Source organism: Lygodium microphyllum, chromosome 23, assembly GCF_053477565.2.
Source record: "Lygodium microphyllum isolate KBCC chromosome 23, Lygodium_microphyllum_v1.1.10, whole genome shotgun sequence".
Taxonomy (NCBI): Eukaryota; Viridiplantae; Streptophyta; class Polypodiopsida; order Schizaeales; family Lygodiaceae; genus Lygodium; species Lygodium microphyllum.
In genome coordinates this window covers 66,044,771-66,188,949 of record NC_141157.1, presented here as the reverse complement: position 1 = coordinate 66,188,949, position 144,179 = coordinate 66,044,771, and the positions used below count along the sequence as shown (strand labels likewise).

General features: G+C 40.2%; 2 protein-coding genes and 1 long non-coding RNA gene across 5 annotated transcripts; 1 reads left to right on the top strand and 2 right to left on the bottom strand.

Annotated features, from left to right (window-relative positions):
* Positions 1 to 14,362: 14,362 nt before the first annotated feature.
* On the top strand, positions 14,363 to 15,601 carry LOC148016283 (uncharacterized). Its single transcript, XR_015688105.1, has 2 exons — positions 14,363 to 14,617; positions 15,323 to 15,601. It is a non-coding gene; the product is annotated as an uncharacterized LOC148016283 (long non-coding RNA).
* A 9,506-nt stretch (positions 15,602 to 25,107) lies between these two features.
* On the bottom strand, positions 25,108 to 46,270 carry LOC148016282 (cysteine synthase-like). The gene is made up of 10 exons (XM_087663643.1): positions 45,811 to 46,270; positions 27,330 to 27,439; positions 27,168 to 27,225; positions 26,754 to 27,017; positions 26,533 to 26,670; positions 26,377 to 26,428; positions 26,200 to 26,279; positions 25,717 to 25,776; positions 25,549 to 25,629; positions 25,108 to 25,469 (listed from the first exon to the last, which is right to left on the bottom strand). The coding sequence occupies exons 1-10, from the start codon at positions 46,132 to 46,134 to the stop codon at positions 25,377 to 25,379; spliced, it is 1,260 nt and encodes a 419-aa protein (XP_087519769.1). The 5' UTR covers positions 46,135 to 46,270; the 3' UTR covers positions 25,108 to 25,376.
* A 19,266-nt stretch (positions 46,271 to 65,536) lies between these two features.
* Positions 65,537 to 124,825, bottom strand: LOC148016281 (putative potassium transporter 17). Of its 3 annotated transcripts, none has more exons than XM_087664464.1 (9): positions 124,654 to 124,791; positions 100,412 to 100,708; positions 76,216 to 76,441; positions 68,484 to 68,729; positions 68,238 to 68,324; positions 67,846 to 68,106; positions 67,691 to 67,743; positions 67,241 to 67,610; positions 65,537 to 66,713 (listed from the first exon to the last, which is right to left on the bottom strand). In XM_087664464.1, exons 2-9 carry the CDS (start codon positions 100,685 to 100,687, stop codon positions 65,824 to 65,826), a joined length of 2,409 nt encoding a protein of 802 aa, XP_087520590.1. In that variant the 5' UTR covers positions 100,688 to 100,708; positions 124,654 to 124,791; the 3' UTR covers positions 65,537 to 65,823. The 3 variants fall into 3 exon arrangements, with proteins under 3 accessions (XP_087520590.1, XP_087520591.1, XP_087520592.1); XM_087664465.1 differs by having other exon boundaries at positions 68,238 to 68,288; XM_087664466.1 differs by lacking the exon at positions 100,412 to 100,708 and having other exon boundaries at positions 124,654 to 124,825.
* Positions 124,826 to 144,179: the final 19,354 nt, after the last annotated feature.

Here is a 144,179-nt window from a genome sequence, read left to right as displayed (position 1 = left end):
ACGCTTCGAATCGAGCATCGAAGTAGGGTTTTTCCCCGAACCGGTGCTTGAGGTAGATAGGTAGGAAGCAAGGGAGTTTGAAGAGATATTTGATCTCCTTAGCAAGTAAGTTTTTGGTTTTTTGGATTTGGAAAAGCATGTTGGAGTAGTGTAGGTGTTTTATTTGTGATTTAGATGCATTAGGATATGAAAAAACAAAGAAAAAAGAGAAAAAAAAGCATTAGGGTTTGTGATGTCATAACAGGACAAGAGGCTTTTATTTGCTTGCCGATCCACATTTTGGAGTTTATTTGATATTCTAGGTATATACAACTCTTCCCCTCCACCCATAGCTTTGATTTGGAGGCGCATGCGATAGGCCGTGACCTAAATCGTGTGATTTGAGTGATTTATTGTTGCACCAGCCAAAATCGTGTCGTGTTCTGTCCGTCTCAGTGACGGTGATTCTGGGCCAAGTCCCAGAATCGGCCCTTGGCCCACTACCACTCGAACACCAACCACTCGGACCACTCAACTCAGATGCATCGAAATTTAGCCCTTGGCCCACTCAACTCGGACACCCACCGCTCAGCCGTCCAAATCAAGCAGTCAAACCAACTTAAAATTTGGCCCTCAGCCCTGCCAACTCGACCCAACCCCACTCAGACAAGTTGCCATTCGGCCTGGTCGAATTCACCATTCGGCCCTCGGCCCACTTGAATCAGTCAACTTGACTCGGTCCTTGGCCCACTCGGCCACTCGGCCCTCAAACAACCACAGTGGGACTTGTCGAATTTGACATTCGAACCAGTTACATTCGGCCCTTTCTACTCGGCCCTCAGATGGGCCGAATTTGGATTTTTTTTTTCTTTTAACCTGTAGACCCTAAAATTGACTGAGAGACCATATAGAGCCGAAACCACATCATAGACCTATCACTGGGATGAAATCTAGAGCAAGTAGTTCAAAACTTGGCTATAAACGATCATAGACCCTAGTGTAGTAAGGGCTCTGCACAAGCATAGATTTTCACTTGCAAAACAACGACCAAAAACCCATACCCAAACAAAGACAAACAAAGACCGTAGAATCTCAATGGGCCAATCTAACCAACAAGGGAAAAAAGGCCACACCACAAAAACATGTATGTGATGCATTCGGATTGCATTTAGTCAAAGCAAAATGCAACAACATCAAGCTATAACGGCGAGTGTGCCAAAGAAGGAGCCCACAGGGCCACTCTGCATGATGGCCAGGAGCTAAAGCAACCAACCAAGGCCTATCTCTTTCTATATCCCTAGCAACATGCTAGAACTTCACAAGATCCTCGAGCATCTAAAGTATTTGAATGCATTGCATATGTACATGATCCTAATGAATTAAGAAAAATGTTGGATCCAAAAGTTGAAAAGTGTGTATTTTTTTGCTATTCCCTTGAGTAAAAGGGTTGTAGGTGTTATAATCCAATTACACACAAGTTACAGGTAAGCAAAGATATGTTTGATGACATGAGCAGTTGGTATGCTAGATGTTTCCATAGGCTATTCATATATAGATGGTGAGTCTGATGGCTCATATCAAAGTATGAATGAGGAGCTTGGTATTTTGATTGTTCATATACTTCGTGTAAGGAAAACCAAGACTAATGTAAAGGGATCACAAAGTGCTTTGCAAGTGTGAATGTCAATGAGAGTAAGATACCCTGTAAACAAGTTGACATATGATGGTTATGTCACTCGCCATTATGTGTGTATGGTAAAGGTTATAAAATCTGTTAAGCCCACTTATTTTAAGGAAGCTATTGGTCATATGCATTGGGAGAAAGCCATGGATGAAGAAATGGATGCATGGGATACAAATCAAACTTTCGATTTGGTAGCATTGCCTGAGGGAAAGAAAGCTATAGGTTGTAAGTGGGTTTACAAAGCAAAACATAATGCAAATGGAAGTGTGAGTAGGTATAAAGCGATATTGGTTGCCAAAGGTTATACACATACTTATGGGATTGATTACGAGGAGACTTTTTCTCCAATGACAAAGATGGAAACTGTAGGAGTTGTCATTGCAATGGTTGTAGCAAAGGTTGGGTTTTTCGCCAATGGAAAAGATGTAAAGACTGTATTCTACATAGTGAGTTATAACAAAAAGTGTACATGGAGCATGGATAGGGCTATGAGTGAATTCTTCACCCCAATTATGTGGGTAGCCTATGCAAAGCCTTGTATGGGCTGAAATAGGCACTAAGAAGATGGCATAACAAGATAGCATAGTATCTTGTCTATTGATGGAAATGTAGATCACTCACTTTATGGGCATCAGAGTGATAGGACATTATTATGATTACCTCGCATGTGGAGGATTTGCTTGTTGGGGGTAATGATGTACAAGAGCTGGAGCACTGTGAAGAGTCTTCTCAAGTAAAAAATTTACATGAAAGATTTGGGAGAGCTAAAGTACTTGGCATTGAGGTGATAAGAACATCTAAGGGAATATAGCTCTCACAAAGGTAATACATCCTAAATATATTAACAAAATATGGTATGGCTGATTGTAAGCCAATCTCAATATCATTGGATCTAAATATGAAACTAAGTGGTGATGTGGTTGAGATATTGGAGGATCCCACAATGTGTAGGAAGATGGTGGAAAGTTTGGTCTTCATTACTATTACTAGGCTAGATTGTAACTATACAGTTGGCTTGGAGATTCAGTTTATGCAAGAGCCTTGTAAGCCTCACTTGGATAGTTGTGAGACATGCCTTACGGTACCTTAAGGCCACATTGCATTATGGTATCTTTTATGAGGTTGACTTGATGGTGTAGTTATTTGGTTATATTGATGCAAATTGGGCAAGTAGTGTGTCTATCAGGAAGTCCACTAATGGCTATGTATTTTCTTTTGGGAGTGGGGCTCTAACTTGGAGTAGTAAGAAGTAGCCCATCATTACATTATCAAGTACAGAGGTAGAATATGGGGGTGCTACTATGGCAACATGTGAGGTAGCTCAGATATGAAAGCTACTTGATGATTTAGGGATACATATAGATAAGAAAGTTATCATGTATTGTGATACCATGAGCAGCATACAATTTGTTAGAAACATATTGTTTCCTGCACATGCAAAACACATTGAGGTCCATTCCCATTTCATTAGAGAGTGGGTCTTGGTAATTGTCATTGATCTCATATATGTGAGCACAGGGAACCTGGTTGCACATATTTTCACCAAGGCCCTAGAAGCAAAAAAGCTTCATTGTTTTTTAAGCTTACTTGGAGTATAGGTCATAGAGTTGAGTTTAAGGGGGAGTGTTGAGATGCCAAGCTCAACATAAGCTAAGAAAAATTGTTAGGTTGTGATGATTCACCTATCTCTTGATTTAGAGGATCAAGCTTTTTAGTTATCTCTCTTCTACTAGGTGCTTCATCCATTTAAACCTTTGAGTTCCTAGTTGCATTAGTCAATATGTTTTGTGCTTTGAAATCAGGGCTCATCCATGAAATGCTCCTTGTAGAGCATTCAAGGTCAAGGTTGCTAATCTCAATCACCTTCACATTCATATATTGAGAATGTTGTGATTTTTTTTAACTAGGTGATTTGGGCAAGCTATTGTGCAAATATTCCTGTGTGGCATAATCATCCTTGATGGCTTACAAGGCTCTTCAAAGCTAGAAGGTCTATGCTTATCATTTCAATGATACTTTACAAATGGATATCAGTTAGTCCATCTCTTCTACTAGGTGCTTCATCCATTTAAACCTTGGAGTTTCTAGTTGCACTATTCAATATGGTTCATGCTAAAATCATGGCTCATCCATGAAATGCTCCTCATAGAGCATTCAAGGTCAAGGTTGTTGATCTCAATCACCTTCACATTCATCTCTTGTGAATGTTGTGACTTTTTTTGACCGAGAAATTTGGACAATCTATTGTGCAAGTATTCCTATGTGGCATAATTGTCCTTGATGGCTTGCAAGGCTCTTTAAAGCTAGAAGGTCTATGCTTACCATTCCAATGATACTTTATAGATGGATATTAGTTAGTCCATCTATCCAAGTTATAGGGACTGTTATAGTAGAGAAGAGGAAGAAGAAGAAGAAGAAGAAGAAGAAGAAGAAGAAGAAGAAAGACTAGGATTTTCAGTGTATTTTGTGTCTATGATATTCCAATATGTATTTTAGAACTCTAACAAATACAAATACACTGAAATGATGATTCTTTATTAGCACTACTCTTCCCTCCAAAAATGATCTTTAAAGAACAACTTATTAACAAAATAAGGCTTTTTTAAATCAAAATTTCCTAACAAGCCCTTATCCTATTGTTTTTACCCTTGTTTGTTGGTTATCAAAATAATATTGATAAATGTAAATAGTTCCTAGTGAACTCATCTTGAACTAGCAAATGCAAAAACTTGGATATAAAGTTTTAGAAATTTTACACTACTGTAATGTCTCCGCCCGCAGAATTAAGTGCCCCCCCCTTGTGATTTAAACAATCAAAAAAAAATTTCCCCTACCCCTGTTGTCCACTGACAAGTGATGGGGGGGGAAAAGGACGAGAGGATGACGGCAAGGGGAAGGAGGAGTCAACAAAGAACATGGAGAGAGTCAATGATGACGAAGGCCACGAGCCTACTCCTGCCACCATGCAAGATAGGTGGAGGAGATCCCACCACCACTCTCATCTCCTCTCCGAGTTTTCTTCCTCTCCCCCTAACACTTTCCACCCCCCCATAATAACCTCCCCCCCCCCCCCCCCCCCCCCCCAATCATAATGAAAATATATATGAAGCCTTAGAGGAGGGGCCAAGACACTGTAGGGAAGAAGAGGAAGAGAGAGAGAGGAGAAGAGGAAGAGGAGAATAATAATAATAATAATAAAAGGAAGAGAGGGGAAGAGAGAGAGGACAGAAGATGGGAAGAAGAGAGGAAGAGAGGAAGAGAGGAGAAGAGAAGAAGAGGGAGAGGGAGAAGAAGAAGAAGAAGAAGAAGAAGAAGAAGAAGAAGAAGAAGAAGAAGAAGAAGAAGAAGAAGGAGAAGGAGAGAGAGAGGGAGAGGGAGAAGAAGAGAGAGGGAGAGAGAGAGAAGAAGAAGAGAAAAGGAGAGAGAGAGAGAGAAGAAGAAGAAGAAGAAGAAGAAGAAGAAGAGGGACAGAGAGAGGGAGAAGAAGAGAGAGGGAGAGAGAGAGAAAGGAGAAGAAGAAGAAGAGGGAGAGAGAGAGACTCTGTGAGGGTTCTCTTTCCCTTCCCCTCCGAAGAGGGTGGCCACACACATCTCTTTCCCCCGTGGCTGCGAACCTATACATGCTCGTGAGATTATCCACCACTCGCAAATAGCTCCACTACTCAAGCACAAGGTGTGGAAGTCTTGTGCGACTCGCAAATATCAGGGATGGCCCCCAAGTGGAAAATGATGCGCGCGGATGGAAACCCCACAATGAGCAACAAATCCTTGAGCAAAGACATCACTGCACATCCAATTGCGGTACCAGTCGTAAGTAATGTATTTCCAAATTAATGAATGCTCGCTTTGATTTACATGTGAGATGCATTAGACCCATACTAAGCCGCATGGGAAGGGATTATTGAAAAGGGTACATTCATCGCAACATTCGAAGATGGGGTCTACGAAGCACGTGTATCTAGGGAAGTTAGTTGCACCTAGATGCTATGCGACAAATCCATATGTAGCATGAACAGCATACAAGGTTCCAAGATATTGTCGACTCTCCTTTCCTAGAAATCAATAGATAAAGTATCTTACCACACTGGAAGTACGTTGAGCTTGCACACTTGACAAATCACATGGTAAGTAATCTAACCTAGAGGAAAATCAATCTCGAAACTCTAGTGCATAGTTAACACAAACAACGACCATAAGGGTTAGGACTTAGGTGCCTTGAGACCCGTCCGATAGCGACTATGTTTATTAATCTTGTTCAAGGTTGGGCTAGATGCAACAACAACTCTAGGGCAAGTGAAGAGGTCAAGGATTAGGAACCCTAAGTCAAAGGAAAGACCGATGCTTTTGTACTTGTTGAAGAAGGCTAGGTTATCGAACAATGTAAGAGATTAATAGAACTTAGTCCTTGTACAATGTTGAAACTTTAGCATATGCCTTAGCCAAAATAAGGGTGTGTTAAGTAAATCTTACGTAGAACCACTCTTGATCCCAAGGGAGAGAGTGAATATGCGATGGAAGGTTATCGTGACCATTCCTGCAGTGTTGGAAAAGGATATCATTGTTTGGTTGATTGATCTAACATTGTCTTAAATATTTTTCACATTAAATTGATTGTTACGATGTGATTTGGATGATTATTCCAAGTGCTTGTGCTTGATGGTAAATGCATGGCAGGGGTCTGTGATGACAAGTTTCCATGGGAATAAATGAATGTTTTTCTTGGAAGATGATATTAGGTTGATTGTCTTGATTGTGCTTGGTTCTTAATTGGATTAATTAAGGAATGATATTTTGCGCGGGTGGATCATCTACAAGGTCACGCTGCATTTCAACCCGAGAGGGAACTACTCGATTCACATGCCGAAGGTCGAGTGGTGAAGAGGCCAACCAAGGAAATTGTGTCTCACTCCTAGATCGCTTGGGGTCAGTGGAGCTCTAGACACCCCTTGCCGAGTCAGGGATGTGAAGTTGTAGACTATCGTGAGCCCAACGTGTAGGGCATTGGAAGATCCTATTCTAGATAAAGGATGGAAATTATGGTGCCATGTGATTTGGATTGGGTACTTTTGTTGGACAGAAGGGATACATAATTTCTCTTGTATAGGCAAGAGACAAAGATTAACTTGAAGATAAGTTAGGGAACTTGTTTGTCAAAAGGACTGCTTGCTTTGTTTTTGTGTCTGTGCTGTAAATTATGCGAATGAGCCCTGTTCCCTAAAGGCTTAATTAAGGAAGCTGATTTTAAATGTCACACATAAATGTGATAGGACCTAGTAGATAACTAAAGAACGCCTATTGAGGAAAGCGGGTGGGCGGAATCCCTGACAAGTTTGTCCTACGGTAGGGTAGTCCGAGAGAACTAGGAGGCTTCTCATAAGGTTTTATCACCATTCCACTTTAGGTATTGTTAGAACCTGATTCGTGATGTTTTAGAGGACCGGAATGGGACTATGCCCTACGGGCAGAGAGGTTGAGTGGCGCATCCCTCTCGTTTCCCATTCTTTTTGAACCAAGTGCGGCATGGATCTGCTTCGGCTTGGATATCTCCGTGTAAAGTAGGATGCCCAAGACCCAACGCTAGAATGTTGTCAGGAGACCTTGACCAAAAGGAACCCAGATTTCAGGTCGATCCTAGTGGGTTCTCGACCGCAAACATTCCGTTGTGAGGCGGACTCGGGAAACCCTAGGTGACAAACCCTGTAATATTCCATGGGAGTGCCATGCAACGAATCTTAGATTCGTTTCTCGATGGACCACTAAAACGTGCTTGGACAGCCGACAAGTGGACACATATTTTCCACATTAAAATCCTTCTAATTCTAAATTCAATAGGAAATCCTCAAAGAAAACTAGGCTCAATGGTAAGTTGAGATACCACTTTCCTCAACGATGTTGCTCAGCCTCCTTGCTTGCCTACCAAAAAGAGGAAAAAGGAGAGTGAGAAAAATGGATTTTTACACAAAGAAAAAAATACCCCTCCACCAAAAATTCCATCCTCCTACACATCCCTACTATCATTGTCTACCTTGTGGTGCCATGTGGACCTCTACCCATGTTAGTCTATGCAATAATGGACCCATAAGCAACTATTCACATGCAGATTGACATACCTTCCATTTGGGCCATGTGGAGCACTTTGGATGTGTAGGGACCCCCCCCCCCCCCCTCTAGCATCACCCATTTTGGATACATCCATAAATCAAACTTTCCATTAGACACATCTTTTCAATTTCCACCTCTTATGTACTCTTTTGTAGCATTTCAACTTATTTTAGGTGATTATCATTCTTTCTAGATGTTATTTTGGTAGTTTTTGAAATTGGAGTTGCCTGGTCATTTTGCTACTATGTGTGTACTTTTATATTTAGAGAATGCCATGTTTGGTAACTCCCCATCTTCTTCAACCTAGATGAGTGCTTGTCTCGTGGGCATTATCTATCAACTAAGGTAGCATGCAATACTATACATTTTAGATACGAATTGCTAGAACTTGAGTGGCTAGTTTGAATGGAGGACTAATCGTTGTTGAGGATTCATATTGAGATAGATAATTTTTTCTCATAATTCTTTAGATGATGATCATGACTCTAAGTATTGAGGAGGAATAATTGCTCAATGGAAAAGGATGAAGAACTTGTTGTTAGTAGTAGAAATGAAGAGATAGCTTCTCCACAAGCTTCGATACTTGCAATAAAACCTCATGTAATCACTTCATAAGTGGGTGCTAATCTTCTCATGTATAGAATGTATGTTGTTGTAGGAGATGGTCAAGCAATACCTAATCACTGAACTACTAACCTAGGGTTGTGGCTACATAAGTAGGATCATGTACTAATGTCTTTTTGGCTCTTCTATACTCTTCATTGATCATAATCCTACCAATTGTTTGCATTAGCTCCAAATTATGTGCATATCATTTTTTTAGAATCGATGTACCCTTAATCTCACTTCCTTCTTCCTCCATTGAATTACATATAGTTATTTGGAAGAAGGGGACTAGCTTAAGCCATTGACCTAACTCTTCTAACAAGTTATTGAGAAAAACTTTTGCTATTTATGGATTCCTTGCATGGATATATTTGTGCTCCTCTCACATAATGGGCATTGCTTGTACTATTTTAGTGAGGATCTCATCAACCACCCCCCTATCCATAAGATCAAATCTTTGTGAAAGCAAGTTAATCATGTTACATCTTACTTTTAGATTTTGCACTAGTAGTCATTGTTGTCCTTGGTATTACAAGGGAAATTTCCTTTTCGTCCTTTGCCTTTTTTATTGATACATTCACAAATTCTTTATTGCTAATACTATAATCATCAAGTTGAGGATTCTATGTCTAGAACTTTGTATCCATAAGGTATGGTTGCATAATAGGTTCTTGGGAATTCATCTTTTCTTGGTACTTCGTCCTTTGTACTGCTTACCCCTTTTGTTTGCTCTCATCCTTGATGGTTTTCCTAATGGTCTTCTTTACTTTTTGGAGGTTCATGATGTGATTGTCTTAGTTTCCATTCGATCTTTTTTCTCGTTCTAAGTAGGGGTTGCGAGCTAGCTCACGTTTTGTTATTCTTCCTTTACACTTCTTCCATGGTTATCAAAAGTCATTATCCTCTCTTATTAAATGCAAATTTGGGTTGTTTCTCCTAGAATTCCTACTAGATTTAGCTACCCTACTTGAAAGCCTATGATTGGTAGAGTTAGATATACTTTTTCATAGCTCAACCCATATTAAATCTTTTCTAAATCTTAAAATGTTTGCCCAGCGATCATCTTTTCCAAAATATTTACAACTAGGTAGCATAATAGAAAAGGAGAAGTACATTGTCAATTTCAAAACTTATCATTATTTCACAATTTCTTAACAATGGTTATGGTTGTGCTACATGGGTCAATTTCATTATTTGGCACAAGTTTGGGCTATCCAATTTGGGCCCAAGCATTGCAGATAACAGTATTATGATATGTACATTCTATCTTTGCAAAGTAAAGTGAGCTTGTGATTTTGTAGGTTCATCTTTTGGGCCAATGTCTATTATTTGGGTATCTTGTATATAGTTTTGGACATTCAATATTTGTATGTGATCTCATCATAAAGTGAGCTTGAAATATTGTAGGTTTAGCTTTTAGGCCAATGTCTATTATCTAGATATTTCTTAGATGGATTAATGGTTGCATCATGTTTAGCATCATTCATAGGGGAAAAATCTTGATATCACTTTTGGATTCCAAGCTTGAGTCTATGGTGACATGGTATACAGGTGCCCATCCTACAAACTTTCTAGCACTCAACTTAACATCAGACCACCTAAATATATTTTCATTTATGAATGCTCAAGTGGCCTATGATATGCATTCAATATTGTTTGTCCGCCATGGGGGGAAACTAGTTGTTCACATAGCTAACTTTTCATGCCAAGTCTTTGAGATATTTTTCAAATTTTCATTCTATACAACACCACCTCTATCCTTTTGCCAAAGAATAACCAATTTTTTCCCTAACATTATATAATTCTTCTACTTTGCATACAAGGGCTTCCTACAAGAAGGTTGTAATCAAAATCATTCATTATCATGAAAATAATTTAGGAATGTAGTCCCAATTTTCATAAGAACTTCTAGGAGTTTTACCTTTGATTCATCGATCATTGTCAAGTTGAAGTGTATGTCCTCAAGGAATATACTTCTCCATGCTTTAGCAATCAACTATTGACTATGCTGACTCCACCACTTAAATCCATGATGCCTTTACTTATTGTATCTCCTAGGGCTAGGATTGGAAAAAATATGCATTTCTCAAGTCCTCAGAAGATGTTGAATCCTAATGCACCAAGCATTTGATTCAGTGTTAGCATGAGGAATTGATCTTCTCTTTCTAAATTTTGTGCTTCCTCTTGTCCATCTTCTCCTCAAGACTTAAAGATTTTCTAGATGGATTGATTTCCCATAAAGTAGTACTCCTAGTGACATAAGGATACTATTGGAACTAATACAAGTGTCTACTCCCTCAAATTGATGTATATTATGTTTCCTATATTTATATGCTCTAGAGGGATAAAACTCGTATTCTCGAGAGATTTAACTCTATAAGGCTCTACGGATGTTCTCATCCTTAAGAGCCCATCATCAATTCTCTCCATCTCCTCAATTACTACCTCAAAACTAGTTTGCACTTCTTTTATCCAATCCTTCACTTTGTATCTCTAGTTTATGGTTAGAATATAGATCATCTTTTACCATAATTGGTTTTTAAGATGTTGATGGGGATATTAAAATGCACTCCTTACATAAGGTATAAATAGTATAATGAGCAGTTGCTCTTTAGAATAAGGGCTAAATCAATTACCATTCAAGGTCTTGGGAAGATTATGTCATTGTATTTTCTCTAAGCTCAAGTTATGGCATTTAATGGAATCAAGATCTTATGTGATCATTTCAATTTCAAATAAATTCATGAGTGCAAATTGTGATGCATTCGGGTGATTCCACATTCTGGGCATCTCTAATCTACCTTGTTCTCCAATACTAAGATTTTCTAGACATCTCAAAGAAGTATGATTAGTTTGGTCATAGCTCTAGCATGATATCTCTTCTCAGTGATTTTTTTTGCATTTCCTCTACTGTGACCTAGTAACATGATTGGCACAAATTAGTGATCTATGATGCTCATGTTTCCTCTCTCTCCTATGGACACATGAAAGTTAGTACAAACTTCCTTTTCCTAGAGCTTTTTCACATAGTTGATTGGGATGCTACTAGGAGTATATGTTGCATAGGGTGTTGGAATTCTTGGGATTTCCAACACCCTATCATGAGTATTCTTTTGAATGGAATTTGGATACTTGTCATGTAGTCCCAAATGGCTTCATTGTTCTTTTGTTTAACATTCATTAGCTAACTATGAGATTATCTGCATAGCTTGTTTCAAAGAATCACTGAATATCAAGCCTTTTAGAGTGTAGAATGCATCTCTCTTTGCTCCATCAAGAGTTTTTAACCAAGTCCTACATTTCTTACCTACCCATAATATAAATGCTTGAGAATTTTTGTCTTCTAACATTAGTCTATTTTTCTTATGACTTATTCAAAAACTACTCCAAAAAGATACAAGGGTCTTCTTAATCCTTAGGCTTACTAATTTGGATTTGTTATTTTTGGGTTTTTTATTTGCTCCTTCATTGTGTTTCTTTACAAATAGCAAAAGATCATCTTGCTTCTACTCATCCCTTGATCCTTTATTCCTTGCTCCCAATAGTATAATAATAATATGAAGAAGGAAATCATGAATAGCAACAATGATCTCTCTCCCTCTCTCTCTCTCTCTCTCTCTCTCTCTCTCTTGCTTCTACTCATCCCTTGATCCTTTATTCCTTGCTCCCAATAGTATAATAATAATATGAAGAAGGAAATCATGAATAGCAACAATGATCTCTCTCTCTCCCTCTCTCCCTCTCTCCCTCTCTCTCTCTCTCTCTCTCTCTCTCTCTCTCTCTCTCTCTCTCTCTCTCTCTCTCTCTCTCTCTCTCTCTCTCTCTCTCTCTCTCTCTCTCTCTCTCTCTCTCTCTCTCTCTCTCTCTCTCTCTCTCTCTCTCTCTCTCTCTCTCTCTCTCTCTCTCTCTCTCTCTCTCTCTATGGAGTTGGGGAGAAGAAGAAGAAGGAATCGTCAAAGTTTGCATAGTCAAGGATCAATCTCTTTTCATATTTGAATTTTAGATACATAGGGTCATAGGGTTACATTTAGAAGGAGAAAAAGATAAGAAAAGAATGAATCTTCAAAGTGTGAATAGTCAAGAATGGGCCTCTTTTCATGTTTGAACTTTAAATTGGGTTACATGGAAAAATTCTTGTTATTGTTTTCTATCCTATCTTTGCCATTATAATACCCATAGGCCTTCAAGATTGACTTTAAATTGTTTTACATGGGCAAATACTTGTTATGGTTTTCTATCATATCTTTTCCATTATAATACCCATAGGCCTTCAAGATTTCCCTACAAGATTTAAATTTAGATTAACTTGTTATTTTAAGATTTGCAAAGTTCCATGTGATTTATGCAAATTACAAAAACTTTAGGGTATACACATAAAATAGTAGATTTTACTTAAATACTACTATAATTGGACAAGAGTGAGCCGAGTACTCTAATTTTACATTGAATCTTCTTCATGTGCTGTAGGATTCTTTAATATTGCTACTAGAGTTCTTAGGAACCAAAAATTAATATTAAAAATATATGTTTAGGAGTGTCATGGCCTTAAATAACTCCAAAAATTATAATGTTACTTTTTTGGTTCCAAAAACTATTGCTTATACCTTTATCGACATGTGAATAACATAAGACAAGTAGTTTAAGGCAAATTACATATTATTTTCCTCATATATGCACCTCCACCTTCAACATTATCTTCACATGGAAAACTTTGTACATTTCGCCTAGAGCACATGATTTCTGAAAGCACAAACATATGTATTAGGAAGTAATGTATTGTCTTCATTATTCACCATATTAAGTTGTTTGGAAAATTCTATAACAAATGAAGGATTGGGTTGTAATCTCCTTATTCATATTTATTACTTTTTTCTTAGAATAGAACTAGGTTGTATGGAAGATAAGGTTATAATACCTATCATCATTGCATTTGAGACTAAACACTTGAGCCATACAAGTGACTTAATCATAACCCAATAAGGATAACATAATCTTTTTTAGTAAGATTTAATCTCATCTCGCAAGTTGACAAGTACCCACATTGATATGTTGTATGAGTTAAGAAAGTTGGTGTACTTTCTAATAGTATTTAGCACAAATATACTTAAAAGCCACCATTGGCTACGTATGTTCTATTTTTTATATCACTTTCTAACATCCCATAATCTTTGCTTTTCTTTTATAATAAACTGGGATGAAAGATGTGAGACCAAGTGTAAGATATGCATAGAATGGGAATGACGTAGTTTAGTAGACGTTAATTATATGATCCATCCATTTTATTTCAAAGCAACACATAAGAGTGAACTATTGTAGACTTAACTAGAAGCATCAAGAAAGGTTTTTATGCCTCTAATATAGGCCTCCTCAATCTTTATCGAATAACCTTTATACTAAGTAAAATAAATTTCCACATCAATGGGCAAGCCATAGTGTTCTCTTTCAAAGATTCTTTTGACTTTATTCTCAAAACTACATGGGCAATTCATTCTTGATAAGATGGAATATAATTTTCATGTGTTGCCTATGAAAGTCAACACTACTGTGATGAGCAAACATAAAAATTAGATAAGAAGATACAATATATTCTTCATGCTTTGTTATAAAAGTCAAAACAATAATGATGACCAAATGTACACATAAGATGCCCTTATTTACAAAAGGAAAATATGATATCAACATTTGTTGTTCTTCACTCATAACTATTGCAAAAACTATATGGAACTTTGTTTTACAAATGATAACCATATAGCATAGTTCTTGTCTTTGAAAGGATGAAATAAGGCACACTCAATGTAATTTAGAGTGGATGCTTGACACTTTCTACCTTTTTCTAGTGGAAAATCTTTTATGAGTGTCAAATGGATATGCTAGGGTTGTGCAAAAGTTTGTGTGATTTTCTCCAAAAAGTGTAAAGGTGATAAGTAGAAAAGGAATAGAATACAAAATGTTGCAATATAAAATGTGGCTTGGATCACATTAAGAAGTAAGCCACACTTTGGGTAAGCATCTTACAACATGTTTCACCACCACCACCACGGCCATCACCACCATGGCCACCACCATCACCACCATGGGTATCACCACCCAAATGTATTAGGTTTTCATCAGAGTGGTTATCCTATGCATGATGGTTATGCTTATGATCTTCATCATGTTGGTAGTTACCACCAACATGGAAGCCATCATAAGAAGCATGAACGTTTAGCGGAGATGGGGTTACTAGCCTCAACTCTATATGGACTTGTAACACCTCTTAGAACTCCTTTTCCCTTTTTTTTTTAATATTCAATGACATTTTAGCTAAATTTAATTTTGGGAAATAATTTTGGCCCTCAATAATGCATTTAAAAGGACATATAAAGGAATGTCTTATAGGTACCTAGTTCTTAAGTTTATTACAAGCAACCATTTCTTATTTGTTTATTTGTTTGTGTGTGTGTGTGTGTGTTATACAAAAAATGAATAAAATCAAAAGTAGAATGAGTGAGATAGATTCAAATCATTTGACTACAACATAATTGCATAAACATTATACTTCTATGATTGACTAATCCAACAACATTACTAGAAAATAGTGAACAATTGCACAAGAAGGAAAGAAAAATTCAAAATATAAATCAATTTATGTTGCTTTTAAAAACAAAATTTTACTAATCCAACAAACCACGTGCGTGCGTGCGTGCGTGTGTGTGTGCATGCGTGCATGCGTGTGTGTGCGCACGCACGCGCGTGCATGCAAGTAAGCATGTCTAGCAGCCTTTTGCATACAATGATAACTTACATTTATCAATTTTCCACAAGTCTCAATATTTAGGGAAGAGGGAGATAATAGCAATTATAAATGTCTTTTTAATAGTGTAATCTAGCTACCACTTATTGAGCACTTATTATGTTAGACACAAGAAGCCAATGATGCATCTAATGATGTGAGCTTTTTTATTATTGTAGCATGAATCTCATAAAGCAAAAACCGGTCATGGAGATGCACAATATCACAAAAAGATGGCAGAGATGGCTAGTTTGGCTGCTCTTGGGTCAGGTGCTCTTGCAGCTTACGAGCATAGTCGCCACAAAAGCCACTATTAACAACATGTTTAACTTTATTTTGTACAAGATTTAGTACAACCTTCAAGTAATCCTAATAGGATAGAATACAAATGTTACAGTTGTTTCCTACATGTAATGACACATTCAGAATGTGTAATGGAGATACTAATGGTTCTATGACTCCCTGATGTTAATATGTAGAAATGCTATTGGAGAATCTCAATATGCATTTAACCAAAGCAAATTAGTGGTCAACTCATATGTTCTTGTTTGATATAAGACAATTTGTATTAAACACATTGAGTTGTCCAATACAAATATTACCAAAAGATGGCACTAAATAATGAGTATTGGTGTGTAACATTATTATGAAGGATAGATGTTACTTATCTAACTCTATTATCCATCATGATTTGATTAGTCCGTCACTTATAATAAATGATGGTACAAATATACCTTGTCTTAACATCAAATTAAGAATTTGGTTGGATAGGAGGCTAATTTATATTTTCAAAGTAATTAAGTTAGCCTTAAAGGCTTGAAGTATACATGCTAGTTGCAAGGCTTTGTAAGTAGTTATGTGTATGTGTTTATTAGGATTTGCAAGTCATTATTATTACATCGCATCTTTGTACAATTTTTATTTTATAAAGAGTATATAAAAAGGATAACTCATGTGAACATGGCAAGGAAAGTTAGATTGATGGTACAACATGTGAAGAATGGCATGAACACCTTAAATTTGAAGGCTACATGGCAAGGAAAGTTAGGTTGATGGTACAACATGTGAAGAATGGCATGAACACCTTAAATTTGAAGGCTACATGGAGAGGGTCTTACCCTTCCAAAGAAGGATGGCAAATCTATTACTCTACAAAAGAATGATAGTAAGTTTATAAAACTAGGAAACCCTTCAAATCCTCTAACTCTTCAAATGAATGGCAATGAATTTAGAAAATCAAGCAATGCTTCAAATTTGAGGTAGGATGTTAGTATGGATGACATTACAACCAAAAATACGAATGCATAGCATTATGTGTGGAAGTGATGAGAGATTTCCTCTTAATGGTTATAAGTGATGGCTTCATATTAAATCATGTATTGGAAACTTCCCATTATGAGGAGAATAGAAATAAGAAAAGACTTCGTTTATTATGGTTACTCTACACATAAGCTTGGTACTTGAGAAGGGTCAAATGTCCTGTGGGCATTTGTTTTTCATCTACATATATTAGTTGAGTGTTTAGACAAGAAATATCATGGATGTGCTAATGTTGACAAGGCTTTATGCAACAATACAATGGCTAGATGTCTATGTTCCCTTCAACTTGAGGAAAAGCTTACATTGACTATGTTTATGGCATGCATTATATGGAGCATTTAGTGATGCAGAAGTTATGGATTTCCATTGTATAGTGAGAGAGGCCTTATGAGCGGTGAAAGAAGAAAGGAAAAGGAAGGGAACAAGATAGAAAAGTAAAAGAAGGGTGCATGTAGCACTTCTAGGGCTATATATATTGTGAACCTAAGCATTCAAGTTTTACTAGACTCCTTCAAACTTAAACTTTGAGTTGCAAGTCAAACTAAATGCATATATGTTGCATTCAACGTAAATTTGTGCTTCTAGCACTACATGTACATACATTTGCAATAGTATTATGATAAGGCCATCTCATCTAGCTTGAAGTTATCATAAAGGATCACACTATTTTGAGTCATCAAAGCAAAAATTTCACAATTTTTTTCAATTCTCTATGTGATTGAAGCAAAGCCACACGACTAGCTATGTACATGTGTCTACGTCTGTGTGTGGCCTAGCATGATGGCTAGGCAATTTTGGGAGCTACAAAACAAATTTACACCTACATGACATATCAAAGCTTTGGTCTTCCTATTTGATCTAATGTCGAGGGGTACCTTTTTTTTTTTTGCACCCTCCACAAGCCCCTAGTCACCATAACCAAATCATTATAGCATCTATAATGACCAATTTCCATGCATTATCGACACATGAACTAGATCAATTGTCATATATTAACATAAAACGTGTGGTGCATTATAAGCACATGAATCCCTAGATCTAGTATAAGCACATGAACCACCTATGAAGGCATGAAATTTAACCCAATTTAGAATGCTATAACTTTTATCATGGCAAGTGGATATACAAGTGTAAGCAAGCATGCATTCCATGCACCAATATAGTTTTTCAAAGAGTATATGTCATGAAAGTAGACCATTTCCTCTTGGATCATTAGTGGTAGCTACTTCATTTAAATTACTTGCTTTGTATACCTTGTAGCTACTATCAACTAGCCAACCACTAACCACCTCATTCGTTTCCATAGCCTCAAAGGCCTTTCCCAAGGTCACTAGACTTATAATCATACCATGTATACATGTGCCCAGATACATGCCTCGCTAATTTTTGGTCCACAAGGATGACCCTGTGAGCATTCTAAGCAATGATAGAGACACAAAGTTCGTTGTGTGTGAGAATTTGGGGTAGATCAACATGGACTACCACAACACACTCAGGAGTAATCCTTGCAACGTAGTAAGCAAGGAAAGCATCATTGCCAAAAGACCCTTGACACCCTTGCAAGTTAGCAAACTCATCAATATCTAAGATGGCCCACATCAAAAACAATTTATTAATTTACTTTGAAATTTATATACACAATATAATTACCTCTTGGGGTGGGGGGCGCACTTGTGGGCACACTCCTTCATGGCATCATAACAAGGGTGGCCTCAAATTTATCGATAGTTATAGTCATATTCTCTATGATGTCAAGTATCTCCACCAAAATATTGATAGTACAGTCCAATTGCTTGATCTTAGGGGGGCTAATGGTAGGCTCTAGGGTGAGAAAAATGCCCAATGGAAAGATAGAGGCTATGGCAAGCATTGACAACACCTCACCCTCCCACACACCAAATAACATTTTCTTGCATTGTGGAGAAACATGAATTCTATGAAGCCCACAAAAAACATAATGAGGCCACAAACTAAAAGTCCACATCCACTCTCTTGTCCATGATATCCTCCTCACCAATAGGCCGAATCCGTGACACAATCTCTAGGGAATTTCACTCCATGGAAGCTCCCTTTCTAGAACAACTTGCCATACAAGGAGCTTGTGTTATGTAGAAGAATGAATGTAGTAGTACAATATTCTCTCCAAAATTTGGATTAATCTCACAATATCAAATTCCATAGTAATAAGCAAGCTAAGAAAGGTATGATGGCTCTAAGGGAAAATGTGGTAAGGGGATGCAAGAAGTGAAAGTGTGAGAATCAAAGGTTCATCCACACACACACACACACACACACACAAATTTTTAAAAAATTTACAAGCTAGTGTGCTAGAAAACAATGACATATTATTCCTCAATTACAAATATATCTCGTATGATTGTATGCGAATCTCTTCATGCAAAGCTATAAGATGTCGTGAAGGTCTTACTCATTCTTCTTCCCACCTAGAGATATCAAAACCATTAAGCAAGAAACAAGACTACAAATAATTAAAAACCACTTAAAAATGCACTTTCTTGTGACCAACTTGAAAGGTATTACTACATGCATACACACTTCCAATTGAGTTAGATGTTCACATACATTCAACAAGCTCCATTACTTAATCACAATGACTCATTCTAAAAACCTATCTGGGACATGAGTTTGAATATCAAAATTTACACCTCCATCTTCACTAGACTCTACAAGAATCCAACTTCATCTAACATTAATAATGAAAGCACATGTACAATGATGAGTGTGCAATCAAGTAACGAAATGTAATGCTAGAGGTGGGTACCCTACCTAAGTACACATGACCTTTGTGGACTTGGTGGATTTTATTCTATCAAAAACTTCTCCAAAAGTAGATTTGAAGAATTGTTCACCTATGCCTTTGATATAAACATAGGGGACATCTATGCAAATTAGTAGCTTTGAAAATATGTGCAAAAACCTAAATTGGCACAAACCAAGAAAGACCTACACATCTTGAAGCTTTAGCAACTTTCATGGAGCTACAAATGTCATTTAACATATTTGTTTTCACTAGTTGTATCAACCATTGGTCAGTGATGGGCCATTGAAAGGAGTCGAACAGTAAGCAAGGAAGAAGTTCAAGGCAAGAATATGGAAAAGAACAAGTTCAAGAACACCATATGGATTTAATAGTATAGATACCACATATTTGAACTTGTAGGAACAATTTTTGAAGTTGAATAGGCTTTATAAAGCCTTCTTGACCCCATCACAGACTTGTCCACACAACACTTAGTGCTTCATAAGTTCCAAATAGGCTTTTCAAAGATTGATTCCATATCAAATTTAATGGAAAAACATATTCTAAGAAAATGTATATGATAAGTGTTTGAAGTCATAAACATAAAGCAACACACACAACAAGAGGAATATTGTAATAGGCAAGGAAGAAGCTCAGGGCTACTACATGGATTTGTAATATAGGTACCAAATACTTGCACCTATGAAAGAAAAGTTTAGAGTTCAGGTAAAGACTTTCAAGCCATTATAGTTTCACGCATAATAGCATTAGAGCTTCATAAGTCTCGATAGGATTTTCAAGGGCTTATCCTCAATAAAATTTTACGAAAATACATATGTTAGTAAACTATATGGTCTTTGATTGAAGTCATCAATATAATGACATGAGAAAAAAAAGGAATATTGTAATAGAGACTTACAATTCAAAGGGAATATGCACTGTGTATCATGGGGGAAAGCTTCAAATCCTTTGCAATGTATACATGTTACACTATTGCAAAAACACAACCATCTCTAAACTCCCTACATTAAGTAATCTACATTTCCAGTGATTCTCCCTAAACCAAGTAATGTACCTTTCCAACAATGATTCTCCAATACATCATGATGTCTCTCTTGGTGAGGCTCCATTGCGCTTGGCTACATCTAGAGCCATCAATCCTTCTTGAATGTCATCCTTGCCAATTTGCACACTCATGATTTGTGTTACAGATAGAAACAACATAGATTAAATCTTGAGGATTCTATTGATGGCATGTAGATGCCATTTGAATGGATTCAAGAAGAAGATACCTAGAAACATTTAGAATCAAGGAGGTGGGGATTGATTATAAGGAATGTGGTAGTTCTAGAGAAGAAAATGACAAAGGTGATTGTATAGCTATGGCTATGGAATGAAGGATATGATAGAAATATGATGAAAAGATTTGTGGAGTAGAGGAGAATGTCTAAAGAATGAATTTTTAGAGAAAGCCACCATAAAGAGCCTTTTACAACCATACTCAACATAAAATGAGCTTCTAAACGGAAAGATAACGATAATGGGAAGGCATGAAAATTGAAAATTGATCCCCTTTTTTTTTACAACCAATGAGGCCCGATTAGCATGCAAGCCATGATGTAATAAGTAAAAATATGGGGGTAAAGTGGAGGTGAGGACCAATCCTACTTGTGATGAGCACACCCCCTCTCCCATTGATCCACATCAAGCCTATAACAATTAGAAATGGCAATAGCTCCCAATTTTGAGTCCATATTTTTCCTAATCTAAAATGCCCTTTCGAATCCATATTTTTTCTTATGTTATAAGAAGTATAACAAAAAGAGTTTCGAGGTACAAAACCTTTGAAAAATCCTCCTACAGTAATTTTAGGAATTATATTTTTCTTAGAAAGGATTGATGAGAATGTGGCTCTTAAACTTAATAGCTCTTAAAGTTTTTGGAGTGATGTTCCTAGAATAGTGCTTTCACACACACCAAGGTGAATTTATGATATAAGGTGAAATTTGTGATAATAGTTGAGTTTTTTAATGCTTAGGAACCCTTTAGAGTGCATTAGTATCAAGATAAGCTATTTATGATCATCATTGTACTATTTCCAAAAGTTCAACATAATTATAAAAATAGCTTTGGAGGTACCTAAAAAGTATATATATATGGCAACTTTATAGTTATAATTAAACAAGGGATGAGAGATACATGACTAAGGTGTAGATAAAGTACATTGTACGTTGGTTGATAAAGAAAGGAGATTATGAGTGATGCAAAAAACTAGAAGAAGATAAAGAAAGGACAAGATTGAAAGGAATCTTTTAAGAGCGGTCAAAATGAATGGATATCTATTTTTGAACTCGCATACTATTGAAAGTGTATAAGAACATAAATCTAGGCTATCGCATTGCAACCAAGAAATTGATTAGAATATGTAGATTGTGCCCAAAAACTAAGGTTGTATATATCCTTAACATGTTGAAGAGTGATATCAATGCTTTCTAGGATATTTCCAAACCAAATAATCCTCCTTGCATTATTTTTTCTTTTTAAACCTAGCATTAATATTATAGGTTACACCTTAGGAGGTTAACTTTATACAAGTTTATGCTTTATAAAGGCTACCATTTTTGGGTTAACATAAATGTATGGTGAGGTTTTAACCTTAATTGTAGAAGGCAAAAGGCGCAAAATTAAAGCTAAACATGATTTTGTTTGATCTTGTTCTTTTGGTACTATAATTATAGAGAAAATCTTAAAATAAACGAGATAAGACCACTGTAAGGCTTGATGGAAATAATGTGTCACTTTATGGTGTATTACCTTCTCTAGGGCAAGGTAAGTTGTGTATCATACATGCACACATGTGACAATATTTGAGCGATCCTCTCCCTTCCCAATCATTAGCCAAAAAACTCTAGATGTTTGGGATCTTGTCTCCAATTTTTAAGGAGCTCTTTTCACTTCTTTGCTTGGGTCAAATTCTAGGGTCTTTGAACCATTTGGAAATTTTGAAATCATATAGTTTGCAGTGACACTTCCATTGACCTTCTTACCTTTTTAGGAGATCTCTATAGCATCATTTTGTACATCTCCCTTAAACTATAAGGTATTGATCAATATTTTCCTTCTCTATGTTTTATAAAAGGCTATTCTTTTAATATCACCTCCTTCATATCTTGATACAATATAATAGATCATCACCAACAAAAACTATGCACATGCTCACTCAATCACCTCTCTCTCTCTCTCTCTCTCTCTCTCTCTCTCTCTCTCTCTCTCTCTCTCTCTCTCTCTCTCTCTCTCTCTCTCTCTCTCTCTCTCTCTCTCTCTCTCTCTCTCTCTCTCTCTCTCTCTCTCTCTCTCTCTCTCTCTCATGTGTGTGCGCGTGCGCGTGCGCATGCGCGCAACTTTGGAATTAAAAACATGGAAGATAAAGTCACAACATTAGAAGCAATCAAAATGTTTCGAGGGAACCAAATTATGGAGCACAAATAATATTACACCAACACAACTTAAAGCATGACCGGATGGAAATTGCCAAGATGGAGATAGCTAGAAAGGAGGGAAAATGGGCAATTTATCAAGTTGGCAAATTCATATCATAGAGAAGTCCAAAAAGCCTAAGCACTAAGGCAAACTGATAGATTATCAAGCTGACAAATTCATTGTAGAGAAGTTCAAAAAGTGAAAGTACTAAGACTTTTCGATCATGATGTACTACAAACTTTGAGCTCTAGTGGTTGGTTTTTTTTATACTAAGAGATTGGTTTCCTAATATCCCAATGGCTCCTTGAAATGGACTGTAACTAAAAACTCAGACTTGTATTTCCTTTTCCTATATGCCTTTGAGGCATCTAAAAGGATGTTAATACAACTCTCTCTCTCTCTCTCTCTCTCTCTCTCTCTCTCTCTCTCTCTCTCTCTCTCTCTCTCTCTCAACAATCCATATAAGCAACAACTCGTACTCTTTGTACTACAATTGATTCTTAGCAAACCTCCCCCTACGATGCAAGGGCAATACCTAGGAGAGAGGGTTAAACTTGAATTCTTGCCCTAACAACAAGATGTATCCAAAGACTTTCTCAACTATCCTAGCAACACCACCTAAGCCAAGCTCATGGAAAGAATATATATATCAAGAAGTCACCAACTTTGAAGCAAAAAATGCAACCTTGAAGGACCTACTTTCCAAGGTGCATATGCACTTGGCTCAAGTAGAGGAGAAGTTGACTACAAAGGTGATTATGAACCATAAGAAGATTGAAAATGAAATCAGGGACATGACAACAAAAGTGTAAGAGGGGATACAAAAGGAAATTAAAACAAATAAGAAGATAAATAAGGTATGACAAACATTATCTTTTCTATAGTTAATGAAGCAAGGAGGTTGAATCTCATGCACAACTAGGTGGACTTCCTTATGGGTGGCATGAAGAAACATAGGAGAAACTAGAGGATGAGGACTGCCAAGAACATTTAGAGTCGTACAAGTTAGAAACCAAATGAAAGCCAATATTAGAAAATCAAGGTTTCAAGCGGGTAACACCATGATGCATCACCAAACAAGGGAATAACCAAGCAACCTTGGGGTCATCATATAATATAGTAACTCTTTTAGCCTTAGAAGTTTGTGTTCCTCATGCCAATGGCACTCACACCCCAAAGTGGTCTATATATGAATCCTTCAGTTTTGTCATCCTATATTTTGTGCCTTTTGAGGTTTAAAATATATTAATCTCTCTCTCTCTCTCTCTCTCTCTCTCTCTCTCTCTCTCTCTCTCTCTCATCGATTATATTCTTATAAAAATCGGGCAAGTTTTATTGCCTTTTCTCCTACAAAGCACCACAGCCAAACTCAACTTGAATTTGAACCTAACCAAATTAGAGCCAAACTATTGGCATACCACATCGATTTCTTTAACTTCTATTAGCCTTGCCACAAGGGCATATGCTTATACAACACTGGTTATGACACATACACCTTTCAAAATTTATGTCACCTTCACTCTGTCCTCCTATTGTGCACAAACGCATGTACACATGCAGGTGTATTTGTTCCACAGCATCCTTATGCCCTCTTGTTTGATCTACTCAGCAAACAATTCTATAAAATTGCATGCAACATGCATACATGCCATTACATTGACAATAGAATGCACATAACATGCCTCTTCCAAAATTGAACACAAATTCATACGTATGATAAATGCGGATTTTACACCTTTATGCAAAGTGTAAATTCACACTTTTTTAGTGTAAATGAATAAACATAAGGAACGATAACACATGCTTTCCAATTTCCCCCACAACGTTTTTATGCATCATTAAGGAGTGCTTCATGTTATACAGGTGCTATTTGAATGGATGACCTTACTGTCACATGGGGTGAGGAACGAGGGTCCTATCATGGACAGCTATCGTTGCATCTACGCGACTCCATGCACCCCTATTAGCATTGCCAGTAGAGATGATATCTACAGAGTTGATTCAGATTTGTGCAGAGATTTCAGGTTCTGACATGACATGTTGCAATACTTGTTAGAAAGTTTTCACAAGAATATACGACACATGGTTGCACAACCCCCTTTATTAATTACCTGTCGTAGGCATAGCCTTGCTTATTACTGTGTATAATTTAGGCAACAAAATTTGAGACATCTTAAAACAGGATTGCCAATACTTATTTTAAGCCTTGTGCAAAATTATATGGTATGCCTCAAGCATAGCCTTACTGATTACCATGCAACAAAAAAGATGTTCATTGGTTTCTTTAACTAATTACAAGAAACATCAATATTGTGTCAGAACAATTCACATACACTGCATGATTTAGTAGAGTTCTTACTCCATTGACAACAATGAAGCATACTCAAATAAGATATTTAGATACAGCAGAACCCATTCACACAATTAAAAGAAATTACAACTCATGGAGAGGACAAGCATTTTTATTTGCTCACCAAGGTGTGAATAAAGAATATTAAACGAGCCTTAGCAAATACCCTTGTATCACTCGAGCAAAGGCAAATAAAATGGAGAATAATCTTTCCTATTTTCGCATAAACGCACTATTGGGTAAGAAGGAACCTTCCTCCATATTACCCAGGAAAAAAAGCCCTACTGTCTACAATCTACAAGATGCTCATGGAAGAATCTAGCTATGACTGTGGTTGCATCTTCTCTACTTCCTCACGAATGGATTGGAAGAGCACTGTCGACAAGTATCGCTCACCAAAACTTGGAAACACCACCTGAAAGAGGTAAAAGTGGATTAGATTCTTTACTTGCCATGACGTATGCCTAGGTACATATTTGCCAGTATTTTATTACCGCAATGAGCTTCCCAGCATTCTCAGGCCTCTTAGCAACCTCAATGGCTGCAACTGCAGCTGCTCCTGATGAGATTCCCACCTACGAAAATCAAGTACTTCAAACAGTGAAAGAGCCACATAAAGTACAAAGAGGCTAGACACACAGCTTGGAACAAATAACACCTACCAGCAAGCCCTCTCGGAGAGCAAGCTGTTTAGCCATTTCAATAGCTGTGTTGCTAGAAACCTGTAAAAAGAGGTTCCAACGTCAAAAAATGCTAAATAACCTACATAAATATTAACCAGCTTAGTATACTATTCCATATGCAGGATGGAAAGTATACAATATCACTCTTTTTACAGAACTGCGATGGTAAAAAGAGTAATGTTGTGCTGTCACTTATATACATAAACTGTAGAAAGTAGTGGAGCAAAGCTCTTCAAGCACAAATAGATTACCCAAAGCCGATGAGAGATAACGGAGAATAACTGAATGTTCAATCAAAGAAGCAGTTCAGCCAGATGGATATCACTTATGTTCAAAAAGCTATGAATGTGTATTTAAGAAACAGATTAGGCTTCCTTGAAGATAGTTCATTCACAACATCGCATTTCTTTCAAACATCTAATCTTTCCCGGGATAATTTCATGGGAGCCGTGAAGCACCAACCTGTAATACTTCATCCAAGATATCCACATCAAGATTTCCAGGAATGAATCCAGCACCAATGCCCTGTATCTTATGAGGACCTGTGTGCAAATCAATCCATCCACCTTAGTGTGATGATCTAGTGCAAACAATTGAAAAACCTTTGTACTTTTGCAAAGGTATTGTCAGAACTCTGACCTGGCTTGCCTCCAGTTAGCACGCTACTCTCTGTTGGCTCTACACCATAAATCTACAGGGGGATAGAGGAAAATTGTTAGCTGGATGAAACTCATAGAAGAACCAAACCAACATCATCTTTTTTAAAACAACCTTGCATCCAGATTGGGAACTTACTTTAACTTTGGGATTTTTCCCTTTCAAGTAGCGACCAACACCAGTTACTGTCCCACCAGTGCCTATCCCAGATACAAGAATATCAACTTTGCCATTTGTGTCTTCCCAAATTTCTGGTCCGGTAGTTTCAAAATGCACCTGTAACAGAATCGGGAGCTGTAAACTGAAATATCCAACAGAAACATTTTGCAGGCCCAATTGAACAATAAACTTTCAATCACCTTTGGATTAGCAGGATTTTCAAATTGCTGAAGCATGTAAGAATTCGGTGTTTTCTCCAGTATCTCTTCTGCTTTCTGGACAGCCCCTTTCATTCCTCTGGCAGGGTCTGTCAAAACAAGTTCTGCTCCAAAAGCTTTTAGCAGGACCCTACGCTCCAGACTCATTGAAGCAGGCATTGTCAAAATCAGCTTGTATCCCTTGGATGCAGCTATAAAAGCCAGGCCTATACCAGTATTCCCACTGGTGGGTTCGACCAGAATACTCTGCAAGAATAAGCACTCTATGTAGGTCACATAATTGAATCGAAAAAACAATTGAAATCGTCTGAAATAGAGCATGTATCTCTGCACACTGTAACTGACTACCCTCTACGAAAAAAGAAGTGGAGTATACAAACAAACTTGTGAACTTACTTTCCCGGGGGTGATCAGCCCCTTTGCTTCTGCATCTTCAATCATACTCCGTCCAATCCTAAAAGCCTACAAAGGTAAGTACATAAATTCTGCAGAATAACTCAATGAAAAATGGTATAATTATGCGGCTACAAATTACTTGAACAGACAAGAAATCTGCACCTGTCTTTTACACTGGAACATGGCTCCATGGATTCTAATTTGGCTGCTACATAGCCAACACATCCCTCAGTCACCTTGTTAAGGTACACCATTGGAGTCTTCCCAATAAGCTGCACGACAAAAACAAAATTCGGATTTCACTATAAGGAGGAGAATGAAGATGAACAACAACAAATGCATCCATATCTGTCATTGATTTAGAAACACCTTGTATTCATCTATGCATGATTGCACTTGATGGACAAGTCTCAAAAAATTTCAATGAAGGGAAATATGCTGCCTTGTGGGGACACAAATAAGCTCAAGGAGTTCACTACTAGGGCTCGATCCCAACCTTCAATAGTACATCATTGAATTCTTGCAACCTCTTGAACTATGCGAGACCACCTCATGCTATGTGCTCTCAAACAAGTACCCAAGGCACTGGCCAAAGGAAAAGCATATTACACTAGAATTTATTCTAAGGATTAGCCCAAAACTATTGCTAGAAACCCTTTGGATGTGCCCTTAACTCATGTTTCTCAATTGTTTTGACTTCACAACTATAGTAAAGCATATTCTTAGCATAATCCATGGCTGAAACTATCAATGGCATTTACTAACATGCTGTTGCCCATGGAACCAACTGTAAACCATTGAAAACTGAGCATAAACTAATCATAAACTGATCACTTGCTGATCTTAGAACTGATTATAAACTGCTGAAATGTGACCCCAAACTGCTCACAAACTGATTGCAAAAACTTATCAACAATCGATGCAAAAACTGATGTAAAACTGATCCCAAAAGGAACCATAAACAATTCTCAAACTGATCAAAACTTGGGCTGAAACTTATCAAAATTTGATCTCAAAACTAAGGCAAGAACTCATGCCCAACTGATCATGAACTGATCCCAAATTGATGCAAAAGTATAGTCTCAGAGCCACGGTAACAACCATACTCATCGGCATACATCTCACAATGACTAGCTAAAATAGTGACCTCATGACAGACATTATTAGAACAATACCTTGGATGCACACTGAATGCATCCGAGATCCACTACATACAAGCTGTCCACAACTGGAGAAGTAGAAGTGCTACCTTCCTCTTGAGCATCAAGCAATACTCCAAACCTATGCTCCACTAAAATTGACTGAGCCTAAACTGAAGTCGGCTCTAACTGAAAATCATCTAGGTAAAGCTGCAACAACTAAGAATGGTCTGCCAAGCCATCCTCTTCCATTCATTTTGTATCCATTGGTGAATAGTTCTGAAACTTTACCAAGTATCTCTTGGAAACTTTACCTCTAACATTTCTTTCCTTATATGCCAAGATCTGCTCAGGTATCAAGATCTCATCCAACTCCTCAACTTCAGGCTGAATTTCAACACATACAGTCTCTAGGACATCACCACAAAAAGATCTCAACAAACTGACATGAAAGGCATTGTGTATCCACCAATGTGGAGGTAATTTCAATCGATATGCCACATCGCTGATGTTTTCCAAAACCTGAAAACAGCACATAGTATATTATACTCAACTTCAAATACAAACTCTCTTTATTTTATCTTTTTCAACCTTACCTTTTATTACACAGCAATACATAATCACTCTCTACAATATGCAAAGCACATCTATAACAATCAGCTACCTTCTTTTGCTTTTCCTATGATCTCTAAAGTGCATACTTTATCTTTCCATAGGTTGCATCCAAGTTTTCCGCATAATGATCAACCTCAAAGATTTTATTCTTAGTCTGCAAGTAGGTGGTACCTTCTTGCCACCCTCAACTACCTCAAATGGAACTTTGCTTATGGAACTATGCACTATATTGTTATATGCAAACTCAACCAATGGCAAATGTTGCTCCCACCGTATCTTACAGTCTAAAACCTAGCACCTCAAAAGATCCAACACTGTGAAATTGACTTCCTCAAACTAACCATTTGCCTGCGGATGAAAGAATGATGAGAATTTCAACACGGTACCCATATTCTCAAACGACGCCTTTCAAAATAAACTGGTCATCCGAGGGTCTCAATCATTGATGATCGACTTTGGCACACCATGATACTTAAAGATATATTGCAAAGACAATCACGCCATATGATCAACCTTTATTTTCTTCCTCACCGGAATGAAATGGGTCTGTTTGTGAAACTTGGAAATGATAGTCCATATCCCATCATTCCCTATAGGTGTCCTAGAACGCTCAAAAATAAAATCCATTGCAATGCTCTACTAAGGCCTACCTGAAATAGGCAAGGATTGCAACAAGCCCGGCATCTTTTGCCTATCATGCTTTACCTTTTGACATACAATGCATGCCCTCACAAATTGCTCCACATCATGCCTTTAAGCTGGTCAATAAAAAAAATACTCCACTACCTTGACTATGGCATCAATACCTCTATGTCCTATATACAAAGGAGCATGACTTTCAATGATAACTGTAGGTCTCAATTGCTTTGTGACACACAATCATCCATGCCTCTAGCCATTACAAAGTTAATCATAAACATTAGCAAACTTCGAATCAGCAACATGTTGCTTCTCCATGGCATCCAACTCAATGTGACAAACCATGCGAACGGCTGAAATTTGTGGCTTACATGACAATGCATCAACCGCAATATTCTTTTTACCATCAATAAGTACAATTTGAAAATGAAACATAGAGAGAAAATCCACCCATCTCATATGCTCTTTTGACTACTTTGTCTGCGTCAAAAAGTACCTTAAAGTCTAATGGTCTATTTGAATTGTAAAATCAGTCCCCCAACAAATAATGTTTCCATGTATACAGTGCATGAATTACAACCAAGAGATCTTTCCCAGAGACTTGCAAATTCTTCTCTGCACCGTGGAAAATTTGGCTCTCATAAGCCACAACACGACCATCCTACATAACAACAGTCACAATGCTATTACCATATGCATCACATTGAACCGCGAATGACTTCCTTAGATTGGGCAACACAAGCACAAGATCTAAAGTTATATTTTCCTTAATTTTTCAAATGTTGAACCCTCCACTGCTGTACATTTACACGGTACATTATTCTTCTATAAACATGCAATGGAGATGCAATTTCAGCAAACCCATGCATATACTTCTTGTGGTAAGAACATAAACCCAAGAAGCTGCAAAACTCATGTGCATTTCTCAAAGACAGTCATGTTTGTATTGTCTCAACCTTTGCAAGGTCCATGAAAATACCATCTACCAATACAATATATCCCAAAAAGTGAATCACATATAAAAAAACTTCATTTTTCTAGTCATTGATAACCAACCTATGCTTATGCATTTGTTGCTATAAATACACCACCCACGCACTATGTACCTTTTTTATATCCACAAGTGTCACTATATCGTTTTGTCATCCTGTTGTATTGGGAAACCCCCTCCTATGCTACCACCCTCCCCAGTACAAACCATAGAAACATGGTACAAGGACAAGGACAAGGGACAACCAAAACCAAGGAACAGAGGGGAGGGATGGCATTTTTTAAAATTGTACTTTATATATAAAACAATTTTGAGCTCATCATATTGGACTTTACTATACTAAAATACATTTAAAAACACATTTTAAGCTTTAAAAATATCAATTTTCATTGTATTTATTAGCATGGCCCATCTAATCCAAAGTCCTCCCACCACAAAGGTGCCTCAATCTTACAACATTCCAATTGAGTATCATCACAACCATTAAATCCTCATCTTCTCCTATATATAGCGAGCTGATCTTTGATCTTACGTCTAGTATCCACATCAAGCACCATGCGCTCTAGAATCTTATACTGGTGATCAATCACTTTCTTAAAGAAAAATTGTACCTTTTGCCACAAACCAACCATGCAGATGGCAATTGTTGCTCAAAGACTAAGGGTATTAGACCCACACCCAAAATCGTCAAATCCATAGCTAAATATATTCTACCACACCAAACCCAACATCAATTTCCAAACCCACCTTAACCCCTTTCAACAATGGCAGTATCACTTCAAGGCACTTAAGCCCACTACCTAGTATAACCATTGAACTGGATCTTGGATCTCCTCCTGAATTAGTGCCTCACAGCATCTCTAACTCCTTCAATCATCACCTCCCGCTAGGCTAGTTTCTTAGGAGTCCTAGGTCATCCCTAGAAGCCTTAGGTTAGCTCTATTTTCTTTAGACTCCATTTCCCTTAAACTTAAGTATACCATTACTTTTCAAATCTTCCGTTGCACACTAGTCACTCACCTTTCTATCTCTTTCTATTGCATCTAACACACATTCAGCTTTAATTTTTTTAACTTAGTGCAATCTCCAAAGCATCTCAAAATGAAACATCTAGTATGCAAGTTTCTTTTCTAATCCTTTCATATTGGGTTTTGTATTTCAAGTACTTTACCAATCCTGACTTAATTGAAGGTTTGCTTTTTTGGCTCTTGACTTGTGAGTATTGCCTTTATCAGCATGGAGACGGAGATAGTATTCTCTCTTGAAATTAGGCATCTTTATCTTGTCATCCATCTTCCTTTTCTTTCAACAAAGGTGTTTTTATCATTTAACATTATTTCTTGCTACACTATTTTGTTTATTTTTCATGTCAGGAGAACTCCTATCTTGGTAGTTGTGACTATGGCACTTGGTCAACATTAAAATCATCCCCCAAGTTCAAGTATCCTAATTGCCTTGGTGGCTGAATTTTCTCCCGCTTTTCTATTTTAGGAGTATCAAGTCTTTTTCTTCATCCACTAGGTCCATTTGCATGGTGGACTGCAACTATCTTGGTGATTCTCAACTAGCATTAGAAGCATCTCCCGAGGTTGAGATTTAGATGTGCCTATGCCACTTGGTCAACCCAAGAACCCTATCCCGAGATTAAGTACAGGCATGCGCCGCATACCTAGATGATTGATTCTCCTTTAGATCTTCCAATTGAGACGTATCAAGTCTATCTTCAGAGTCAGACTACATCATTTCATCTCGATTCTGGCACCACACAAAGACCAACGTCAAATGCTCCTCTTTTTACATCGACATCCATGGTCGAGAGGGCGATTCTACCATCAGATCCTAAGCCGTCTCCGCCGACAATTCTATTACCACCATCCCTCCATACCTCTTCACCCCTTTACTTCATCACTAATACCCTAGACAAGTGATTGGGATAGTCTTCTAATTCATTTGATGTTGAATCTAACCATCCCTTCATTTCCCTCCCATAGGCACAGTTACTCCATCAACCCAAAAAAAGAGAAGGGAAGGAAAGTTCAAAGTGGCTTAACAGCGTCGTTGCACATCCTGGTAAGCCATTGGGCAACCAATAAGCACCCTCTGTCAAATGCCTTGGGCTCTCTAGGGTGGCCCTTTGGACTCCAAAGATAAGATAACCATTACCTCTATAGTCTTATAGGTTCTTGGGGAGCCGACGTGCATCCATTGTCTGATGCCCTAACTACTTTCGGATGGTAGGTTTCAATGTAAAGATTGTATACTTGCAATCACTTTTTTATTCCAATTTTGGGCCTAAGAGAGGGTATGAAGCTAAAATAGATGCATTACATGTTACTCTTAATTAACTCATTAAAACAACCACAAAACTCAAAATTATCAAAGTTTTTGCCTTCCACAAGCGAACACCCAAACTTTGGGAGAATCCACATACATAAATAGGACACTGCCCAATCACTTGCTCCATCCCTTGTCTTTGTCAGCCCCTCCAACTACTCCTGCCCACTCATTCCTCATCCTCTCCAGTTCCTGCCATGATCATCAAAAGGCTGCCCACACCTGCATTTGATTCTAGCTACAATCCCCATCACTCCAACCCTTTATTTGACTGCTACTAAAAGTAGCCTTTCTCCTTAGAGAGGGTGGTGATGACCAGTTATAGCAAGCAAAAAAATCGTATCAACTGAAAATGCAAATGCTACCGCTTAATCTTGGATGTTGGACAACCTGTTGACCCCAAACCTTGGCACCCCTTGCGGCATTTCATTAACTTGTATTGTAAATCGATGGAGTATAACTAAGATTCTTCAACCTCCTCCACTAATCCAACTGCCACTTGTTGTCATAAATGACCCGCGAGCCTTCAAATCAATTTGCCCCTTGATTTACTTGGGGATTGACCCTTGCCCATGCTCCTTGGGAGATAAATTAGCCCCAAATTCAACACTGCCTAGCTGGCCTCTTGAATCCTCCCAAAATACACTAATTTCAGCTCTGAAAATGCAAATCTAAAGCCTTTCACATCCAAGCATGCTTCTCGAGGTGGCTGTTAAACCCTAATTTCTGCTGTAAATTAGAGTTTACAACAAAGATTCACCAAAATCTCCACCTCCGATGGCTAGATTGCTGTAGAACTTGGAGCAAAGCTAGGAAATGGCTGGTGAAAGAAATAAAATACTATAGAGAGAGAAATTCAAGGATTTCTCACGAGGATTTGGTGAAATTGAGCTGCTAACCCGGTTTTCCAGCCACAATTTGATTCATCAACAACAAAGGGAGTATCAAAGGCTGCAATCTTTAGGAAAAAAGATGCATCTGCAATCACCAGCTTCCCCTAGCCCCAATAGAAAGCAGCAACATCCCAACTTCTCTTCCTAAAAGCTCCAAAATGCAAAAGCAAGATTTCCTTCTCCCTTCAGCCCCAATTCAGCTTTCCCAAACTTGCATGGGCAAGTTTTGCCAAGTGGCAAACTTTTAAACTGAACTTTCAACATTATCCGATTAATCAAATTGATTTTTAGAACATAAATTTTGAAAATAAATTTAATAATTATTTTGTGCCCAACCAACAATTAAATTGGCTAGACCAATTTATCATCCAAGTGATCTTGAGCTCTCATTATTCCGAAACTCGCATTAATTAATTAATTAATGTCAATTCCCCATTGTCACCACTGAAACTAATAATTAAATGTCCTAGGCCAACTTGTGGCACTCGATACCACCTACTTATCAAGTATATCTTATTACAACGTTTGCCTTTGGCACCAACTGATATCTCAAGGTCCTGAGACCCATGTGGTGAAATAAACGACATGCACCTCATATGTACAAGTCACATTTGCACATTTGATTAACTTTCAATTAAATGCCAAACAAAGAAATAAGTTTTCACGTCCTCGTGACAATTGCAACCCCTGCTCAAGTACTCCCAATTGTTGCCTCGATCGTTATGACCTAGTGGACTACTATGTTTTCAAACGTACAGGCTGTCTTGTTGTTGTTCATCATCCAAAGTACTTTTCAACATCAACTTAATCTATGTTGTCATTTTTCCATTTTTTAGTACTTTTCTTCATCAATATTTGCTCTAACTAGTGGTGGTTACAATATTTTGGATTCCTCTCCAATGGACAACACAAATCAACCCCTCCCCTTGGCACACCCCCACAAGAGCCATCAATCGTTGACCAAAGGCTGGAAACTAGATTAGCCAAGGCAAATACACCTAAAATCAACTTTTTCTTTTTTTAAGCATGCTCTAAACAAAGTTGCCTCCACTATCAAAACACACAATGGAAAGAGCATTTGTGCTCCTAACTGTTAGAGCTGGACATTCCTTGGACAGGTAGGAGCAGTAGGAGCAGCAGGTACAGCCGGTACAGCAGGCGACGTGCAGCAAGAGTGCCACGTGGCAGCTGATGTGTCAGGCGCTAGCAGTTTTCAGGTCAAACAAGCTGGTCGGCTAGATTGCTGACAACCTAGTATTTTTTGGCCTTTTCTACTGGTCTATTTATTGGCCTTGGTTTTTGCAGTCCTCAGTTGTGCTCCTAGTTTTCACGCTGCACACCATGGAGACTGCCCTCAGGGCTCACAGAGATTGAGATCTTTGAGGTGGGGACATATGTAGACATTCTCTCTCTGCACCCGTGTATATTTTTGCATCCTTATACAACATTCTTCACTGCAGATTTTCTGTGTTTCACTATCTCTTTCTCTCTCTCTCTTCACTCTTTGTCTTGGTCATTCGCTTCCACATTACTTCACTAACATGGTATTAGAGCATTGAAGGATTGACCTAAGGTGGACCCATCTGAAGAGGAGATTTCAACGTGACACAAGGCTGTGTTTTCAGCGTTCTAGGGCAAGCAAGAGGGCTGCGCATCAAAACAAGGCAGAGGCGAGCGTGGGCATGTAAGAAAGGAGAAGATTTGCCGAAGCCTCTGCTGGTTTTTGCTATCAGAGAAGGAAGAAGGCTACGTTTTGGGCCTTCAAGTGCAGATTTTACCTTTTCATCGCCTCTAGCAGGTGAAGAAAGAGCGGGCCAAACGGTCCAGAGCCCTAGCATGCTATATTCTCACACTCAAAGGGGGCTGCTTTTTGTGTTTTGTGCAAACATTGTAGGTGAACATGTCTTCTAATGCCAAGACAGAGTTCCAAGTGATCATGGACCAAAAGGTGCCCATCTTACTAGCTCTTCTATCAAATCAAAAGCTCGATGGGAAGAATTACCTCATCTGGTGGGTCATGATGCTTGCCATTTTGGAGTCCTATGATTTGGCGGAGCTTGTTACGAAGGCTATTCATCGTCCTTTGCAAGATGAGTCCAGACTCTCTTCCAATGATAAGGTGAAGTTGGCAAAGGCTTAGGCACATTGGGATAAACTCAATGTTCGCATCCGCTCATTTTTATTTCTCTCATGTGCCACGGTTGTTATCTCTCATATTGAGCATTTGACAAATGGCCTAGGAAAAATGGTTGGAGCTTGATCAGATATACAATTGAATGACCATCATGAAGCGAATTTCTTTGGAAGTGCAAATGCGGACCATGAGGGTCAACAAGTCATCTTCTATGCGGAAGCATATTAATAAGCTAAGGCAAGTTCAGTTCAAATGTAGGTTCAAATCGCAAGGAAGGTGATTACTTTTGAAGACATGGTGATAACTCTTCTTTCACAATTACTACCCCGTTTCACTCGTTTTTATTCTGCCTTGATTGCCTCAGAGCGGTCTGAGACTCTTCAATGGGAAGAGTTGGTTCCTATGGTCTTGGACTAAGAGGAACAATTGAAAGGAACCAATGCTTCTAAATCTAAGGCTTTGGTTGGTCCATCCTCTCAGCAGAAGGAGAAGAACCAAAAGAAGAAGAGGACAAATCCAAGAAGGACAAAGAAAAGGAGTCCACTTGTCACATTTATGGCAAGCCAAGTCACTAGAAGAAGGATTGCCCTGACAAGGAGAAGGACAAGGAGAAGAAGGAAAAATCTTCAAAGGATTCAGAAGTGGTGGCTGCTCCCTCATCAGCTCCTTTCATCCACTTGGAGGTGGTTGAGGATTCGATCCTTACGGCTTCTGATCCTGCGTTGACGGTCCCATACACTCGAGAGCGGATTGTTTACAATGATGCCTCACCGCACATGACTCCTTCTTCAGCAGATGTTGCTCATTTGCGGCCTTTGCAGGCCAGATTCTCATTGGTGACAATTCAACTATTCCTATGCAGAGACGTGTCAGAAGTGGAGCAGCAGTGGAAGCATAAACATGTGCTGAAATAAACTGCTGAAACACAAGACAAAAAGAGAAAAGAAAAGAACACGATACAGATGAGAACTCAGATGTATGCACGGGAAATGGAATCCATATATCTGAACACGAGACAGTCGCATACAACAGTGAGTCACTGGCTGCGTGGGCACTAGCACTGGCTCCTCTCTCCACAGAGTCTGCAGATGGTGAAGATGAAGTGACTGACTGAGGAGGAGCCACTGAGTATAAATAGGCTGAAAAAGTGGGGAGCAATAATGCTGGTTGGACAGCATTAAAGCTGGCCGACTGGTGCATAAAAATGCTCCACTGGCATAAAATGCCACACCAGAAAAAAACCTAAAATACCTAATAAAAATGCCCAGCCCAGATCAAGCTCAGACTCACACATGAGCTGACAAATACTCTGCTAACACCCTCTCTCAGATCATGAGTGATCTGATACAATACAATAGTACAATGAAAAGGGATCAGAAACTATACAACATAGAACCACCAAGGAGAACCATGGATACCCAAGCAGTGGGTGATCAAGCCACCACCAAGGTGCCTCGGAGAGAACCTGATGTCGATGTCGATCGTACCAAACACTTGAAAATAGAGAAGATCATAGCATGTCTCTGTGTCCATCACCAATGTCTCGCAGTAGCATACAAGACCAGCCTGTCAAAACTGCCTCTGAACATAGGTGACCATGGAGTCCCTGCCTTTGGCCAGACCGCCAAAGTGTCCCCTCATGTGAGCTCCAGACGAAAGCCTCCCGCTCTCTGTCAGATAACCAACTCAGCATGAACCTGGATGTCAATCCCAGCTCCAAGATTTGATTCTGCCAGACTGAAGTCGATGCGTCAGGGACGTCCTTCTCTGAAACCTGTGCACTTGTATAAATATATAGATGAGGCGCGGCTGCCCCATCTGAACACCCGCTCACACTCCCTCTCTGGCTCAAGAGAGTCGTGAGGGATGACCTCATCACCACCACTAGAAAGCAGCCGAGGAAGGGGCCACCAAGCCCTTCCCGCGATCCGAAGAAGAGGATCCCTTCCGCGCCTTGGACTTCACCTTGGTCGGAGGATCGGAGTCGGAGTCTGATGAAGGAGAGGACTCATCGGTAGAGTCAGCATCCCACTTCGTCTTCTGCTCCTTCTTCCTCGAAGCCGCTAACTTCTTGCAGTCCTTCCGCAAATGTCCATTCTTGCCACAGTGGTAAAACTGGGCCTTCGACTTCTTCTTCCCGTCACCCCTCTCTGAAGCTACATAAGCCTCACCTCCATAATGTGCCGGAAGCCGCCCCTGTAATCTCAAGGATGCCTCATGCTCAAGAAGCATCGAGGTCATATGTAACTTATCATCAGTGGAAGTGCACGGAGGAGCCATATGGAGAGGATAAGAAGAGAAGTAGAGAAGAGATGGAATTTAGAGAGGAAACACAGCCAAAACACAAGCACAGACTACCGAAAATGAGAGTTCACATGCAATAGAACCCAAAATCTGATCAATAGAAGACAAAATCTGCTGCAGAAAGTCAAAAAATCAGTCAAAAACTGCCAAAAACAGAGAAAACGGCCTGAAGTAACAGTCACCCAGCCACGAGAGATGCTGAATCAGCAAAATGCAGGCTGTAAACTGGAGAAAAACAGGTAGAAAACTGTCGCCAGCAGCTGCAGATGAAAAACGCAGGCAACAGAGGGTGCGTAGGCAGCAGAGGGTGCAGAGGCAGCAGGCGATGGCAAAACTGCAAAAAACGCAGGCTGAAAACAGCCCCAAAACAGGTCGCCTGGCTGCGACAGCAGTCGTCTGATCAGCAGGGGTACAGAACAGTCCTGAAATCAGCAAGAAAACACAGCAGAAACACAAATCCTGAAAACTGATACCATGTCAGAAGTGGAGCAGCGGTGGAAGCATAAACATGTGCTGAAATAAACTGCTGAAACACAAGACAAAAAGAGAAAAGAAAAGAACACGATACAGATGAGAACTCAGATGTATGCACGGGAAATGGAATCCATATATCTGAACACGAGACAGTCGCATACAACAGTGAGTCACTGGCTGCGTGGGCACTAGCACTGGCTCCTCTCTCCACAGAGTCTGCAGATGGTGAAGATGAAGTGACTGACTGAGGAGGAGCCACTGAGTATAAATAGGCTGAAAAAGTGGGGAGCAATAATGCTGGTTGGACAGCATTAAAGCTGGCCGACTGGTGCATAAAAATGCTCCACTGGCATAAAATGCCACACCAGAAAAAAACCTAAAATACCTAATAAAAATGCCCAGCCCAGATCAAGCTCAGACTCACACATGAGCTGACAAATACTCTGCTAACACCCTCTCTCAGATCATGAGTGATCTGATACAATACAATAGTACAATGAAAAGGGATCAGAAACTATACAACATAGAACCACCAAGGAGAACCATGGATACCCAAGCAGTGGGTGATCAAGCCACCACCAAGGTGCCTCGGAGAGAACCTGATGTCGATGTCGATCGTACCAAACACTTGAAAATAGAGAAGATCATAGCATGTCTCTGTGTCCATCACCAATGTCTCGCAGTAGCATACAAGACCAGCCTGTCAAAACTGCCTCTGAACATAGGTGACCATGGAGTCCCTGCCTTTGGCCAGACCGCCAAAGTGTCCCCTCATGTGAGCTCCAGACGAAAGCCTCCCGCTCTCTGTCAGATAACCAACTCAGCATGAACCTGGATGTCAATCCCAGCTCCAAGATTTGATTCTGCCAGACTGAAGTCGATGCGTCAGGGACGTCCTTCTCTGAAACCTGTGCACTTGTATAAATATATAGATGAGGCGCGGCTGCCCCATCTGAACACCCGCTCACACTCCCTCTCTGGCTCAAGAGAGTCGTGAGGGATGACCTCATCACCACCACTAGAAAGCAGCCGAGGAAGGGGCCACCAAGCCCTTCCCGCGATCCGAAGAAGAGGATCCCTTCCGCGCCTTGGACTTCACCTTGGTCGGAGGATCGGAGTCGGAGTCTGATGAAGGAGAGGACTCATCGGTAGAGTCAGCATCCCACTTCGTCTTCTGCTCCTTCTTCCTCGAAGCCGCTAACTTCTTGCAGTCCTTCCGCAAATGTCCATTCTTGCCACAGTGGTAAAACTGGGCCTTCGACTTCTTCTTCCCGTCACCCCTCTCTGAAGCTACATAAGCCTCACCTCCATAATGTGCCGGAAGCCGCCCCTGTAATCTCAAGGATGCCTCATGCTCAAGAAGCATCGAGGTCATATGTAACTTATCATCAGTGGAAGTGCACGGAGGAGCCATATGGAGAGGATAAGAAGAGAAGTAGAGAAGAGATGGAATTTAGAGAGGAAACACAGCCAAAACACAAGCACAGACTACCGAAAATGAGAGTTCACATGCAATAGAACCCAAAATCTGATCAATAGAAGACAAAATCTGCTGCAGAAAGTCAAAAAATCAGTCAAAAACTGCCAAAAACAGAGAAAACGGCCTGAAGTAACAGTCACCCAGCCACGAGAGATGCTGAATCAGCAAAATGCAGGCTGTAAACTGGAGAAAAACAGGTAGAAAACTGTCGCCAGCAGCTGCAGATGAAAAACGCAGGCAACAGAGGGTGCGTAGGCAGCAGAGGGTGCAGAGGCAGCAGGCGATGGCAAAACTGCAAAAAACGCAGGCTGAAAACAGCCCCAAAACAGGTCGCCTGGCTGCGACAGCAGTCGTCTGATCAGCAGGGGTACAGAACAGTCCTGAAATCAGCAAGAAAACACAGCAGAAACACAAATCCTGAAAACTGATACCATGTCAGAAGTGGAGCAGCGGTGGAAGCATAAACATGTGCTGAAATAAACTGCTGAAACACAAGACAAAAAGAGAAAAGAAAAGAACACGATACAGATGAGAACTCAGATGTATGCACGGGAAATGGAATCCATATATCTGAACACGAGACAGTCGCATACAACAGTGAGTCACTGGCTGCGTGGGCACTAGCACTGGCTCCTCTCTCCACAGAGTCTGCAGATGGTGAAGATGAAGTGACTGACTGAGGAGGAGCCACTGAGTATAAATAGGCTGAAAAAGTGGGGAGCAATAATGCTGGTTGGACAGCATTAAAGCTGGCCGACTGGTGCATAAAAATGCTCCACTGGCATAAAATGCCACACCAGAAAAAAACCTAAAATACCTAATAAAAATGCCCAGCCCAGATCAAGCTCAGACTCACACATGAGCTGACAAATACTCTGCTAACAAGACGGAGAGAAATGCATCTTATTCCAAATGGGCAAGGTGGTGCTCATACATCTAAGGTGCTTTATGAGCCGACCTACTTTCAGTGCACAAGATTTGTGCCCTCGGCCTTTTAGTCGAATTTTATGTGGATTCTTTTCGGATTCTTGATCATGGATCGAGACACATCCTTTCTTCAGGTTATGAGGAGAAAGGAGTCTACAAGTTGCATTCTTCTTCTGTAAACAAAGAAATTGTCATAAAGTTTCTTAAAGGCTAGTGGAAAAAAGGCAGAAAGGAAATCTTGACTTTACTTCTTCTTACCTCACAAACTCAATTCAAGCTTTGGCATGCTCGGTTTGGCCACCTTAATTATGATTACCTTCCGAAGGTGTCGAAGGGACAACTTGTTCGAGGTTTGCCGGACATTGCGGTGAGCCAGCAACCTTGTGTATCCTGCATCCGTGGGAAGCAAACTCGTGATGCCGTTCCCAACAAGGCTTCGAGGTGGTCTTCAACACCCTTGGGGCTTATTTCTACCGATCTTTGTGGACCGATGAGGACAAAATCCCTTAGAGGGAGTTTGTATTTCATGCTAATTGTCGATGACTACAGCAAGATGACATGGGCTTATTTTCTGAAGCTGAAATCGCACGCTTTCTCCAACTTTACGGATTGATTGCTCTTTAAGGAGAACCGATCAAACCAGAAACTAAAGACCTTACAATTGGATAAGGGCGGAAAATTCATTTCTAATGAGCTTGCTCATTTTTGTGTAGATCCCAGTATTCACCAGGAGTTTGCCAATACAAATGCCCCTCAAGAGAATGGCATCTCGGAGCGAAAGAATCGCAATGTGATCGAGATGGCCCGTACCATGATGGAGCATTGTCAGACACCTCAGTGTCTATGGGCTGAGACAATGGCTACTGCAGTTCACATCCTTAATTGTTCCCCTACTTCTGCTATTGTTGATATGACTCCACATGAGCCGAACTTTGGATCTAAGCCAAATGTTTCTTATTTCAAAGTTTTTGGGTGTGATGCCTATGTTCACATCCCGAAGACACAGCATAACAAATTTGAAGCGGCTTCTAAAAGACAAGTGTTTGTGGGCTATAGCTCCCAATCTCAAGGCTACCGATTGTATGATCCCGTTAAGTGGGATGTCTACACGAGCCGTGATGTTAGATTTGTGGAAGTTCTAGCCTTAGAGGGGGGTGAGAAATACCATGTTCTTGGAGATCCCGATGATAGTTGGGCGCTAGCAATTGTTTCTCTAGAGCCTATGCCTCTTGAGGACTCTTCTTCAGATGAGGAGCTCAGTTCTCAGCCACCAAATTCACCAATTCCTCCCCAATCGTCAAAGACTTTCTAGAAACTTTAGCAAATGAAGAGCCATGAGGTGAGATCCAGCCTTCTCCTCATTAGGCTCGTGACACTCTTCGTGATGTAGGGATTGAGGGGGTCCTTAAGGAGTGGCAGCCACAAGATGGCCCGCGGCATTCTCAGAGGAACCAAGCACACCACACTAAGCTTGTTTACACTAATTACCGTTTAATAACTCATGTCATACAAGATTGGGAGCCCACCTCTATGAAGGAGGCTTTACAGTATGATCATTGGCGGAAAGCGATGGAGTAGGAGCTGGAGTCATTTGAGAAAAATAGCACTTCGTATCTTGTGCTGAAGCCTCCTCATAAGAAAATTGTTGGAGTCAAATGGGTCTTCAAGACTAAGTACCGTAGTGATGGCACATTGGACAAGCACAAGGCCTGCCTTGTTACTACACGTTTTGCACAGCGCCCAAGCGCTTTCCATGATACTTTTGCCCCTACAGCTCAAACATCTACTATTTGCGTAGTTCCTTCCTTGGCTAGCCATAGGAGATGGCCGGTCTATCAGATAGATGTGAAGTCTGCCTTCCTAAATGGGGAGTTGGAGGAGGAGATCTATGTTGAGCAGCCTCCAAGCTTCGGTTCTTCTAATGGTAAGATGTATAGGTTAAGGAAGGCTCTCTATGGTCTTAAGCAGGCTCCCCATGCTTGGAATGAGAAGATTGACTCGTTCCACTAGGAGAAATTGGGATATCGACGTTCCAAAGCCGACCCCCAACCTTATGTACACCTTTTATTGAGAAAGAATTCAAGTAACAATTGATCAATTTGTGTAAAGACTTTCAGGATATCTTTGCTTGGGAGTATATTGACATGAAGGGATTTGATCCAAGGGTATGTCAGCTTAGGATTAATTTAAAGGCAAATGCAAAGCCCATTATGCAGAAACGGTATCGTATGAATCCCAATTATGCTTAGCAGGTGAAGGAAAAGATTGACAAACTTCTTCGAGTTGGTTTTATTAAACCCATCAATGAAGTGACTTGGTTATCACCTATTGTTGTGGTGCCTAAAAAAAATGGCAAGATACGTGCTTGTGTGGACTATAGGAAATTGAATGCAGCAACAATCAACATTGATCCATTTCCTCTTCCGTTCACGTGAGATATATAGTTTTTTGGATGGTTTCTCTAGTTCCTACGAGGAACTCCTAATCTTGGGATCTATTATCCAATTGGTACTGGTGCTACAGACTTTGTACTTACAGGTTGGAGAGATTCAGATTGGACTGGAGATGTGGATAGAGCAACAAGAAGCAACCCACGGTTGCCCTATCTTCGATTGAGGCAAAGTATCGGGTGGCATCTTCTACTACATGTGAGATAGTGTGGCTTCGTAGGCTCTTGGAGGAGCTTGGTTGCCGCAGAGCGATCCTACTATTCTACAGTGCAACAATGAGAGTTGCATTGCCTTGGCCAAAAATCCTGTGTTTCATGCTCGTACAAGGCATATTGAGATTCAATACAATTTCATTCGCAAGAAGGTTCTGGAAGAGACCATTTCCCTAGTTAATTGCAAAAGACAGAAGACAATCTTGCATACTTGTTTACCAAGGCGTTTCCCTAGGCTTTACTTCGACAACACTCCGAATCCCTAGTCTTCTGCCATGTCCAAGATCTGAGAGGGGGTGTTAGAGCTGGACATTCCCTGAATAGGCAGGAGCATCAGGAATAACAGGTACGGCAAGCGACAAGTGCAACAGGAGTGCCACATAGCAACTGACCTGACAAGTGCTAGCAATTTTTTGGTCGGCCAAATTGCTGGCCAAATTGCTGACTAATTTGCAGCCGACCTAGTATTTTTGGCATTTTCTGTTGGCCTCTTTATTGGCCCTGGTTTTTGCAGTCCTCCTCAACTGTGCTCCTAGTTTTCAGGTTGCAAACTATGGAGACTACCCTCGGGGCTGACGGAGACTGAGATCTTCGAGGTGGAGACATACGCAAATATTCTCTCTACACCCATGTATATTTCCGCATCCTTATGCAACATTCTTCACTACAAATTTTCTACGTTTCACTATCTCTTTCTCTCTCTCTCTCTCTTCTCTCTTTGTTCACTCTTTGTCTTGGTCATTCACTCCCGCATTGCTTCACTTTGACACTAATGTCCTCATTTGACACATATTAAGGCTCACATGTAGGAGATGACTATGTAAGGCACGCATGACTACTAACAATCACAACAACCATCCGCGCATTCTTGCATACCTTGACCACACTATTAATCAACACTCCCATTGGTCGTGTGCCTTACACCTAGTCCTCGTGGTTGTCTCCCAAAATGTTTATCTACAATAATCCATCATTCAGCCTCCCAAGTCATGCGCTATGTTTGGTTCACCTATGGCTATGTAGGTTTAGAAGTTAGCACTTGTACTTCATGTCAATGTGGCTGGGTTGGTTGCAATGTGCATTCACTGCACTAGCAAACTTGAACATTATTTCTTCATCTTGCACTATTGCTTCCAAACTTAAGCTTTTGAAACCTACTATAAAGCAATGAGCCCACCACGTCGTAGGTCAAGGAATAGCTAAAGTCTATGCAACCCTCCAGCAGCGAGACATCTCCAAGATCATCCTGAGCAAGAACTGTGAGCATCACACATTCATTATCCCAATACAGAAGCCGTGAGGAGGCAACCAAGGAACTTGACCAGTTCAGTGCTGACTTTAGGTATAAGAGCCCATACTAACTAATGATTCAGGTGATATAACGCAATGTCCGAGCTAGAAGATATTGCCCATTGACATTTAGTTGTCCCAAATGGGCAAGGTTGACCATCTGAGGGCTAGCATCTCAAGATTACAGGCATTGATCATATTGCAGTCAACCATCTGTCTCTAGGATAGTGTTGTTATCATCATTCCATGAAACATGCCTTCCCTTGCTATTGAGCTTTTTAGTCTTCCCCTTGTTGCATCTGAGAGCTACCATCTCAAGATTACAGACATTAATTATGAAACATGCCTTCCCTTGCTATTGAGTTTTTTTGTGTTACTCTCATTCCATCTGAGAGCTACCATCTCATCAAGATTAAGACATTGATCAAATTTGCAATCAACCGTCTGTCTCTAGGATGGTCTCATGGTCATCAGTCCGTGAAACATGGCTCTCCTTGCTATATGATATCATTGTTCTCTGCTATTATTGGGGCTCATCTCTTTGCTCTAATGTTCTACGCTGCACTCTTTCTTTGTGGTCTTTCTTTCTCTTGAAACAGACAGGTGCCTATGGATATTTAAAGGCAAGCAACATAGACAGCTTTCAGGGCTCGTCTCTTTGCTCTGATTTTCCATGCTGTACTCATTCTTTGTCATCTTTCTCTCTCTTGAAACGGACAGGTGCCTGTAGAAAGTTAAGGGCAAGCAATATTCGTGAATACCTGTGACACATCCTCGGCGATATTGACTCCTTCTACGACCATTTCAGGTTCAGCAACCTCCAACGAGACGGCGGCACAGCGGGGTGGCGAGAACAGGAGGGATGGGGGGCTGGAGGTGACCAGGGGACGCAGGGGCAATGATGAGGCCTTGGAGGAGGAGGAGGAGGAGGAGGAGGCCCCGGTCGAAGGGAAGGGAAGGGAATGCAGAGAAAAGGATGACGTCGAAGAAGGCGACGACGACGAAGGAGAAGAAGAAGACGAGCGGGAAAGACTGAAGGAGAAGATGCCATAGCTGAGGAAGGATGCAGAAGAGGAGGCCGCCATTGCTGCTCTGATGAGATAGATATTTTGCTCTCCTTCGTCTACGATCAGGCGTCTTCTTCCTCGAGAGCAGACATTTGACTAGAGAAAAGATGTCCCTTCTCTCGGACAGTAACAACCATATTGGCTCTCCAAGGCATTGAAGAGCTACTAAGTCTTAAAATTTTCAGTGGTCAAATTTGTAGCAGGCCGCTATGAGTGTCAAATGACGCTCACATTTTTAGTTTAGTGTAAGTTGCGATACTAGAATCTTAGCTTAATTCGAGAGGTTGCAAAACCTTTGTTCACCTAATAGGCCGACGTGGTAGGGGTACTTTGAATTTTATCGAATTAACATTTATCATTAACTTAAAATATTAGAAATCCTTATCTAGATTCTAGGCCTCTAACGACTAACCACACCACCATCTCTCTCTCTCTCTCTCTCTCTCTCTCTCTCTCTCTCTCTCTCGTGCATATAGCAAGAGCGGACGATCAAGTTCGAGTGCACTCTAGATGCCAGCTAGATCCATCACGACTCATTGACCTCCAACCTCCATTGTCCAAGTTTGTTATGTGCTCCTCCAACTTGAAACTTATGATGTGTGTGATGTAGCCTATAGGACCTAAGTTTTAGGTTGTAAGCTATAGCTATGGGCCTACCGCCTATGGTTGGCAAATGTACTCTTTGCCATCTACAACACGCCATGTGTCACAATGGCTCAAAGTGGCCCTAGCTGGTGGCTAGTGTGGTAGCCTAAGGGGCAGCCACTATGAGCCTACAAGGTGTGGCGATTGGTGAGGCAAGTGTCCCACATAACAGGTGTCTAGTGAGGCAAGTGTCCCACATATCAAGTGTCTTGGCAACACCTAGAGTGTAGCAAACAAGCATGCCCCAATTTTAGCATTAGAGCCTAGAGGGGTCGATCATCACAGCTAGCTCAATATGGCAGCCATAGCAACAAGCGGCTTGGCCAAAAGTGGCCAACGATTGACATGGGTGCTTGTTCACCATGATTTCTGGAAGGTCCTCTGGAATTTCCAGAAATCAATGACATAAGTGATGTAAGAGGACCCATTGTTATGTAGAATGAGATAGAGTGGAAAGAAGACAATTGGGTTTTCCAAAAATGTTAATATTTGGGCATGTTAATGATATTTAAAGAAGGCCAAAGTCAAAGGTTAGGCAAGGTCAAAGTGCAAGCATTGCAATTATTTTTGATTAAGTATTATTATTTTTGGAGCTTCAATGTAATATTTTTGGGCAATTGTATTATTTTTTTACCTTCATGGACATATTATTATCATGGATGTATTATTTTACGAGAGTTGGGATCACTTTCATACACATTTTAGTATTACCCACAATTGTATTTTTCACATGGGCAACTGTTGTGTGGGTTGCACAAATGAATATATGATTGCAGTAGCATAGGCTAAGGTACAATTTGCTTCAAGGAATGATCAAAATAATTTCCATAAAGTGGTTAGGATGCCCAATGGAGGGTGCAAACCCTGATTCACAGTTGTGGAAACCCTAAAATGCAAAGTGGGGTGCAAAACCTAAAACACAAATAGGGCATCACCCTAGAGAAGTGACCTTACCCTAACCTAATCTTGCTCTAAAAATGCAAAATGCAAAAATAAAAACACATAAAAATTCAAAGCTTGAGTTCTTAGCGTTGATTAACTCATGAGGCATAGTTATTAATGGTTATTCTTGTTGTCATCAATGCATACTGAGTGGCATCATTGTGGACGATTGAGATCAAGGAAGAATAAGAGAAATGAAATACCTTGAGATAAGGAATTTGTCATAAATCATCCACAAGTCACTTACACCACACACACAAAGTACCTACAAAACACCTACATCATACTCCCCCCTTTCACACAAAAGGCCTACAAACACCTCACATACACATTCTTCTAGCTCATTCACCCATTAAAAACACTCACACATACCCTCTACACACACCACCCTTAACCACATCATTCACACATACCCCACACATGCCTCCACTTAATTATTATGCCTTCCCACTATACTTACCAAAACACTAGGACTTCTACACTAGTGCTAGCACACTAGCACTAATACTTCCACACTAGAACTAGCACTTCCATGCTTGCACTTCCACTCTAGTATTTCCATATTAGAACTAGCATTTCCACACTTATAGCTCCACACTAGTCCTTCCACACTAGGACTAGCACTTGTACTTCCACACTAGCAATTTACCTCTACATAGCCCACTCCCACACATCCCCAATTCCATACACACATATGTCCATTCTTGCATGACATTAGTTGCATCTAATTGCATCTAGTAGTTTATGATAAATACCTTTGCCCACTTTTTTCAATTGAGCCTATACATTTTAATCTCACCATCATTGATGGTGCTATGGTATGTCCTCTAGGAGTGTTGGAAGAACTGGTTGGTAAAGATCACTAGTGTCAAAATCTTTATCATAATTGTGATCATGAGGAGAGTTGACTATGTCAATCAACCATGGATTCTTAATGCACCCCTCATTAAGATTTGGATAATAGTCTAGTCTTTTAGGAAAACGAAATTGAGGTTGTGCACATTGAAGTGAATAGCCAAAAGGCTACCACAATTGACTTGGATGCTATTTCTAGCTCGTGCCGCAAGGTGACACCATGTACTCCCCAACACACAAGTTGTTGAACAAATATCTTCCATGCTTTAAGGATGAAGCGAGATTGGCTTTATATTCTTGCAACCTTGGAGCTACCATTCATAGAGAAAGGTGAGTAGAAGGAAACCAACAAACACTTGAGTCAACATGAACTTAAGGAAACCCCAGTCAACATGCTTGATATACTTGAAGAATTTCCTTCTATGCCATTGTTCATGTGATGAATGTTGGTCCTTTAAGAACATCTCATGAAAAAGGTTTTCTTGCACCTACTAAGAGACTCAAACTACATAAAATACTCTCACTATGGAGATGAGCATTCAATAACTTGGTCGATTCCAACTTAATCATCTTTGAAGAACTCTTAAGAAGCCCCACATGGCACTCGATTTGAATTACATCAGGTCATATTTAATTATCATTATAAGCTTTTTGTCTCCATGATGCCACTTGAAGAATTTGACACAAAGGAGGAGATTGAGTTTGAAGATGAACTTATAGAGTATGACAGTGATATTGATTTTGATAAGAGTTATGACTTTGATAGCATAACAATTAAAAAAATCACGATCAATTAAAAAATCATCAAAACATGACTGGCTAGTTATAAAAAATGTAGTGCAGAAAATTTAAGATTTAGTCACATGCACACACTCTCTTTCTCTCTTAAACAATAAATTGTGTTCACACTAAATGCATTCTTCATTTTACCATCTTAGCTCTTTTTGAATCCATTTGCTACCTTCTCAAAGCCTTGTTTCTAACTAATTGATATTGTTTTCGTTGGCACTTGATACATCATATGTTGAGATGACAAGCTCAACACATGCGGACATTGATGATGGATCGCCTGGTTAGATGGGTCCACACGTCTACACTTAGCACATCGGTGGTCATTATGACTCACACATGGCCACTAACTCATTACTTATTATATATTTAGGTTATTATACCTATTTACAGCTGGTATAGTTATAGCGCCAGTCAACTAGTGTAGTCGGTTATGCATTGTTTCACTTAGTAGGCCACTTTCTTTTATGTTGTACCTTATCGATACTTTGTGTACATTGTAAAGTGTGCAAGAAGAAGAAGAAACCAGTAAGAAAACGTTTTTTGGCATCCATCTCTCTTCTTGTCTCTTGAGTGAGCTTCTCCTTGTGCATTCTGTGTGTGTTCGGCGCAGCATCTTGAGCAAGTCCCCCCACCACGTGATTCTTGACATGGTATCAGAGCCGCGCCACTGAGAGAGGCTAATTTTGAAGGCTGAAGCGAAGGAGAAGAAGCAAGGTTCGAGTAAGCAAGCCACGGGTAAGAAGCTCCCTCATTCTTCCACTCTCTCTCTTGGATAGTGCATATGGAGGCACTGGAAGTAGGGCAAAGCAAAAATCTCAGATTGCTGTGAGATTTGGTGTGCGCAGTTATTTTGGGCATCTGAGGCTGTTTCAGGCCCCGTTTTAGAGCCGCAAGGTTGCGAATAGTAGTTTCAGGGTAGATTGTGACTTCGATTGTATTGACCGAAAGCGGGTGCACAGGTTATAGATTTCAGATCTGTAAGTTCAAGGGTGTTTACCAGCAAGTAAACACAAGGTTTATCTACAAACTGGTTGCAGATTGCATGTATTGTTGAGCAGACAGTGAAAAAGGTTGTCTGGTGTATTGCTGTGCACTACAGGTCGAGGGTTGTAGAAGATTTGCTTGCTGTTGGTATTAATTTTGTGATAATGGCAGAGAACAGTGGAAGCCCCATCATTGAGAAGCTTGATAAGAACAACTACCCTTCATGGAAGTTCCGTGTCACAAACTTCCTTATTGGAAAAGGCCTCTACGAGTTTGTTTCAGGTGAAGAAAAGGAACCGGAGGTGAGTGATCCTCCAACTGTAGAAGAGACAAAGGCACGGAAGGAATGGAATGCAAAAGATAAAAAGATCATGTATTGGCTGTCTGCAGTAATTGACAATAATGTGTTGGGACATATTAGAAATGCAGAGAATTCATATGTAGCTTGGACCATACTTGAAAGTATGTTTTCTGTAAATACAAAGGCACGAAAGATTCAACTCAAGCAAGAGTTGAATACATTGAAGAAAGGGAAGATGTCTATCAATGAGTATGCACAGAAGGTAAGGAGCATTGCAGATGCCTTGGCAGCGATTGGTGCAATGCCCGATGATGATGATTTGGTGTCGTCTACCTTGGATGGACTTACCAATGAAAAGGCTTGGAAGTCTTTTGTAACTTCCGTATATGTCAGAAAGCCATTTCCAGATTTCGATGAGTTAGTCTCCCTTATGATCACTGAAAAGATCAATATGCAGAGTGAGACATTTGAAAGAAGTGGTGAACAGGTTCAAGCTTTCTACTCCAGTTCAGGAAGGGGACATGGCAGGTTCTCTTCAAGAGGCCGTGGTACAGGACATGGTAGTGACAACCAGCAAAACAGATTGAATTAGCAATTTGGAGATATGCAGGTTTCAAGAGGTCGTGGTAACTTTAGAGGCAGGGGGAGCTTTAGAGGAAGAGGTGGATGGCAAAACAGAGGCTCTAACAACTATGGTACTGTGTGTCACTACTGTGGCAAAACAGGTCATATTGCAGCCCAATATTATGCTAAGAAAGATGTTATTCGCAGTGGTAAGTTGCAGCAAGGAAACTATGCATCGTCTTCACGACAGAATGAAGACAAAAATGAACGTCTGTTTGTTATGCAGCATATGCTGAATGCTGTTACAGGAAAGGGAACACATGATGATGTTTGGTATGTTGATTTAGGTGCATCCAATCATATGACCAGCCATGCAGAATGGTTTGGAGAGATGCAGGATTTGCAAAATGCAGGTTATGTGCAGACGGGTGATGATTCATGCCACCCAATTTCACATATTAGAAAAGTTTCCTTGTCCTTGCATGATGGTAAAACAAAGAGTCTTTCAGATGTATTACATGTGCCATCTATTACAAAGAACTCAGTGTCAGTCGGTCAAATGGTAGAGCAAGGGCTGCAAGTCAGATTTAATGCAAAGGGCTGCTTTGTAGAAGACTTCAATGACAAATACAGGTTGGTAGCAAAGGGAAGTAGAGTTGGACGTATGTTTACTTTGGATGCTGGAATTTCTATTATGAATGCTGCTATGTATGCTAAAGGAAAAGGTGTTGTTGCAGATATTGAAATTTGGCACAAACGCATTGGACATGCAAATGTACAAAGGCTGAAATTAATGCAGTCCAAAGGGTTGGTTACAGGTTTGCCTACATTTAGAGTTGCAGAATTTCATAAGGTATGCGAATCATGTCAGTTTGGTAAGTAGGCAAGACAACCCTTTTCACATGACAGAGATGTAAGCAGAAATATCCTTGATGTTGTACATATAGACATTTGGGGGCCTACACAAAATGTATCTCTTGGAGGCAGTTCATACTTTGTCACATTCATTGATGATTGTTCTAGAAAGCTGTGGGTATATTTTATGAAGGAAAAGAGTGAAGCGTTTGAGCACTTTAGAACTTTCAAGGCTGCAGTTGAAAGAGATACAGGCTTGAAAGTAAAGTGCTTGAGGTTAGATGGAGGGGGAGAGTACCTCTCAAATGAGTTCAGTGATTTTCTGAGGTCTCATGGGATAAAGAGAAAGTTCACATGCAGGTATAACCCACAGCAAAATGGGGTTGCAGAAAGGAAAAACAGGCATATTGCAGAAGTTGCACGTGCCTTGATGGCTGAAAAGAACATGCCTAAGCATTTTTTGTCTGAGGCTATTCATACTGCTGTTTATATTACGAATAGAACTCCCACAGCTGCAGTTCATGGTATGACCCCCGAAGAATGTTTTACAGGTAAGAAGCTTGATGTTTCACACTTGAAAGTGTTTGGCTGCATTGCATATGTTCACGTGCCAGATGAGTTGCGGAAGAAACTGAATCCAAAGGCTGAAAAGTGTCTTTATTGGATACTCTTTAGAGCAGAAAGGGTATCGCTATTATAACCCTGTCACATGTAAGTTCAGAGTGAGCAGGGATGTCATCTTTGACGAAATGAGCAGTTGGTATGCATCTAGTGGTGATGCATTAGATGATGATGATGATCATGACACTCATGTGTAGGTTGAAAAGCAAGAATCACGGACTCTTAGTGGACCAGAGACATCATCTGGTAGTCTTTGGTCTTGGAGACTAAGGAGTACCTCTACATCTTCAAGTGCATCTAGTAGCACTATAGGTAAAGACAAAGGAAAGAATAAGGTGTCAGATGGCATTGATGCAGTTCTTGATGGAGACTCCAGTGGCTCAGAGAGCTTAGATGATGAGCTTGGTATTCCTTCTGTCAAGACACCAGGTGTACAGAGAGCTCATAATAATGTAAAGTCTCCATTGAGTGATCCGGTGGTACGCAGATCTAGCAAGGTCAGATAACCTGTTAAAAGATTTGGTTTTGAAGGTTATGCAGCTCACCATTATGCTTATATAGTGAAACTAGTTGAGGATGTTGAGCCCACTTGTTTTGAGGATGCTGTTGGTCATACTCATTGGGATGCAGCAATGGATGAGGAGATGGCTGCATTAGAGGCCAACAAGACTTGGGATCTAGTATCAATTGCCAAAGGGCAAGAAAGCTATTGGATGTAAGTAGGTTTATAAGATTAAGCACAATGCAGATGGTTCTATTAGTAGGTACAAAGCTAGGCTAGTTGCAAAAGGCTATGCGTAGACTTATGGCATAGATTATGATGAAACCTTCGGTCCAGTTGCTAGGATGGCAACTGTCAGATCTGTGATTACTTTGGCAGTAGCCAAAGGTTGGAGGTTGCAGCAAATGGATGCGAAGAATGCCTTCTTGCATGGTGACTTACAGGAAGAAGTGTATATGGATCAGCCAGCAGGTTATGAAGATTTAGAGCATCCCACATATGTGTGCAGGTTGAAGAAGGCGCTCTATGGGCTCAAGCAAGCACCTAGAGCATGATCTGACAAGATCAAAGAGTATCTTGTCAATATTTGCTTTTATGTTTCTAATGCTGATCGCTCACTTTATGTGAGAAAGGGAGATGCAGGTTTGGTCATCATAGTCATCTACGTGGATGACTTGATTATTACAGGTGATAGTGATAGTGGGATTGCTGAAGTTAATGATTTTTTGAAGAAGAAGTTTGAGATGAAGGATTTAGGTGAGCTAAGGTACTTCCTTGGCATTGAGATGATCAGATGTGATGATGGCATATGGCTGTCCTAAAGACAGTATGGCTTGGATATGTTGTCCAAGTATGGTATGACAGCATGCAAACCACTTTCAGTCCCGTTGGAGCAGAATGTAAAGTTGAGTGCTGATGTTGGGGATGAGATAGAAGACCCTACTATGTTCAGGAGGATAGTGGGGAGTTTGATCTACATGACCATTAGAAGACGAGACTTGAGCTACGCTGTTGGTCTTGTGAGTCAGTTTATGCAAGTACCTAGAAAGCCACATTTGGATACAATCAGACGCATATTGAGATATGTGAAGTCCACATTACATTATGGACTTTTCTATGAGGCAGGTACAGATGTACAGGTGTCTGGATACATAGATGCAGATTGGGATGGTAGTATGTCTGATAGAAGATCTACTAGCGGATACATGTTCTCTCTTGTTAGTGCAGCAGTTGCTTGGAGCAGCAAAAAGCAATCTACAGTTGCTTTATCAAGTACAAAGGCTGAGTATAGAGTTGCTGCTATTGCAACATGTGAGGTAGTATGGCTACAAAAGTTAATGGCTGATTTGGATGTGCAGGTGGAAGGTCCAGTTGTCATTTATTGTGACAACATGAGCAGTATATAGTTGGCTAGGAACCTTGTGTTCCATGCCAGGACAAAACATATTGAGGTACACTACCACTTTGTGAGAGAGAAGATACTAGTAGGTGAGATTGACTTGGTGTATGTCAGCACACAGGATCAGATAGCTGACATCTTCATGAAGGCATTGGGTACAAAGAAGCTTCAAAATTTTCGAAGCTTACTTGGAGTTGCAAAGATGCAGTTGAGCTTGAGGGGGAGTGTTGAGATGACAAGCTCAACACATGCGGACATTGATGATGGACCGCCTGGTTAGATGGGTCCACACGTCCACACTTAGGACGTCGGTGGTCATTATGACTCACACATGGCCACTGACTCATTACTTATTATATATTCAGGTTGTTACACCTATTTATAGCTGGCATAGTTATAGCGCCAGTCAACTAGTGTAGTCGGTTATGCATTGTTTCACTTAGTAGGCCATTTTCTTTTATATTGTACCTTATCGATACTTTGTGTACATTGTAAAGTGTGGAAGAAGAAGAAGAAACCAACAAGAAAACGTTTTTTTGGCCTCCATCTCTCTTCTTGTCTCTTGAGTGAGCTTCTCCTTGTGCATTCTAGTGTGTGTTCGGCGTAGCATCTTGAGCAAGTCCCCCCACCACGCGATTCTTGACATCATAACACGCTCTTTTAATCACATGACATTATTTAATCATGTCTACATCCAATTCATCAACTCTCATTTGCTCTCTTATGCAAGAGTTCAGCTTCATCCACCATTATGATCATGTAGTAACACTATAGTAATTGGATCATTGGATTGTTGCTATTCACCCCTCCACCATGATTGGTTTTTCTTTGGCAACCCAATGTGAATTTTCCATTCCTTATGGGAACCAACAAACTTCGATGCTTTTGTTTTCTACAAAATATGGCCCATACACCTCGAGGATATGCTACAAAGACATATATCCCATATGAATAAAAATATCAAGAATAAATTATAAAATTCATATACTTCTAAGATTTAGACTTTGTACGAAAAATCTTATATATCATAGAAATTTTATCCCATGGGTCACCATGTTTTCATAAAAGCTATGTATAGCATCAGTAAACTCTTGCTTATCTTATCAGTAAATGAATCAATTTATTGATAAAAATCTAGACCTTGGCTTTTGGTAAACTTTTTATCTTCTATTACTTTGATCACAAAATATAATGGCTTCTTTTTTTTTGCATTCTATAAGCAAAGCAAATATATTTATACACTTTCTCCATAATCCTAACAAAAGCACACAATAAAGAAATGTGAATACGATCCAATGGAATGCTAAAAATGGGCTTTCATGTGGGATCTTCTTTATCATGTATTGGTGTAGTACTTGTCACTCTTTGCCAATTTTTCTTCTCCTCCTTTGCTTCCACCTTCTTTATTAAGCAATATAGCTATGGATATTTTTCATTTGTCCCATTGGAGATCCCACACATGCATTTCAAAGTTTTCAAGTCTCCTCCAAGGTGCCATTTAAGAATGTATTTACCATACCCTTTGATTCAGAGCATATCACCATGTTTTTTTGTGATCAATGATATTTGAAATGCTTATGCATGTGAAGAAGACTTATAGTATCTCAAATGTTTCCTTAAGAACTTCACATGTGCAGCAAGCCACCATACATGGCGCTCTAATTGAACACTAAATTATCAAATTGTAAGTCTCTATTCATCAAGGTGACACTAACTCTTTAGAGCTTTTCTTCATTGATGACCAATTCAACGATGAAATGCATTAAATGTAGTCCAAGCATGAGCTGGCACATTTTTGCCATCCTAGAAAATTTCTCAATAGTAGGTAGCAATACTCTAGCATTAACTATAGTGAGCATCAAACTTATGATACCACTCCCTAGGTGCCTGCTTCAAGCCATAAAGGCTTTTCTTCGATTTGCACACTAGGTGCTCCCTGCCAGGTTCTGCAAAGCCCTTAGGCTGCTCCATATAAATCTCATCATGCAAGTCCCCATGTAAGAAAGCTGTCTTGACATCCATCTGGCATAAATCCAAGTCAAGCTGAGCAACCAAAGCCAAGACTAAGTGCAGGGTGGTCATCTTAACCACAAGAGAAAAGACCTCATCAAAGTCCACACCATGGTCCTGCTTAAAACCCTTTACTACCAGTCTAGCCTTGTATGCTGGCTTGGGGTGTCCAGGGGTACTTTTCAACTTATACACCCACTTGCATGGCAAAGCCTTCTTGCCCTCAGGCAAGAAAATCGAATCCCAAGTCTCATTCTTATGCAAGGAGTCTATCTCAGACTGCATAGCCCTCTCCTAGGAGTGACTGTCACCCCTGCGCATAGCCCATCCTTGATAACATCCTCGATAGTAACAATGCACTTGAAACTTCCATAACCACATAAAGATGTACATCGAATTTCTACACAATATTCACAATAATTTTGTAACCAATACATGGTGCATCATATACACCCATAGTGGATGGGTGGTTTCAACCAACTTATACTCAATAGCCAACATACATTTTATATCCTTGTCGTCAAACCATGGTGATTGATCGCACTTGGTGCAAAAGTTGCATGTAGAGAAAAAAAATCTACTTAAAAGCACCATATGCTAATAGCATAGCTAAAAGGAGACTATAAAAGGCTTTATCTATAAAATTGACAATTATACAAAAAATTCACAAAATGAAAAAATAGTATGCATACTAGTTATACTAGTGCTAGCAGATCCCAAAAATGAACCTAAATAAAAGATGTGATGATACCAAGCCCTAGGGATGCTCCCATCATGTTAGTCAACTTGTGAATGCTCATCCAATATTGTTCTAATAAGAGGAGATAAAGAATAGGATGTTGATTACTCTAGTTGAGAAGCTTAGTCCCTCTTTGATACCAAGTGTTGGATTTAGGGTTGTAGGAATATGCATACACATAACTTGGGGAAGAAGAAGCTTGAGAGCACACAACAAGAATTTTATAGAAGTACTAATATAGAATATTTACAGACTAAATTACCCTCAAGTAAAATGGGAATAAATATGCAAAGTTGAGAAAAGAAGGCCTCATGTGAGAGAAAGATTCTCAAGTGATTCTAAGTATGTTCATATATGGCACTACCAAAGTGTGGTAGCATATCACTACTTCTAAAACTATTGCAATGAGCTCCAAAATATATATTTTGGGAATTGATATTGAGCAAGTAATCTTGTAAAACTATTGCAATGAGCTCCACAATATAATTTTGGGGGATTAATATTGAGCCTATTATAGCACCAAATATGAGCACTCCTAGCAACTAAATCCTACATGATATGAATTTTGTTTGCACTTGGAAAGAAAGAAATGTAGATGCACTCTATGTCATTGTTTACCAATGCACGTGATTAAGTTTTCTCTAATCCAACACATAGTTCAAAGCTAGTTAGGACTTTGGAATATTTTGAGATGTCAATATGAGTCACAAAAGCAAATCAATAGTTAAAACTTGAAAAATTAGTTTGTAGTTGAAAACATTTCCAAAGAGGAAGCAACATAGATATTCTTACAAAGATCAATAGTCTACATGACCAAATTGACAATGATCACAATAGCAAAGTCTACTTTGGAGTTCACTAGGAGATGGAAATTTGAATACATGGGTTAGAACTCTTGCTCTTATGTTGGAGTTTGGGGCTATGTTATTGGAGGAGGAGATGTGTTGGAAGCACTGGTGGAGATGTTGCATTTGTGACAAACACTAAAGATAAAGGTGAGAACAAGGAGAGGAAGAAGAGGTTCAAAGTAAAGTACCATTAATGTGGAAAGAGTAGCCACATGGTGGAGAAATGTAAACAAAGTGATAAAAAACATGGCACTATAAAGTCTTCTTCCAATGGTAGAGACTCCATGAAAGTTGTTGAAAGATATGATTCATGGTGCTAGTAGATAATGAAACTTCTTGTCACGTGACCAATAAGAAAGAGTAGTATAATTCTATAATGCCTTTGAGAGAACCCATTACTATGATAATTAGGAATAATGAAAAATGCATAGTTGAAGGAACACAAAATTTCATTGCTAAAATCAAATGAAGAGTGTAAGAAGTTATCAATTGTGTTGTATGTGTCTTAGAGCATAAAATGTGCTATCTATAGCCTTGATTGTAGATTGTGGCCTTCAAATTGTCTTTGAAAACATATGGGGGTAGAGATTCTTAATGGTGCTACCAATATGATGAGCAAAGGAGTGAGGTAGGATAGTCCATGTAAGCTAACAACTCTTATAGCCACCATTGAGGAAGGCACTAGTAAGCTTTGGCATGAGCAATTTGGCCAAAAGTAAAATTTGATGTGGTCAAATAAATGCATAAGATTGGGATGGTTACATACTCACCTACCTTTACTGAAATGAAACAAGCACGTGAACCTTGTTTGATGGACAAGAAACAAAGCAATTCATTTCCAAAAAAGAGAAACAACTATGCAAAAGCTCCTCTAGAATTATGATATGTTGAACTCTATCATAATGTGACTATTTGAGCTTTGGGAGGATCTTCTACTTTATGTTACTTGTTGTCAACACTAGAGTTGAAAGAAATATGTGCGTTTTCTTCAAAACTTCAAGATAAAGCTAAAGATTTTGTCAACTCCAAACAATGGCACAAGCTTGTGAAGAATAAAAGTGGCAAGAAGATTGAAGAGATCCACAATGATCAAGAAGGAGAGTTCATGTCCAATAATTTTATTATCTACATCAAGGAGAATGGCATCAAGCATCAATTCACAATAACTTACACACCTTAGCAAAATGATATTGTAGAGTGATGCAACCATACTATCATGGAAATGACATGATGTATGCTAAAGGGGAAAGTATTATCAAATTCCTTTTAGAGTGAAGCATTCAACAACATAGTATATATTCCTTTTGGGGTGAAGTAGTCGACACCATAGTATAATTCTCACTCAAAGCTACTATAAGGTGCTAAAGGAAAAGATACCTCATGAAGTCTATTATGGTAAGAAGCCCTCTATTGAATATTCCAAAATGTTTTGGTAGGTGTTATATTGATGTTCCAAATAAGAAAAGGATCAAGCTAGAAGCCAAGAGTAAGAGATATATCTTTCTTATGCATGGGCAAGTTTAAAACCTAATATGATTGTGAGGCTAAAAAGGTAATTGCTAGCCATGATGTGGTGTTTGTGGAGTAGCCACCATAGTGGAGGAAAAAAATTGTGTTATCATCAACAAAAAAAGTAGCCTACCATGTGCCAACAGCAAATGCTCAAGTATTTATAATTTTTTGATGAGAAGAATCTAGCTCCTAAAGTTTAGTGAGGAGCCACTTGTTGATGAACTTGATAGAAGACAAAAGAAAGACTTCCGAACACATTCTCAATGGCCTTGTTGGCTAAGAAGATGCAAATAAAGGAGCTTGCAACTTTGGATGAGGCAATGAATACCCAAAGTGGAAAATTGCCATACAATCAAAAGTATGATAACATTACTTAGAATCAAACTTGGGACGGACTTGATTGGCCAAAATGTAGGAAAGTCATTGGTATAAAATGGGTTTGGAATGGGTTTGTAATGGGTGTTTGGAGACATATAAGGCTCAATGTTACACTAGACTACTCACTGCTAGAAGGCTTTGATTTTTAGGAAACAATTGCACCTATAGCCATGCCACTAATCATGCATTACTAGCCTTTAGCCTTATAAGAAATGGTGAATCTTCTAGATGGATGTGAAATATGCATTCTTGAATCAACCCTCAAGGAGGAGGTATACATGGTCCATTCACTAGGATTTGAGGTGTCTTATCAAGAAAACAAAGGTTTGCAAGATTAAGAAGGCATTGTATGAACTATAACATGCCCAAAGAGCATGCACAAAGGATATATGGATTTTCCAAAAGCATTACTTGTACTAAAAGTAACTTTGATGTTGATTTGTATGTGTTTAGGTAAGATGGTAATTATGTGGAGGTGGTTTTGTATGTAGATGTGATCATCATAAGATATCATGAGCATATGTTTTATAAGACTAGGGAGATACTATGTTCTGTGTTTGAAATAACATGCTTGGGGCTTATGCATTTCTACTTGGAAATTGAGGTATCTCAAGAACCTAGCAAAATCTTCACATATAAGCAAATATATGGTGCAAAAATTCTAAAGGCATTTGGATTGACAATGTATCAAGGAGTGGCCATACCAATGGTGGGCATAAATGCAAAAATAGCGTTAGAAGATGTATCATTACTTGTGGAGATCAGCCAGCATCAAAAGCTCATGGGAAGTCTTATCTTTCTACGTGACAATAGACCAATCTTAGCTATGAGCTTAGAGCACTAAGGACGTTTTCAAATGAGCTTTGGAAGAACCATTGGATAGTAAGGATGCTTGCACTAAAGTTCTTGAAGAGTATCATGAACTAGGGCATCACCGCAAGACCTTCATTGAACACCGCGACTTAGATTGGGCAAAAGAGTATTGTGAACTAGGGCATCACCGCAAGACCTTTATTGAACACTGTGACTTAGATTAGGCCAAAGGTATTAATTCAAGGAAATCAAGGACCAGACATCACTTGTTATTGGATCAAAATTTTTCTCTTGGTTCAATAAGAAGGGACCTACAATGCTATTATATTCAAAGAAGGCTAAGTACAAGGGTAGCATGCTTTGTTAGTTATGAGATACTTTGACTAAGGAGGATTTTGGGAGACATAAGAGCTTCAATTAGAGAGGCAATTCATGCCCACACAAAGCATATAGCAATTCATTATCGCTGTGTAGAAGCTCATTGAGGATGAAATTGGGAAGATAAAGTATTGTTCTATAGAGGACAATGTAACTAGATGGGAGTGAGAGGGAGTTTTTTAAGGTTTAGTGCTAAATCATTGCACATTATAATGGATGCTAAGTGAAGTTAGGTAGTATTATTATATAGATTACATAAAAGTAAGATGGAAATTCTTTTTATGTTCAAATTTTAATACTTGAACTCCTTAAACCTTGGAAGGGGGTTCCATCTCATCTACGAGTGTTTTAAAAAGTACTCCTATCATCATTGTCCCAAGGAATTTGAACCCTATAAATGATTGTGAAATGGCATAAGGCTAATATACAAAGAATTTAATAGGAAAGTCATTAATTGAGATGATTGCATGGAATAACATTGGTGGTGAGAGATGTAGATATATGCATGTGCATGGCTAGAGCACAAAGGCTCATAGCTAACATGGAAAATTGGATATGTTGGTTGATGTTTGCTCACGTGCACAATTTTGAGTTACTTTCTTATGTTTCATGTGCCCAATGTTGTCAGGCCCCTAACGAACAAAATCCATGATGGGCAAGGGACCTTTGTAGGGTTCCCAATTTAGACATTTGAAGGGATCTGGCCTTTGTAGATTAGATGGTTATAAGACAAGTTATGTGGACACTATTGGGTCAAGTGGAAGAGTGTCACACAACAAGGGGAAGTGGTGGATAACTATCTTCTTGTTAATTATGAGGTGAGGAGGCTCAAATTCAAGATGTCTATATGATGAAGGCTTAAGACTTTGATTATCTCAATAAGGTTTACTAGGGTCATTACTTATCCCTTGATTAAGGTACACAATGTGGTGCATGGATGATGACTTTGTTATTTGTATTTCTTTGGGCCAAAGCAAAAGAAAAGGCTATTTTTTAAAGGAACTTGATCTATATTCAGAAAAATGATAATAAGAAATGCAATGACACTCCACCTTGTTATGAATATTGTGTAATTGTGTGCATCTAAACATGTGTGCATGCATGCACGTATGAGCACGCACATGCATGTTTGTGTGTGCATGCGTGTTCTCAAAAGACAATCGAACAATCAAGTTGTTTAACATGGAGTAGGTAACTGGTTTAGAGCATATATGAGGCTCTCCATCATATCTCATCATAGTTCTCAGAAGTGACCATCCAACTAGCCCTAACGTTGGGCTAAGTTTTAAATGAAAACCCATCCTTGGATCCACCCTCACAATCAACAATTATTAGAGACCAAGCTCTAATCAAAGATTGGGCAAACTCGAAAGTTGTTATTTTGGGGTGAATTTTCTTATAGAAGATATCTTGGTGACCCAGGTCACTTCAAACTCTCGTCAAAGTTCAAGCATGGATCAAAAAAGCTCAAGGACCTAAACGCATGGTTGATCATCACAAATTCTTTTGGGCCAAGAAAGACTGGATCTATTAATCTTGCTTTGGCGGTCCTTAATTCCAAGTCCTCAGTGGATTTTGGAGGCATTATGCCCTACTTCGAGAATAGAATTCTAGCTTATCCTACTCTCATAAGCCTTGTCTGTCTAAGTCCATATTGACTAGGGTGAATTTCCCATCACTAGCCAAAGCAAGGTCAACAAGAAGGATATGAATTTGAGTATGGCATCATGATCCTTCCTACCATGAATAAACCCATGCTGATCTAACACGAGTTTTGACTCCGAAGGCAAGGATTTTGGCCATAATCTTACGTGAAACGTTGAGCACTACTAAGGGTTTCCAATGTCCAGCCTGCCTCCTCTCGATGCTTCTCGGGATGAGGTTGACCAAGCCTTCATCGGTAGATCTAGGCATACAGGCATCCCTTCGACATGCATCAATGAGCCGACATAGATCTCCTTCACAATTTGTCCAAAGAGACTGAAGAAATTCGACAGGGATGCCATCGGGGATAGAGGCTTTACCCCTTTCTGTTTCGAAGATTACATACTTAGAGCTCTAGTCCCATAGCCCTTAATTGGACCATGGTAATCATCCTCTTGAGCTTGGATGCAAGCTTCAACTCCCTGTACCAGCAGCCAAAGAATCATAAGCTTAACAGGAAGTGTTAAGAGACACATCATTGCAACTCAAGAGTTCTGCAGCTTTAATTGACAGTCTCCTCCTACCACAAACCTTTCTCTTGCCTTAGGCCTTAGAGACCTTAGTTACCTCTCTAATAGAAGCTTCCGACTTCAAGGTAGCATCTCTAGGAAATGTTTTAACTTGAAGGGGGCAGGGCCATCATTAACCTTTGGCATCAACGAAAGTTTGAAGAAAAGTACTATTGCAGTATGATCAGAATCTAACACATGCCCAAGTACACCTGAGTTTGTAGCCCAGAGCAATCCACCATCCTCCCTGAGGTATATAGATATGATCCAACGTAGCAGCCCTCCACATCATGTCCTTGTGCCTATTATGCCAGGTGAAACCAAAGGAATTAGTGCCAGCTAATTTGGGTCAAAGTTTTATCAGGTTGATGCTTAAACATGTCCTCATCAGCTAATGCCATTCCAATGTCTGAGAGGTAAGGCATTCACAAAACCAAGTTGTCTTTCAATTAGCTTCCATTGGTTTGTGCTTACTACCGAAATATTGGGAGCATAGACTTAACTTCTTCACCATTGGAAACAACCCAAAGTGTAACTATGTTTCCAAAGTCATCCTTCCAAAGTAGTGTTAGCTTAAGCTCCTCCAACTTTAAAAAAAGTAGGTAGTCTACCATGTCAAAATCCTCCTCTTCAGTCTGTATTTCCTGCAAACCAAAGGCATTTGGCTTATACTATCTGATGAGACAACACATCTGTTTCTACACTAAGAGACGCTTTGGTACCAGCCTTTTTGAATTGCTTGATCCTCCTTAGGATTAGACTTGTTCTGATCCTTCCCATAGCTATGACAATCACACTGGCTTTACTGGCCTACTAAGGGGAACTCATCTCTCAGAGCACCCTGTCTTGAAGCGCGAATTTGTGAAAGTACACTAGTAAAACATCCTCTTGCACAGGTTATAAGAGTCTAGGACAGGAGAGAAGCGCACCTTGATCACAAGTTCAATGCCGTTTGCATCAAATACCTTGAGTGCCTCAAAAGGTTCATTCCTTCAGTCTCAAATAATGCACCAAGCACTAACAAGAACGTAAAGAACACTACCCAATGTTTCAGCTAACACCTTGACCTCTCCATCCATCCAAACTTGAATAGATGGAAATGTGATCCATATGAAGCATTAGCACCTTGATCACTCTATCCATCCAATGATGGATGGATGGAGATCCAGATGGAGCATTTGTAGTGCAACATTAATTTTGGAGAAATATTGGCTGACTCAAGGAACAGTGTTTACTAGATTGCACTTACGGTCAACATTGCTACTAAGAATCCAATTGTGTTCATTGACTGAGCCAACAAGAACCAGAAAAAAACCCTGCCAATGTAACGATATGGCATAAGAGAAGCTTCCCCTGACAGATCCCATGGAATGATCTCTGGAACGTGTGCTCCCTTGACGACTTCCCCCTGAAAAGAAGAAATAGACGAGAGAGAGAGAGAGAGAGAGAGAGAGAATAATCAGTACACCTATTTTTGATCCTACAAAGCGAGACTGCAACTAAGGTTTGAAGGATCTGCTTCTTTCTTCCAACCAGCAACTATCTATGCTTATTATTGTAAGCTTTGAGATCTTCCTGCACTGCCTTCTCTAGCTTATCATGATTGATCATCCCTATTTTGACAGCACATGCATACTCCATCTCAGTAGCCTCATTCTCGCCCGATACTCGCTCATATCTCGTATTTTTGCCTACATCAACAGCTCCTCATTTAGGCCCCTCTTCAGCAGCATCTCCCCATGCACAAATGCAAGGGGCAATGGAAGCCATAAATGAAAATAATGCCGCCACTACTGGTCCCTATTCCCCAAGCACTCCTTTTGTAGGCTTTTTTCACTATCTGTTCGCCCAGGTCTGAGATAATTACCCATTACAGTAGACCTGAAAGTGACATGTTAATTTCGCCCAGGCTGGACATTATTACCCAGTATAGTAAACCTGAAAGTAACCATGTTAAATAATGATTGTGCTTGGGCTACCCCGACTACCAATGAAGTGCAAACACAGATTCTATTGATGCGGCAAACAAGGCATCTCATTCCATTTTGTTGTTGCAGCTAAACTTCAAGTTACATTACCTAGTTCACCTTGCACACCTGGAAAGCATTTCTTTTAGTCATCACTTTTTATTGTTCACCTTGCACACCTAGCAAGCCTTGAAAAAATGCATCCTTATTGTTGGGCTCCCACTTTTATGGTCCCTTGATTATAACATGAGGCGCAAAACTTTTGATTCACTGCAATAAGCAAGAGTGTACAACACCAATCAAATGTATCCAGATTCTGGTTTATCAGTGGCACTTCCTAATCTCAAGTCTGCTGCAATCTATTGCATTTTGTACCAAAGGCAGATGAATTAGATCTCAACTACCATACCCAACTCAAGAAAGTTTGCATATGGTATTTTCCAAGTGTCAATACTGGACCTGCAGTTGTTCATTAACACTTGATAAACACGAGTGGCTATGGTATCAGCCCAACTACTACTACTTGTAATCCTAAGGAGTGTCTTCCCCAAGACAAATACGCCACCTGCATTTTTTGCATTTTCCAGCTCATCTACGTCTCTTGATGTGAAAACTTGTATCGAACTTGGGTTCTGTTGCAGCTCTCCTTGTAAGGCCTTGGACTGTTGAGCCATTTTGGATTTGATATATTTTTTCAGAACTTCAAGAACACAAGTTTTGAATTCTTCTCCCTCTGTATCTATAATATCCATGTATCCATACTGAGCTATACATCTGTAAGCACCTCTAAATTTTACACGGCCAACCAAAAATCGCTCACTTGGGAGAACAGTTTTAACTGGGATATGTCTGATGGTTGTGAAAATCATTATTTGATGCAGCGACCGCACATTCCTCACATAATGGCCAACAATTGGTGGCACTCCTTGAAGCAAATCACTGTAGAAAAAGCATACCCCTGGCACACGCTGTGTTCCTGTAACTGCTATAAGAGAATCAAGGTCTTGTATGCTCATAATATTTTTCATCTCAGAATCATATCTTTTGCCTCTTCCATATTTCCAACTGAGCATTAAAATGACCAGAAAAATTGATACTGCAAATGGTAGCCAGCCACCTTGAGGAATCTTTGTAATAACTACCGACATGTACACCCCCTCAACAAGAGTATATATCACAAAGAAAAAGATGACCAATATGATGTTGGTGTTCCAAATGATAATCATTACAAGGGACATGAGTAAAGTGGTAATCAGCATGACACATATGACAGCAACTCCTGAGAAACAAAAAAATTGGTCATTAAGTGAGCTCTATTTGAAGCTGTTCCTTCTTAGCAAGAAAGAGTTTCATCTTAGGCAACATGTCTCTTCTGACGTTAATGTATGTTTTTCTCCACTCGATTAAAATTAATTCTTTTTATTTGTTTAATTTTTAAACAAACATTCAAATCAAATTTTCTGACGTATCATAAACCCCTAAATTTTAATCTCCCTTGGTAGACGTTTCCCACTCCGTATATAAATTTCGTCGTTGCTTATAATTTTTAAATAATTTTTTTCGTTCTGCGAAAATCACGTCCTTTCTTCTCTTCTATAACCAGTATCAAGCATGATAAAACAAGCTCTTTCCACACTCTTATGGTTCACCTACAACGTTCATTTTAAATCCCGTATATCCCCTTAGTTTTCTTTAAATTATCCTAGTGGCCCTCCACTCCATGTATTTAAGAAATTGGTTGTAAAATGAATATAGTTCTACTTATATAAAGGCATGATTCCTCGTATAGTGGGGTTACGTGTTTACCAAATGCATTCCCAATGGTAGCTGAATCCTGAAAGCCAACAGTAACTGCTATACACAAAAGCATCAGAGTATAATTAACTTCCGGAGAGTAAACTTGTCCTTCTTGAGACTCAGATGTATGTACAAGCTTTACTCGGGGGAAATAATGAAGAGATACTGATTGCTTTACAATGGAAAAACTGGCTGAAATCAAACCCTGACTTGCTACAATTGCAGCCAGTGAGGCAATAATGAACATGGGCCAGTAAACAGGCTTTGGAAGGCTCTTATAGAAGGCATCATGTTTATCTGCAGGATGTTTTATCAGATAAGCAGACTGTCCAGCATATTGCAGCAATACACTTGGATAAACAAAGGCAGAAAAAGCCACCTGCAGAATCAACAAAATGATGATAGAAACAGATGAAATGGGGTTTGATGCAGTCAGCAGGAACTGAAACCAAATATTACCTGAATGGAAAGCTTATTGAAATGACCCAAATCTGCAAACATAGCCTCAGCCCCTATCACAAAAGAAAATCATGTATCACTGAAAACAAAATACATGACTAGTAGTTAAAATATAGTAAGCAATTTGTTCAAATAGTTTGATATTAATCTAGTACCTGTAATGCAGAGAATGGTACCCCCCAGTAAGCTCCAGCCTTGTTTACTGTTCCTTGAAAACAAAGTGACAATGTAGTGAGGAGAGAGTGCTTTGAAAACTCCAGGATAGTGGCATCCAATGTTATAGGCTCCAATGACTGCTGTTGAGAATAACCATATTGCCATTATTGGAGAGAATAGGAAACTCACTCCAGCAGTACCAAATTGTTGGGCCAAAAAAATTGCAACAATGATGATGACTGATATCGCTACAATCGTGGCTGCACATCGTCAAAAATTTATTGTAATTACAAACCTTGTTCCCAGTTTCTTTATGTGTAGCTCCAATAAGTGAATATTTTATCAAAATGTTGGAAAACTTTTATGGTTACAAGTGGAGTCGCAACCTTACATTTACTGATTGATGGTGATGCTCCCTCAATGCCTTCAATAGATGACAGGACTGGATACACATGAATAGCAGTATCAATACCTTTCACTGTTGTGTGTGCATTTGTATACATGTGCATACATAGGTCCATCAGAAAAATAGATCATCATGTCATCTGCTTGTTTTCATACAGCTTGTCTTGAGACAGAGTTCTATCTCCATGAAACAATAAAAAGAAAGTGCATTTCAGTTTAATATTATGAATACCTGATATTGAAGGTGTCAAAATACCATCACCAATCAGCATACAAGTACCAAGCATGACAAGAAAGAGAATGCTCTTTCTTGCTAAATTGCTAGTTTCCAGCACAAGCTTGGTTTTTGAGTCAACACAAGTATGCTTGCTGAAGTGGGACAGCTGTGAATCAGATTTAAGGAAGGTTGCCCTTCTTTCAACATGTTCACCAATCTGTGCATGTTGGCAAAGCAATGAATACAATGCAAATGTTCCACCTATGTCAAAAATAGTTCATGGCCAACTTTGTAAGGATTTTAGCATACAGAATGACATAACATAGCAGAGGTTAACCATTTAGAATCTTTGTAAATGCTGGTTATAGAAATTTAGCTGCATAACAAGCACTCAATTAGAACCTTTGTAAATGCTGGTTATAGAAATTTAGCTGCATCACAAGCACTCAAATAGGTTGATCATCCAAGTAATTGGATGTGCTTCACTGTTCTGCACACCTTTTTGATTTGTAATATTTGTTATTGTGGTTAGAAACCTTAGAACATGTAAAATCCAACATCATGGAAATACAAAATGGGAAAGCTGCAAGTCCCAGTGTGGTGGATCCCACAGTAAGCCCCTCTAGAGAAGTATGCTGTTCTCCCTTGTTTGGGAACTGCTAAGGCTGTCAACAACAAGGGCTAAGAGAGACTAGGTGGTGTCAGCTCCCAGCTAAAGAAGAAAAAGGAAATGGTTGAGAAGGCAGAAGGGCTTGGAGAGTTGCTATGGGAGTGCTTGAGCCACTTGTATGTCACTTCAATAAGGGGATGTAGGGTGGATCTAGACGTCATACTTTCTTTTTTTTAAAAGGGTAATTTTGTTGATTACCAAAACATAATCTCAAAAGTACAACACGAACAAGAATTCAAAGATACATCACGATGAAAAGCACAAAGGAACTAGATGGCTTGCAAGGCAATGAAGAAACTGCAGTATGCCAAGAAAGCAGATCCTGTCTAGGGAGGATATCCGCCAACTCAATCATGTCAAGCTGCCAATGAAGGCGACCTCTCAAGTGAACTACTCTCTCTCTCTCTCTCCGCATAATGGGTTATTATATTATATCAAATCACACAAGGAATACAAAAGTCACAGCAAAGGAGTAGAAGATATTGCCATATGCCAAGGAACTGAGTCCTCCCTAGGGGGGATGTCAGCATGCTGAATAAGATCTAATTGCCAATGCAGAAGACCCTGGAGCCTACACATGTGCCTCAATTCCAGAGGCGGAATAAAAAATGAATGCATTATGGATGACCCCGTTATGCCAACAGCCTCAAAATCTGAGAAACTGGAACAATATCTTCATATGTGGCTGTGTAGTAGTGCACAAGACAACAAACAATCTATGACAAGAGGATTCCACACTGGTAGTCCAAATGAAACAATTGTCGTTCGAAATGCCGTGCTTGGAAAGAGCAAAGGCAAGGGGAAGTCCACCAATCATCACTCTCCAAAGAAAGACCTTACATTTGAACGGAGTCTTGTTAAGCTAGTCTTCCATCATAGTCATTTTCCACCAAGCCTTAGTTTTGTGTAGGGCCCCCAACAGCTTTGATTTTGGTGACCATCCAATGGTGATCTTTGATCAAGAGATGATGTACCTGATTAGCTGAAGCTTTTTCAAGATTCAGCCATCCCACAAGATACCAATCCTGTCAAGGAAGGGCTGCCTATGCTGCAACACTATCCTAATCTAGCCCCATAAGTCACAATATCCTTAAGGGATCCAAAAGAGCCTCCTAGATGTGTGGAAAGATATCAACACATTGTCACTCGCCAAGGTGGCATTAGCAATAGAAGTTAGACCCAACTGTGCCATGTGATTAAATTTGGATCAGTCCTTATGTTTCCCATCCCAAGGTACTAGCGCTGACACAGCCAACAATTCCATCCAGAAAGAGTTAGAAGCCAAACGATCCTCCATTGGGTGCCATTGCACTTTTTGCAAAACTAGGTTCCATGAGCATACCAACTGATTCATCAAGAAAGAGAAAGATGTGGAGAATTGACCAGCAGTGTTAATGATGTGCCATCATGGGCCTTAAACGGTGGTATTACCACGCACAAGTCCTCGGCCTTCCAGAAATAAACATATGACAAAGACCCAAGGGTGATGGTCAGTGCATATAGCTCGAAAAAGTGACCAATGAAGAGTCACCATATGAGTCTCAGCATCTAGATAGCTCCTCCTCCCATGCTTTTAGGTGTCCAAACATGGCTCCAAAAGATCCAAGAAATACCCACATACAATGAGTCTCTTTTCCAAAGCATAAAGCAAACGTGCCTGGGAAGACCATTCAAGGTAGTGGTAGTCTATGCAACTTTAAGCCGAACATGGAATGGCCATGCTTGAGATTTCCAATAAACAAACTTAGCCAGCAATTTCTGTGAAATCCATTCTAGCAAGTGCTTTGGTGAATATCAGTACCCAAAGGATACCCTGGATAACATGGTGAGGACTGGATGTGTCACTAGGGCAAAAAACGAAGGACTCAAAGGACAGTCCTATCTGACTGAGCACGCAAGGGCAACCACCATTCAATGTAACCCCTGAAGAAGCATCATCACTAATAGTGTATATCAAATGAGACATACATGGCCCAAAGCCCATTGCATGCATAATTTCCGCAAGAAAAGACCAATCCAAGTAGTCAAAAGCTTTTTCCAAATCTAACTAAACCAAGACCACCTTTTGATTGGAATGCTTTGCATAGTCAATACCCATCTGTACATTCAATACATTGTGCAAAATATTTCTATCTTTGATTAATCCATACTAATGCGAATGCACAATGGCGGGGAGATGCTTATGGAAACGATTAGCCATTACCTTCGAAAAGATTTTATACAGACCCCATCAAAGAGATTGGTCTCCAATCCTTCAACATGGGACTTTCAAAATTAATTTGATAACCCCTTTCTTCCAAGACACTTGCATGATCCCCGTCTCCCAAACTTGCTAGTGTGTCACCAAATGAGTATCACAAGCCTCAAAGAGAACTCATTATTGAGGCCATCCCAACCAAGACTTTTTATCCATGGGCAGGTGTAACAAGACATCCATAATCTCCCCCTCATGGATATCAACCTCCAGGACAGCTTGAATGTTTGGAAAAACATGATCCCTAACCAAGGCATAAAACCCAAATGGGCATGGGAAATTTGTTCAAAAGGTGTGTGTGTGGAACCAAAAAGTTCCAGAAAATAACTTCTGCACATATGCACAATGGTCCATGGATTTGTAACCATTCGACCTTCTGCCTGCTGAAGTCAAAACTATATTTTCTTGGGCATGAGATGCATGTAAGCATCAAAAGAATTTATGAGATTGACAAGAATTATCTTGCAAATTCTCGGTCAAGGTTTGCAATTTAGCCTGTTGATAAGATCTCAATTGAAACTGTTTGATAAGATCAGGAAACCTTATTGACACTGAAAGCAAAAAGCATAATTCATATAATCAAGCAGCAAGGAGCGAACCAAGGCTAGTAAGTGCCCCATTTCAAGCGAAAATACAAAGGATGCATCCAAGACAATTCAGATGCAGCCAATTAGGCCTTTTACAAGAATTATCCCACAACATGCATACATGGTTATGATTTGTGGCCCTCAAACTGAGGGAAACCATGGCAGTGCTAACAGCTACCATAGCATCTTTTAGCAAAGACCAATATACAACAGGACAACTCTCCACAATAGGTGCTCCCAGTCTAGATCCTAAGATTCATCAGGAGTAGAAGCAACCTGCACATAAAAGTGCACCTGATGCTCGGACTACCGGGGTTCTTCAGAATCCACCATCAAGGCATCAGAAGTGTGCTTGCTGCGTTTAACTGATGGCTGAACCTCAAAACCCAGTACCATCATCTCAATGTAAGGGACCATTTCTTCCCCCCGTCAGCTTCAGAGATAGGTCCGAAAGCCTCCACCATCTGGTCAATGAAGGCAGTATTCAACTCCAACATAGCAAGGTTCCACCTCAGTCTTCGGATTGCACAGATTGCAGGTCACGTCTATCTGAAACATTTCTTCCATGCAGAAGACTGGACTGCAATATTTGCCTGTGAAGTATTTGCTGCTGCTTCTCTGTCCCTCTCCTTTTCTGTATGTCCGGCTGCAGGTCCGCTTGTCTGAGTACAGCCCTGGACAGTGTTTGAACCTGACTGTGGGAAAGGATGCTTAGCTATGCAGTTGCCCGTCTGCCTGTGTGCAAACTGCATCAATCTGCAGGTCTCTCCCACTCCCTGTGCAGGTCACATAGCCTGTCTGCTGCAAGTCACAGGCTCTCTGCCCTGCCTTGAGTAGGGCATGCAGCCTGTGTAAGCAGGTCACAGCCTCTCTGCCTCTCTGCCCTTCCCTCAGTAGGGCACGAAGTCTGTCTATGTAGGTCACAGCCTCTCGAAGCAAGTCGCAACATGTCTTTTGGAGATCACAGGCTGTTTCAGCAGGTCGCTTCTTTTTTTTTCCGTAAAAGGTCGGCTCTCTCTCTCTCTCTCTCTCTCTCTCTCTCTCTCTCTCTCTCATGCATGCGCGCACACAGGGATCTCTGTGATGCATCAGAGGGGGATTTCCAATTGTGAGGACCTCTTTTAGACTTTTCCATCCTCACAAGGCCTTTCCATTATGCAGCAGATACTTTTCCTCTTCTTTGAGCCACCCTTGCTACTAGCATGCCCATCCCACGCCCTTTGATCCCTGATGTCCATCTCTACTAGAACTGCTCTTCAGCACCTTCAATAGCTTCTACCTATCATCTTCCTGTTGGACCAGCTACTTGGCTCATCTATTCTCGATAGAATACCCTTTTTGTGACCTATTTGAGGCCTCTCCACTTCTATTGGCATGTTTAGGCCATCTGTTCCTTCAAATTTTCATTTGGTTAGTGGTTCATGCTACTTTTCTCAATTTCTTCTTCGATTGATGATATGACATTGACATCTTTTGATCTTTCATTGAATCTTCTGCTACCCTCAAATCCATTGCAAAACCTTGGACCTGTCTTTGTGAAGGTTGTTCACGGCATTCGAGTTTCCTCTTCTACAAGTTACTTCCCTCTGTAGCTCCATTCTCTCTACTCCTTCGGCCTTCAGCTACACCTAGGATATGAGGGGGGGTATTAGCATGTGTTTACTTGTCTTTTGTGTCCACCTCTTGGTTGTGAGCCTCCACTAGAGTTCAGCTAAATTGAGCAAATTGAGCATCACTTGCCACCAGCTTACTCAATATCAGATCATTGACGGCTTACTTTGATGAGTTTGTTAGAAGTAAATGTTGAATATCATCTCCTAGTCATGAGCCCTGTCACAAAATCAATGGGGGACGTCATGGAGCTCTAACATTTATTTTCCATTTGTGATCAGTTTGGTCATTTTTGTCCATTGTGGCCAATGTTGTTGTGGCTGGACACTTTTTGTTTGCCCAGACATTTTAGTCCACACTTACGGTTTTCTATATATAGAGTTAGTGCTCTCTCTTTCTTGCCTTTTGGCCTAGACACCACATGATGGGTCTATTCTGACCTCTCTCATCAATGGCCTTACTGTCGCTGAGCCTTGTCACATCATGGAGGGGCTTTCCCTTGTATCAACCTTCTTTCATCACCGGTCCAAGTTCATCACCTTCATCTTTGCTCTTCAATGAGGGGGACATAAGCTTTCATATATCAAATTATCTAGCGAGAATACTCTCCACTCTTTATTTTTCTCGAGCACAGTGAACCTTTGGTTGATAAATCCAGGCAACAAGATGCAGTGAGCTCCTATATTCAGCAATACATGAATACTTTTGAGATCCTCTCCCATCACAAAGTCAAGGTGGGAGATCAAGAGAAGTGAGGCCATCTTATAACACATTGAAATACTTGATGGTTTGTTATATAGACCGCTTGACCGGTTATCCTAGTAGCCTTATAGTAGACATACCCCTTGAGCGAATACTGTAGAGGTGTTGATCCAGTGCTTCTTTTCTTTTCACATGAAGATTTTGCATGGTGTGTATTTACCTTAGTAAGATCATATTAATGGAATTTTCTTTTCCAAGAGAAGCTAGCTATGTGATGAGTGCTAGTTTAAAACACTGTAGCAGTACTATCAATGGCCAACTTCCAAGCATCAACTTTTCTAATAGCTAAGCATTTGTGATGGCGTGGTGGTGAACTTCATGTGGCCTGGTTTGTGGGCAACTAAGTATGAAGGCTTTCAAACAGGTGGTGTGACTAGCAATGGCGGGAGTTTTCTCTTTGTAACAACTTATAGACCAAAACAAATTACCATATTTCACTTGCAGCAATCACTTTTTGCCATTTCAAAGCAAGATATTTCTCCTGATATTTATTATGATCCCCCTACATTTGTTTGCTATTTATAATGATCCCCCTACATTTGCTTCATAAACTCACATGCAGCAGGAATAGCCAACCCTAGCAAAAAGGTAACAATAGTGGCAATGGCTCAATGTTAGCATACTGAAACAGTTAGTAAAGAACTAGGAAATGCGAATATGTAAGCTTCTTTGCAATATCAAGTTGCGAAAGAAAAACTCAGAGGAGCACATTGACATAATTTAACAAAGTAGTCACAAATCAGCCACTACGACTACATGAAAAAGTCTTTGAGTGACATTGACAAAACATTTAGAAAGTCGATGAATTGAATTTGGCAATGATAACTCTTAAAAAATGGAATTTATCAGTTTTCAGGCTAGGCAATGGCTGTTTTCCTATGATTGTTTCCCTAGTTGTCTTCCTATGATGTTCTCCTAGCTGTTTACCTATGGCAATGTTCTGTTCATGTTGCTACGATCTGCTTTTTACCATGGTTAAGATCCTCTAAGTTTATAAAAGTTGCTTTGAGTTATGATTACGCATTCCACTATTCTTCTTAAAGTTTAACAAGACAATTTTCTTTCACTATGTGGAATGCGCCATTATGTCAATTTGGTGCATCTTTCTTTGGTTTTTCGAACAGCCTAATTTAAGCTTGAATTTGGCAATGATAACTCTAAAGAAATGGAATTTATAAGTTGTCAGGCTAGGCAATGGCTGTTTTCCTAGTTGTTCTCCTATGATGTTCTCCTGGCTGGTTACCTATGACAATGTTCTATTCATGTTGCTACAATCTGCCCTTTCTGTGGTTAAGGTCCTCTAAGCCTATAAATAACAGCAAGCAAGTTGCATCGAGTTCTGATCATACATTCCACTATTCTTCTTAAAGTTTAACAAGATATGGTTTTCCTTCACTATGCAGAATGTGTCATTATGTCAATTTAGTGCATCTTTCATTGATTTTCAAACAGCCCAATTTAAGCTTGAATTTGGCAATGATAACTCTAAAGAAATGGAATTTCTAACTTGTCAGGCTAGGAAATGGCTGTTTTCCTATGAGTTTTTCGTAGTTGTCTTCCTATGATGTTCTCCTAGCTGTTTACCTATGTTCTGTCCATGTTCCTACAATCTGCCCTTTACCGTGGTTAAGGTCCTCTTAAGTTTATAAATAACAAGCAAGCAGCTTGCTTTGAGTTATGATTACACTTTCCACTATTATTCTTAAAGTTTAACAAGCCACGGTTTTCTTTCACTATGCGGAATGTGCAATATGTCAATTTAGAGCATCTTTCTTTGGTATTTCAAACAGCCTAATTTAATCCATTAAACAGACTTTGTTTCATCAACTATAGTGAATGACAAGAACAACTGAAAACATATACCTTCACCATGATCATCAGCATGAAGCACTATGCATACATATTTAAAGACACCCACCAATGTCAATGTCCAAAATATGATGCTTAAAATTCCTAGATAATCTTGCTCAGTAGGATTTGAGATATTGATTGTTGGATACACATAAAGTGGAGATGTCCCAAGGTCACCATAGATAACTCCCAGTGTTTGAAATGCCAAAACAAGGGTTTGCCATTTTGTTTTATGATCCTGAAAAAATGGTATTTCTAGTTAGTGTACAAATGTTGATTACTGTCTTTCAACGCTATCACACCACTATTTTATTAATAGGTACTATGTGATTTATCTCTAGAACTTTGTAAGAAACAAGGAGTAATACCATGTTTAAGACAATGAGTGCAGAGTGTTTGGAGGATCATCTTGATCATCCTCCTTCCTAATGTGGCAGAGTATTTAAAAAGGGGATGTCTAGAGCACTATCCAGTCGCCATGAGGGACTTCTCAACAATGGTGAAGACTGAGCTGAACCCCTAACAAGCCCCTGCTGTCATCACCCGTGCATCTGCCATCCTGCCCCTCAGTCCCCCTTGCCTTCCTCCCCATGCTGCTAACAAGCACCACCTCCCATCCCCACCTCTGCTCCCCAACTGTCCCGCCTGCTCACAAGTGCTCTGCACCTGCCTGCCACCACCCCCTGTGCCAGTTCCCCCGCCCCCCCCCCCCCCCAACACAAAAAAAAAACCCCAAAACCTGCCTTAGGCGCAACCCCACCTGTCCCACCTGTTCACGGGCAGGCAGCATTCACATCCACATCCATCCATCACCCCCGCCCCCCCAGCCCACTTGTTTAACCAACTTCTGTCAAATCTCACCCCCATCATCCCCTCCCCACCTGCCTACTGCCACCAGGCTATGTCACTTCCATTCCAGCCTGCCCCCACCACTCCATGCCACCTTCCTCTCCTCTTTTTCAGCTGTAAGAGGTTCCTACCAGCTACTCCTCTCTACGGCAACCTTCACCCCAGACGAACAGCAGCACATTCGAAAGGGACTTTGTGAAGACTCACAATAGAAACCTCTGGTCTGACACTGGAGCATCCACAAGTGCCCCCCAGTCAAATACCTTGTGTGCCATCCTCAATGAGGAACAGCTCCAGTCAGTCCGTGCCATGGAGAAGGAACTAGAGACTATAATTTTCTGATAGGTTGTAGAACACACTCCTTCCAGGGCACAGCTTCGTGACTAGCTTCACTCTACCTTCCACATTGGCACCTCATGGATAGCAGAGGTGGTGCTGATGGGGCAAGGCATCTTCATGCTGCAACTCACCTCCATGATGCGGCCTAGGAATTTTGTCAAAAGCTGAGCAAGTTTATGCAAAGGGAGTAATCTATCCAGTTTATGGTACAGCGGCTTCATAGTTAAGACCTTTGCGCTTCATAACAAATTCTCCTAATACACTGTCACCCCTCTCTTCCCCAAACTGGCAGCTGAGTACCACCAGCTGGTGGAGAAAATTTGGGCGCCTTTTTGGCACAGCCCTCCCTCCATCATTTGCTAATGCAATGACATGAGCAAGGGCTCCAAAGGTATGGGTAGTCCTGGAAAATACCAAGAAAACCCCAAGTTCCTAGAGATTAAGGTGGGTAGGCAGCAGGCCATAGTGACATGACAGTCCGGACGGTGCCTTCATTGCCATGGCTTTGGGCACTAGGCCTCTGAGTGCATACACTTCAGGCTAAGGCCACACAACAAATGGTTGCATAGGTAGAGGGTGATGGTTTCACTAGGGCCCAGTGACGCCAGGGCAGGAGGCAGCCAAGACATCACTAGGTCACATGGCACCTCAACCGAGGGTGAATGGATGCAGTCATTCTCTCACCAAAGAGGGCCCCCACAAGAGCAGCACCCAACCACATGAGCGCAATCATGTCCCTCCACCTCCCCACCCACCTGTGCAACCCACCCCACCACCACTCCACCCCCACCCCCTAACTTGACACATCACCCTTCACCCCCGCCCTCAACCCCTACTCCACACCCAAACCACACCCCCACAGCAGTCCCCACCTCCCTCAACCTTTTCCCCTCCATCCTCAGCCCCCACTCACAAGGAGTGACGAGCCTCACACCCCTGTATCTCCCTCTTGTCAACAGTCGAGCAGCCCCTCCCACACTATTTCCAACACCTCCAACTCAACAGCAAGCTACACTTTTCCATGGCATGCCCAGCTTCTAGCACTGGAGTTTTTCTACAATGGCCCTTGGACTAACATGAAAGTTGCAGGTCAAGGGGAGTTCATGCTTCCTCTGGAGGTTGGGAATCTTTGTGATCCACATGTCATGGAGTCACAAGTGGTGAGGTACATTTGTTACCCCTCCCAACCCACCCCGATGGGCCAAACTACTCCTTCATCCACACTTCCCACTTTGGTAGATGGACACAAGCCTAGGTGGAGGTGGTCTTCAGGGATTAGATGTTTGAGCATGTCTCACAATGGCTTGGAGAGACAAGGCTGGAGTTGGTTCTAGAGCAGTGGCCAAGCTGCATGATGGACATTAACAAGTGGATGGGTGCAAAGATCCCACGCTTCAGTATCCTCCTTCATGGCTCGCAGCAGTGGAGATTACTATTGGACCTGATCAAGTGGTCTTTTACCCGAGCTGCCCAATACTACTAGACCTCAATGGAGATTACCACTGGACTTGATAGAGTGGTCTTTTGCCCAAGCTGCCTGATACTACTAGACCTCAAAGGTGCACTTGATACCCTGGCTCTTAGAGGTACTTGTAGTGGCTACAAATTGTGCAGCTATGAACTAGGGAGTGGGCACAGATGGAGGGATTGTAGAGGAGGTAGTAAAGGACCTTGGGGAATCGATCAAGATTTGTTAGAAGGAAGCCCTCTACACTCATCAACATTGTTGGGAGAAGAGGGACCTTCAAAGGAATCTAGCAACAATTCGGAGGTTGCTATAGGAGTTTCCTAGTGATCCCATCCTCATGATGTTGTTCATCATGAAAGAGCTGCCATTTGAGAGGCTAAACATGTACCTAGGTGGCTGCTAGATACTTTAACAGCCTGATTCTCTTTCTCACAAACCTTGGGCAACCACTAGACATGCTCAAGGTCACATTTTGTTGAACACAATCTTGTCGCTACTTAGGCAAAAAGCAAACTACAATGCAGCCCTGTAAGGGACTTCCATATCAATAAACATGTAACAAGGGGAAGTCTATTACAGAACTTGAATGAATAGCTAATCAAGAGGTCTATAATGCCAAACCATACCGGTCTCGAAAAGAAAAAAGTGTTAGAATACCATGTCCTAAGAAAAGCATCCTCATAGTCTCTGAACTACCTTGTATTCTCTCCCATCTCCCACAGAGAGTACACACAATCTATGTCCAGAACTTGGAGAGAGAGCATCTAAAGTAGATATGTCGAAAAGATCAATAGCTTGGCTACATCTAGTTGTCCATACGTACCAAGCAATAATGCTAGCTATGAGCTCCCATTTGTGACAATACCCCTAAGTCCACAGTATCTGTGAGAAATCTTGCATGATAATTCCTATCACAACAAGCCACAACTCTAATCCTTTGTCTAAAGCATCCCATGAACTCTGACTGATCCAAACCCTCACCTAAGTTTGCCATCCATCTCTATTGAGAAAGTAACCATGCTCCCTCTACTGGTAGCTATCACTACAAGAAGGATCTCTCCTCTAGTAAAAAGCCTAGTTCATGTTTGATTAGTCACTCTGTCAAGCCTCCATTCAAGGGGTATGACCTCCTGGATGCTCTCCGTTTTAGTTCTAGCCCACCTCATGCATTGAAGTCTGTGTCTTTGTATAAGAGCCGGCAGCTCAAGAAAGGCAAACCACTTCCCCATCATAGAAGCTACCTTTAAAGAGAACCTCCCCCAGGATAGGAGGGTCCTCTCTCTCATGGTGTGGCCTCTCTCTATCTTGAGTAGCTAGTTGAAGAGAAGCGGATGCCTCATTTTCTCTTCAACATCGGTTGGGTCAATCTAATGTTTGCAGATGCTGATCTCCATGCCCATATAATAGGCGCACCAAACCTGACCTCAAAACTGTTTTCAAGCCCTATAGCTCAAATGTGTGCTGAAATATCTAGTGTATGATAGGCTGCCATGGTCCTTCATAAGTAAGAGCAATCGTCTCTCTAGTCTCCATAGTGCTAGCTTCTTCCATGGCTCCTTGCTAGAAACAAGCCCCTTGCAATGAGCTTTACCACCAATGCTCTACTTTGACAATCTAGGTCAATAATCCCCAAATTGCCCAAGATCTAGGCTAGATGATAACATCCCAAGCTACCTTAGCCTTCGTAAGGCTATGATCTCCAACTAACCAAAATAAATTCTTGATGAGTCACTTCACCTAGCCAATCCCCGGAGAAGGCCCAACAAGAAGTTATATACCACATGGTGGCTAGCATCTCCTAGTTTGCAACTACCACCTACCTGCTAGTGATAGTCTCATTTTGGTCCAATATAATAGCTTCTCTCTTATCCTAAGTAATAGGGGTGCCAACTACTGCTCTGAAGAAATATCAATGCCTACACAGCAGCCCAAGTATCTCACAGAGGTGTTGTGAGGAACCCAAGTGAAATTCTCATGTGGTTTTTAGTCTATCTATTGAGTGTCACAAACCCAAAATCCATAGGACTAGTGCCAATTAATAAGAGTTACTGAAGCTCTAAAAAGGACCTTTGTCACAACTATAAATGCCCTAAAATTTTCTTCATCCCAATCTAGGCAAACTAATGTGTCATCTGCGAATTCTACATCCAACAATTCCTTGTACTCTAGGATGGGAAGTCTAAAGCCTTGAATTCTTGTATTTCTATCCCTTAGGAAGGATCTCATGGCCTTTGCAACAAATAAGAAAACAAAAGGGGCAAGGGGGCATCCCTGTCTCAGTGACCTCTAAATATTGAATCCAACATCTCTAACTCCCCCGATCAGACCACACTATTAGATGATGAATGCAGAGTCAATACACATCTAATCCACTACGTTGGAAAACTCATCCTCAATATGGCACCCTCCAAAAACTCCTAATAAACTCTATCATAGACCACCTAGAAATCGAGATGTAGAACAACAAGGTTTTGTTCCCTGGATCATGCAAGAGCTACAAACTCCTAAAAGGTGAAAATATTGTCTAGGATGTTGCGCTTCCGAATAAAGCTAGACAAGATAAAGTGAATGAGATTTGGCATCAAGAGATATTACCTAAGATTGATCACTTTGGCTAGGATTTTGTATGCAATTGTAGGCAAAAAGATTGGCCTCCACTAGGTGATCTCCAACCTGTCTTTGTTGTCCTTTGAGATGAGATGAATTGATCCCTCAGTTCAACCTCTCTAGCATATTTCCAAAAGTCACAATCTCTTGGTATGTTGCTGAAAGTCTTGTGATGATCACATCCCAATAACTCAAGAAGAAATCCCTATCTAATCCATCATCCCCTAGGCACTTCCCTGATGGTAGTCCTAGCAAGGCCTCTACAATCTTCTCCTTTGAGAATGGGGCCAAGCCATCAAGTGTATCCTCATGCTCTCTATGATCACTTTCTTGGTGTTCTACCACACAATCTCCTTATCCCTATCCAAGCTTGGAGGCCTCATCATTGAACCCAAAAAGGCAGTGTAGTAATCCTTGGCCACCTATGACCTAGCCTACCTCTTGTGACCCTTGGGCAAGGGATCCGTCTACTATCCTAAGTTTCCTAACACCTCTAGACTGTCTAGCACTTGTAGCATGAAAGAATTCTTTGTTCACCCTATCCCCTACTTGTATCTAGAAAGAAGCTCGCATATGGTAATTATACTCTAATTTGGCCGCCTCCATAGCATTTATATTTTCTTTGGCTGCATTCATCCCCTCAGCTGCCCACATGTATCCCAGTTGTCTTTCCTCCTCCCTTTGAAGTGCTGCCAAAGAGGCTAGTCCCCCCACCCCCTCTCTCTTTCTCTCTCTAGACAACTAGCAGCAAGAGGCAAGAAGAACTGTTGGTTTTTACAGATGGCTATTTGGATGAGCCTACATGGTTTAGATATTGACCGTCTTCTACCTTTGGATTATAGCCTTGACTACCCTACACTTTCTCTCGTACTATGAGGAGTGATAGTGGTGGTCAATCTCTCTCCCACGAGTTCTCCAAGCTCTTACACAAGCATGGCCTTTTCTGCCAACTACCAACACTAAGAGTAGGAACCGGATAGTGGTGAACATGGTACGCTTTATGTTGTTCACAGCAAAGCTCCGTGAATGCAAGGTACCTAGATTATCTATCCGGCTTGCACATGTTACTTCATTTGTGTCTGTATTTAAGGCAGATTATACAGCACACTATGAGCCGGAATGTTGGCAAGAGACTCTAAAGCATCCCCAATGGCAAGAGGCCATGGAAAAGGATCTTGAGAGCATTGATCAAAATGGAACCTAGATCTTAATGGATCATCTAGGCCACAACTTACAAGAAGGTCATTAGGACTAAGTGGATCTTTCACACTAAAATGAAGGTTGATAAAAACTTAAGTATAAGGCTTGCCTACTGGTGCAAGAGTTTTGATAGAAGCATGGCATTGATTATGAAGAGACCTTCGCTCCTACTTGGTGTTGACATCCTTCCATTTGTTAGTTGCACTAGCTCCTCACCATGGCTAGCTGCTCTATCAAACGGACATCAAGACTACCTTTCTGAATGGTTATTTGGATCAAGAAATCTAGACGGAGTAGCTCCTCGAATTTTCTCTTCCAAACCACAAGGATGAGGTCTTCCATTTGCGATAGTCTCTTTATGGATTAAAGCAAGCACCATGTTTATGATTCCATAAAATGGATGACTTCTTTCAAACTCATGGATACCATTCTTCCCATATGACTCAAACTTGTATGTCGAAAACCACTTCAAAGGGGATCACCTATATCTTATTGCACGTTGATGATTTATTCCTTTCTAGCTCAGACTATGCCATTGTTGCAAGTATAAAGACACAGCTTTGCACTACATTTGAGATGACTAATTAAGGCCCGTTATCCTATTTTTTAGGCATGCAGGTAGTTCGATCTAGGGATGAGATCTCTATATCTTAGTAGAAATACGCCCTTCAGTTAGTGGAACGATATTGCACTAATCAAACACGGCCTATGGCCACACCTCTTAATCCCACTGTAAAGCTATCTAAGGATTTCCATGGTCAGCCCTTCAATGAGCACACCTATCAGTTTCTTGTAAGGATGCTTTTTGGTCGATTCATAGTAGGCCAAATTTAGCTTACTTTGTTTCTTTGCTTAGTTAATATTTCAATGCACCTAAGATGTCACATTGGATTACTTGCTTGTGTGTTGAAATATGTTTGGTATACTTATTATTACAGTTTACACTATGGTCATGGTTTGCTTTTGCAGGGGCACGCAGTTTCTAATTGGGCAAGAGATACCAACACCCAACACTCCCATGGTAGTTACATCTTCTCCCTAGTACAATTGCCACTGTTTGGTCCAACCTTAAGCAAGAGACAATGGCTGTCCCCTTTGCCTCTAGATCCACCTGTCAGAGTGAAGCAATGCGGAAGCGAATGACCATGACAAAGAGTGAACGGAGAGAGAGAGAAAGAGACAGTGAAAAACAGAAAATCTGCAGTGAAGAATGCTGTATAAGAATGCAGAATTATACACGGGTGCAGAGAGAATATCTACGTATGTCTCTACCTTGAGGACCTCGATCTTCGTCAGCCCGAGTGCTGTCTCTGTCACCAGCAGGCTGTAATCTGTCAGATACAAGTGATAAAAACTGCTGGAAACTCGGTCTTTAAAAAGGCTGAAAAGAATGCCTCATAAAATGCCAAAATAGGCAGGCATTGCAGTCGGGACTACAGTCGGGGACAGTCCGACTGCTGCCACGTGGCAAAAACTGCCACGTGGCACTGCTGACGTGGCAAGGAGCTGATCGCTAACACCCCCTCTTAGATCCTGAACAAGGCAATAGATGTAGGGATCTGGAATGTCAATGAAGCAAAGCCTGGGGAAGTGCTTTCGTAAACAAATCTGCAAGATTGTCTTCAATCTTGCAGTACTCCACATCAATGGTCGCATCCAGAAGCTTCTCCCTGAAGAAGTGATATTGGATCTCTATGTGCTTCGTCCGGGCATGGAATACGGGATTCCGTCCCAAGGCAATGCAACTCTCATTGTTGCACCGCAAGATAGTAGGACAAGTCTGGGGGCATCCAAGCTCCTCCAACAACCGCCGAAGCCGCACAGCCTCACATGTGGTAGAAGATGCAATCCGATACTCTACCTCAATCGAAGATGGGGCTACCGTGGGCTGCTTCTTGCTACTCCAAGAGATAGCACCAGCACCCAAGGTAAAACAATAACTTGTAGTAGACTGCCTGTGATCCACATCACTAGCCCAATCAGAATCACTCCAACCGGCAAGAACAAGATTAGTAGCACCTGTACCTGGTAGATAATGAATCCCTAAGACGGAGGTTCTCCATTTCTTTTTGGAGCATGAGATTTATCAGTCTCAGAGGAGGATTTTCATCTCTCTGCAGAGATATGTATAGGAGCTCTTGGTGACTTTTGAGATGGAAGATTGTCGGTCCATTTCTACTCCTATGGATCCGAACTGGAAGGCCACTTCACACACAGATTCTCCTTTGGCAGATGCTACTCGCTACCGTCAACTGATTGGATCATTGATTTTGGCTCCTCAACACACGGGCTGATCTATGTTTTGTTGTAGGTCTCTTGGTTGGGTTCATGAGTGCGCCTCAGCAAGTGCATTGACAGGCTACTCAGAGGATCCTATGGTATCTGTCATTTTGAACTTCTGGTGTAGGGCTGCCTTTGTCTCTTTGACCTTCTGAGTATGAGCACCTGTAATAAAGTCATCAACATACAAAACAAACAACACAAGACCTCCCTCAGAAGTGTGCACATAAAGCTGCGGAGCGGCCCTAGAGCACCGATATCCCAACTTGGCTTGGAGAAACAAGTCAATCTTCTCGTTCCAAGCACGGGAAGCCTGCTTCAGGCCATACAAGACCTTATTTAACCTGTAAACTTGTCCATCAAAAGAACCAAATCCAGGAGGCTACTCTACATAGATCTCCTCCTTCAAATCACCATTCAAGAAGGCCGACTTCACATCTAACTGAAAAACAGGCCATCTTCTATGACCAGCCAAGGCAAGAACAACACGAATAGTCGCCATGCGAGCTGTAGGGGCAAAAGTATCATGGAAGTCAACACCTGGGCACTGTGCAAAACCTTTAGCAACAAGGCGAGCCTTGTGCTTGTCCAAAGAGCCATCACTATGGTACTTGGTTTTGAAGACCCATTTGACACCAATCACCTTCTTATGAGAGGGACGAGGCACAAGAAACCAAGTGTCATTCCGCTCAATAGCCTCCAACTCGGCTTCCATCGCCTTCCACCAAGGATCAGACTGTAAAGCCTCCTTCACTGATGTAGGCTCCCTATCCTGCATAACACGGAACATCAAATAGTAATTAGAGCAAACAAGCTCCGTAGTATGTGATTGGCGCCTCCGTGACCTCCACGGTCCATCTAGCGGTTCCCACTCCTCAGGGACCCCCTCGATCCTTGAATCTCGGAGGGTGTCACGGGCCCAACGAGGAGACCGGATCTCTCCTCGGATCTCTCCTCGGCGCTCATCATCCACTGAAGACTTGGGTACATCCACCAGCGGGATCTCCACTGGGGTGGCCAATGGAAGAGAAGAATCTGAATTTGAAGAAGAATCTCCATCAAGAGGCTTTGGCTCCAAAGGAACTGTTGCAGGAGCCCAACTCTCCCTTGGATCTCCAAGTATAGGGTGCTCCTCACTCCCCTCAGTGGCCGGACCTTCCATGAACCGCACATCTCAGTTCGTGTGGACATCCCCCTTCACGAGATCATACAAGTGATAACCTTGGGACTGGAAGCTGTAGCCAAGAAAGACTTGTCGTCAGGAAGCCGCCTCAAATTTGTCATGCTACGTCTTTGGGATGTGCACATAAACATCACACCCAAAGATCCTGAAATAAGAGACATCAGGGTTAGTCCCAAAGTAAGCCTCAAAAGGTGTCATCCTGTCAACGGCCGAAGTAGGAGATCGATTGAGAATATGGACTGCCGTAGCTACGGCCTCGGCCCACAGAAACTGAGGTGTCTAGCGATGCTCCATCATGGTGCATGCCATCTCAATCACACTTCGGTTCTTCCGCTCCGAAATGCTATTCTCTTGAGGAGTGTTGGTATTAGCAAACTCTTGGTGAATGCCCCTATCTACACAAAAACGAGCTCATTAGAAACAAATTCACCACCCTTGTTTGATCGCAAGGTCTTCAACCTCTGGCCAAATCTGTTCTTCTCAAAGAGAAGCCAATCCTTGAAGTGGGAGAAAGCCTTCGACTTCAACGTCAAGAAGTAGACCCATGTCATTCTATTGTAGTCATCTACGATCAACATGAAATACAAGCTCCCCTTTAAGGACTCAATTCTCATCGGGCCACAAAGATCCGTAGATACAAGCTCCATAGGTGAAGTAGACCGCCTCGAAGCTTGGTGGGGAATCACATCACCACTATGTCCGGCAAACCTCGAACAAGCGATCCTCGTGACACCTTGAAAAGGTACTCATAGTTCGGTGGCCAAACCGAGCATGCCATAGCTGGGACTGTGTCTCAGAGGTAAGAAGAAGAGAGGTAAGAGCTGTAGAAGACTTCAATTTGTAAAGGCCATTCTCCTCATACCCTAAAGAGAGAACCTGCCTCGATCCATGATCAAGGACACGAACAACATCACTATCAAACTCCACCAAAAGGCCAAGAGAATAGATCTTATGTACCGAACGTAAATGATACCCTAAAACCGGCACATGCAACACCTCAGAAGTGTGGGTACCACCACGTCCATTTGGAATCAGCTGCATCTCACCTTGAGCAGCAATAGACACAGAAGAGCTGTCTTCAATGAGAGCCTGTCCACCAAGGGTAGCAAACGGGCAACACCAACTGTCGAAGGAGTCATGTGCCGTGAGGCACCACTGTCTACAATCCCCTCTCGAGCCTGGGGACTGTCATTGCAGCATCAAAATTCTTCGGTGTAGGGTCCTCAATGACCGCTAAGTGTAGAAAAGCAACTGATGAGGGTGTAGCCTGTTGTGCTAAGAAATGCACTTAGCCACTTAAACAGCCCCAAAACATGCTTATTTTAGGCTTATTTTAGCCAAAACCCTAAAACGGGAGTGGATCGAGAAAGTTAAGTGGGAGAGGATTTAGAACCCTAATTTTCTATAAATTGGCAGCCAGCCCTTCACTCTTTCACAATCTCATTTTTGCAGGTTTTAGGTGTTACCAGCTTGCTGCCCACACCCCGGTCACGGAGGACATCTCAGCCCTTGCTGTCCATCACTGTTCCCTACAGTCTGGTGCCTGTTTCCAGCCCTCCACACGCTGATTGCTGCTGTTTCTGCCTGGTGACTGACTGTTGTTCATCTGCACTGCTGTCGTACAGCCTGCCACGCCAGCAAACTACTGCGTTTGCAAGCTCCAGTTGCTGCCCTGACAGTATTCTCTCTCCTATCTGCAGTCGCTGCAGTATTTCTCTCTCCTGCAAGCTGTCCTACCTGCGTTTTTAGTCTTTCTCTCTCCTACAGGCTCCATTTTTAGTCTCTCTCTCTTGCAGGTTGTCCTGCCTGCGTGTTTAGTCTTTCTCTCTCTCCTGCAAACTCCATTTTTAGTCTTTCTCTCTCCTCACTGCTGTCTACATCAGATCCAGCTTCTCACTGCTGTGTTTGTTGGTGTTCGACATCCGGAGGCTGCCTTGCTGCGATTCGGGATCCGTTTGGAGTACGATACTCTCTCTAGCTCATTACCCCTGCCCTAATCCTAGAGATATAGGAGTTCGAGGTTCAGTATTCATTCACTGCATAGTGTGTTTGCTACATGAGCATTGTATTATTAGTAGTCATATCATTTCATTTATTCACTATGTTCATTGTCTTTGAGTTACTCTAACCCTAACCCTAACTGTGCTCTTTTTATCAGTCTGTGCTTTGTCGTACGGTTTCTGTTTATGTTTCTGTGTTAGGATATTTTTCTTTACATGGTATCAGAGCCTGGTACTCTCTGAGAAACCTAGGCCTTTGATCTGAAAGCTCTTCGCAAGAAGCAAGAACAACAGTAGATTCAAATGACTTTGAACACATCAACACCGATTTAGCCTCCAGATCAGCCTATGCCGAGAACTAAGCGAGAGTGGGCCGATCAGCTTGCTCCACAAAGTTCTGACATGGTGGGAGAAACATCTGAGTACATGGAAGAAGCGATAGGCAAGCTGACCTCTGAGGAATATAAACTGATCATAGCCTATCGACAAAAGAAGATTGAGGAGCTCAACCGAAGGATTGCCCTTCAAGAAAAGCTTCTAAATGAAGGTATGCATGGATTTCACTCTTCAGATGTTGCGCGTAAGTCTGATGATGTTGCAGGGCCATCGAGATCTCCATTAGGGATGGGCCCCCTTCTTGGAGAGCAAGATCCAGAGTATGTTCCATTTTTTCACACTCTTCCGTCCTCTTCGGTGCAAGGTACTTTTGATTCGTCTTTTGTGCCTTCTTCTTTTACCTCTTCTGTTTTGCAATATACTGGTAGAGATCATATGGAAGAAAGAGTCCAGCTATTGACTACGGAAAACCTCTAGAGGACCAATTCTTGTATTGCTAACACACGTCGCGGGGATTATAAGAAAAAGCCAGGTAACTCTTCTTCTATCTTTCCTTCTTTTCCGTCTACTTCACATAATCAGAATGAATTTGGTGTTCCTTTCACTTCATTATATGGTGTATCATCATCTTCACACTTTCATTTTCAGTCTTTAAATGATAAAAATAAACAAAAAGAATCTGCACCTCATATACCTCACTTTCAAAACCCACCCATCCCACCACATTCTTCCATTGCTTCACCACTTCCATTTACATAATTTACATTTTCATTTCAGACACCTCATGTCGCACCACACATCACTCCGGGGGGTTATGGAAACATAGGCACATCCTTTAGGACCTCATCCTTCCCTCAGCTGGGTGGTGTTCCACCTACCTCATACACACTTTCGGGATCATTGTAGCCTAGGTATCCCACTCAGTCTCTCCCGAGTGTGGATCAATTGCCTCCACAGTTTGCCTCCATGGCATTGCCTAGTGGACCTTTTGGTCATAATGTTGTGTCCCAGCCTTACTTTGGACAAGGCTCTTGTGTCCCAATGCCTCCACCTACACCGGCACCTTATGAAAACATTCATGTTCCAGTGCCTCCGCATCAATTGGCATTCATTGGACACTCACAACCTACTTCTGCCTGCCCACCTCTTCCCCCTCCTTCTTACTCTTATCAGACACTCTCACCTCCACCATCTTTTCCACCATCATCTTACTCCACCCACCCGACACCTCATGGTTCTAGCTCATCTTCTGCCAAGAATGCATTTAATGACAAGACTCGTTTTAACGGGTCAAACTTTACTACTTGGTCGAATTTGATGAGACATGTCCTTGATTCATAGAACCTATGAGATCTAGTACAGGGGTTGGAACCCCAACCTGATCTCGCATTTGTTCCATACAAGGTCGTCCGCTCATGGAAGGCTAAGAATGCCTCCACTATTGTCAAGCTGATGCAAGGCTTATTGCCAGAGTTTCATTCTCAACTTCAGCATTTTGACTTAGCGTCAGAGAGATGGGCACACTTGACTGACCGCTATGTGGCTCGAGATAGGACCCGTCGTATTAATCTTGACCATGAGCTTCAGCTTTTCAAAATCACTGACCGGGATGACTTGAAAATCAAGTTGGATGAGTATCGGCGTCTCCTTGCTGAATTCTCCACTACGGGGACTCCCAAGTCCTCTGACGATCAGGTTACATTGTTTCTAAATAAACTCCCCAAGAAATACTTCAATTTTGTGGAAGGAATAGTTTCAAAGCCTACCATGCCTACATTCTATGAATTTGAGTGTCAGCTGTTGCGTTACGCACGGTTCTTCGATCAGTTTCATATGAATTCCTCTTTAGAGGGTGCAATTCTTGCTCATTCTCAGAAAGGGCAACAAGGGAAGGGCAAACCAAACCAAACCTCCACTCAAAATTAAAATCAAACTCAAAAGCTAAATCAATCTGGGGATTCTCAAGAAAACTCCCAGTCACAACTCAAACCTGGGTGGCAGAATGTACCTAAAAAGAATAGGTATTGTCAACATTGTAAAAAAGGCTAGCCATTTGATGACAAGTGTCGATCAAAGGCACGAGGCACAGCACCAAAACCTAAGTCTCAGACCCCCGCCCCTCAGTCGGGCAACCCCTAGCAGGGGAGGCACGGTGATGGCAAGGGGCAGTTTAAAGGTCAGACTCACACTGCCACCGCACAATCATTTCAATCGACAACGTTCTCAACTCCAAAGGGCTTGTCTGACTGGTCTGCAGAGGCCCCTATCGTCTCCATAGAGACATCAGATGCGAGTCTCGTCCACATCTGTGAGTTGCCTCCCGACGAGGTTACTGCAGAGGCCCACTCGTCACAGCCGAGCACTTCAGCTCCAGTTTGGATTGTGGATAGTGGAGCTACACATCACATGACTCCTATAGAGGACATTTTCCGTACCTGAGCCCCTGCAGACAGCCAAGCGGGTCCGTGCAGGAAAAAACTCATCGGTCAAGATTCAGGCTCAAGGTTGCATCAGTTTTGCCATTGACAAGGGTCCGGATCTGGCTTCGCTGAACAATGTATATCATGTCCCTCAGCTTGGGGTGAACTTGTTATCTGTTCAGTAGCTTTGCCAGTTGGGGCGAGCAGTTTTCTTTACAGCGACCACAGTCGAGGTCCTTGACTCTCTGACTGGTTTAGTAATTGCTCGCAGTGAGGCACAGCCTAATGGCCTATACCACATGGCACACTCTCTGACCGAGCCGACCGCCGAAGGCTCCGTGTTCCATAGCTTCCAGGCCTTACCCACATCTCGGGAGCCTACGCACAATGAGCATCTTTGGCATTTTCGCTTAGGGCATCTTGGTTATAACTCACTTTATGAGTTGTCACGCCGTGAGCTGGTTGAGGGCCTTCCACACCTGAAGCTAGCTCGAGATGTCTGTAAAGCCTGTCAGCTCGGGAAGTAGCACCGTACTCCGTTTTCTCAGCAGTCTACACATAGAGCTGAGGAGCCTCTTAGATTGATTCATGTTGATCTTTGTAGGCCGACGTCCACTGCTGCTTTGAACGGCGCGCTGTACTTCTTTTTGATAGTGGATGATCATTCTCGATACATGTGGGTGCACTTCCTCAAGCATGAGTCAGATGCTTTCACATATTTTTCTGCTTGGGTGCTGCTGGTTCATAACCAGACTGGTCGTCATGTTGGGTGCATGAGGAGTGATAGCGGTGGTGAGTTTATCTCCCACGAGTTTTCCGAGTTTCTACAGAAGCATGGCATTTCTCGCCAACTCACCTCTACCAACTCCCCCTCTCAGAATGGAGTCGTAGAGCGTAGGAACCGCACAGTCACGGAAATGGCACGCTCTATGCTGTTCGCAGCAAAGCTTCCTGAGCACCTTTGAGTCAAGGCTGTTAACACTTCGGTGTATATTCTCACAACTGGTGCCCGACTGCGGCTCTTCCTCAGAAGACCCTGTATGAGGCATTTTTTGGCTCTCGGCCTGTTATTTCCCATTTCAGAGTCTTCAGGTGTCGTGCGTACACACACACACACCCCTGATGACAAGATAGGTAAGAGTACTCCCCGCGCTAATCTCCTTATTTTTGTGGGATATTCCTCTGAAGCGAAAGCCTATCATTTGTTCGATCCTCGGACAAACAAGGTGATCGTTAGGCGGGATGTTGTTTTTTACGAGAGGGATACCCTAGGACAGCCCTTCAATGCACACACCTATCGTTCTGTTGTAGGAAAACTTCTTTGGTTAATTCACACTAGGCCAGATTTAGCTTACTCAGTTAGCATACTCACTCAGTATTTCACAGCACCTAGGATGTCACATTGGATTGCATGTCTTCGTGTGTTACGTTATTTGTGGTGTACTTTTTCTTATGGCTTGACATATGATTCTGGTTTATGTTTGCAGGGATACACTGATTCTGATTGAGTAGAAGATCCTGACACCCGGCGTTCCCATGGCGGCTACCTCTTTACCTTGGACACGGCTCCCATTTCTTGGTCCAGCCGTAAGCAAGAGACAGTGGCGGCTTCCACGGCCGAGGCTGAGTATCGGGCTCTCTTTGATGGCACCATCGAGGCCATCACTCTGAGGAGTTCACTGGCGCCGCTTCATTTTCCATGTGACTCTCCCACAGTTATCTACTGCGACAACCAAAGTGCCATTGCTCTTGTGGGCAATCCGATCATCACACCACGGACACGACATGTGGGAGTCCACTTCCACTTTTTCAGAGAGCAGGTTGAGCTAGGCACTATTTGCCTAGAGTTTGTGCCTTCATCAGATAATTTTGTAGATATCTTGACCAAAGCGGTCAACCGGCCGATTCTTCAGTACCTGCTATCCAGGATCGGCTTGGGTACACCCTCCCCTACTTCTTCAACTTGACGGGAAGAGGATGCTTCCCTCTTGCTTTCCCTTCCAGTTTGAGAGGGGACGGCTCCTACTCTTGATCGTGACAGTGATGATGCTTATAGTTTTTTAGACATTACATTCACTTATTCTTTTGTATTGTATTATGGGCATTTGTAACTTCATCCGCACTATCAGGATGACCTAATTGTAAAAGGGCACTTGGACAAGTGAGTACTTTCCCTGCGAGGGTACTGTCCCAGTGGCACCATTGCATAGCATATTGCATGAGCATGACATCTTGCATCTCCCTTTGCATTACTCTATGCATTGGCATTCTGTTCAAGTCAATATGCATCTGCGTGCATTTATCCATTTTTTGTCTTTTGGAGCGGTCGACTCTAGGATCCACCATATTTGTAGCATAACACATGGCAGTTCTCCTAAAGGCAGTTTCCCTACCCTTGCTTGCTTGCTTGATTTGCTTGTCTTGCTAAGCACACCGTTTTTTTTTTGCCTCTCACATATTCAATACATGATTGGCACATACACTCACTTTTATCATCCTTAGGCACTTATCCTCGTCAATGTGAGGAATTGGCTTGCTAGTTTTGTGAATAACTTGGGTTTAAAACTCTCTTTATCTTTACCTATCTGTCACTTAATCGGCCACTGCCCCTATATTACTTATGTATTTTCAAAACACTTTAAAAAAAAAAAAACAAAACAAAACAAACAAGTCCATTGTTGATTCCATCTGTCTTTGTAGGCCTTGGTAAGCTCTTGGGCAGCCGACGAGTACCCTTGGTCCGATGCCCTAACCTCTCTAGGGTGATCACTTGGGCTCCCTTGGTAAGATATCCATTGCCTTTGTAGTCTTAGTAGGCCACTGGGCAGCCGATGTGCACCTTTTGTCCGATGCCCTGGCTGCTTTGGGGTGGGACGCCTTGGGGTAAATCAAAATTTAGGCTGGCCTACTTTTCTCGCCCTATTTTGGGCCTGAGAGGGGGTGTTGTACTAAGAAATACACTTAGCCACTTAAACAGCCCCAAAACATGCTTATTTTAGGCTTATTTTAGCCAAAACCCTAAAACGGGAAGCGGATCGAGAAAGTTAAGTGGGAGAGGATCTAGAACCCTAATTTTCTATAAATTGGCAGCCAGCCCTCCACTCTTTCACAATCTCGTTTTTGTAGGTTTCAGGTGTTACCAGCTTGCTGCCCACACCCCAGTCACGGAGGACATCTCAGCCCTTGCTGTCCATCACTGTTCCCTACAGTCTAGCGGCTGTTTCCAGCCTTCCACATGCTGATTGTTGTTGTTTCTGCCTAGCGACTGACTATTGTTCATCTGCACTACTGTTGTACAGCCTACCACGCCAGCAAACTGCTGCATTTGCAAGCTCCAACTGCTGCCCTGACAGATTTCTTTCTCCTATCTGCAGTCAGTGCAGCCTTTCTCTCTCCTGCAAGCTATCTTGCCTGCGTTTTCAGTCTTTTTCTCTCCTGCAGGCTCCGTTTTTAGTCTTTCTCTCTCCTGCAGGCTGTCCTGCCTGCGTTTTTAGTCTTTCTCTCTCTTGCAAGCTCCGTTTCCTCACTGCTGTCTGCATCAGATCCAGCTTCTCACTACTGCGTTTACTGGTGTTCGACATCCGGAGGTTGCCTTGCTACGATTCGGGATCCGTTCGGAGTACAACACACTCTCCAACTCATTACCCCTGCCGTGATCCTAGAGATATAAGAGTTCAAGGTTCAGTATTCATTCACTGCATAGCATGTTTGCTACATGAGCATCGTTATTAGTAGTCATATCATTTCATTTATTCACTATGTTCATTGTCTTTGAGTTACTTTAACCCTAACCCTAACTGTGTTCTTTGTACGGTTTCTGTTTATGTTTTTGTGTTAGGGTATTTTTCTTTACACAGCCACCACTCCAGAATCCTTCGTGTCCTTCTTCTTGGTGTCCTTCTTGTCCTTGTGGAGGCAATCCTTTTTCCAATGGCCGGTTTTACCACAGATATGGCAGGTCGATTCTTTCTCTTTGTCCTTCTTGGATTTGTTGTCCTCTTCCTTCTTCTTTTGGTCCTTCCCCTTCTTCTGAGAGGCTTGACCAACCAATGCCTCCGATTTGGAAGCATTCTGTCCCTTCAATTGTTCCTCTTGGTCTAAGACCATAGGAACCAACTCTTCTCATCGAAGAGTCGACTTCCGCCCTGATACAATAAGAGCGGAATAAAAGGTACCGAATCATGGCGGCCACTGGGACAATAAAGTGATCACCATGTCTTCGGAGGAAATGGGCTTCTCCGCATTTTGAACCTGCATTTGAAGCTGCTGAAGCTTGTTAATGTGTTCCCAAAGCAAAGAAGACTTGGTCACGGACAGGGTCCGCATCTACACCTCCAAAGAAACCCTCTTCATCGGGGTCATCTGATTGTACATCTGATCGAGCTCCAACCATATCTCACGAGCCACCGTCAAGTGCTGATGTGAACTATCACGGCTATAGTACAAGACAGAAAAAGAAAAGAACGAATCCTGGCATTCAATTTGTCCCAATGAGACTGGGCTTTGGTCAACTCCGCATGAGCAGCACTAGAAGAGAGGTTGGACTCATCTCTCACCGAGGGCCGATTGATCTCCTCCATCACAAGCTCCGCCAAATCATAAGACTCTAATATGGCCAACATCATCACTCGCCAGATATGGTAATTGTTGCCACCAAGCTTCTGATCTGATGGAAGAGCTGGCAGGATAGGCATCTTCCGGTCCATGATCGCCTGGAACTCCATGTCAGTCTCTATAGACATCTTCACCTGCAATGCCTGCACAAACAGAAAAGAAGCCCCCTCTGACTGTGAAAACACAGCCTGCTAGGGCTCTTGTCTCCGATTCCCGAACCTTCTTCAGCCAGCCGCCGGAGGCGATGAAAAGGTAAAATCTGCACTTGAAGGCCCAAAACACAGCCTTCTTCCTTCTCTAATAGCAAAAAAACAGCAGCAAGTTCAGCTAAACTTCTCTTTTCTCCACGCCCATGCTTGCCTCAGCCTTGTGATGAGCAGCCCACCTACTCGCACTTGAACGCTGAAAAAGCAGCCTTGTGTCGCACCGAAAACTCTTCTTCAGATAGGTCCACCCTAGTCCTTCAATGCTCTGATACCATGTCAGAGTGAAGCAATGCGGAAGCAAATGACCATAACAAAGAGTGAACGAAAAGAGAGGAGAGAGAGAGAAAGAGACAATGAAACGCAGAAAATCTTCAGTGAAGAATGTTGTATAAGAATGCAGAACTATACATGGGTGCAGAGAGAATATCTACGTATATCTCCGCCTTGAAGACCTCAATTTTCATTACCCCAAGTGGTGTCTCTGTCACCAACAGGCTGTAATCTATCAAATACAAGTGATAAAAACTACTAGAAACTCAGCCTTTAAAAAGACTGAAAAGAATGTCAAAATAGGCAGGTCGGCGGCTGCAGCCGACTGCTGCCACGTGGCACTGCTGGCGTGGCAAGGAGCTGATCGCTAACACCACAATATTCATGGCAGCTCACATGGGAGTCTCCCAGAGCACTCTCTATGGCAACATCCCATAGGTAAGCCCATACTTTCCTTTTCACCAATCCCCATGGAAATTTTCTTTCTATTTTGTGACGTGGTGGATCTAACCATCCCTTTTCTTGCCCCTTGGGACACAAGTACTTGATAGGATCAAAATAAACAAAAATATTTTTTCAAAGAGAAAAAATAACAAATTCAAAGTGGCTCCATTGCCTTTTTAAGTCTTGATAGGCCACTGAGCAACTAACGAGCACCATTTCTCTAATGCCTTGGACTCTCTAAGATAACCCTTTGGGCTCTCATGGCAAGATAACCATCACCTTTGTAGTCTTGGTAGGCCATTGGGTAGCTAATACACCCTTAATCCAATGCCCTGACTGATTTGGAGTGGGACACCTTGGGCTACTTATGGTGTCATGAGGACATGTATTTTTGCAAGCCTCATTGAACATGTGGATTAATTTTTAATCACATGTTTAAGTAAATGTTGCACATGTAAGGTGCAATTGAGGTTAGTGCAAATTAATGAGCCCAGAACCTGAGGGAATTAGCAAATGTCAAAAGCAAAAGTTACAGTTAGTTATGCGCATAAATACTAGGTGATATCTAATGCCAATTATTAGTCTAAGTCATTTATTTGGCCATAAGGGTTAGTTGGTGACACTAGAGATGTGGCATTTAATGGTACTTCATGCCAATCTAATGGTCAAAAATGGCATAAGGAGCTAGTCAAACTATTTTTCTAGGCACCGAAATAATTATTATATTAGACTTAAAATTACTATAATAATGTGGATAGTGCTGGAAATTCATTTGGAAATGCTACCACTTGCTAAATTTTTCCAAAGTGAGGTAGGCTGGGAAAAACGTGGCAAAGGCTAGGAGAGAAAAAACAAAGACTTAGACAGAGAAAGAGAAATTCATTCATTCTTGCTGAAAACACATCATGAGGAGCTAAAGTAACCATCGTGAGCTAAGTTTCGGCCATTACCAGCAAGTGTTTGCAGATTTGGGGCAGCCAACAACTGCACAAGATCCTAGGTAGTTGGACGATAGCCGCAAGTTGAAGGCATCAGCAGATTTTGGGTCTCTAGGTGCAGGCAACAATATTTATTGTTGTTAGCACAAGGCAGCAGCGCATTGGATTGATTTTAAGTCATGTATTGTAACAAAACTTTGAATTTTCTCTCTCCTCAACATTCTCTCTCATTCCCCAACCATTTCACAGCTTGCTTCGAAGATCTCAGCAGTTGGACCCTTGGAAACTGAGGAATTTCAATTTTCTATGTTGTAAACCCTAATTTACAGCACAAATTAGTGTTTAGCAGTTGCCTCGAGAAGCATGCCAGACATTGAAGACTTCGAGACCTTAATTATTTAGGGATGAAGGTGATTTTCAGCTAAAACCAAGTGGAGGACCATCCGACCACCAAATTTGGGGAATCTCCACTCTTCTCGAAGTGGATGAAGGCTAATTGACTACCTAAATCAAGGGGCAAACGAGATTGACGACTTACTGGTTACTTTGGACAAGGGGAGTAGGGATACGAGCCCTCATGAGGACATGTATTTTTACAAGCCTCACTTAACATATGGATTAATTTTTTATCACGTGTTTGAGTAAATGTTGCACATGTGAGAGGCAACTAAGGTTAGTGCAAATTAATGAGCCCAAGACCCAAGGGAATCAGCAAATATCAAAGGAAAAAGTTACAGTTAGTTATATCACATAGATACTAGGTGGTATCTGGTGCCAATTATTGGCCTAAGCCATTCATTTGGTCATAAGTGTTAGTTGGTGACACTAGAAATGTGGCGTTTAATGATACTTAACACCAATCTAATGGTCAAAAATAGCACAGGGACACTCGGGAGATGAAGTGGCCTAGCCAATTTAATTACTAACTAGGCAGACTATTTTTATGGAGGCCAAGTACTTATTGTATTAATTTTCAGTAATTTTAGACTAAAAATTAATATGATAATGTGGATAATGCTGGAAATTTGTTTTTGAAAGGCTGCCACTTGTTAAATTTTCCAAAGGGAGGGAGACTAGGAAAAACATGGGGAAGACTAGGAGAGCGAAAACGAAGAAAGAGAGAGAGAATCATTCATTCTTGTTGGAAACACATCATGAGGAGCTAGAGCAGCCATCATGAGCTGAGTTTCAGCCATTACCAGCAGGCGTTTGCGGATTTGGAGCAGCCGACAGCTGCACAAGGTCCTAGGCAGTTGGGTGACAAGCATAGACTGAAGGTGTCAGCAGATTTTGGGTCTCCATGTGCAAGCGACAGCATTTATTGCTGTTGGGACAGGGCACCAGCTGCATTTGACTGAATTTTAATCATTTCATGCTACAAAACTCTGAATTTTCTCTCTCCTCAGCAAAGTCTTTCATTCCCCAACCATTTCACAGACATGCTTCAAAGATCTGAGCATTTAAACCCTTGGAAGCTGAGAAATTTTAGTTTTCTCTAATGTAAACCCTAATTTACAGCAGAAATTACAGTTGTTGATCACATTCGAAGGCTGCCTACTATGCTTCAAGATCCACACAGAGTACGCCACACTCTCTAGCTCATACTCTCTACACTAGTCCTTTAGAAAAACAAGAGTTCAAGGTTTTGTGTTCACTCTACATAGTGTTTTACTGCATTGAGCATTATATCTATTTGTTCATTCATTCATCTTTTGTGTTCATTGTTGTGTTCTAATAAGGCTGATCCAAATTTTGATCTGGAGGGTGCTGGCAAGGTCTTCGCTTGTATTTTTGTGACCAGCTTTGTCGTGTTGTTGCATGATCTTATAAGGGTAATGTTCTACAAGAGGCACATGATGCATCCATTGTGAGCCATTGCAGTGAAGGTCCTACCCTTGAGAAGCTTTCACAACATTTCTATGGATGCCAAGCATGCTAGACCTTAAAACTGGACAACCAAAAATTGGTCAGACAGCTATAGACATTTCTATGGATGCCAAGTATGCTAGACCTTAAAACCAGACAACCAAAAATTGGTCAGGACGCTACAGCCATTGCCAATTCCAGATTTGCCTTGGGAAAGTGGTTGGTAGTGAAGAGTTGTCTTGGATAGGACATTGAAGTGGCTTTAAGGGTCAAAGTGAGGAGTGAAGATTTTGAGTTACAGCTGTCAGAGCCTAAGCCCTATACAAACTCTAACTACCATAATAGGATCTATTTAAGCCTTTGATTTCTCTTATCCTCCTCTCGGGTTTTGCAGTTAGGACCTAAGCTTGTACCCTGACAACATTATTTTGATGGCTGTTGTTGTACCGGATTTTGGCAATAGGTAGTTAGCTGGGTTTTGGCAAAGCTCCAATGACATGTTTGAAATGCAATTAGATAGAGAAGACCTAAAGACATTGCATTTGGCACTATGATAGGCCTCCACAGATCTGGGCAAGTGCCCTCAAATTTGGTCTTGGTACATTCGGACAATGAGATGTAATGAGATTATAGAGCAGGAGCACGTGCACCTCTCCACTTCTGAGATGTTAACATATATACGAACAAAGATACATTCACATTCTCAAAGGCAAACCAGAGAGATCACAAGGTGATCCAATCCATGAGAGGCATGAGGCTTATCTAGACACTCACAATTCTAGCACCTTCTTCCACTTAGGAATACCCCATATGCTTTGGTATTATAGACCACCAAACTATATATTTCATTTGTTTTGTGTTAGACATCTCCCTCAAGTAAATAGCCAAGGAGTTGTGTTGTTGTTGACCCAAATGTTTCTTTTCTATCAGGTATGTGGGATTTGGTATCATGTACATACCTTAGTGATGATATTCACAAACATGCCATCAATAGAGTCTTCTTTCCTCAAAAATAAAAGTGCCTTGTATCTATAATAAAGTATGCATTATCATTAATGTTACTTAGAGTTAACAAAAAGAAGAAAGATTGCAATACCAAGCTAAACTAAAACAAATACAATTGCCATATAATCGTTAGCTAAACAATTTGAAACAAGAAATTGGTCACTCTTCTGATGAAATGCATGCCTTTGATGTATTGAATGAGAGTGGCCATCCTTTAGATATAATATCTGAAATTGAATGTCGGAAGTTTCCAATATAACTGTCTCTAGTAAGACTGTCCTTCGGTTTTTGAGAATTCAAATCATTTGTGTTTTCTTCCTCCAATTCCCCCATGTGACCCAAAGGCTGGGAATTTTGCATATTTTTTTCAATCTCTGAAACCTTTATGCCACAATCATCACCTCGCACCTTATATCCAGAAGTTTCAGCTGCTTCCAAGGGATAAGGTTCACCATCCATATTGTTTTTCTAACTTGGTCACTATCAGCACAAGGAGCGTAATTAATAGAGAACATGGTATTATATTTGACAATTAAGTTCCTAATAAAAGGCTTTAACAGTTTATATGCCCTGTAAAGCTCCCTTACTTATCAATGTGTAAAAGTTCCAAAATTGTACTTGATTAACAGCTACTTTCAGCATTTTCTGGTAGAGTATCCCACATGGTGTGGATTGCTCAGACAGAGCTAAGATCATAAATCCAGTTGGGGACATAGCCTAAATGCCTATACGTTGTAGACTGGCATCATTGAACTTTTTATATTAGTGAAAGTCCTTCCCTCCACTGCTCTACCACCCCCTCTCTTTGACAGCAGAAGATCTGTAGGTCCCATCTCATATGCCATTTGGGTCATTGGAAATGATTGCTCCCTTTCTTCCTCCTCCCACCTGCACTCTCCCTATAGAAGTGATTTACTTCAAACCAGGTTTTCTTACCCATGAAACATGTTTTGTGGAGTTATAACAATTATTAAGACTATGGGAGATGCAACTAATTATATTCATGATTTATTAGAGAGTCATAAGTTGAGATTTCTTTTTTTTTTTCATAATACACTCAAGTTTTCTCAAACCTTGTGATCAGATGTGTATGTGGGATGTGATATTTTGTGACTGAAGAAATAGAGGATTGTAATGAAACAAAATATTCAAAATCAAATGTCCTGAGGAAGTTACAAAACTATCTGAATCTAGAGAATTGTAATGAAACAAAATATTCAAAATCAAATGTCCTGAGGAAGTTACAAAACTATCTGACTCAGAAGGGGTTGCAGCCTTGTCAGAGCAGAAAGATAAGCACATGCCTCCACCAAGATTAATGCACCTTACCTAGCATAAAGCAGAAACAGCAGATGTATGCTGACACCATTCATGCCAAATGTATCGATGAAATGACTGGTTGTGACTGGACTGCTAAACAGCAAAAGAGTGCCAAAGTCACAGGTAGCAAGAAAGGCCTTCTTCTACCTCTGATTCATGCTCGGAACTCCCTGTAGTCTTGCCCATCTACCTCTGAGTGTATATGACCCTTTACAAATTCAAGAGAGTCTCTACAGTAAATACATTCTGCTCCTCTATGGCATGGCTACATCTCGCTGTCTGAATTCAACAAACTATGATATGCAACCATCACATATACTACAATCCCTTAATTGAATAATCCTTTCTTTTTCTCAGCAACCCCATTTTAAGCTGAGTTTTTTGGAGAAATTAACTCTCTTTTGATGCCATGCATATCACAAAAGCTCTAAAATGCATGAAAGGGAATACTCTCCACATCTGTAAGCATATTAGCTTCTTTCATGATGTGATTTCTGTATAGGCCAAGAAATTTTGTAATACCTCAAAGACATCACTATTTTTATATAGGAAATCTTTCCCAATGGCATTATCAATGTAAGTAACAAAGTAAGTTTCTCCAACCTAAGCAACCACCCTAGGCATAGGTCCACATATATCACTACATACAAATTCCAAACATCTGGGCCTTCAAGTGCCAACATGTGAAACTTTAGTCTGTTTGCTATATATGCAACATTTATGTATTCCAGGAAGACCAGAAAAGTTAAAAGTAGATGGTATGTAACAAACCTTTTGTATATCAATTATTACCAAAACATATTGGCTCAATGATTCCAAATCAATTTGATGCTCATGTACTTTGAAAGGCGATTTGTATTATTTAAGTATTTTAAGATATCATTAAATGTTCATCTTTCTAGTTAAGGGTGACCAATGGCCAGAACGCCCTATAATTATGCTTGGGTCATCATTGACAAGATACCCAACAAAAATTAAAAGTTTTAGTTGAGCAGTCAGATTGACCAGAAATCTCAAATGACCAAGTCTTTTACACTTAGATAGTCACATTGACTAGAAGCCTATATAATGCGTAGTTTCAGAAAGTGAAACTAGATGTTCATGATCAAAGAAACAAACCATGAATACCTGAACCTATATAATGAAGCTCTCCAAAAGCTAAATTTGGCAATTCCTAAGATTTAAGAGGTTACTATCTTTGGAAGTTGCTCAAATTGAAATTTTGTTTGCATCAAAGGCTCCGCAATTTCGCAAGGAATAATTTTGTCCTCAACAGCTATCTCAAATTCTTAACCATTTGAGAGATTTTTATAGTAGAAGATTTGGAAGCTTCTTTCTCTAGAAAAGTGACATGTGGCATCTAAAAGAAGACGTGTCATTTTGAAGAGACAAGCATCCCTACACTTGTCATTTGTCGCCTCTACTTTCCACTTTTGAGCACCCAAGCCCCACACCTATATATTGGAGGTATCTCTCTTCATTTGAAACAAGCTCTCCTACTGAAATTTCGGCCACATGCTTTGTGCTCTCCTATCTATCTCTCATCTAAGAAACACTTTTTACTTAGCTTGATCTAATTCAAGTACTAAAGAAGAGAATCAACTTGCTACCCGGACTTTGCAGAAATTAGAGAATCAACTTACTGTCTGGATTTTGTAGAAATTAGGGTTTCAAAACCCTAGTTGTCAGAATTGCAACAAATCAACCCTTTTGTATATGGTTTAAGCACTTGGTTCCTATGGTTTTGTTTCAATAAATTCCTGAAAAAGAGCAGCAGCAGGTTCCTCTCTCAACACGGTGTCGACTCCTCTCTCTCTCTCTATATATATATATGCGTGCGTGCGTGCGTGTGTGTGTGTGTGTGTGTACACACACACACACACACACATATATATATACACACACACACACATTTATTTATTCTCTATCTTCTAATTTTTCATGGTGATAATTGATCGAGTTGGTTAAGTTCAAAGTATTGTCATTCTCACATTTTTTCCCGCACTTACATTGGTATCAGACCAATGGCTAATTCTTTGCAAGAACTTTTCTGGGTGACAAGATCTTTGGATCCAATTTCCTCACCATGTCAATAGGCGAAGAGGAGAATTTTAGTGAACAACCAGAAGGCTCTCGACACTCTATATCCGTATACTTCTCTGATTTTGAGAAGATACAAAGATACAAGGAGCTGAAAACTCATCCAGAAATTCAAGCTTTGATAGAGAGAAGGGCTAAAGCACGGGCTGACGCGAAGGTCTTTGAAGATTTCCTTACCAAGAAGGCTCTCGAGACACATGGTATTATGGCTACGAAGGCCTACCTCAGCATGAAAGGCATCAACTTTATTGATGCAACTAAGTCTACAAAATGTAACATATCACCTATTCGTTCAAGGATCCACCCAAGCGGTGACTTATAAGTCTCATTATACACAAGCTACCTCCTCTTGTCCCAAGAATCCCTCCATGGAGAAAAGCATGGAGAAAGTCAAAGAACCAACTATTTCCATGGTAGCCGAATCTTCAAAGATGCTTTTAGCAAAGGAAAACGATGCTAAAAGAGGCTTCAAGCCTGGAGAGAAGAGTGTCAAGTTTGATGTTTTCTATAATAAAAAAGATTCTCAAAAAGATGTGTCTTTTACTAGACAATTTTATACTACTTTTGATGGTGAAGATTATACAGAAAAATAAAAAATTAGAATGGTTTAAATGCATCTAAAGAATGCTGCTTTGAATTGGTGGCTCAAAGTTGTTCAAGAGGAAAAGAAACCCAAGTCTTCGAAAGAGTTTAAGGAGATGTTCAACAAGAAGTTTTTGCCTTCATCCTTTGAAGCTGATATGCAACAAGAATGGGATGAGCTATAGCAAAGCCATGGATACAATGTTGAAACATATATCAACAGGTTTACAATCATTTCTCTTAAGTTTACATCTCTTAATGAAGTTCCTTCCAATATGGAGATAAGAAAGTTTATTCATGGATTACATCCGACAGTACAGCAAGCTATCAAAATGACAAAGCTTGATACTTTGGAAGCAGCCCAAGATGCAACCTTAGAAGCTTAAGGATTGCATATGCCATGGATGCTTAGTAAAACCTCAAAAGAAGAACCACAAAGAAAGAATATCAAGATGTTTGACCAAAAGAAGGATGATAAACAAGAACCAAAGCATAAGGATGGAGGTAGACCACCTTTGCCATCTAAAAAAAAGCTAGCATATCAGCAATTAGCAGAATATACAAGAGAAGGATGATGTTTCTCTTGTGGAGAAAAAGGACACATGGCTAGTCAATGTTCTAATAAGGCAAAGAAGAAAAACTAGCCCCAAAAGACACCTCAAGCAAATGTTGTACCTAAGGAATCCTTGCAACAAGATAAAACTCCGTCAAAGAAAATGAAGCTTTTTATGACTTGGGGTAAGATTGCTAATCAACCTGTTCTCATTCATTTTGATATAGGGGCTACATATCATTATATTCATCCTCGGATTGTTGAAGCTCTATATCTACCAAAGGAGAGGTTTGGATCAGGTGTTGCTTTTTAAGAAATGGAGTCTAAAGTTACTCTCATTCTTGGAAAAGTATGAATTGAGATAGGAGATTATGTAGATCATGAGAGTTTTGTCATGGGAGATCTTGGTCATTGTGTAACCAGCCTTCCTCCTCAGATAGGGTGGTAAATCCTTGATTACAACTTAATTACAACAGCAAACAATAAATGCAAATCTGAGAATACGAATTTACCTACTGATCTTGGACAATGCACACCCGATTGGCCCCAAAATTGGCGCTCCTTTTTCGGTATTTCTTTAGCTTTATTGAAGAAAAAGTTGATTTACAATGGGATTCTCCCAATCCCTTTCAGCATTTCAACTTCCCTTGCTGTCCAAAGTGACCAGCAAGTCTTCAATCTATTTTGCCCCTTGATTCGGGCACTCAATTGGCCTTCACCCACTTCATATACGATGGAAATGCCCCAAATTCAATGGCTGGCTAGTCCTCCTCCTGAATTCAGCTAAAATTCACCTTCAACCTTGTTGAATCCAAGACTTGGAGCTTCCAATTTCTGGCACGCTTTCCAAGGTAGCTACTAAACCCTAATTTATGTTGTAAATTAGGGTTTGCAGCAAAGAAATTTGCAATTTCTTAGTCTCCAAGGGTCCAAATGCTGAGATCTTCAAAGCAAGGTTGTGAAATGGCTGGGAGATGAGAGGGAAAGCCGTAGAGAGAAAATTTAAAGTTTTGTCGCGAAGAATGACTGAAAATCAGTCAAGTGCAGCTATTGCCTTGCCACAACAGCATGTAGATGCAAAGAACTGAAGAAAATCAATCATTTACTACTGCTGCCCTACCTCAACAGCCTGTGGATGCTGTCTCCTGCTGTTGATTGGTCTTCTTTTGCCCCTGGCTATCTCAGAAGGTCCTCCAATGGCTGCAAATCAGACTAGCAGTCCCCCCTCCCTCTCTCTTGCAGGCTGAATTTATAAAAATTCCTCTTCCTAGCCTCTAAAGACGTTTTTCAGTCTTGCATTGGCATTTTTGATAAGTGACAGCCTTCTCAAATGGTTTTCCAACATTTTTCATAATTAAATATTAATTTTCAGTCTTTAAATACTGAAAATTAATCTAATAATTATTTTGGTGCCCTGAAAAACAATCTGACTGGCCAATAATTAAATTGACTAGGCAACTTCCATTCCCAAGTATCTCTGTGCCATCTTTGACCATCAGATTGGCATTAGATACCATTAAACGTCACTTCTCTAGCGTCACCGACTGACACTTATGGCCAAATGGATGACCTGGCCAACAAGTGATACCAGATACCACTAAGTACCTGTGCGGCATAACTTATAGCAACTTTTGCCTTTGACATCCTGTGATTTCTTCGGGTCCCGCGCTCATAAATTTACTTTAACCCCAGTTGCACCTCACATGTACATCATTTACTTAATCATGTGATTAAAAATTAATCCACATGTTAAGTGAGGTTTCAAAAATACATATCCTCATGACACATTGCGATGTTGTATTAGGAATACCTTGGCATAGAAGACTAGATCCAACCATTGATTGGAATCAAAATAAGTTTAGATTTCATTTTTCAAGGATAAAAACGTACATTTTGCTGTTAGAGCAGAAGAAAACTCTATTCCTATCTTATTCCATTTACAAATTTGTAAAGCGATGAAAAATTCTATTTCCTCGCACTTGATTTTTATTAAAGATTCTAACAAAGAGTCTAAAATTGAAGAATCCATCTCGGATATGAATGAGAACCGAATGAGTTTCTTGAAGGAGTATGAAGATTATTTTGCAAACACTTTACCTGACAAGTTACCACTAAAGAGGCCAGAAGATCATCACATTGATCTCATTCCTAGAAGCTCACCTCTAAATAGGTGGCCCTATCATGTGAGTCCAATACAACAAGAGGAGATCATGAAGCAAGTGAAAAAGCTCTTAGAGAAGAGTCTAATAAGACCCATTTCCTCACCTTTTTGCTCTCCAATCCTATTAGTATAGAAGAAAGATAGATCTTGGCACAGGTGTGTGGACTAAGGGGCCCTCAACAAAATTACAATTCGGAATAGGTTTCCCATTCCAAGAATTGATCATATCTTGGATAGATCGGATGAATTCAAAGTATTCAATGGGATTGACTTGAAGAGTGGCTACCATTAGATAAGGATTGCTCCTCAAGATATTCATAAAACAACATTCATGACAACTTTTGGTTTATATGAGTTTCTTGTGCTACCATTTGACCTCACCAATGCTCCTACAACCTTTAATAGAATGATGAAAAGAATCTTTTGTGCACATCGGAAGTTTATAGGCACTTTCTTTGATGATATATTGGTTAATTCAAAAGATGAAGATGAGCATAAGCAACACTTGAAAATAATATTTCAAGAACACCGCAAACACAAACTTTATATCAATGGCAAAAATAGTGAGTTTTTCCTAGAAGAGATTCACTACTCGGGCCATATTGTATCCAAATATGGAATTCGAATGGATACGGGAAAAGTCGAGGCTATTGTAGAATGGCCAAAATTGACTAGTATTCATAAACTTCAAAGTTTCTTGGGATTATGCTCTTATTACAGAAGATTCATTAAATGATTTGCAGTGGTTGCTAGACCATTGCATGACTTAACCAAGAAAGCAGTGGCATTTCTATGGACCAAACTAGAGAAGGAAGCTTTTGAAGTTCTAAAGTTCTATATCAGCAAAGGACCTATTTTGATTATATCTAATTCGTCGAGATATTTCTTTGTGAAATGTGATGCTTTAGGAGACTACATTGGTACAGTCTTAAACTGAGAATGGCATGCAATTGCTTATGCAAGCAGAAGGTTGCAAAATGCAAAAAGAAATGCTACTACCTATAAAAAGGAGTTAATGGTCATCATTCAAGCTTTAAAAGATTGGAAATACTATCTTTTAGGTGAAGTATTTTTTATCAAGACAGACCATGATAGTTGAATACATTTTCTCAACCAACCAAAGATTTCTAAAAAGCATATTCAATGGGCCAATTAGCTCAATTTAACTTTCAAATACTACATATTCTTGGAAAGCAAAATATTGTAGCTAATGCCTTGTCAAGAAGACCTCAAATTCATGTAGTGTCCATGATTCATCATACAAATTTCACTAGTATAAGGAACATGTATACTTCTGATTAAGTTTTTAAAATCATCTGGGAGAATTTACAACTTGGTAAAAGGGTAAACTCTTATGTTATTAAATATGGGTTTCTTATTATGGATAATAAGCTATTTATTACTAAAGATTTCAAGCCTAAAGTAATGGAAGAATATCATGCGGCACCTTTCATGGCTCATTATGGTATTCTAGCCACAACCAAGGCACTTGAAATATATTTCTTTTGGCAAAGTCTTCGACGAGACATTGAGAAATTTATGTCTTGTGTGCCAAAAGATTAAGTTTGATCGCCAAAAGCTTGTAGAGCTTTTGCAACCATTACCAAATTTGAGCCAACCTTGGGAAAGCATTGCTATGGATTTTATTTTTGGCTTGCCAAAATCAGTAGACGGCAATGATGGCATATAGACTATTATTGACAGGTTTAACAAGCAATCTCATTTTATTCCAGTCAAGAAGACTATCAAGTCTCAACATATAACTAGAATATTTATTCAACAAATCTTTAAGTATCATGGATTACCACAATCCATTGTGGGTAATAGAGATCCACAAAATACTAGTCTCTTTTGGGGAGCTCTTTTTGAAAATTTGGAGGCAAAACTTAACTTTTCTTCTTCTTATCATCCTCAAACAAATGGTCAAAGTGAGATAGCCAATCTCATAATATTGTATATGCAAAATTGCTATTGCCATGAAGCTAACCAACAATGGAAAAAGTATTTGCCTTTGGTAGAATATGCCTATAACAACACAGTTCATACTTCTACAGGTAAAGCACCATTTGAGATTATATATGAAAAACCACTCTTATTACCTACCAAGAAGGAGATATTTCATGTCGATGAATTCCTGCATGATATGAATATAGCATTCGCCCAAGTTAGACAAGCTATCCAAAGATCTCAAGAAAAACAAAAGAAAGTAGCAGATAAGCATTGAAGGTAATTGATTTTACAAAAAAGAGATAGAATGTGGCTGAAATTTGACAAAGCTCATCCAAAAAGCTCTAACAAGCCTTAATCACAAGTCACTAAACTTGCAGCAAGAAATTACAAGCCATTTCAAGTCACTAAAAAGATTAATGATGTTTGTTCTATCTTCTGAAGCCTTATGAAGGGCCTCCACCATTGGAACCTGTAATAGAAGATCCATTTGAAGTAGATGAACAAGAGCAAATACTTCAACCAGAGTAAGTAGTCTTTCATATGATTAAAAACGAGAAAGAAATATTTCTAGAAAATTCCTTTTGAAATTTAAAAATTACTCTCATTTAGATTCTAAATGGATACCAAAAAAGCATTTTAAAGACTATTCAGAAATAATTGCAACTTATGAAAAAGCTGTAGGATCAAAAATACTTTAAGAAACGTATTGAAAACAAGACGGATTTCAAGAGGGAGGGATATAACAAACCTTTTGAATATCAATTCTTACCAAGATATATTGGCTCGATAATTCCAAATCAATTTAATGCTCATGTATAATTTAAGTATTTCAAGCTATGATTAAATATTCATATTTCTAGTTAAGGGTGGCCAATGGCCAAAACGTCCTATAATTATGCTTGGGTCTTGTCATTGACAAGATGCCCAAGAGAAATTAAAAGTTTTAGTCGGATGGTCAAATTGACCAAAAAGCTCACATAACTAAGACTTTTACACTCAAATAATCACATTGACTAGAAGCCTATATAATGATTGGTTTCAAAAAGTGAAACCAGATACTTATGATCAAAGAAACAAACCATTAACTAGTAAACCTATATAATTAAGCTCTCCAAAAGCTAAATTTGGCAACTCCTAAAATTTAGGAGGTTACTATTTTTCGAAGTTGCTCAAATGAAAATTTTGTTCGCGTTAAAGACTCCGAAATTTCGCAAGGAACAATTTGTCTTCAACAGCTATCTCAAATTCTTAAGCATTTGAAAGATTTTTATAGTAGAAGGTTTGAAAGCTTCTTTCTCTAGAAAAGTAACATGTGGCATCTAGAAGAGGACATGTGTCATTTTAAAGAGACAAGTGTCCCTACACTTGTAATTTTCAACAAAGACTTGTTATTTGTAGCCTCTAATTTCCACTTTTGAGTACCCAAGTCCCACACCTATATATTGGAAGTCTCTCTTTTCATCCCCTAGCGGGGGTCTGGGGGCAATGCCTCCGGCCCGACGGTAAAGGGAATATTTCCTGGAATATTCCCTGGCCGACTAGTGGAGGCTCATATGGTAGGTCGGTCATGCCAACCTAACCACCTTCATGGGCTATAAAAGCTAAACCCCTTCACAGCCGTCGATCATCCATCTTTCACTCAATCAGAGTTGTTCCAGCTAGCCTTAAGCTCTTCACCTATCTTCTGTCTAGATCGCCATCTAAGCTTCACTGTGGAAGCACATGGGTGGACAGAGCCATCTCTGTATCAGTTGTTTGGAGCTAAAGAAATTTTCTAATTCTCCTCTTATCTGTTGTGTACTCTCTATCTCTATCTCTTTCTCAGATTCTGTTTGCTGCGCCGTGTAATTTTTACAATTTTATATATATGATTGAGCTGCAGCACTTTGAGACATGGGTGTGGTGTTTTACGAAACAACTTGCAAAACCAATGGCAGCATTTTGCAGAGCAGACTGAAGTATTGTACTTTAAATATGGGTAACTGAGGCATTTTGCAATCTATAGAGATTTTGCATTGGGATTAGAAGGTCACAAATTGCATGATTTTGCTTGAGCTCAATATCAGCCCTCACCCTTGATCAGCATGTTGTAGCTTTCGACTCAGGCAATCCTTTCAAACTTCCACAGTCACAAGAACTTTTTGTGGTGTAGAGCACATGTTGTATTTATGGAATCACTGAAATGGAAGGTAGATAACGAAGAAAAGCTCGAAACAGCATCAGTTGTATCTCTGAACACACTGAATTTGAAGCCAGAAAGTAAAGGATACCTCAGAACTACAAACTCTCACTCTAACCCTTAATAGCAAAGGGAAGAAACACAATGCGCTGAAGGAAAAATGTGACTTTAGATATCTAATAAGAGTACAATCACAACTATAATATGTACATACATGTGCCTCTCTAGATGGGTGGTCAATGTGTCAAAAGGTGGGAACTAAGGACAGAAAAGGCATTGCCAGAATGGAGCTGGACACAAAAAACTATTGGCTAGAAGTCACCCCTCTCAAATCCTGAAGGGTTCCAATCCCAAGTCTGTAAAGCAGTTGATGAAGGGCGCTCCAAGGTAGAGACTTTGTAAAGGTAATATCTGCATTTCCCAGATAGGGCAATACTCCAGGATGATTACTGCTTTCTCAACCTGCTCCTGAACAAGGACACCAATCTTATTGGTCCTTAAATGGAAGAACGAGTTCTCTGTCAATGCCATGGCACTCTAGCTTTTGATGTAGAGTATATTGCTGTTCGCAAGGATAGCCCAACTCATCCAATAGCTATCTCAGATACAAAATGTCTTCACCTCTATATTGAGCCTGCAACCCAAGGTTGCTTCAAGCTAGACCAATAGATCAAAGCTAGAATGAGGAAGAAACAAAATTCTCCATAAGATACCCTTGTGCTAACTAGTACCTAATCACAACAACTACATCCTTGTAGATACTACAGCACTCTCATAATGGATCCCCAATGAGTAGGTGCAATGCAGATATCACAGCACTCTCAAACCAGCCTGTCAATAAGAACAATGAGGTGAAAAAGAGAACTGACTAAGCACAAATACTGAAAATCATATATTGGGATGCGTATAGGGGCCAAAAGGTGCAAAGAGCAAACAAGCTGCAAACACCCCGTAGCATCAACTAGTACAAAACTTGCTATTATGATGCATAGGAGTAGTCAACAACTTGCAATCAAACATGTCAAATGTCGTTAACAGCTTCAAACAATACTTCTATTGGGATAAAAGCAGGTCATGCTCAGGTTGAATAATCTCCATGCTAAGAAAATAATAAAACAGGTGTAAATCAGTCATCTCAAATGTAATTCTCAATTGATACATGTAACATGATAATAGCCAGCTTAGCTGTGTAAGAACCAGTAATAATTCCAAATTATCAATGGAAAGATCGAATAGTGGAGAAAATCAGTAGCTAAACAATAGAGATTTGTGTCAACATGGTTCCTATCAAAACCTTGTGAGATAAAGAATGTGAGAATCTTGTGGCACCATGCTTGAATGCCTATTTGAATACTTCAGACCATATGAGGCCTTCCACAAGTGCTAAACTCTATCCCCACAATAGTATATCCCTTTATATTAAGCTTAAAAGGTGCATTACACATTAAACCTTCGTTAGCTCATCAAACAGCCCCAAAATTCAAAATGCACCCAATGTGTTTCAATGTCCCATAAGCAAACTCCCTACTTTTGGTTGGTTCGTCATGTATCAATAGGGAGTCTATGGGTTCAGTTGCATCCCAGTCTATCCCCAGCTCATCATGGCATGGTTGCCAGCTCCTCCTACCACTGCCATTCATTCCTCATGACCTCCAACTGCTGCCATGGACATTCTTCAGCTGCCCTTCCATCCTCGATGGACTGTGTTTGTCTCCAACCAGCTGTCACCAGCTCCTCCAACCCCTATTGCCATCAACATCTGCCTGCACTTTTGCTATTGAGCCAATCCTTTGACCTGCTGGTCATCATCAGCAGCAGGTCGTTTTTGGGTTTTCAGTATTTTTCTTTACCAATCCCTACTTCGGACTGGTGGTTACTACACTCAGGGTCCGTCTCCGATGAATGACACACATTGACCTCCTTCAACCCGCTCCCACAAGAGCCACCAGCTGTTGGACAACTCTCAATTTGGGCATTCATACATTTTCATTTTTTTATTAATTCATTATTCAATTATCTTCATTTTGCATTTTCGTGTTTTGTGTTTTTGCATTAGTGTTTGAGTTCACTGGTCATACACTCCGTATTTTCTTTTGCAAACCCTAGTGCATCTCCACATGGTATCAAAGTCAGTGCTCTTCCAAAGAGTTATTTGAGGCTATCGTGCTAGTGCTTGGTTTGTTCTTGACTACACTACACATGATGTGCTGACTCATGATGGCTGACACCATTCCATCTTGGGATCCTCTAATATTCTCTTAGGTCACTACTCCAATGGAGGCTTTGTTAAGGCATTATGTTCTTGATTTGGAGAACAACACTACATCATCTTCATCTACTAACCTTTCTTCTAGGGATCATCCCCACTAAAGCCCAGCTCTTCTTTGTCTCATATTCCTTCACAAGGCGCACCTCAATCAGGGCACTCCACTAACAAGATTGATCATCTCTCACAAATTTGTACTAGTATGGATTTGAAGAACACTCCATGACATAGATGCTCCAAAAGGTACTCTATGTTGAGCTAAAATATGCATTACTTGCTAATTAGCCTCTTAAACAGCCCCAAAACACAGAGTAAAACCCTAAAACGGAGAGCGGTTCAAAACGGGGAGCGGTTCGAGAAAGTTTAGTGGAAACCCTAATTTTTGGGGCGCCCTTCCACATCTATAAATAGACAGGTTGCCCCCATTTAGCTATCATCCTTGTTTTGCAGATTACACCAGTCCCCACACCCTCTGCTGCTGTTGGCGCCCAGTTTACAATCTGCAGCCCACCTCCATCTGTTGTCCAGCCATCATCGACTGCAGCCACATCATCTTCAGCCTGTCCATTGCTGTAGGCAACAGCTCTCAGCTGTTGGCGACTGCTCCAAACTGTCCCAAACTGCTATTCAGCCTGCTGTCCATCATCTCCAAGGTCAGCCAGCCTGCATTTTCAGCATTGCAAGCCCTAACACTCTCAGACATTGTTCCAGTCTGCTGTTTACAGCAGACTGTGCACAGTGCCCTTGAGCACACTATACACTCTTACATTCATTTACAGCATTCATTCACTTCACAGTTGTGTTCTCTCTCTCTCTTCTTCTGTTTGTGTTTGACTTTTGAGTTTTGCGTTTAGGGTTTGAGTTTTGAGTTTTGCATTTAGGGTTTGAGTTTTTCCCTCTGTGTCTGTGTCTATGTCTTTGTGTTTCTGTCGTGGTCGTACACTCTGTGTGTCCTCAGTGCAAACCCTAGCACTCTTCTTAACATGGTATCAGAGCCGGTGCTCTTGTAAAGAGTATCCTGTGGATATTGTTGAGAGCTAGTCTTTATGCAAGGCACACAATACGACTCGTAACCAAATCACAATGTCCTAGACACCTTCTTCTCCAGTTCCTATGATGTCTTATCAGGCTTCTCTATCATTGGAGGCCCTGAGACGGCTTTATGGACTCGGTGAGGAGGACCACACTCCACCTTCACTAGATTTCACAACATGACAGAGGAGGACTTTGAGGAGTACTATCGCAACAAGTACGGTGATGTTTACACCCCTCCTACTACTTTTGCTACCACATTTGGACCGGTTGGTGAGACTGGCCACCTCTCTGATCATGGAGGACATACGGCATTCAGAATGTCTGGCGATCCATCTTCATCATCTCCGCCATGTCCAATGTTAGGTTTGTACAATTCTTTTGTGTTGCATGAATCAAAACCCTCGCCTATTTCTTCTTTTGAGGTACAAGATCCGGATGGCTTTGCGTATGTGAACTTCAATAGAGGAAGCTCACGAAGCAAACGAAATTCAAGTACATCTACAGCTTCTGTTTCATTTGAGCATATTACACACACTTCTCACTTCCCTCCCATCCCACCCTCTTCTATATCACACCTTGATCATCTCTCATCATCTTTCCAAAATATTGGATTATACTCCACATCTGCATCACACACTCTAGGGGTTGGATCTACCATCTCCGCTCCTAGTACCTTTTCCTTCTCCATCCCATTCTCTACCTCTTTGCACCATGGTACTTCCTTAGGGGGAATGCCACCCTTTAACACAGTGCCTCTCACCTTTCAGCAAATGAGCACATCCATCACTCCTGGGTTGACTATGATGGGCATCCTCCTCACTATCCCCAGCTTCACATCTCCCATGACCACTCACATGCAGGGGTTTCCATCCTCAGCTTATGGTGCGTCTTCACACTCTCCTTGGGTTACACCTACGCAAGGATTCCCATCTTCTGCTCCCCGTGTTTCCATCCCACCTCCTTGGGTTCCTCATGTGGCTACCATGCCCATGCCTAGTCAACCCATCCCTACCTATGGATCCACCTTGCACACTACCCGCATGCCTGGTGGGCACTCTGGGGCCCATTCCCAAGTGTACTCCAATCCCCCATCCTACCCCCACTACACTTTTTCACACTATCCATCTCTGAGCACTACCACTCCTGTTGCAACGGCCGAGAATGCCTTCACGGATAAGATACGTTTTAACGGGTCAAATTTCACTACTTGGTCAAATTTCATGCAACAAGTGCTTGAGTCTCAGGGTCTTTGGGACCTCGTCATTGGTCTAGAGCCTATGCCGGACCCTCGACTAGCTCACCCTCACTACATCCGTCAATGGAGAGTCCGCAATGCTACAACCAATGTTAAGCTGATGCAGGGATTGCTTCCTGAGTTTCACTCTCAGTTGTAGCACTTCCCGCTCGCGTCAAAGCGTTGGAGTCACCTTCTCGACTACTATGCAGCTCGTGATCATACTCGGCGCATCAATATCGAGTTTGAGCTTCAAGAGTTCCCTCTTAAGAAAGGGGATGATCTAAAAGTCAAGCTGGCTGGCTATAGGTGGTTACTTGCCGAGTTCGCCACTACTGGCTCTCCAAAGTCAGATGACGATCAGGTTACATTCTTCTTGAATAAGTTGCCCGCAAAATACTTCAATTTCATTCAACACATCATCTCCCAACCTCGATTGCCAACCTTCTACGAGTTAGTGCCAGTTCTTGCCTTACGCAAGGCTGCATGATCAAGTCCACAAGAAATCCTCATCACAGCCTTATTCAGAGCAGAGGGGGTTGGTTGCTTCTTCTTCAGGAGGGAAAACCACCAGTGGCAAGAACTCGCTAGGTGCAAAGGCAAGCCAATCAAAGGGTGACTCCTCTTCCTCCGATGGAACCAAAGAATCAAGACCTATCTGGCAGCAACTCCCTAAGAAAAACCAGTTTTGCATACACTGCCAAAGAGCAGGCCATGTGGACGAGGAGTGTCGCTCCAAGGCCCAAGGTCTTCCACCTAAAAAGCCTCAGCAGACCGCTGCAACTTCACAGTCCAGTGGGGCTACGCCTTCCGCTGCTACCCCATCTGCTCCTCCAGCCCCCACAGTGAGCTGGACATGTGGCACTCGGATAGCCTCAGCAGCCATCCTTCTCTACTCCTAAAGGATTGGTTGATTGGTCTGCAGATTCTGATCCTGTTGCACTTCATGCATCTATCTCACCTTCCTCCCCACCTCGTTAGGTGTTCCCTTGGTAGAGCCCTGCTACTGGATGTACGCGATGGTGGCCACCTTCTTAGACTAGCATGTCTCTAGGTCCTTTTGAATATCCTAGGTCAGTTCAACATTCATTTATCGCACTCTTAGAGTTGGGCCCATAGGATTCATTATCCTTCGCTTTTCCATTATTTTAACTTCCACTGCACTTACTCACACACATCCACATCATTACATTTACTTTTGAGTTAGATTTTCTTTCTGTTTTGTTTTGATTTGGAGCATCTCACCACTAATCTCTATGTTTGTAGATTCTCATATCTTTTGTAGGGTTTTGTCTTTCAGATAAGGCTAACTTGCAGATTGCTTTGGTCCTACCTGGGCTAGAGACGTGGGGATGCGCGCACTCTTCCTTTCATAGTTTCATCATCCTAGGAGTGCTTGCTCTTCTTCCAGCATGGCGGTTTCCCCTCCCGAGGCGGATCGTACAGCATCTCTCTCGATGCTATCATGGCGGTGACTTCTACCTTGCTCTTCTAGCGGGGCTACGCCTTCCGCTGCTGCCCCATCTGCTCCTCTAGCCCCCACAGCGACTGCTAGACATGTGGCACCCGGACAGCCTCAACGGCCATCCTTCTCTACTCTTGAAGGATTGGTTGATTGGTCTGCAGGTTCTGATCCCGTTGCACTTCATGCATCTATCTCACCTTCCTCCCCACCTCGTCAAGTATTCCCATGGCAGAGCCCTACTACTAGACGTACGCGATGGTAGGCCACCTTCTTAGACTAGCATGTCTTTAAGTCCTTTCGGATATCCTAGGTTTGTCTAGCATTCATTTTTCGCACTCTTAGAGTCGGGCCCATAGGATTCATTATCCTTCGCTTTTCCATTCTTTTGACTTCCGTTTCACTTACTCACACACATCCACATCGTTACATTTAGATTTTCTTTCTGTTTTGTTTTGCTTTGGAGCATCTCACCAAACCTCTGTGTTTGTAGATTCTCATCTCTTTTGCAGGGTTTTTGTCTTTCAGTGTAAGGCTAACTTGCAGATTGCTTTGGTCCTACCTGGGCTAGAGACGTGAGAATGCGCACTCTTCCTTTCATGGTTTCATCATCCTAGGAGTGCTTGCTCTTCTTCCAGCATGGCGGTTTCCCCTCCCAAGGCAGATCGTGCAGCATCTCTCTCGATGCTATCATGGCGGTGACTTCTACCTTGCTCTTCTAGCGGGGTGCTTCATCCACTTTATCTTCTTTCATTCCTTATGGTTCTCCGCACCATATGAAGACCGACATCAGGCTCCTCTTCCTTCTTCGGCATCTATATCTAGGTTGAGAGGGGGTTCCTACCCTTCTTCGTATTCTACAGGCTTCAGTACTTTGTCTTCGACATCGGCTTCTTCCCCCTGTTGTACCTTACCCTTTGCATTGCATGATTTCATCATCTTTATAATAGGGCGCTTGGGCAAGTGAACAATTTTTCCATGAGGAACACTGTCCAAGTGGCACCTGCTACATGAGCATTCTTCAGCATGTAGCATACTTTGCATCTCATTGTGCAGAGCACCACTTGAGCGGATCCTAAGCTGTTTCCATCGGCGGCTATTGTTACCACACCACTATCCTTCTTTATCACATTAATACCTCATCACCTATTTTTCCTCGTCATCGACACCCTGAGTGGATGAGTTAGCTTGTACTCTTTTGTGATGTGTTGGGTGTACCCTCCCTACTCATGTCTTCTCGGTCACTATTCCTCAATCGACCGCATCCCATTAAATTTATCACGCTTATTATTATTATTATTATTATTTTTAAAACAACACACCAAAGTTCCATGTAGTTCCATCCGCCTTTGTAGGGCTTGGTAGGCCACTGGGCAGCTGACGTGCACCCTTTGTCCGATGCCTTGTCCTCTCTGGGGTGACTACTTGGATTCCCTTGGTAAGATAACCATCGCCTCTGTAGTCTTGGTAGGCCACTGGGCAACCGACGTGCACCCTTTGTCCGATGCCTTGGCTACTTTGGGATGGGACGCCTTGGGGTACATAAACATCACAATGGCTGGCCTAACCTTTCAGCTCAGTTTTGGGCCTAAGAGGGGGTGTTGAGCTAAAATATGCATTACTTGCTGATTAGCCTCTTAAACAGCCCCAAAACACACTAAAAATGCTCTTTTAGAATAAAAGCCTAAAAGGGGAAGCAGTTCGAGAGAGTTCAGTGGAAACCCTAAAACGGGGAGCGGTTCGAGAAAGTTTAGTGAAAACCCTAATTTTTTGGGCACCCTTCCACATCTATGAATAGACAAGCTGCCCCCATTCAGCTATCATCCTTGTTTTGCAAGTTACACCATCCCACACACCCTCTGCTGCTGTTGGCGCCCAGTTTCAAGCCTATAGCCCGCCTCCATCTGCTGTCCAGCCATCATCGACTACAGCCACATCATCTTCAACTTGTCCATTGCTATAGGCGACAGCTCTCAGCTGTTGGCGACTGCTCCAAACTGTCCCAGACTGCTGTTCAGCCTGTTGTCCATCATCTCCAGGGTCAGCCAGCCTGCATTTTCAGCATTGTAGACCCTGACACTCTCGGACACTGTTCCAGCCTGCTATTTATAGCAGACTGTGCACAGTTTCCAACCCCCGATCGGTGGTACACTGCTGCATTTACCAATTTCCAACCTCCAGACTGCTGCGTTTTGGTGACCAGCCTGTTGTCATTCACTATTCAGCACTCCTACACTCCGACTGGTGGTCTCACAGACTTGGGATCCGTCTTCGGTAGACGTTACACTCAGACTCTGCCCTTGAGCACACTGTACACTCTTACATTCATTTACAGCATTCATTCACTTCAGAGTTGTGTTCTCTCTCTCCCTTCTTCTGTTTGTGTTTGAGTTTTGAGTTTTGCGTTTAGGATTTGAGTTTTGAGTTTTGTGTTTAGGGTTTGATTTTTGCCCTCTGTGTCTGTGTCTGTGTCTTTGTGTTTCTATTGTGGCCGTACACTCTGTGTATCCTCAATGCAAACCCTAGCACTCTTCTTAACACTTTATCTTTTTTTTTTCACTTTTTGAATGTGAGTTTGGTGTTCCATTCACAATTCCCAATAGTCTCTCCAACTTTCAATGCATATTTAAATACCTCTACCTTAACTTTAGGACTCTACTTAGACCCACATAGGTTATCTAGTCTTAGCACACATTGTATTTGATACATATTTAAACTTTCAGTCATCATTGCACACTCAAAGATGTGTCACTTACACCCTGGTGCTTTGTTGCTAGGAATGATACCCATGTACTATGCACCTTCCCCATTTCTACAAGTATCTCTCTCTATGCTCGGTCCAATCGTGTGGGAAATCCCCCTCCAACACACTATACCACCCTCCCCAATTGCTCAAACACATGGACCCCTCCATGTACTAATGAGACACCTTCTTCATTGAAGAAAACAAGGTGTCTTGAGGACATATATTTTTGAAACCTCACTTAACATGTGGATTAATTTTTAATCGCATGGTTAAGAGTTGCACACATGAGATGTAACTAGGGTTGGAGTAAATTTATGAGCCATGGACCTGAGAAAATCACAAGATGTCAAAGGCAAAAGTTACTATAGGTTATGCTACATAGGTACTCGGTGGTGTGTGGTGTCAGCTGTTGGCCTAAGTCATTCATTTTGGCCATAAGTGTCATTGGTGACACTAGAGAAGTGGTGTTTAATGGTACCTAACGTCAATTTGATGATCAAAGATATCGCAAAGATACTCGGGAATTGAAGTTACCTAGCCAATTTGATTATTGGCCAGTCAGATTATTGTTCTGGGCACCAAAATAATTAATTATGGATAATGCTGAAAAAAGCATTTAGGAAAGCTGCCATTTGGCAAACTTGCCCATGAAGGTTGATAAGAGACTGAAGAAGAGGAAAAACATGACCATTCTATTATGTGGAATCGTGGGGAGCTATTGGGGCTGATTGGGACTATTTTTTCTCCATTTTCCAAAAGGAAAGAGTAAGTTGGCTGCAGGTGACAACTCCTGGGGACCCCCAAACTGCACGCGACAGCATCTGGGCTGATGGTGGCAACATTTATTGCAAGCGACAACAGGGAGAGGGTTCCCAACAATAGGTGACAACATCTACAAGCTGTTGAGATAGGGTAACAGCAATAAATGACTGATTTCCTTTAGTTCTTCACAAAGAAAGTCTGAATTTTCTCTCTCCTCAACATTCTCTCTCATCCCCCAGCCTTTCTATGGTCTTGTTCCAAAGGTTACAACAATGAGATCACCAAAGGCTGAGAAATTTCAAATTTCTCTGCTGTAAACTCTAATCTGCAGCAGCAAAAATTAGAGTTTAGCAACAACCCCGAGAAGCATGCCAAAAATTGAAAGCTCCAAGACTTGAATTCAATAGGGCTGAAGCTGTTTTTAGTCAAATTCAACTGGAGGGACCAGCAAATCAATGAATTTGGGGGATTTTCCATCTCCATCAAAGCAGGTGAAGGCCAATTGACTCCCCAAATCAAGGGGAAAATCAGATTAAAGACTTACTCGTCATTTTGGACAACAAGGGGAGTTGGAATATTAAAAGGGATTGGGAAAATCCCATTGTACATCAACTTCTCCTTCAATTAAGTTAAAGAAATATCAAAAGGGGCACCAATTTTGCAGTCAACAAGGTATCCATTGTCCAAGATTGTGAGTGAATTTGCATTTCTCAATTTTGTAATAAATGTTACTGTTGTAACTGAGTTGTAATCAGGAAATTTCCACCCATCCACGGAAGGAAGGCTGGTTTCATGGTTCCATTACCGGGATGTCTAATTCTCTCCTCTGACCACAGCCTTGTTGAGAGCTTTATTACTTCCTCCACTACCCTTGCTCTCAATAATGAATTACAGTAAGCATGTCTTCACATGGTGATATGGGATGATGTGGAGAGGATGCATAACTCCTTGGTCAATCACGTGGTAAAGGGGGAAATGCAATGACGATGTTGGGCATGGTTCTCAACATAGACAGCAAGTTGAAAATGTGAAAAATGACCCAAATGTTGGCACTTCAATGCATAAAGAGGTCGATGACCAACAAGGGGCTGAAGAATTCAATGATAGCTTCAAGGATCGAATACGTACAGCAACAAATCTTTTTGCTGAATTGGCAAAGGATCCCCAATTTTCTCAATTCATGAATGCCCCATGGAAGGACAGCAAAGGCAAAGAGAAGAAGACACCTTCTATAGCTTCCGAACAACCACAAGAACCAAAGGAAATGCCTGAGTCTTCTTTGGAAGAGCTCAAAATGCTTAATGAGCACAAACAGTTGATATCCATGGGGCAACAAGTGCAAATGCATGGCCAACTTGGTAGTGTCAATCCATGGGAACATGGACACCAAGGTAATTATGCACATGCAAGCATGGACTAGCAAGGATACTTTAGCAGTGGTACCATTTTTCATGCAATGGTTGGACAAGCACCACATACACAAATGTATGGCTCAAATCCCTATGGTATGTAGCAGCCAATGCATGGCTCACAACACCCAATGTATCTGGATAATGCAAGTGGAATGCCTAATCCCATGTATGGCAGCATAGGCATCATGCTTGGGGCACAAAGCAGGCCATATGGATATGTATCTGCACCCTCAAGGACTATTGGAGAATAAGGATAGCATCCAACACTAATGGTTATCATGTAAATACAGCAAATGCACCCTTTTTGCAACAGCCTATTTATGACTCTCATAGGTCCGCTAAAGGACTATGATGAAGGTGGAAAAAGTGTGAAGTTTGGGCCTTTCAATGGTACAGAAAATAGGTTGAAAGCACTTCCTTCTATTCAGCAGTTTGATGCAGCCTACTTTGGAGGCAACTTCACAGAGGCATCTAAGATACGAAAGACAGCCACATCTTTTAAGAGAAATGCATTGCAATGATGGTCTACACTTCTTATTCAAGGAAAGTCACCTACCACTGGGTCCAATTCAAGAAAATGTTTGCTTCAAATTGGTCGACAAGTACCTTTGAAGTAGACATTATATCAGCTTGGAATCGATTAAATTCCAAAGATTACAAGAACTTGGATCAATATAATAAGAAGTTTTGGGATGCATTGCTGCCAATTACTTCTTATCGCACAATACACCTCCATGAGTAGGTGAAGTATATTTGTGGTTTGCCAAAGGGTATTCAAGATTTTTGCATTAAGTCCAATGTTTATAGCATGTCTCAGCTTATAGAAACTGTTACTACAGCCAACACATTGCTACATGGAAAGGATGCAAGATTCCAAGATAGTGATGCCAAGCCACATGTCACTAAGACCAAGGCTCTGAAAAATGGTAAATCTGAAAATAAAGCTGAAAATCAGAGCAAATCTGAAAATAGGGCCAGAAAGATGAACGGATCATAGAGAAAGAGTGGGAAAAATGATACATGACATAAGGAGCTGATGGCTGCAAATAATTGCTTTATTTGTGAACAGGAAGGGCACATGGCATGAACTGTCCTAATAAACAGAAAGCTGAAATGGATGATGATAAGAGAAAGAAAGGCAAAACCACTACTGGTTTAGTGCCTAATGTAGTGGCAAATCAACCCAATGATAATAGCATTGAACTTTGCAGGACATGGGGCAAAATCAGAGATCAACATGCATTGATGTTTCTTGATCTAGGGGCATAGTCAAATTTCATCTCTCTTGATATGGCAGCCCATTTAGGTATCAGAGAGAATGAGATATGGGGCCCATGGGTGAGATTGGTATGGCATGGAAGGGACACGCAGAGCCGGTCACTCCTATCATTGGAAAGCTTCGTTTGCACATTCAAAGTTTTGTGGACAACGAAGAGTTCTTTATTGCTCCATTGGAAGGATGTGATGTTTTGCTTCATATGCCTTGGTGCCATCGTGTGCATGCAGTGATTGATGCTCCTATCATTAGAAAGCTTCGTTTGCAAATTCAAAGTTATGTGGACAACGAAGAGTTCTCTATTGCTCCATTGAAAGGATGTGATATTTTGCTTGATATGCCTTGGTACCATCATGTGCATGCAGTGATTGATGCTCATTATAAGATTGTGACCCTCTTTCATAAAGGCAAAGTTCATACTTTGGCGTGTAAAATTGAAAGGGGAATCTATCCCTGTTGTATTTGCTCCTACTATTTCCAAAGTAATGAAAAATCATCTTTCAGCTTATTTGGTTTTCACTAAGGATAAGATTGGACTCCAACCAGTTGTTACCAAAGGCTTTGTGAAATTGGAACACTAAATTCGTGCAATTATGTCACCATGATCCAATTAAATGGATGGGGTGACCTCTACTTTCGCCAAGGGCTGTGTAAATAGGCTATGATAGTACCTCCTGCTGGTGGGCTATCCATTCAGGCTGGTAATAGACTTCCCTTTGTTACATATTTTTTGATATGGAAGTGCCATACAATGCAGCTTTATATTTTGCATTTTGCCTTGGGATACTTCATTCCGGAGAGTCTTATGAACAGAAATTGTTTCTCTTCTATGAAAAAAAGAAAAAAGAGATCCTACTCCATCAAATTGATGCTTTGGCAAGTAGTGTTCCAAGTCTATCCAGCCAAGACAAGGATCTTCAATCATTATAGTAGTAGTTACTATTCCGGCTATGGCAACTTCCAAGCCACATATTCTCTCGCTTTTATTTTATGTGAAGAAGTTTGAATTAATGAGTTGAAATATTTACAAGGGGCCTTCATGCCAACCAATCACACTAAGACAAGTAGAAAACAACACATGGACCCAAAAGGCTAAGAAAAACACAGGAGTACAATATGGAGCCATATTCTCTCTCTCTCTCTCTCTCTCTCTCTCTCTGCCAAGCCAATTATACTGTTAGCGATGGGTAAGCCAGCCCCTCTCTCTCTCTCTCTCTCTCTCTCTCTCTCTCTCTCTCATACTGTTAGCAGCTTTGAATGAGATTTCATTGTTGTTCTCCAGTCGAGATGACGACATGGTCAGATGTACTTATTTCTTTGTCTCATAGGCCGTTTTGGTGTTTTGGAGACGTAAATCTCTCTCTCTCTCTCTCGCAGAGTTCCTTACCTGGTCGTTCACAACATCTTTTGGTCGCAGCCGAATCCCTGCATGCAGGCCTGCTCGCACGCCAACGTCATCTTCACCATGGCGTCCGCCGCCGTCCACCGCCAATGCATCATCGTCCATGATGTCTTACGATTGTGTGTAATCCAAAGAGCGACCAAGGGTTTCCAAACCATGATACCAACGGCCACTTTGGAGTATAGGATCCTTATGCATGCACTCGTTTACGTATAGAGTACACCGCGCGGAAGAACGTTAATTATACAATATATTTACTTGTAGAATAAAGGGGGCCATAAAGTGCATAAATATTGGAGAAGATCCAATGTCCCACCCCCCTCACACACTACATCCCAATGGACTCGTAGCTTAGTGGTTTGCATGTGGGTTGAGTTTATCAGGGTTTTAACTTCTCACCCTGAGCATCCCTTGTAGCATATTCAAATATCTATTCACGTCTAATAACTTAAATACTGGCAAGCGAAGTAGCTACGCTATCGCACGGCAACTTCGCTCAATAATCCATTTCTCATCTTTCTCTTTCCTTTTTTTCCTCTCTCTCTCTCTCTCCCCCCTCCAAATTCGCTATGTCTAATTCTCTCTTTCTCTCTCTCTTTATTCTCTCCCCTCTCTCCTCTCTTTTCCTTCTCTTTCCCTCTCCTCTTTTTTTCCTTTTTTTTTTCTTCTTCTCTCTCTCTCTTTTCATTCTCTTTTTAAAGTTTTTCTTTTCTCTCTCTCTCTCTCTCTCTCTCTCTCTCTCTCCTTTTCTTCTCTTTGTGCTTTTCTTTTCTCTCTCTCTCTTCTCTCTTTTCCTTCTCTTTCTCCTCTATTTTATATTTTCTCTCTCTATAATTCTCTCTACGTGTTCTCTCTCTCTCTCCTTTTTTTCTTTCACTTTCTCCCCTCCCTCAGTCTCTCTTAAAGTATGTAAATTTTATCTTTTCCCTATATATAATTCTCTCTTTATGTTTATATTCTCTCTCTTCTTCTCCTTTCTCTCTCTCTCTCTCCCTTTTTCTTATTCTCCTCTTTCTCTTTATTTTCTGTTTTTTCTTCTCTCATTCTCTCTCTTTTAAATTTTATCTTTTTCTTCTCTCCTTCTCTCTATTATATATATATATATATATATATATATATCCTCTCCCCTCTCTCATTCTTTCTCCCTTCCTCTCTTTCTCAAAGAATATTTAAATTTTAAAAAGACTTTTCTCTTTTCTCTTTTTCCCTCTCTCTTCCTTTTTCTTCTTATTCTTCTTCTCTCTTTCTTTCTCTCTCTCTCTCTCTCTCTCTCTTCCCCCTCTCCTCTCTTTTCCTTCTCTCTCCTCTTTTTTCTTTTTTTCTCTTTAAATTTTTTTATTTTCTCTTTCTTTTAAATTTTATATTTTCTCTCTCTATAATTCTCTTGTCATGTTCAAATTCTCTCTCTTCTTTTTATTTTCTCTCTCATTTTCTTCTCTATGTCTCTCTCTCCCTTCTCTCCTCTATTTTCCTTTTTTCTTCTTTGTTTCCCCTCTCTCTCCCTCCCTCTCCTCTTTTTTCTTTTTTGCACTTTGTGTGTGTGTGTGTGTATATTTCTCTCTCTCTCTCTCTCTCTCTCTCTCTCTCTCTCTCTCTCTCTCATAATTAAAAAAAGTTTTTATTTTTTTCTCTTTCTTTTAAATTTTATTTTTTCTCTCTTTGTGTTCGAATTCTTTCTTTTCTTCTCATTTTCTTCTCTTTATCTCTCTCTCCCCCTCTCTCCTCTCTTTTCCTTTTTTATCTCTCTCTCTCTCTCTCTCTCTCTCTCTCTCTCTCTCTCTCTCTCTCTTAAATTTTATATTTCATCTCTTTATAATTCTCATTCTTTCTTTTAAACTTTATCTTTCATCTCTCTATAATTCTCTTACTGTGTTCAAATTCTTTATCTTCTTCTTCTTATTCTCTCTCTCTCTCTCTCTCTTGTCTTCTTTATATATATATATATATATGATTAAACTTTTAAATGTAAACTTTGTTTAATTAAAATAAGGAGAGAGAGAGAGAGAGAGAGAGAGAGAGAGAACCTAGGCCCTACACATGAGAGAGAGGGGGGAGGGGGGAGAAATTTAATTAAAAAGGGGAGGGGGGAAAAGAAAGAGAGAGATTATAAGTGAGAGAGAGGGGAGGGGGTTTTAATTTAAAAAGGGGAGGTGAGGGGGGATAGGGGAGGCTTTAATGAAAAAAGGGAGGAGGAAAAGAAAATGAGATATTACACGTGAGAAAGAGGGGAGGGGAAGGGGAGGGAGGTTTGAAAAAGGAAGCAGGTGCGGGAAGCCCTCTAGAGGTTCGGGGCTTTCCGAACCTATAGCTAAAATAATATAGTAGTAAGATTATCCACAAATAGAGTCGTAGCTCAATAGTAGCCGGTTGAGTTTATCAAGGTTTTAATTTTACACCCTGTAGCATATTCAAATATCTATTCACGTCTAATAACTTAAATACATATTACACACAAACTTGAGCATCTCCTCTAGCATATTCAAATATCTATTCACATCTAATAACTTTTTACTTACTTTTAACACAACTGCATTACCCAAAAAGAAAAACTTAAATACTGAATATGAATTATCAAAATCACAAAAGACCTTGATGTTATATCATTTGCCAGCATAAGTGGCAACCCAATTGAATCGACAAGTCTCCATGAGTACATGCATACTTTTTGGTTTAGGACCATACTCAAAAGGAGACATCCATAGCATTAAGCTTCGAAGTTCACTCTTCAAAAATTTTCTAAAGATTTGGATTTTTTATTTATTCTTTTATAAATAAAAAAGAGTTCATGCACCCAAAAAAAATGTTTTGGTTCAAATCACTAGCTGCCATAGTCATTAATGGTTAGCTCAATATCTCTACTCTTACTTCCTCATGCACTTTTGGATTCTTCTATAATTTTTTCTATTGTCATTTGAGGAGGAGGAGGAGGAGGAGGAGGAGGAGGAGGAGGAGGAGGAGGAGGAGGAGGAGGAGGAGGAGGAGGAGGAGGAGGAGGAGGAGGAGGAGGAGGAGGAGGAGGAGGAGGAGGAGGAGGAGGAGGAGGAGGAGGAGGAGGAGGAGGAGGAGGAGGAGGAGGAGGAGGAAGAAGAAGAAGAAGAAGAAGAAGAAGAAGAAGAAGAAGAAGAAGAAGAAGAAGAAGAAGAAGAAAAAGAGGTGTGAGAGAGAGACAAAGATAGAGAGAAAGAGAGAGTTTATTAAAGTACATTGGAATTTAAGTTTTTCCTATCATTAAAGAAGAAGAGGTGATACATACATACATGTGTGTGTGGAGAGAGAGAGAGAGAGAGAATATATATATTTTAAAGTACATTTACTTAAGTTTTCTTCTACCATTGAAGAGAAATAGAAGAGGAGGTGAGACATACATACATACATACACACACCCCACACGTGTATATGTATATATGTATATAGATAGTTGTGGGTGTGTCTGTTTGGAGAGAGAGAGAGAGAGAGAGAGAGAGAAAGACAAACATATAGAGTTAAAGTGTTTTTTTTTAAATCGTTGAAAAGAAAGAGAATGTATTCAATTGCTATTTACTTTTTATTATTAAGATTTTATTCTATTATTTCAAAATTAGAAATGAAAGAAGAAGAAAAAGAAAAATGAAGAGGAGAGAGAGAGAGAGAGAGAGAGAGAGAGAGAGAGAGAGAGAGAGAGAGAGAGAGTGTGTGTGTGTGTGTGTGTGTGTGTGTAAAAGTGTAGACACATGTATACACACACACACACACACACACACACACAGGAAGAGAAGGTTAAATTATATTTTTAAATTATTATTAATGTTTTTCTATCACTTCAAAAATTATGATGATGTCAATGAGAGAGAGAGAGAGAGAGATGGAGGATGCAAAAAGATAGATTAATATTTTTGGTTTTATATCACTATGTTTTATTGATATACATGAGGTTTTGAATTTTATGATAAAATTATTGAACTCAAGAACAAGCAGAAGCCCAGCCAACCATAAATAGAGATGCAAGACGAATAGAAAGTATTGGATGTGCGAGAACCTTTGACAAAATCTATTTGAATCCATTTGGATTGATGAACGATTGCTATTTCCACACTTTATTCTATCATAAAGAATTCAATCTAGTTATTTACTATTTATGAGTCTTACTTCTATACGTGTTTCTAGTTTATTCTATTTTTTATGAAACACAAGCCTATTGTGCCATAAGCCCCTCTTTTCTACTTATTCATTTCTAAAACTTGAGAGTTGACAAAGAAGGACAAGGAATACTTATTGTTCCTACATCTAATTTGATAGTATGTTTGGTAGTAGAGATTACTATAATTAAATTTATGTTTTGATTAGCAAATCTTTCGATATTAGCACTAAACATTATCTTAGAATATAAAGATAACTACTCTCTTTTGCCTCTTGTTTAATGTTTTATTATTTTGATTATCTGTATGTGTCAAGCATTTGCCATTGAGTTGTGAGATGGATAATGCACTTTGATTGATCATTAGATTAAAGACCAATAAAGAGGTATCTATTTTATGGTGGCCATGTTTGTAACACCATTTTAATGGACAAAGCATTGTATTGACATTTTAGAGTACAATAGTTCTAACAATGTAGAGTACATTAGATCTTGTGAAGTGATTTTATAGAAGGGCTATGTTAGTGTATAGAGCCCTAACACTTTCAAGTATTTTGGTTTTCTATATAAATTTTTAAAATAGTTTCAAATATGGTTTTTATATTAATAGTATAAATAAATTAAATTATAGTTTTAGATATAGTAAAAATATATTCTATTTTCATAGAATGTATGTTTAAACACTAAATCATCAAAAAGATAATACCATTTTCTTTTGGTGTTTTATATTGCATAAGTTTGATATATAGTTTTGATGTGTGGTGATACCTTTTATAATTGGTCACATCAAATATCATTTTAAATACATATCATTTGGTTTAACAAAAACTAGAAAAAAATTTAGATCAATAACATTAGAAAAATATGTTTTATAGAGATCTAGACTTTACTATTTTAATATTGCAAACATTAACATCTATAAAACCACCTTCAGTTTGATGTTTGTCAAAACATAGTTCCTATGGGAGAAGAAAAACTTTTATTTGGGAGAAGAAAATTTCTAATTTTCTGTCATTTGGTTTAACAAAATTAGATAAAGAATTTGGTTCAATAACATTAGAAAAATGTGTTTATCATATTTAATATTGGAAAAGTTAATATCTATAAAAGAACCTTTAGTTTGATGTTTGCCCAAACATAGTTGTAGACAAGTTTGGGAGTTCAACCATACACAATCTACAAAATCTTTAAAGTATATACACTTCCAAAGCATTACTTTTTATTTTATATTCTTATTGATATGTGTATACATGCATATAAGTTTGAAATTGGTAGTGTACATCCAATATTAAATCCAAATTTACTTGTAGATGTAATTCACAATGTATAAAGCATCCTTTTAATTTAATGGATGTGTGTTATGATATCATTATAATAAAATTCACTAAATTTTTATTACCTTTCCTTAACTTATGTTTTTTTATGTTAAATAGTATTACTATATATCACTTGTTTTTAAGTTCAATTTTAAAAAAGTAGATGTTTGTATACATATTGAAATTTTAAAAATGTCTTAATCTAGCCTTTCATATCAATATTAATAAATATTTAATTCATGAAGTAGATTAATTATGTGGTACTGATTGAGTATGCAAAAATAATAACTTATATTAAGTATTGTTCTATTCAATTAGTATTATTATTGACACTTAAATTGTAGTTATTTGAGAGAACAACATATATGAACATTAAGGATGTATGTAATGTTAAATTGTAATGAAGGGAAATATTAATATATTTGTTAAATACTTGGGGTTATAGTGGCACAAGTATTAAAAAATTTATGAGACACATTTTCCTGTCATACATAGTTGAGTCACTTTAGCTTCTTTAAGCTTTCTCTCTCGGTTTTCATGGCTTCTCTTGCTTTCTCTCTTCACTTTCTCTTTTTCCCTCCCTAGATTGCATTTGTTATCTCTTCTTTCTCTCTCTCTGTACAAACTATTATTTTGCTCCTCCATCTCATCTTCTTAGAAGTGATTTCAGAGCTCATGTCTTTGATCCATTTTTTTGTCATTTCTTCCATATCCAATCCTATTTTTTGTTTAAGAAAATCCAACTCAAAGATGGTACAAATCCATTGAAGCTTAAAGGTACTTTGAAGTGACCAGAGGGATTGCCACAGGTAGTAGAGACCAAGCTTGGAACCATTCACAAGTGGAATGGAGAAAACTGGCAATACAAGGATCATTTTAGTAGGTTGTGTACCATTTTGAAGGCAATTGTAGAAGGCTTTAGTACAAGTTACTTTTTCAAACAGGCCGCTTTTCCAACTTTCCATCAAGCTACCAATAAAGAACGAGACCTTCTCAACCTTCAATCTCTTTATCCATTACTCATAAGAACAAAAGGATCATATAGATAATTTATATACATCATTTAGAAGCAACCAATCACCTTTCTAATGCATATCAACTTAAGGATAATATCCAGACATGTAAAAACTAGTGCAAAATTAGGGGGCCATGGTTGCTGCTCAACAACTCAAATAACCTCATCAATCATTCATGGGAATGTTTCTCTAACATTAGGCACTATTCTAGCATGGTTCTTGGTTGGTATTGGAGTCATTTCTTATTTCTTTCTTGATATTCTCTTTCCTACAAGCCCTAACACAGCAAGGCCTCCATTGAAGCTTTGCTCCATTTTCTTCAAGGGAGCTTAATTCATTGCGCCTAGGATTCATCATTGTTAGTATTTTCAAAGGAAGCTTAAAGGTTGAGGACATTGAAGACTATTTTAATCAAGATTGCTACATAGAGCAATATTTAGGAAAAGTGAGAAAACTAACCCATTCTTCCATCACCAAGCTTTGAAGACCCTAAGGGAGCATTGAAGCTTGATACTAGAGTTGCCAACAAAGAATTCTAATAATTGGATCCTCTTATGTGGAGATTGATTTGTTCATTCTGTTATAAGATCTGAGATACATGCTCAACTTTCTTATATACATATATGGCGAATATTATGTTGGCATAGAGGGAGAATAGATGAGAGAAAAGAAAGATGTAGAGAGAGAGAGAGGTAGAGAAATTGGCAACACACTAGGGATTGGAAGATGGGCCAGTCCCCCCCCCCCTTGTGGAGTTATATTATTGACAAGGAGCAAGCTCCTCCGTTACACATAAGCCAATTCTTACTTGTAGATCTTGGAAACAAGATCATGGTTCCTTGCACGGTATACAACCGGCTAACACTTGCACAACTTGGAAGTTGGCACCTTTTGATCCTTCTTGAGTCTCCTTCTCTCCTACATAATATGTGTAGGGCTCTCCTCTTGGCGCTTGATTTCAGTAGAGCTTCCGCAGCACTTGCATCTTCTTTTATCCTCTTGGAACTTGATTTTAGTAGAGCTTCCATAGCACTTGCACCTTCTCTTCTCCTCTTGGATGCACGCAAAGTGATGCTTCCTTTACCTCTCTCACACCCAAGGAGACCCTCCTCTTTTATAGGCTTTCAAGAGCTTCTCTTCTTGGAGAGAGACTTGAGTTGATCTTCATGCAAGATGTGGTTGTTGCAGGACCTACTCTGGAGCACCAATTTCGAGATATCTCTATGTGCGTTGTTCGGATGAAACAACGTCCAACATGAAAGTTGTAGATCTCACTGTTTTTGATAACCCTTGTGGCCCATTTTTAGAGATCGTCTTTTTATCGCGAGATATGTTTAAAAATGGATTCACCGTGTCTTTTTTAAAAAGAACAGCTTCTCAAACTGTACTCTTAGCTTGTGGTCCATGCAACCACCTTAAGGAGAGTTCATTAAATTGGCTTGGGCCTCAACCTTAAGATTGGCCTCCACACAAAAGATTGTGTCTTTTGAGACCTTAAAAAGAGAAAATCACTCCTTTTCTCACTTCTAGAGGATCACGTCTCTTGTCTTTCTTAGTGAGAGAATTACCTCTCTTGTCTTTCTTAATGAAAGAAAAGACCTTAAACCTTGACTTGTAAGGGAGAGGATGACCCTGAATAAATGCAATGCTCATTACACACAAGTAAACGTTCCTAGGTGTCCCCGGATGCACACATAAATGCATATATACAATGCTAATGCACTTTCTCTTCTTAGAACTGAATCCATCTTCATTTATATGTAACTCCTTGGTTCTTGTGTACACTCTTACACTTGGCAAACACTTCTTTTCCCCTTCATAACTTGCACTGCCTGTACTAGATATCCCCGTCACAGTGCTCTAATCACCCCATTAAGTGATGCACTAGGAATATTGTCTCTAAATGGTCTCATGGCCATGCTAGATCATCATCAACACTTAAAGAAAAGTGAGTCATTAATTTATTGACATGAATTTATTAAATAGAGAATGCGTAATAAGCAATCAATTTAGTGGCATCCCTTTGGCTTCTAAACAATTGACCTCAACTGTAGAGGGGATACATAGTCCTTAAGAAGATCTGGAAAGTCTTGTAGTTCTCTCTCAGTCATAAATTGAGCGTCCAATGGGGGATAATTCTTAAACTTAACCAGATACTTTCGTAATACCTTACCTGGCCTTAGAGTATTGTCTTGATGGTGTAAAATTCTTTTAGGCACAAGGAACTCTTCTTTTTCTTCTATGTCAGGTAAATCTTTCTTGATTGGTTCCATTGGAGGTTCTCCAGTATAGGGACGTAGCAAACTTATATGGAAAGCATTATGAATGTTCCAAACGACTTGGTAGATCCAAACAAAAAGTCACATCGTTTATCTTATCTGTGATCTCGAAAGGGCCATAATAGCGATTAGAAAGCTTAACCACTTTACCCTTTTGACCTTTTTGCTTCTTTAAGCGAGCCTTCTCAAACTTAAGAAGAACATGTTGTCCCAAATTGAGATCTAACTTACGACGATGCTTATCAGCTTCACGTTTCTGCTTCTCTTGTGTTCTTTGGATAGCAGGTTTTACTTGAGTGAAAGCTGTATCAATGTCTCTAACAAACTTGTCTACTGCAAAGATCTTATCCTTTGTAAGAAGGATGGTAGGTAAATGAGGCTTACCATAGATGATCTCAAAGGGTGCCTTACCAATACTAGAGTGCACCATATTATTGTATGCAAACTCTACTAAATGCAAATACTTTTCCCATTCTCTTTGATTATTAGAGACATAGGATTTTAAAAGGTCCAGAATAGTAGAATTAGCACTTTCACTCTGCCCATCCGTTTGAGGATGATAAGCGGATGAAAAATTTAACTTTGTCTCGAGGTTCTTGAAGAGAGCTTGCCAAAAGAGGCTGGTCATGCGGGGATCTCAATCACTTATAATGGACTTAGGCATGCCATGATGTTTGAAAATATGAGCAATGAATAGCTTAGCCATATGATCGGCTTTCATTGTCTTTCGCGTAGGTATAAAGTGAGCTTTCTCACTGAATCTATCAATGATAGTCCAGATTGCATCGTTGCCTACTTGTGTGCGAGGAAGCTCCATGATAAAGCCCATGGCTATACTTTTGCAAGGCTCATTGGGAATAGGTAATGGCTTCAGTAGTCTGAGTCGTTTATGCTTGTCATACTTTACTTTTTGGCATATCTTACACTCGCAGACATATCTTTCAATGTTAGCTCTAAGAGTGGGCCAAAATAAATATTCCCCTATGTCCAGTATATAGAGATGCATGTGCTTCATCCATTACCTTGTGTCACAATGGTAATGCTATACAAATTGCTTGATGATGATACAAATAACCATCTCGAATTGAGTAAGGTGTAATTAACTGACCTGAGTTAAGCTGATCCCATATGGTTGAGAAGTCAGAATCAGTTGCATACATTTTGGGTAAATCCATAAACTCGTTATGGTAAACAGTTGTGATTTCATTCACTCGAGGTCACCGTGATAGAGCATTTGCTACCACATTCTTAGTTCCAGATGTATGAAGGATTTGAAAATGAAACATAGATAAGAAATTTGCCCAGCACATCTGTTTCTCTAAGAGCTTCTTCTGAGTGAGGAAGTATCTTAGACTTTGGTGATCTGTTTTAATAACAAAATCTACACCAAGTAAGTAGTGTTTCCATACTTGAAGAGCATGTACCACTACCATAAGCTATTTCTCATATACTGGAGCATGTAGCTCATGATCCTTGAGGTGTCGGGTCTCAAATGCTACTGCATGATGATGCTCTTGGTTAAGTACAGCTCCAATGTAATCCCCAGAAGCATCGCAATGAACTTCAAAAGGTTTTTGAAGATCCGGAACTATGAGAATTGGTTCTTGAGTCACAATAAACTTAATTCTTTCACAGGCTTGTAGTTGTCTTGATCCCCAGCGAAAAGGCATTTGCTTCTTAGTAAGGTCATGTAGAGGAGATGCAATATACACAAAATCTCGTATGAACCTCCTATAGTATGAACATAGGCCCAAGAAACTTCTAACTTCATGTACAGAAGTAGTTATAGGCCATTCAATAATGGCTCAAATCTTTTCAAGATCCATTCTCACCAAATTGTGAGAAACAATATGGCCCAAGTAATGAATCTCCGAAAGGAAGAATTCACTCTTCTTAGCATTGACTTGTAGTCTATGCTTGCGAAGCTCTTGAAAAACAGTAGATAGATGTTTTCTATGCTCTTCTTCAGACCGTGAAAATATTAGAATGTCATCAAAGAAGACACCTATGAACTTTGAGCGAGGTTTGAAAATTATCTCCATCATTCGATTGAATATGGCGGGTGCATTAGTCAAACCAAATGGCATGACTAGAAACTCATATAGTCCAAATGTTGTACGAAAAGCTGTCTTATGAACATCTTCAAGTGCTATCTGTATTTGATGATAGCCGCTCTTGAGATCAACGCGACTAAAGATACTAGCACCTTGCAACTTATCCAAGATATCATCTATCCTTGGGATAGGAAAATGATTCTAGATTGTGATCTGGTTCAAAGATCTGTAGTCTATGCACATACGGAAAGAACCATCTTTCTTTTGAACAAGTAAGACTGGAGAGCAGTATGGAGAATAGCTAGGTTGAACTAACCCTTTTTCCAACAGTTCGTTTACTTGTTTTAGGTTCTCCTCTTGCTGACTTGCACTTACTCGGTAAGGTGGTGATGGACTACCTGGGATAATATCAATTGTGTGATCTTCTGGGAGCTTAGGAGGTAACTCTCCTGGGAGTGAATCACTAAAACAATCTTCATATTGTTTAACAAAATCATATCTGGCTTGATTAATTAAAGAGAGGGGTTCTTTTAAAGTCTGAAACTTAGAAGCACTAGTTGGTATTGTGTGTTCATTAGAGGCATCAAGTGCCCTTAAATCATTAGCTTCTTTTGACTCTCTCACAAAAACCATGTACGCAGAAATAGCTTTCTTCATTTCTTTAGAGATGCTAACATGACTAACCATTGGCACTGGCCAATCTCCAGCATCAGCAATGCATACTATGTTCCGACCCTTGAATTGAAATGCAAGGGTCTTCTTAACAAAATCGCGAAGAGGTCTAATCTTGTAATGCCAAGGCATGCCTAAGATAACATCACAATTACCAATGGATGCAAGTAGGAAAGATTCTTGGTCGTAGTAATCCCCAATTCTAAGATTCAACTTCCCTTGAATAGGAGTAGAATTGGTTGTAAGTCCTTCAAATGCCGATCCAATTGATGTTCCCAATCGATCCGGTGGAATTTGTAGCCTTTCAATAGTATCCGTTGACACAAAATTATATGTGGAACTTGGATCAAAGAGTATCAAAACTCGTTGATTGTTGAGGGTCCCCCAACCCTTTAAGAGTTGTCTTTTCTTCTCATTTGAATGAGTGCTAGCTTGCACATCCAGAATAGAATTTGAGGATGGCAGAGGAGGATCTTTAACCACATTTTCTTCCTTCCTTTTGTGAGGACAATCAGGCTTCATATGCCCTAACTCACCACAAAGAAAGCACATTCCTTCCGCTTTGTACTTTTGTATCTCAGAGGGTGAGAGATACTTGCGCTTTGTACTTTTGTATCTCAGAGGGTGAGAGATACTTGCGCTTTGTACTTTTGTATCTCAGAGGGTGAGAGATACTTGCGCTTCTTCTTGTTACCCTCTGGCTTTGAATATTGGTCATGGGTAAAGGTAGGTCTTCTTTGATTAGTCATGTCTCTTGGTTGATCATAGAGGTGCTCTTGTCTAGCTCTATAAGAACTCATCTCCAACTTTCAAGATGTACTAGGTCAGGTGTATTCAAACTTTCAGCTATGATGGCAGACTCCATCATGCGAGATAAGGTTTCATGTGGATACACCTTCATGATTTTGTGTAAATGAGAGAGTAGGCTAGCTTCAAACTTCCTTTTCTTCTCTTCATCTCAGTGATCTTCATGAAAGGAGTAAGCTTACACACACACACACACACACACACACACACACACACACACACACACACACACACACACACACACACACACACACACACACATAAAGGGATAAATGCCAATGGCCAAAGGTCTAGATCAGTCCCCCTTGTATAAGTACACATTATACAATTACATATTTTAAAAAATAATGAATAATAGGGGTATTAGTGTACCCACAAAAATTTATTATGTGCTCTTGCTCTCAATCCATTGACTCCACATCCCATCGCTTCCTCTTAACTAGTATCAAAGTATCGGTCATTCGGAGCTTGTATTTGGAATGAGGAGTGGTTGAGACATTGATACTTGATTTTTATTGAAGCTTCCTCTTAACTAGTATCAAAGCATTAGTCGTTTGGAGCTTGTATTTGGAGTGGGGAGTCGTCGAGACATTAATCCTTGATTTTTATTGAAGCTTGAACCTTATCTTGTTTTATCCCTTGCACGATGGGATTTTTTGAACTAGATCAACCTCAAATTAGAAAGAAAAGTTGCTTTCATACTAGTTAAGCTTTCATACTTTGGGCTATGAACTAGATCACTACACGCTAATTTCACACCTTGGATGCATTTTGAACTTGTTTGGTTTGAGCCACTTAAATTGAACCAATTATTATTAGAGCCATGTGCAAATAACTATTAAGAATATAAGCTACTTATTTTAGTGAACTCATTCAGTTAGTTTGTGCTCACATTGCCAGGATAAAATTCAGTTGTTTGAAAGGCCTAAAAGATAATTTTATGCAACGCTTTTGGGATCATATTTGCTTGAAAAAGTTACTTAAGAACTATAGAAGATTACCATGCATTGGAGTTCTTGGAAAATATTTTGGCATCAATATTGGGATATTTTGCTTTTGTATTTGCCATTGGTGGACCATTGTGATGGTATTCAAGTTCTAATTGTATCGGTCTTCTTAGTTGTGCAATAGATAGCACTTTTGGTTACTTCTTATTTTGCATCTAACAATGCCTAGAAACATGCCAAAATTTGCATTAAAATTTTCACAAAATTGTATACAATTAGCACATTATTACCAAATTTTTATATTACTTCTATGCAAATGCGGCGGTAGTTATTGTCTTCAGAGGACGGTCCAACACTCCAACAAGAGGGAAAAGAAGGATGTTACATTGAGCATAGTGCTCTAGGATTTGTAGTGGAGAATAAGGGGTTATTGCTAATCTTCGTAGAGATGATAAGTTGCAAGGTAAGTTAGAGGTGGGGAGAGAGATTAGAGATTTTCTAGGCACGGTCACTAGTGCATTTAGGGAGTTGATACAAGTGTCTAAAGAATGATCTCGAGAGGACATAAGAAGTTTGGCCAAAAGAACTTTCAATGCAAGTCCTATTTATCAGGCAGAACTAAGAAAATTGCATCTTGCTTATGAGTAAGGAGGCTGAGTAACTGTAAAATATCTCTATCTTACAGTTTGACCGTATTTTACATGCATTATATGATTGGCATGGAAGTTGCTAAGTGAATGGAGATTTTAAGGTCTAACCTTAAATGATTATGGAAGAGACTAAAATGAAATGAAATAAAAAAATGGAAGGAGATGACTACAATGGGATGAAGGGGTGATGAGAGAGGACGCGATCATGGCGGAGTGGGTCTACCAGAGAGGGGCCAAGATGGTGGGGGAGAGAGAGAGAGAGAGAGAGAGAGAGAGAGAGAGAGAGAGAGAGAGAGAGAGAGAGAGAGAGAGAGAGAGAGAGAGAGAGAGAGAGAGAGAGAGAGAGAGAGGGAGTTGCAAGATATGGCCAAGATGTGGTCCTGCTTCTTGGCGATGACGTGCTTGTTCCTAGACGATAAAAAAGGCAAGAAGCAGCCATTCTTTCACCTGAATAACCTTCAAGCAAGCCTCGGTGCGGGAGCAGGAGTAGCAAGATTAGAGAAGTCGAAGCATAGGGGGGAGAGAGAGAGAGAGAGAGAGAGAGAGAGAGAGAGAGAGAGAGAGAGAGAGAGAGAGAGAGAGAGAGAGAGAGAGAGAGAGAGAGAGAGAGAGAGAGAGAGAGAGAGAGAGAGCATCTTCTCAAGGCGGTACTTCTCAAGGCAAGAGAGAGAGATGGAGGGCGCCATCTTTGGTCTATTTAATGGGTGTAATTGGAGTAGAAGGAAGTCCAGGAAATAAAAAAAAAGACAATACAACTAATTAATCTCCAAAATAATGCCAATTACCATTCTTCTCCTCCATTACCATGACCTTCCTCCAATCATCAATATGGAGCTTCAATGCACTTGGGTAAACTGAGATTACAAGCCTGAAGAAGAATTTTCCAGCTTCCAATCACTCTATTTCATGCGCAAATTCATGGAGAGATGAGCCAAATCTTCAATTAGTTTTCTTCTTCTTCATGAAGTCGTCGCCTATTGAAGAAGCCATAGCTATTTACATTAAACATTTACTTAAAGTATAATGTCTTAAGCTCATAAGGGGCATTCATATTGCCATAAGTCAATTAGCAAGTGAGGAGTCTCGGAGAAGTGAAAAGTGAAGAGCTTGTGTCCGAGGCAACTGGGTGGAGTTCATTTCTTGGGACGCGCACCTCCAAAGACGAAATTTCGATTTGCACGTTACCACACGAGTGTCCCATTTCCATTTAACAAAAATTAGTGTGATGTTATAATTTGCTTAGTTTAGAATTTTTATCTAATGCTTTTAAGCTTTTTTTTCCACTTTGAATGGTTGTTAGTATTTCTTGATATAACTGGTTTTATTTTAAAAATTCAAATACGACTAAAAAGTACTCTAAAATTACATACATCATTTTTATGAAATTTGTGGGTGTCTATATATCTAATATAATATTTTTTATAAATTTTGTACTATAAAACTCTGTTGAAAATTTTTAATAATTTTTACAAAATATTTAATATTCTTTAAAATTAAAAAAATAATTATTTAAGTGAAAATTATAGTATTTATTAATATAAAATTATATTTTATATTAAAAATTACGATATCTCATGGCGAAGCTGAGAGTACAAGTTTTGATGTTTTAGTGAACATTCTTAAAGTTTAGATAAAGAAAAACACAACATAATGTTACTTTTTAAAGGAAATATTCATATAAAATATGGTGTTTCTGATTTTATGCAAGCTAAGAGTGTACGCATTACGTTGATTTATGTCATATGAGTATGACGTGGACGTAAGGGTATTCTTGATTGTTACTAATGTTGGTAAATTTGTTATGATTTACTAAATAATAATTAATAGAGAATAATTATAATTATAAAAATTCTTAAACAATACCGAAATTTACAGTTTGTTAACATGATGGCATGAGGAAAAGCCTCAGCATCTATGTTGAAACTCTACATTTTATTTACATAAATATTGCTTAGGTACTCGAGAAAATAAAGAGTGGAGGGTCATTATAGTAATATATTAATTAAGGGGAGACATTGGGTTTAAAATGAACTGTGTGTAAGCGTAAGAGTGTTGAAGGAACCTATCTTTATCTTGCTTGATGTTTAGTTTAAATAGAGGAGAAAAGGACACTATTATTGAAAAAATGAATTAATTATTTAAACATTAAAGAGCAACAACGAATTTCATAATATGGAGAGGAGTTGCATGTTGAAAGTGAGATTAAGATTTATGGGTTTTAAGGAATGTTAGATTAATTTCTTCTGAATGTTTTCATTTTAATCACAAGTAAAGAGAATTAATTTATAAAAAGGTGGAGAAAGACATAAAATGAATTCAAATAGAGGAAAACTATAGATTAGAAAGATCTATATTTAGAAACAAACCTCTTTAAAGTTCAACAAATTACAATTCTTGGATAAACCACCACGAGTATGGCAAGAGAAATTTATGAGGAGCCGCCCCTGAAAGATGGGGGGAAACCATAGTTATCCTAGGCTTAGCATTCTAGTGACAATCTAGAGACCTACCCGTGAGTGATTATTGAAAAGAGGAACAAAAGAACTGAGTAGATTTGCTTGTTTCTTAAGCATTGAATGATATTAGTTGGACTACTCCCGCAAAATAGTATCATAAATACTTGGAAGGTTAGACGAAGCTATTGAAATTAGTGACACTTATCACCTATCTAGTGCAACAACTCTTAGGAGTTGGCTTGGCGATTCGATTAAAAGTGGCTTGGTTAGCATCTTTTGCAATGGTTATGGCTTCATCATCTACTTATTAAAATACACTTTTTAATATATGAGAAGTTGGATGACACAGACTTCTCATATTGAAAGGCATAATGTTTTGGTACAAATAGGTTAAATCTATAAAATACAAAAGGTATGAAGCATGAGGGCATCAATAGAGATGCTTGAGATGAAATGGATGAGCTTGTATGCTTTGTTATTATGTTGAAACTATCTAAATCAATTTACTTTAATGTAAAGGACATTGATGGTGGTGCATATTGGGTTTTGAAAAAGTTATGCAACCTCTATGAAAAGTAAAGTGCTTCATCTCAAGTTTACTAGTTAAAGAAGCTCATTGATCTTCATGTAGAAGAGGAGACATCTATGTCCAAACAATTGAATGAGTTTAACACTATCTTTAACCAATTTGCACTCAAAAGACTTCTTTTGAGGATTTTGTTGGAGTCACGTTTTTGCTTGTGGAATTGTCTAAAGGTTGGGATGCTTTAAGGACTCCTATTAGCAATTTAACACATGATGGGGGCTTAACTAGTTCGTTATAATGAGAATATTTTGCCTATAGAAAAGGTTAATAGAAAGAATAATGTAGGTACTAAAAGCTCCAAGCACTTACAATGAGAGGGAGGTCGAATGCAAGGGGAAGATCTCAAGAAGAGAAAGCTCTAGAAGCAAGTTGTCTTGCATAAGGAACAACAAAAGAACTAGCCTAGTGGATAGTCACTTGGCAATTAAGCACACTCAGGTAATGACATTGCCGGGATGGATGACCTCCTGGAAAGTCTTTCCTACAAACTAGTGGAAGCTTCTCGCATGTAGCCAACGGTGCCAACGAAGCCTTCGTAGCCCATTGCCAAGTCTGCCAAGGTTTATGCCTTGGTCGCCGCCTTAGTCGTGAGCCTTGGAGTGACAGTTGCCCGACGATGCGTAACGTAGTACTCGCCAATAGATTCATAAATTTTTATCTTCACACTACAAAAATGGAGCTCCCACTCTAACGTCATCAATGATGTCATCAGAAGCGCTAAAAGAATGTGTTCTCTCTTTGTCATCGACAATGTCATTGAAAAACGCTAAAAAGCAAGCGTCCTCTCTTTTACCCCCCCTACAAAACTATAAATTGAGGGCTTGGGGATGACCAAGAAGGGGAACAAGAGCAATCTTGATGAGGATGAGACGCTAATCGAGAAGGAGGGGACTCTATTCCGCAAGATGAAGAGACATCAGTCCATTCAACCCAAGGAAGGGGATATGCTGAAGGTCTCTCATCCTCTTCTACTCTAATCTGAGAATAGAAAACGCTGAAGAACTTTATCATATTCTATCAATCCGGTTAGAAGTCATACCTCTACTCTTGTCCCTATTCTGTCTACTAGAGAGAGAGAAGTATTGCTCTCCACGAAGCAAGAAGAACTATTTGCAAGGCCTACATCATCGAATCCCGCAATAACCATCATCATCATTGTGAGTCTTACACCTTTGTTAGCCGGTATTACTGTCGTGTTATTCTTCTTCTATGAATCATATTTTTGTCATGGCCCCGAAGAAAAAGAATTCAAAAACGAAAATCGCGAATGACCCTACTCACGTGGAAACAATAGTTGAAGTTGCGATAGGAGTCTCACTAACGGAGTCACGGGCGTGGATAACAACCCTTTACCAATTTCGATACCACAAGTTTTTCTAAAAAAATTTATTCGAATTCAATATAAATAAGATAAGTCTCTTAAGAAATACTGTGATCTTAGAGTATTGACTTGGTAAATTATTAGAACATCTTATAGGCTAGAAACTATTAGGAAAACTACGAAATTCTAAAACTCAAGAGAAATCACGAGGAATTTATTAAGAATGAAACCCTGAAGAAATTAGTCAATGATATAGTTTTAATCTAGAAGTTTCAACAGAAGATTTTAAGACCGGAAATATCTCTAAGTTAAAGAAACTGACTTAAGGCCAATAAACTTGATTACAAGAATAAACCTTAAACTAGAAAGTTAGAGACCCAAAAATCTAGATACCCTTGGTTAAATTCCAAGGGGAAGAGTTCATTATGTGAAATTCAAGTATCGATTGCTACTAGATTAATCATCAATTGAAAGTTACATGATTGATTGAAGTCATAATTGCTTAAAGACATCAATGTTGTTTGTGATTTTCTAGATTAGATCCTGATTGAATTAAGTATTGGAATAGATATAAATTGAGGAGCCCTATATGTCCCTCAAGGATAGGTACTGAATCCTCGAACCAAGAGAGGATGTTTTTATTGCCACGGAAGCATGGACCAAATCCGATGGCAAGAGGTCTCCCACCAGCAAGGATTTTATTAAGTAGGAAGTGGTTAATGTGGTAGGGGGACTCTGGCTAGTAAATCCTTTACGCACCTAGAAACTACTTGGTCCCCTATATGACCCAAGTTCTACTTGGGACACCTAAAAACACTAGCTATAGGTGGATTTGATCTTGGTAACGTGTAGATACGCCCGATGAGGTAGCATGTGAAATTGTGATTTTTCTCATGTATGGGCGGGAGAACACACATTATGGAACATAATCAATCAATTTGTTTTATTTTGATTATATATCTGGGAGTAAATTACGCAAATGAACAACTGTGCATAAAAGGATTTTTTAATTAATGAAGTTGTTTTTATACGTTTCACGTAATGTAGTAGGTAATTAAATAACTAAGAACTTCCATAGAGGGAAATAGGTGGATGGATTCCCGACGAATCTAGTCCTATGGCAGCGTGGTCTCGGTTAGACAAGAGGTTTTCCTAAAAACAAATGCTAGGAAGAAAATCTAGGAAGGGCTGATTCGCTGATTTACCTAGGGTTTGGTCTTAGAACCGAATTGTAAATTATCTTAGGGAAAAGGTACGGCGGCTGTGCCAGAGCACTGTGAGGAATTTCATAAA

What these genes read in the sequence shown, in the direction of transcription:
- LOC148016282 (XM_087663643.1), bottom strand. Translation starts at nt 46,134, where the DNA reads ATGGCGGCCTCCTCTTCTGCATCCTTCCTCAGCTATGGCATCTTCTCC. An exon ending in AAAATCCTGCTAATCCAAAG is followed by an intron (nt 26,671 to 26,753) that starts GTGATTGAAAGT and finishes ATTCTGTTACAG; the next exon opens with GTGCATTTTGAAACTACCGG. An exon ending in TCTTGGATGAAGTATTACAG is followed by an intron (nt 25,777 to 26,199) that starts GTTGGTGCTTCA and finishes CTCTTTTTACAG; the next exon opens with GTTTCTAGCAACACAGCTAT.
- LOC148016281 (XM_087664464.1), bottom strand. Translation starts at nt 100,687, where the DNA reads ATGGATGGTGAACCTTATCCCTTGGAAGCAGCTGAAACTTCTGGATAT. An exon ending in TGCTGATGATCATGGTGAAG is followed by an intron (nt 68,730 to 76,215) that starts GTATATGTTTTC and finishes TTTTTGACATAG; the next exon opens with GTGGAACATTTGCATTGTAT. An exon ending in TACCATTCTCTGCATTACAG is followed by an intron (nt 67,744 to 67,845) that starts GTACTAGATTAA and finishes CTTTTGTGATAG; the next exon opens with GGGCTGAGGCTATGTTTGCA.